General features: G+C 33.7%; 3 protein-coding genes and 1 long non-coding RNA gene across 5 annotated transcripts; 1 reads left to right on the top strand and 3 right to left on the bottom strand.

The window, feature by feature from the left end:
* Nucleotides 1–27,219: 27,219 nt before the first annotated feature.
* LOC148614725 (uncharacterized) lies at nt 27,220–41,674 on the top strand. Of its 2 annotated transcripts, none has more exons than XR_015923767.1 (7): nt 27,220–27,234; nt 27,514–27,681; nt 28,556–28,596; nt 28,990–29,301; nt 37,145–37,230; nt 39,942–39,999; nt 41,414–41,674. It is a non-coding gene; the product is annotated as an uncharacterized LOC148614725 (long non-coding RNA). The 2 variants fall into 2 exon arrangements; XR_015923766.1 differs by having other exon boundaries at nt 28,556–28,641.
* Nucleotides 41,675–52,118: 10,444 nt separating this feature from the next.
* On the bottom strand, nt 52,119–65,884 carry LOC148614724 (uncharacterized). Its single transcript, XM_088589020.1, has 7 exons — nt 65,824–65,884; nt 64,748–64,821; nt 59,697–59,799; nt 58,757–58,800; nt 57,901–57,960; nt 57,552–57,584; nt 52,119–55,278 (listed from the first exon to the last, which is right to left on the bottom strand). The coding sequence occupies exon 7, from the start codon at nt 55,205–55,207 to the stop codon at nt 54,611–54,613; it is 597 nt and encodes a 198-aa protein (XP_088445146.1). The 5' UTR covers nt 55,208–55,278; nt 57,552–57,584; nt 57,901–57,960; nt 58,757–58,800; nt 59,697–59,799; nt 64,748–64,821; nt 65,824–65,884; the 3' UTR covers nt 52,119–54,610.
* A 12,499-nt stretch (nt 65,885–78,383) lies between these two features.
* LOC148614723 (uncharacterized) lies at nt 78,384–89,017 on the bottom strand. The gene is made up of 5 exons (XM_088586201.1): nt 88,919–89,017; nt 87,766–87,812; nt 84,375–84,434; nt 83,817–83,873; nt 78,384–80,114 (listed from the first exon to the last, which is right to left on the bottom strand). The coding sequence occupies exon 5, from the start codon at nt 80,041–80,043 to the stop codon at nt 79,531–79,533; it is 513 nt and encodes a 170-aa protein (XP_088442327.1). The 5' UTR covers nt 80,044–80,114; nt 83,817–83,873; nt 84,375–84,434; nt 87,766–87,812; nt 88,919–89,017; the 3' UTR covers nt 78,384–79,530.
* Nucleotides 89,018–95,441: 6,424 nt separating this feature from the next.
* On the bottom strand, nt 95,442–100,502 carry LOC148614722 (fibrinogen-like protein A). Its single transcript, XM_088589019.1, has 5 exons — nt 100,054–100,502; nt 98,667–98,794; nt 97,968–98,064; nt 97,430–97,594; nt 95,442–95,943 (listed from the first exon to the last, which is right to left on the bottom strand). Exons 1-5 carry the CDS (start codon nt 100,334–100,336, stop codon nt 95,660–95,662), a joined length of 957 nt encoding a protein of 318 aa, XP_088445145.1. The 5' UTR covers nt 100,337–100,502; the 3' UTR covers nt 95,442–95,659.
* Between the last annotated feature and the right edge of the window lie 7,094 nt (nt 100,503–107,596).

Raw genomic sequence — 107,596 nt, 5'->3', positions numbered from 1 at the left:
TATATCTATGATATGTTGCAGTATGAATCATATTATTTCACCTTTTGGGAAAAAAATATCCTTCAGCAAAATTTCCTCATATTTCTTAGAATGTGTTCCTTGAACGTTTGATTTTGTAAACTTCAGAATTACGAACTTTTCCAAGCGTCTAGCGAAGAAGTATCTTCAAATACCCGACAAATAACTAATAAAAGTGTATGGATCTTTTTGAAATTGTGTTTACAATGATTGAAATCACCAAAGCAAGACTAGGATAGATTTGAGGGGAGTGGTCTGATTTGAACAAGTTCGGAATGATGGACCAAAAAGGACAAGTAATACCTAGTTGTGAGGATTATACTTACTCAGAAATGTAAAAGTAAACGAATTTACATAAACGACGTTATATCAAACCGTTTCATATATTGTAGGGCTGGATTTAACTTTGGGTTTACGACTTAATAAGATTGTCTGAAGATTTTTCTTATGTCTGCACAAAATATTGAGAGCAGAAATACAGTTGCGATCACTTCTAACCTCTCTCAAATTCTGTCAGAATCTGTTAGGAAAACTGTTCTTCGTCAGCAGATAGAACAGAAAAAATCCTGACTGATTTGATAGGGTCTAACAGAGGCTGTCCTGGGACAGGACACATTTTGCCCTATTCCATGACAGATCCTGACAGAAACTGTCGGGGATCTTGACAAAGAAATACGAAAAGCTGCTCTAAACTGTCATACCCCTGTACAGTTCCTGAGAGTAAATCTATCTATTCTGCGTAACGTTACTTAGAACTAGCCCGCGATTAATTTAGGAAATTGTATGATGTAATATACAGCTCATTGTAAACATCATCCCACAATCACTCGATCATTGTTCATTTTCCAACACTCGGCGCTCATGGTCCAGTCACTAATCGTTCAAAAATAATCAAAATTTTATACATTCTGTCGTAGACATTTATTGAGTTACATGTCTATGATTCTGTTCTAAGTGTAAAAACGGTAATTGATAACGTTCAGCTGTTTCAATAATTTTCACGAAGTCCTTTTAAACTAAAGTGAAAATATTTTAAACTATATTTGGTTCTCGAATTATTCTATAAAATGTTAATATTTACATTTTTAGCATCAATGGATGACTGTTACCTATATATTTCGGTCAAAATTCTTCAAAATGCCATTTTTTAGCAAAAGATATGAGTGTGAGCACTTCCAATTTAGAAATGTAGAAATTGTAAATATTAGTTTCATGCTTGTGACTCTGGCACCTATATTTCTGTCAAAATAATAAAAATTGATATACTTCTGCAAAAGGTAGGAGTGCGAGAACTTTAGATTTCCTCAAGGGTTCATAATTATTGAGTGAAATGCTAAATGTTTCCATTTAACTATCATCTGGGTGACTGTGACACATCAATTTGAGTCGCTCCGTGCAGGTCCGTGTGTCAAAAGAATAGGCCTGCAACAGCGTTAAATTTGTCGTAAAAGGCGACTAAATAGTGCTCAGAACCGTAGCCAGGGGCTGGGGCGCTCTGCCCACAGAGCAGCTGGGTTGTGTGCCCCAGGTGGTATAATTGGGTACCCCTGGCGTGTTGCATGCTGGGGTTGTCAGGCTATAATACGGAAAACCTGACAGCAAACCATAGTAGTGCACCGCGTTGGGAAAGATGCCACGTTCCTCGCACGTTATAAAAAACCCTACTGTGGTATTCTCCCGGAGTAGGAACCATAGGGCTCCGCCACATGAGGCTAAATTGCCCGACCCTACCTATCTCTCCCTATTTCCAGTGGCAATCAAAATTTGTCGACCCCATTGTCCCTGTGTCCCATCCCATTTTTTTTTATTAAATCATCATTTCATGTTCATTTTATCATTCCTTTCATGTTCATCGCCTGAATATAGCTGAAATATTGCTGCTCGGGCGTTAAATCACAACAATAAATCAATCAATCAATCAATTTGAGTCAAAATAGTATAAAAATAGCATATTCTTGCAAAATCTATGCATACAAGCCCTTTTGAAATCCATAAGAGTATACAAATATTGTATTAAATATAAGAATTGTCAAAATAAGTATCAAACTAGTAAATGTGATACATATTTTTCAATTTAAATCTTTAAAAAAGTCAAATTCTTGCAAAATGTATAGGTGAGAGCACTTTAAATTTTCAAAAGGATCTAAAATAAATTATTAAAATGCTTTATTTTTCCATATAGCTATCATGTCAGTGGCTGTGACATATGAATTTGAGTAAAAATTCTTCAAAATGTCATATTCTTGCAAAATGTACGAGTGGGAGCACCTTTAAATTCCAAAAGGGTATAAAAATAACGACTAAAATAATAAAGGTTTTCCATTAAATATCATGTCAGTGGCTGTGACACATAAATTTGATTAAAAATTCTTCAAAAATGTTATATTCTTAAAAAATGTAGGTGTTGGAGCACTTTTAGATTCCAAAGGGTCTTCAACTAATGACTAAAATGCTAATGGAAACTGCTACACATATATTTTAATCAAAATTCTAAAAATTGACACATTTTTTTTGCAAAATGCATGAGTGCGAGTGCTCTTAATTTCAATTAATGTCTGAAATTTTTTTAATAAAATGTTTAATTTTGCAATATAACTATCATGTTAGGGAACTGCGAGACATATATTTCAGTCAACTTTAAAAAAAATGTCTTGCAAAATGTATGAATATGAACACTTTTAAGTTTCATTAAGGTCTTAAATTGTTGTATAAAATGTTTTAAATTGTCAATATAAGTTATCTGTATCATACGTATAACTGTGACACATAGCATAGCACCTGGTACGGCAGATAAGGCTACGTCGGGCTGACCCAATATTTTTGTTGGTACTACATGCCGTACATAAAAGTCAAAAATGTAAAAAAAAAAAGTTCCAACGTAGCAACGCTTCCTACCCGTCCTACGAATCGGGATTCGGCTGTTCCGCTATTTTTTTCTGAAGCTAGTACATGTATATGTACTGTATGTAATTCAGTCAGAGAAGTATTTTCTAACTATACTCGGCGTCACATAAATAACATACTGTTGAAATTTGAATAAAAATATTTTTTACGACTTTATTGACACCTACCGTCGTTTAAATTGTCTTAAATGACTAGCTCATTCGTTTAGCCAAATGGCTTCTCCCTAAACATTGAATCGATAAATTCCGGTCAGATTTTAATTCTTGGTGCCAATAGGTCTCAGTATCGTATTAATTTTCCCATAGACTTCTATAGTGAAGTGCATATTTTTAGGATTTTTTAAAAAATATGTAAATTGATTCAATAAAACTTTCACTTATGTAGCATTTCTAAGGACATGTGAAAAAATAATTTCCCGCAAAGAAAATAGGGTGAGTCCACGAAGATCGGACAGAAAAGTAGTCTCGAACTATAAATAGCCATTTTCCCTACTTTCACTTTCGTTTTGTACTCACCAAACCAACCTTTTCAGTGGAACATTTTTATGATATTATGTTAGATTTTCTTTTAAAAAAGTTCTTCATCTTACAGTGTGATGTTTGCTCTATTTTATAAGTCATTGTTCATATCTTTTGACAAAATATTAGTTTGTAGAGAGGCAAAAAGAAAATGCACTATATTTTTATAGCATCCATGTTTTGACGTACACCTGCTCAGGGATATGCAATACGATACTGGTACCAATATTTACATTGTAAAAAGTCGGCCATGTTTACAGTGATCGGGTTGCTAGGAGATGTTGTTTACGTTTAAATGGTTTGTCCAAAAACCGAAGAACCCAGAATGCATTTCGGCGTTATTCCGGATATCTTGGATTTATTTTACTCGAACAACATACAATACCGAGAAGTTGATCAAGCAGACGATTGTCACCGGAGTTCGACGGGAACTTACGAACTTCGTTTATAAACAAATCGTCCCGTAGAAACCAACATGGCGGATATTAGTATGGGATTTTCCCGTAAGGATTTGTTACGCATGATTTAAGCTAATAAGCGACTCGTTGGTACTAACACGTCATGCATATATGCGAACTATCTTCATATTAAATAAAAGAGAGACAACTCTAGCGGTAAGTCCCGACGGTTTAAAAAGTAGAGTTTTAATTCGAAAATGTGTTGTATGTGACGTCGAGTATAATGACTGTCAGAATCGGGAGCTCTTCTAATCCACGTCACAGTTACTGTTCTACCTAGAAGAATTCCTGACAGGAGTGTTTTGGACCATGTATACAAATGAAGAGCATTCTGCTTTCTTTGATCTCCTTAAAACAACTTAAATGAACTGTTTGCCTTGCAGCTTCATACCTATAACTACTAAATCGTAAGTATATGTATACATTAGTAAGTATTGTAAGTATTCGTAATTTTTCTTGAAAAAAAAAAAAAAAAAAAAAACGTGAAAACAATGGTAATATGATTTGAGTAAAATCGTAATCATCACACTAGACACAACACTTTAGAACTCGTAAACAAAGTGTAAACAAACATAGCAAATCGTATTTACAAATTGTTACGAGACATTCTTGCCTGGACTCTGAGGAAGATTCGACGTGTAACGTATTGTTTGTGACCCGTTTACGAACGTAGGAATTGTTACAAGTTGTATATACGGAGCGTGTAATTTGGACTATATTAGGAACATTTATGAAAAAAATCCTATATTCCATGGATTCCCATGGACTTACAATGCAAATAAAATAGTATTTTCTTTTTATATCTCTAGCAATAACACAAATCGCCAAACGTGTTGTTTCAACTTTTATTTGAAAGACGGGGAATGCATTATACATATGTTTAATTTATTTTTTTTCCTGAGAGTGAAATTCTATCATCCAACAACAACACAAATCGGACATGTATTTCGATCTCGACAACAGTAGACACCCTTTTAACAATTGAACGACTAACTTATAAGAAAGCGTTTCGATTTTTCATAAAAATATATTTCAATACCTCATCAAATATAGATATATTAGTTTCAGTTAATAGACTCTCCACGCCACTCATTAGCAAATTAACATAAATTTTCATTGAAAAATTAAATCGGGCTAAAATATGTGATAGAATTTCTAAGATATCGAAGTAATTAGAACATTCCATTAAAAAGTAATAAACATCATCATTCAATGCCCCGCATCTGCATTGTGTATTTAATACAATATTTACAGTGAAAAGACTCGAACTCTGATTCGAACTCGCTCTGAACTCGAACTTCGCCACACTTCATATTTATACATTTTTAGTCTAAGCCTATTCTGCGAGGTTGTTTTGGTCGCTCCTTGAGAAGGAATCGAACTCCTCAGTTCTGACATATGTGGCAACAGCGTTTGCACCAAGTCCGACGCTCTAGACCACTCGGTCATTAGTGGTAGTGAATAGAGTCGTCACATTCCGAGACGTATATTTAAATACTATGTTATAAAATAAAATAGAAATGGCATCTAGCAATATAGTGTATTTATACTTTGTACGATGTCGTCATTATAGAATGTGAAAATGGAACGTATAGACTAGGCGAAAGCGATTTAAGTGAGTGTATTGAATGCCCAGACAACTTCTATGGTAAATATTGTGGTCATGAATGCAACTGTCAAAGCTATCAAATGTAAGTAGAATTTTATGTTTTCTCTTCCATTCCTAGCCGGTGATTTAAAATGCACATGACTTTTAAATCACCGGGCGGTGTTTAAATTTCAACGATAGTTTTCCCGCCTTTTTACACTTTCCGAGTTTACTACAGATTTCTTAAGAGGAACTGATTCTTCCTCTGCCTATCCGTGATTAGAATTTTGTCTCACTCTCTGTGGTAAAATTAAGTTTGTAATTAGTTATTAATGCATCAACAAATCGTAATGTTGTAAACATATGACGCAATGAATGGATGTTTGCATGTTTGGAGAATTTTACCTTTTTTCTTTTTTTTTTTCGCCTTTGAATTCAGAGAAGAAACAGATTATCCTCCTGTGTTCTCGGGGATTACAAGATTTCTCCTCTCTGGATAGTTAAATTCAAGATTAAACCCACTCGCTAAAGCTCGTGGGTTTAATTGAAATCTACAACATAACTACATATACTTAGTATCTCGAGTGGAGAAACCTTGTAATCCCTGCGAGATCGAAGGAAAATTTATACATCTATTTCTAAAGTTAAAGAGATTGATTGGTTGTTTGGGTTTTACGTCCGAGCAGCAGTATTTCAGCTATATTCGGGCGTTGAACATTTAAATGGGTTTATTGATTGATTGTTGTGGTTTAACGCCCAAGCAGCAACATCTCTGCCATATTCAGGCGATGAACATTAAATTGAGGATACAATGAACATGAAATTATCATGATGATGAAATGAAAAACGGGATGAGTCACAAGAATATTTTGATTTCCACTAGAAATTGGGAAGGATGGGTAGGGTCGGGCAATTTATCCTCATGTGGCGTAGCTCAAAGGTACCTACTCCTATCGAATACCACAGCATGGTTCTTGAACATGTGAGGAACATGGCTTCTTTCCCAACGCGGTGCACCACTGTTGTTTGCGGTCAGGTTTTCAAGCCTGACTACCCTAGCATGTAATACGCCAGGGGTACCTCATTCAACCGCCTGGGGCACTTAACCAAGTTGCTCTGTGGGCAGAGCGCCCTAGCCCATGGCCAGGGTTCTGAACACTATTTACCTTTTACGACAAGCTTAGCGCTGCTGTGGCCTATTCGTTTGACAACCGGAAGCGCACGGGGCCTAATACCATTTGCGTTGATATACTTTGATACTGTTCATCTTACCCGTGGCACTCTTTTTTCCCCTTTTTTCTTATTTTACTATGTACATGAAAGTATCTTTTTTTTAAATTTTAACATAGATGACTGAGCATTTATAATATTTTTTCGAAGAAATACCCCAATCGCGTTTTGAACACTGAATAATCTTAGTTCCAGGCTATTTTTAAGTGTGCACTACGGGCATTGAAGATATTTCTAATAAACCAAAAAACATATAGCAGTCATTCCTTATAATTCAGTGTTAGTACCAAAATTTAATGAGTAAATCTTTAAACAAGTATTATCTTTAAAAAAATATATAGCCGACTTGCCTTTCCATGGAAGAGAGCCGTTAAGGTCGAAGGGTTAAAGCGAAGTAATACCGAATGTATCGGAAAAAGGTTGATAACGCTTCTGTCACAAAATAAAATTGGGTTTATAAGATGTACAATAGAATGGGTCGAAAAGCGTTTTACTCTGGTATTAAACTATTTCAAAATAACAATTACTGAATCATAGAGAAATCTATACGATAAGTAGGATAATCACAATATAATTATTCGTCCTGAAGACGCTTGGAGATTTAAATCATGCATGGAACAACCCACGGGCACTCTTTAAATCTTGCGTTGTTCGGTATTGTTTGGTTAATTTACTATTTCAAAACTATGAAGAACATGTAAGGAGGGTGGTACTCTGTGGATATTTTGCAATGACCAGTATGGGAATGGCAACGGTTTATTTCAGATCGAAAAGTCTTTATTAGTTTTCCATTCGTAAATTTAGAACTTAATATAATGATTAGTTTAAATTGATAAAAACCAGAAAACTTAATAGAAAGTTTGTAATACATTGTATTGAATTTAATTCTGCTATAAAATTATGAAAATTTGTAGTTCTTTAATGTTTTCAGATGTGACCGTGTTGTCGGCTGTATTAATAATCAGTCCGTGTCTGAAAGTGAGGGTGATAATTAAAAATATGATTTTCATTAAAACCTGTCTAAAACTTTAATGACGGTACCTTTTTTTAATTTAAAATTGGTACGATTTGGACATATGGTCGGTTTACCAAAGTTTAAAATACTTTTTTTTCTAAATTGACATTAGGGACTGTTAACAGTGTCTGTTTCAGATACGTTTTCGGATTATTCAGAGTCTGGTTTAGACAGATATTACTTTTTAGATCAAATTAATGTAACAGCTATTTTCCTTTAAAAGTACATTCGTTTATGGATATGATATAGTTACTCTCTGGCATAAAATACTCATGTCAAATTGTACATGATACAGATATAATCTAAGATTTCCCACAAATCCTTGCTCACCGTTATTATTTGATTTTTTTGTAATGCAGGTTCTGCTTTTCAACATGACTGGATATTTGTGTTGGAAGTCCTATGAGCGTTTGGTCATTTAATTAATCAAATCATATATTTAACTATTGAAGGATTTGAAGACAGTCACAAATTAATATATTTCATGAAACCCATTTTGTATTGTTGGTCAATAGATTTGACTTTTATTCTTTTTGCTAGTGTCTTACATGTATTACCAATTTCCTATATACAAGCATACTTACGAATAGTATTGAGAATCGTTTGGACAAATTGAGTTGTTGAGTATAGTTACTTACAGTAGTGGTAATGGACGGTTTTTGTCCTGAATAAATTATTGAATCTATGTCATCATACAATTGTATCTGCTTTTCCGTTTTAATGGCTTTGGGGTTTCCTGATGTAAAATATTGTCTTTGATATTGGTCGACAAGGGGAGGGGTATCTTCTAATCCACAATTATCCTAAAACCGCTGAATGGAATTTGGTGAAACTGAAAAACAGCAGGTGCACGATTTAACTAAGTGCCGATTTGACAGATACAGATTCTGTTATCAAGAAATTTATTTGACTATATTCATACTCTACAGAGAAAAGTACTCCCGTTTACATTTCACTGGCTCGAAAGAAAAACAATAGGTAAACTGTGAAATGAATACTTCATAGGCTGGAGATATTGGTATATTGCTGAGAGAGGGAAAGTTTAAACTATGTCACATCTTATTTAAGATCAAATACACTGGCTATTTAATATGCATAGTTATGTATATATTTAGAAGATATAAAAAGAGCAAATTTTGAAAAAAATATATTTAAGGAGCAGTCTTTGTAAGAATCATGCAAAATCTGAAAAATGTGATACACCCCCGAAATAGGCTACATATTTTTATTTGTTTTTATTTTATTTTATTTATTTTTAGTTGTTTTATGGGTCGATATTTTGAAATGTGTTATTATTAATTCCAATCTGCCTGCTCTTAGGAGATAATCAATATTGAAAATCCAATAGATTCTATTGTATTTGAGTGTCATTTACAGAGTCATCTCCCTTGATTTTGAAATCTGCAGTGCATTCTATAGAATTTTTATCTCCTAAGAACGCAGGTTATATGAAAAATCGAATGTTAATTTCTGTTTACTATGACAATTCAAACAAAAAAATAAAAATATGCAGGCTTTTCACCCAATTCACTCTAATTCAAGTATCAATGTATATATGACAAGGCAATTATTTACAGGGTAACTAAAATAAAATGCAACTCACATACAGGGAAACCTATGAAATTATACAACACATGAACGAGTCATTATTATATTTTGTAGCTGTGTTGTGTTTCATGGAAGTTAATTTTATCAATCTAATTTTCCCCTTTAGTTGTAAAAGTAAACCACTTCAATACGAAATACTCTCCTCCTCCATACGGCCAAACGATTGAAATTTGTGCCATGCATTCTTACGGAAAACATCTTCCCAATATACCATCTTGAACACCCTTCGTTAACCCCTAATCTTTTTAATATTAAAGATACATGTAACATGTAAGAGGACACGTCGATATAAATGACACTTGTCATTCTTACTGGAAAACTACGCACGACTTTTCTCATATTTCAAACTCCCGTCAAAAGTCGGTCATTTTTGCTTACTTTCAAATCGTTATTTGAACATATCGATTCTCGTCAAACTTAAATCATAATCTGATTGGCAAATCAGCGGTCCTTTTCACAAAAAATCGTAAGAGTAAAATTAGTCGTAAGTTATGACGTCATGGTAAATAAATATATTGTGACGTTATAACTTTCGACTAATTTTACTCTCAAGAAATTCTTCGAAAATGACCTTACAAAAATCTTTGTGAAACTTTAAATGTCGAAAATGTGTGTATAGACATTAACAAACTAAGCAAGATTATTGGAAACTGTAATTATGGAGAAAATAACTTCATAGATTTTCGTATGTTTATCGTAATTAGTAAAGCTCACTTCAATGAATAGCTCTCTAAAAAACTAAAACGTCAACGAATGTAAACAAATCTTTTACAAAAAGCTACAATTCGATTTCAATTCAATCATCCAACTTGAAGCCAGAGATATTTTGAAGACGGGTTGATTCTGAATCATTTTTACAGAACTCGAAAATAGAGCTGTCTCGATGCAACTATGTTTTAGCTCCTGGATGAACGTACAAGCCGGATATATATATTGATACTTTTTCTGACAGTAGTGAATCCAGTAAATGCTACAATTATTTTCAAGGTTTTATGAGAAAGTCATACAGTAATTCCTTCATATTTGTTACAAAGCGGTACCTGCCCTTAGATGTGTTATTGCCGCCAGTAATTTAAATACCTTCGCCTGCAAAGTCACTTTTCTTCAGTAGTCAATAAAAATGCCTTCTTTTATAAATGATTGCATACTAGAACATCAGTTAAAGAAGTATCCCCTTATTTTGTTTATGTTCGATAAATTTTCGAAAATGACTTTTTAGAATAACTTTAACCACACTCCACATATGATACGGTAAATACTATAGGATAACATCAAAATAAAATCATTGACAAATTATAATAAGCAACTTTATGTGTTGACTTTTGATAGACCACGTAGTGGGCGTCCCAGAGAAACAACTTTACGTCAAGACTGTCATATATGGCTCATTCATCTGCGTGACCGGTTCATTCCTGCTACAGTGACTGCAAGACAAGCACAAGGACGACATAATCCCAGAATATCCGCTCAGACTGTTCGCAACAGACTAAACGCAGCTGATTTGCGATCACGTCGTCCTGTCGTTGTCGCCATTCGTACCAGACGTCATCACTTAGCACATTTTCTGTGGGATGGAGCACGTCATTGCTGGACACGTAGGAGATGGCAAAGCGTCATTTTTAGTGACGAATCACTTATCCGCTTACGTAGGAGCGATGGCAAAATGAGAGTGTACAGACGTCGAAATGAACGGTACTCAAACGCCTATGTTTACGAGTGTGATCGATTCGGTGGCGCCAGCGTAATGGTATGGGCTGGAATTACCCACTGTGGTCGTACTGAGCTAAAAATCATAAATGGTAACTTGAATAATGTTCGGTATCGTGATGAAATTTTAGCACCTATTGTTCAGCCTTTCATTGTCCGGCATGGGAGTTGGCTTACTTTTCAACAGGACAATACAAGATGTCACGTGGCATGCATATGCAATCAATTTTTCGCACGGAATAATATTAATGTACTGCCATGGCCGGCATTGTCGCCTGATTTGTCACCAATCGAACATCTGTGGGATGAACTTGACAAACGTGTGCGTAGGCGCCCACAACCGCCAGAATCGGTAAATCAACTCAGGAATGCTTTACTCGTGGAATGAAATGACATTCCTCAAGCACGTATCCAACATTTGATTGGCTCTATTTAAGGGTCGCAGATTAACAGCAGTGATCCAAGCAAGGGGCGGTCATACTCGTTATTGACTTTTTAATGTGATGTTTTAAACGAAATCTCGTGCAATGGTACGAAACAAATTTTGTTTGTTTCCTTTTTTGTATATATTGTTAAGAATGTGATTATATATATTTTTATTTAAAAAAAAGATATCGTTTCTTTTTTGGTCTAGTATATATATAGTAAAATTCAAGGCCAAATAAATATCGATAATATTATCCTGACGATGATCGAAGTTCGCTTTAACATTCAACACATCTCTATAAGACTAGCGAAGTCGTCCAATTGAAGAATCACTTATTTATATTTTATCAATTAAAAATAATGCTCTATATACACAAAAAGACACAGTAGAATGAAATATAATAACTGAAGAAGACAGCACACAAAAATTCATTGCAATAACATACCATATCGGGATCTGCCAGGGTTTAGGACAAGCTTTGTCATTATCTGTCATGTACAATATCTACATGTCAGTGGTAGAATGACATTACATAGAGAACTGCATACATGTTGGGATACATAAATTTCGTAACAGCCCGCTATTAAAATATACTAAGTTTAGACAAAATTCAACATTCAGATATATACTCATGACACTTGTTCGTAATAATTGTTGTAAACTCGCAACAAATTATTGATGTTTACTATACATTTTCATCGAAAACAGTTAGAGGCTCTCAATCACACGTAACTACTCTTAAATAATGCATACAAATGACGGTGACAAGTGATAGTCAAGTGACGGAAGCTGAATGGTCTCTTTAAGAATTTGTGCCAAATGTTAGGATGTTAAGAAAAAGCTATGTAGGTCGTATTAATTCTATTTAACTTATGAAGATGTGTAGGTCGTATTAATTCTATTTAACCTATGAAGCATACATTGTATCAGTGTTACTATTATTTCTCTTTTTTAGTTTATTAATGATAAGTATTATATAAAATCAACGATTTTATACGATTTGTATCTCGAGTCTTCAAATGAAGTTTTCAAGCAGTAATTGATCACAACTTTTAAATTGACAGATTTATGGTTACTTAATCGGACGGGTTAAAATCATTATATGACGGGTTAAAATCATTATATAACTGGTTAAAATCGTTATATCTACTTACACGTAAGCACTATCCAATTAAGAAATGTACAAAAACAAGAAGAGATAAAAAAAAAAAAAAAAAAAAAAACAATTCAAGTAAGCAAATAAAAAAACCCCACTAAACTAAACAACAAAACAACAAAACAAAACTAAAATGATAAACAAAACAAACAAAAACAAACAAAAAACAAAAAGAAAAAACACAATACTGCAAAAAACATACATATACAAGTTTTAAATGAGCAATACTTATGACTTACCAATGTTTTCCCACAGGACTATCATCTGTTTGATTGTTGGCATTGACGAGAAGTACAACCATCGGTAAGACTATGACTTACCAATGTTTTCCCACAGGACTATCATCTGTTTGATTGTTGGCATTGACGAGAAGTACAACCATCGGTAAGACTATGAGTTGCCATTGACGAGAAGTACAACCATCGGTAAGACTATGAGTTGCCATTGACGAGAAGTACAACCATCGGTAAGACTATGAGTTGCCATTGACGAGAAGTACAACCATCGGTAAGACTATGAGTTGCCATATAAAGCCAGTCATTATCAATTACAAATGTATGTACATGTAGTTGCTGTTGACCTATCGGTTTAATTGGAATTGATTCGGTTTATCAAAATTGTATAATTTATGCCTCAGTTCGCATCCTTCCTTATTTGTTGGTTTTTATTATCTTCTCAAAATATACACAAAAAACTTGCAACATATATCAATAAAAATGATAGGAAGGAAATCTTATAGCAGAAACTGATATAACTGATAAACCTTCTCTAAAACTTTGTGACAACACATGTACAAAAGAATGAATTCTTAAAATATGTACAAAAGAATGAATTTTTAACTTTACAAATACCTTAACACTTTTACATATTAAACTTAGCACGCAAATTGCACTCCAGTTCAACATACAAATAAGAACGAATTTTCTGACCATATACCTGTATTCCGACAGAGCCAACAAAATAGCCAAGAACATTATATAATTTTTTGGACAGTCTATCACGATTGGAGCAGGCTCCTTATCAAAATCGTAAACAAAATTAATGTCATGCCCAGAAATAAAACTTTCAAGACTTGACAAATCATCAATTAACTTATTGAAGTTTAACGATGTCTTTTCAACAATAAAATGAATTTTATTTCAATATCAGCACAATGGACTATACGTACCCATGGAATGCGGTTTAATTTCTTGGTGTACACATGCCACATACATGTACATGTATATAAATTCTTAAATCAATGGGTCTAAATTTACTAAGTTATGAGCTCCTTATCCACCCATTCTAAAAGCGAGATGTTTTGGGTTTCGGGGTATGGAATACTTTTTTAAATGAAATGATTATTAAAAAAGGAAAAGAAAATAAAATGAAGATAATTCTATAAAAGATTTCGTTTCATTGAGGTCTGAGAACAGTGGACCGCCTTTCTGATTTACTAAAATTGAAAGGGAATTTACATCAAATCGCTTTCTGCAAGGGTTTTAAATTTGAGTTATAACCCGGAAACAGAAAATCTTCCCGTTTTTTTAATGAATTAAGTCCAATTAATTAAAACATTCACACAAATTGGAAGGGAACTCACATCAGTAGAAAGAAACAATTCACGAAAGTTTCACAACATTTATAGATTAAGTTATCTTGATAAGTTTGAACGACGGGTGGACAGACGGACATAGGAAGATGGCCAAGTCCTCATAACGGTAAAGAATACAAATTAAACCCGTGACCTGTTCTACACAGGAAGTTAATCTGTAATGAGGAGTAAGGACTACTGTAGTGAGCTGAATACTTCAAAATTGAGAAAATACAAGAACGCGCGCCCACCCTTTTATTTATAGTGATTGTACTAGTTCTTATAAGTCGCTTTTTGAACAGTCAAAATTACTATCTCTAAAGACAAGTAAGATGTGCACAATTGCCTCGGAGAATTATCATAAAATGTCTGTTTTGGTAAGATTTAGTGTCTGTTAAAAATAGTAACTATGATTTCAGACATTTAAACACAATGGAGGTACCCCGATCAAAAATCACAGCCTACGGTAAGAAATCCTTAAGATATATGAGGCATCACAGATGTTGAATTCGCTATCGACTGAGACCAGAACTCTGACCCTTCGATCAGTTGAGAGCTTACATAAATGATTTGTGTGAGGGCAAAAATGTCACTTTAATGCTTGTTAGTATCAAACTGTGCTGTCTCATGTCCTAGTGAATTTCTTGCGTTCGCTACCTTTATGTTGTATGTGCTTTATGGTTATGCTTTACTTTTCTTTTTTTTTATCTATTTGCTTTTATGTTGTATTTTGTTTTATGACTCGTCATATTACTTTATGCACTTGTGAAAGTGTAACTTGCATGCATGTATATGGCAAGTCAAAGTGGACAAAAATCAATATTTTGTAATTTGTAGAAAATGAATTTTTAATATTGCAAAATATTTTTATTGATATTATAACAGATTTTTTAATATTAGAAATTCAGTTTGTAATATTAAAAATTCCTTTTCTAATATTACAAATTCCTGATTTGGTAATATTATATAAAAAAAATCACACATTTTGTAATATTACAAATTGAATTTGTAATATTAGAAATATTAGAAATTAGAAAATGAATCAGAATATTGGAAATGGATTTGTAATATTAGAAAATCATTTTGTAATATTGCAAAAATCAGTCACATTTTTTAATATTAGAAAATGATTTTCTAATATTAAAGAATTGTAATTGAATACGTCAAATCCATTTTTTAATATTGGAAATTCAATTGAATATTTGATATTTAAAAATGATTTTTTAATATTAAACAAGTGTTTTGTAATATTAGAAATCTAATTTATAATATTAGAAAATAGATTTGTAATATTAGAAAATAGATTTGTAATATTAAAAAAAAATTCTTTAATATTAGAAAATACTCATTTTTGTCCATTTTGGCTTGCCATACATGTATGTAATGTTACCGTTCTAAATAACATTGCCTTATTTATTGACAACATTGGCAAACTTTTTACTTGAATCGATATTATTGAACTCAATTCTCCCCTGTGCACACCAATTATACCTTACACATATATTGCAGCCAGTACTTTTTATTGATTGTGTTAGAATGTTACTTGTATATATGTTTGTTACACTTCTGTCATATAGTTGACTACCTCTTGTTACAGTCCTGTACTGTCTGAGTGTATAAATACTTTTCGCTGATATTGTAACGTCAATTGAAAGAGTATTCAAGGAAACCAAGGTTATAGCTGTAATAAAAAGAATGTAATTCAGGGACAAAGACGTGACATGGAAAATAGATTAACACAACAAAGAACATAAAGTAAATGAATATTTCTGCATTCATCTCAAAACGCTGCCTTTAACAAGATATATGCAGCTAAATAAACTTGCTTGAATCTCTGAAAAAATGAAATATTTCATCGATAATGGCAAGGTTTCTATGCTGTATTGTCAAAATGTTAAGCAACCTGGAACCTGTTTAGGGGTCATCTACTTTTATATCGTTCAAGAGTAACCAAGGGAACCAAGGTTATAGCGGTAATCAAAAGAATGCAATCCAGGGACAAAGACCAGACATGGAAAACAGACATACACAACAAAGAACATAAAGTAACTAAAATCATACATACAAAGTAACAAAAGCAAATGAGCAACTCGGACACCACTAAAAACTGGGAGCATGGACCAGGTGAACCGGTAGGGTAAGCGTCCTCTGCTTTTCTAGAAACACCCGCCGAGTTGCTCAAAAAAGTCAAGTCCGAGGTAGACAAACCAGGAAAGGCAAACCATGACACGTTGCAAAAATCAGTTTTCAAGGCGCAGTTGGATACACCATAACGACCACGAGCTCATGATGACGACCATAAAACTTCAGTAGTGATGACTCCAATCTTGTAGCAACATAACCATGTTGCAGAAGCTTATTTGTTAGAATTCTAGCGCGATACAAAAAGTCTGCGTAATTTCGGCAAGCTCTGGCACAACGTATGAGCTGTGATATGAACATTCCATACGCAGGTGCTGAAGGGATGTTGCCACAGGTGAAAGGAAAGTTGACAATTCTGAATAAAAAGTCATCAAGTTTGGTCAATAGTTTTCCTTTACCATCGATTTCTAAGTGTAGGTCAAGATATGATACTGACTTCATAGAAGGAATGCAACTAAACAAAATAAAACGGAAACACATCTTTCGAAGTGTGAAATCAAAACAAAACAGAAAACGAATCATATATGGAAGGAAACGAAATCAAGTGAAAATGTAGTCAATAAGATGTTATTTTTAAAAATAATTATATGTACTATTTAGATGAGATGGATTTAGATAATTCTGAGTTATACACGAAACTCTAATTGATGAGATGAAACAATTAGACCGTGGCCAAGTGTATAATCGCTAAAAATCCCTTTTAAACACTTTCAGTCAGGTGAAAAAGGAATACACTCCAATGCACAAAACAGTGCATAAATGGTGGAATGGTAAACCATCTCCATATATGAGGAGTTAAGCGTGTTTTTCTGATGTTTCTTATATCAGAGCTTGTCGGATTTTTCCGGCTTAATCATTCTGTATACATCCTTATTTGTCAAATTTCTGATTAAATTGCTACATTCTATAATTCACTTATTAAGAACTCTATATCTTATTTGGAAAATGATGCCACAAAATATATCAATCAAAACGACCTCAGTAATGTATTTCTATCAATATTGTGTAACTGAAGGAGCTATACTATATATACATGTACTGAAACGTTAAAAAGAACAATACTCTACATTGTAGTTTCCCATATCAATATTAATTTGGTTTCATATAACAAAATTATGCTTTAAAAAGTAAACATTTCTTTCATTGCTTTACAGTTTTATTCGTTTTTCTGATATATTGATTTTGATTTGTTTTTATTGGTCTTCGATATTTTACGTAACAGATTTTGTGTTCATGTCGTTTCTTTTCGTTGCATTTCGTTTCTCGGTTTAATGGATCCTCAGGTTAGATCAGTTTGTTTGTTTTATCTTTATTAACTTACAAGGCAAAATAATTCACTATGTTACTTATTTTTTTGTGTTTATTTAAATTCGATTTATCACAACTGTTTGAAATGTGCGAACCTATCTCCCTTTCTATATTTTCCGCTACATAAATGTATTATACATGTATGTATTACATATAGAGTATAATGAAAGCTTGAACTTCAAAAATGTAGTCATATAAAGTTAAAGTGATCGCTTTCAAAAAACAAAATTCATCAATACTGTTTGTGTATGTGTGCAATTGTTGATTACTTTCTTTACATTTTAAATTTCAGTATTTCTTTTAATTAAATATAACAATTAGTAAAGGAACACATAATTAATTAGGAAGTAGAAACTATCGATATTTCATACACTTTAAAACCGTTAATATTTATTAAATGTCATTTGAAACAAGAACTTTTTGAGCTATTGAAACCCCACCTTTACACTCTATATAAAGAAAAGCTTCCAAACTAAATTTTTTTGTGAGACTAGTAGGGGCTGGTCCAAGGTTGTTGGGCGTAGGGGTATGGAAAAATAGCCGCGAATAATTTTGAGTATAACTGAAACAGATAAGGATTTCATGCACTTTTTTTTGAGATACATTTTTCAGACTTTTAGGCATGTACTAATATAAGCAAAGTAAGAGAAGTTTCAGTGATAAACACAATGTTTTTACGTTATTTCTGTTAATTGATCGATGAGCAGGAATCAAAACGCGCGATTTACCACATTTTTGATATTCATTTTGAGTCAATTAATTCAATATGGAGTGTTCATATCACAACTCATACGTTATGCCAGAGCTTGCCTAAACTACGCAGACTTTTGTATCGCGCTAGAACTCTAACAAATAGGCTTCTGGAACAGGGGTACAAGATTGAAGTCATCACTACAGAAGTTTTATGGTCGTCATCATGAAATCGTGGATCGTTATGGTGTATCCATCTGCACAATGAAACTGATTTATTCAATGGGTCATGGTTTTCCTTCCCTCGTTTGTCTACCCCGGACTTGACTTTTAATGAGCAACTCGGCGGGTGTTTCTAGAAAAGCAGAGGACGCTTACCCTACCGGTGCACCTGGTCCATGCTCCAAGTTTTTAGTGGAGTCCGAGTTGCTCATTTACTTTTGTTACTTTGTGTGCATGATTTTAGTTACTTCATATTCTTTGTTGTGTATGTCTGTTTTCCATGTCGTGTCTTTGTCCCTGGATTACATTCTTTTGATTACCGCTATAACCTTGGTTCCCTTGATTACTCTTTCATTCATTCTTCAATAATGAGAATACAATGAACATATTGCAAAATCAGCATAACAAAATATAGTGTCAGATACAAACTGTAGATATGATTGCAAGAACGTGAAATAAACATTAATATATTTGAAAATGGAGTATTGGGCTATATCATGCATTGTTAGTGAGCCGTCTGTATCTGGCAGAGCACGGAACAATGTGGGAATGACAAAGCTTCGTGAACGACCTGATTTCCCAGTCTTCTAGTTCGATTCATGATATATCATCTGCTAGGGATTTGACACAGGTAATAATGTTAATAATGCCAGTATTAAGATTGGAACGTGTAATATCATACAATAGATTGTTAATAAAAACTAAGTACAATAAACCTCACAAAACCCCACCCTGTCTCACACCTTCAAATACTAGAACGTGACTGTTGCTGATTTACTACAATAGCACTATTAATATCAATGTGACAATCGTCAATTTTCATCCTAATTTACTAAGTTATATACATAAAACCCTACTGTGTCAAATGCTTTCCTACTATCTGGGAGAGCAACATATACACTATTCGATAATTCTAAATTACGATAAAAAAAATCATGCAATAAGGCAACTGAGACATTTTTGGAAATTTTGCTGCTATGGGTTCGGAAAAATGCCGTTTTTAGGTATGAACTTATGCTTCCATTCGTGACCTAATTATTTTTTCGAACAATTTTATAGAACATGACAATTTAACTTTTTGGACGGTAATTATCTGGAGAGTTTTTCGGTTTTCCGTTTTCCCTGTATAACGGAACAATAAATCTGTTTCCAAGACCGGGATATGACCACAAGAAACTACTATATTAAATAAAAAGTCAGAAATTGTACAGCCGGATTTCCGCCATAAATAAATGTACTAAATACAGTCACACCCACCAACTTTCCGACGCTTTAAGTCTGTAATAAATTTACTGAATTCGTCTTCCGGTATAGCACCACCAGCCAATGTCTCGTTGCTTTGTAATGCCAAGTTTTTAAGACGATTCAACTCTATGTTTTACATTTACGTCATAACTGTCATGTAAGGTCTCATTATACAGGTCAGCAAAGTATTCCCTCAAGGAATCAGCAATATCTACCGGAAAGTTACTAACTTTCTTGTTATGAATCATCGTAGGATAAAGTGTACTTTAAGACTTTTTACGCTTCACAAGTTTCCAGAAGAAGCGGGTATCGCATTCAGCGGCTTGATTAATGTATTCGTATGCTTTGGGAATATATTCATCAGAAGCTACCTACCAACTGTTCTAAAGTCATTTTTAGTGTGATTATACTGTTTGAAAAAGTCATACCTCTAGGTCGCCCACTAGCTATCTAAAATCTTATGCATATGCCTCTCTCTAGGTTACAGACCACCAATTTAACCAATGAGCATTTGGAACGTACGCAAAAATAGTCCTACGCAGAAATTACCCCTGTTCCTCAAAGTGCTGTGAGAAAGGTTTTCATCTCATTTAAAAAATTTAAACAGTTTCTGAAAGGAAAACATTTCTGTACATTTTATAGGTGCATTTTGCATTTTGTGATGTGAAGCCTAATCTCCATAATGATTTATAAATATACCCCTATCTTGTGAAAACATTGGGATTTCCCATGCTATTTATAGACACTTCACTTCTGCACTGCAAGTCTGCTGACCCCACATGCCATTCTGAGGATTGTGAGCTGACATATGTAGAATCATGCTGATATATAGTCCTCTGCAGGTTAAAGTTAAGGTAAAGTCCAGAGAAGCCATTGAATATTGTGAAATTATTATAGAAGCCTATGGGAAGTGAAATTAGTGGTTTCTAGCCTCTATCATGAGCTGCTTTGACGTCGGATGCCCAGTATGTTATCAGACTGTACCAACACTTAGGTATAAGATGTCATTATACAGCTTATCAACATCATTACATGATGCATTAATATGTCAATTGACTTTTGCAGATAGCTAGTGTGAGAGTAATCATATCAAGAAAACCAAGATTCTGACAGAAATCGAAAGAATGCAATCCAGGGACAAAGACCCGACATAGAAAACTGACACACACAACAAAGAACGTGTGGATTAGAGTTCGGTTTGAGTTTCATCGATATCGGGAGATGATCAGAAGTACTACTGATGAACCTTTCAGCAAGTTTAATGTAGTTCATAAGGCATCAGTTGCCTTTTAACATATCCATCAAAAAGAAAATAATCTGATATTGTACGCTTTGAAGTATATGAGGCCTAAAACTGGAAATATTTTCTTTTCTATGAACTTTTCTATACAACTAGTGCTCAGGTCACCTGCAATAATAACGCTACTATAATAACTAAAACAAGAGTACAGAGAAGTCAAGAATATTCAACTCATTAACATAATTTTCTATTTTATCGTCTGCTGATAAATAAGCACCGAATATAAAAATTGGCTTCGACTCAGGACATTTAAACTCTATACCTACAATACGGTTAGACCGGATATCTTCTATTTCTTTAATACAAAATTGAAGTGAAGATTTATGTTTTGACAACTCACCAGTTTTTTTTTCAGCTACACAACTATAATTACAGTCCCTGTATGGGATAAACTTCCCACTTGTCCCATACCCCATTGCCCCATTTCCCATTGCCCCGTACCCCATTGCCCCATGCCCCATTCCATATAACCCCATCCCCCATTGCTCCATCTCCATTGCCCCATACCCGATTCCCTATAGCCCCATTCAGTTTCTTGTAATTAGGCACTATAATTTACAAAGAGTAATCAAGGGAACCAAGGTTACAGCGGCAATCAAAAGAATTTAATCCATGGACAAAGACACGACATGGAAAAAAGACATACACAACAAAGAACTAAATCATACATACAAAGTAACAAAAGCAAATGAGTAGTAAAGGAGCACAATTTGCTCCCATTGGAATGCCGACCGTTTGTTGAAAAACACGTCCATCACACTGGACAAATATGTTGTCGATTAAAAATTCAGCGGTTTGTAAACATCTTCCTCTGTATATTGGGAAGATGATTTGGAATTATTTCTTACAAAGTATGAGGAATCTCTACCAAGAACTATATATTTGTATCTAGGTGTACAAATCTTTCAATTCTTTGTGACCAAAATATTGTTTCTTCTCTGAAACTGATATGGCTATGCATTAAGAACATGTCTATACACCAAAAAGATAACATTAGGCCAGCAAATATCTGTAAGGAGTAAAAAATTAAAAGATAAAGTACTCCCAACTACCCCTTATTTTTGGTGGGGGTTGGATGAAATTTACAATAAACAAGACATGGCTTTGTCTGTAGCCAGGAATTGATGTGAAGCTGCTCCTTTTTTCCAAATCATACAGAGCACGAGGAAGTCTGGGACTCATGCAGGCCGCCGGGATTAGCTTCCCCTGCGATAGCGCAAGAAAGTCTGAGACTCGTGCAGGCCGGAAAGTTTCCCCTGCGATAGCACGAGAAAGTCTGGGATTTGTGTATGGAGGCAACCCACGTCTCAATCAATTATGCATGGCCAATATAGAGCCTGTAGCCCTTTAGCAGCCCAAAATATATCAATTAGGCAAGAAGCAATCTATGAGTAAATTCATGATTGTATATTATATCCAATTAAATTCTTGCACACTTATATAGAAATAAGGGGTGACAGGAGACAACCTTGGAGTATTTTTTGTATGTTCATTGAAGGATGGTGAGGGTGTTGAATTGTGAATGACTTGGTATTTGGTGTTTTTGTAGAGTCCTTGGATAATCTATACAATTTGATAGGAATTCCATAGTGTCTTAGTACCTTCCAAATTGCATTTCTGTTAACTATACTAAGGCCTTCTAGAAGTCCACGAAGTTTATGTAGAAGGTTGATTGCCATTCTATTTATTGCTCGATGATAACCCGTAAAGTATCAATTTGGTCAATACATGATCGACTGCATCGGAATCTGGTGTGTAGCTGAATTCCTCTCCAGTTTTTGGCAGTTGCTCAGATCGCCTTTCTTTGGAAGCATAATAATGCAGCTTAAACTCCACTCTTCGGGGATTTCGACTGTTTCCTAGATGTTTTTAAACAGGTCATGCAAGGCGATTAGGGTCCCGTGCAGGTTCGAGTGTCAACTGAACAGGAGAAATATTGCTGCTCGGGCGTTAAACCCCAGCAATCAATCAATCAATCAATCCAGGTTTTTTCTGGGTTGATCTGCAAGACCTCACGTGGAAATTTGTTTCGGTTCGGAGGCTTTTCTTGTCTTTATTCGTAGGGCTTTTATAATATCATCCTCCGAGTTTGGAGGCTAGTATCAACATCAAGGTCTTCTCCAGGCGGTAGATCAGGAGTATCATATATCTTCAACATTTAAAAGTGGTCGATCTAGGTTTGTTATTACATTGTCATCTTTGTTTTACACTGGTTTGGATGTGTTTGTCTTTCTACCTGTCAGTTGGCGTGTGATTTTGTACTAAGTTTTTGTGTCATTTCTGCCCATTGCATTCTTTGCTATTGAAGCGAGCTCATTGATGTAGGTTCTTTTATCCCGTCTGTTCCTTTCTCTTTACTTCTTTCCTAGCGCTTATATATTCAACCATTCTATCAGCAATCTTGTCTTCACCTGGTCAAGTTATATCTTACCAGACCTACGATTCTCAGTTTTCTCGTCAGATAACCATGGCTTGTATTCCTTCTTTGAGAATCCAAGTTCTTCTTGGCATGTGATGTTATATGTGGATTTTACTCTTTCCAATTATTTGTCTACTGCGCCTCTTCCTTATGTTATACTTTCGCCTTCTAATCTGATCTTGCTTTGTTGTTATTGATCTTTAATTTAGCCAACACAAGTTGATGATCGGATGCTATATCAGCACCTTGATAAGCTCTAACGGCTGTCCTGTTCTTTCTTTATCTCCTGGCGACTGTAATGTGGCCTATCTGGTTTCTAGTTTTCATCTCTGGAGACACCCGGATTATTTTGTGTATATTCTTGTGATGGCATTGGAATGTCGTACATCTTATGACCAAATCGTTCTGTGAGCAAAAATCTGCATTCTGAGTTCTCCACTTTCGTTGATGTTACCAATTCCCCATGATGAGTTATCTTTTCAAACTTTGGCATTCATGTCACACATTACAATCAAGATGCCCCAACTGTTCTTCAATCCTCGGTAGCTTGGAGCTTGTTGTAAAACTCTTCTTTGTATTCTTCCTCTGCTAGTTTGGTAGGAGCATTGCATTGAATGTAACTTTTTGTATCTTTGACATAAATCTTTCACTCACAGGATTCCATTCGATGTATGATGATTTGGCCTTCATGTTGAGTGAGATTTTTATTTGAGAGTTGATGGTTGCCATCCTCGTTTTGTGGTCCAGAGTGCAGTAGTTTTCACTGAAGATAGTATGACCACTCTAGATGATGTCCATCTAATTTCGTCCCAAAATATCAAGGTTGTAGCGCTCCATTTCTACTGCAGCCTGGGCAGCTTTTCCGGTTTCGTATAATGTGTCCACACTCCAGCTTGCAATCATCGAGGCAGTCTTAAGGGAGAAAAGTTTCATCCGCGGATGAAAAAATATAGTTAAGGGAAATCGAATGTATTTTGTAATACATATACACATATCACAAGTATATTTCAAGAATGTTGTCAGATCATATAGTAAAAATATTAATTAGTTTCGTAATTTAATGTATTATGTAAAAGATGCATATGTAAAGAACGGTATATACATGTGACGATTTTATCTTCAACAGATAAAAAGTGATATTGAGTAATATTTATAGTTTAATTGTTCATAAAAGACGTGCATTATAAAGGTTTGACCAGGGTCTGCTTTAGTGGTGGTTCTAATGGTTGAGAGTATTCAGGGTCATTAATTATATACTACCAGTGCTTTCGGAGGAGATTGTGTATAATGTTGGATAGTATTTTGTTACAAATGTTAATAACTTTTTATTATTTTTTTTTATTGACTTTAAGTCTGAGAGCACACGCTCTGCTAGTGGGCAGCACAAGCTGTATATGTTGCAGTCAAGTAACTTTTAAATGAATTAAAACTTTTGAGATTGTGCATTATGCACATATTCTTATCTTTTCTCTATTGGAGATAAAATCTAAATTGGTTATAATGTTTAGTGGAAGTTCGTGTATTGTTTGCATTATTTCTAATCGTTCCGTTTAGTTGCTTATCATAACATTATGATTTCTTCGACTATAAACCATAAACTGTTGATATCAAATAAATTCGTTACATACTTCTTCATACATAATTTAACATGTTAAATGGCAGTTTATGATACACTCACTATATGTACATGAGATTCCTCTCCTTTCCTATCTTTTCTTTTTTTTTAACTTTTTTTTTATGAAAAAAAGAAAACAACATTATTTTTTTCACCATTTAGCTTCATTTATTTTTTTCTTGCCACAGCAAATTATTTTTTAATTTTTTCTTCAAAGCCCTCACTCAATATATAAATGGTCGGTGCCTTACAACACATATATCACAGTAAGTACTATCTGATGATGACATTATACGTCGAACATTCTACGCGAAGATGTTAGACGCACACATGACAGCATGATACACACACACATTTTGTTTTGGCCTCAGATAAATACTTCTGAACACTACGAATGGACAAATTAGAAAATATTGATACCCAAAATGTTTTATTAATTCCAGACTCTAACATTATTATACTTTTATAAAATTGCATTTTAGTTTTTGAAAACCATTTTACATAAATATTGTGATTTTTAAAAATTTTTTGTGCCATTCGCAAAAAGGGGAGACTTTGATCCCAAAGATCATTTTCTTAAATTACCAAAGAAACGAGACGGTTATGCTATGACTTCGCTCACAATTTTAATAATGACTGAAAAAAAGTCAGTTTATATCTCCGTCATTGTTTTAAAAGGGTGAATTTTTCAAAAGTTTCATTATTGTCGCCTATGGGAAATAAATAGTAACTGCTATCAATATGATAGTTCTGCTATCAATACCGGAAAGATAGAGGTCAATTATCTGTTTCCGTAATTAATTAATTTGAAACAATAGAACTGTAAAAATAGCGCTGTGAGGAGACCCGAGACAGTGAGTGCGAACGAGACAGAGATGTCGTTAAATATGAAAATAAGGTACGTAGCGAGAATTTTGGTATTCAAAGTAAAGTGAGTAGTGAAATCCAAGATAACGACCTATTTCCCTTGTGTTTTTTTAGTGTATGGCCATTGATAGTTTAATGTAAAACAATAGTTAAAACAACATTTTATTATATTTTTTTGTCAATTTAATGGACCTAACTCATGACCTCAAGTCCCTATGGCTATGTCCAGTCATTGTAGTCTATTTAGTGTAGAAAAATCGCTTACATACATTAATGTATGTAATTTTCATTTTGATTTTTTTTTAACTACCAATGCGACAGCGAATGTACTCAATACTCATTTATTTTACTACAATAAAATGGTTACGTACACAGCTATTGGGATAGCTTGCCTCGTAAGTATAATTTGTATTTATAGCTAGAGAATGAAAACATAATTTTAACTGACGATCGCGATCCTTCTTACATGCACTACCAAATTTTCTAACAAGTCAACACATAAATCGGCACCTTGTCTACTCAACTATCTGACGAATAGATGACAAAAATAACATTACATGTATATGTAAATTTATGTAAATTTAGTTCATGTTATATTTATAGCACGGTCTTACGAATTATTCAAATATACCTAGAGCCCGCAGGTAACATGAATTGACAACACTCATGAATCAATAACTATATAGACACAATATTTTTAAGGTGGCTGCATTTATGGATACGTACAGAAGCGTATATGTGTTTCATGCTTCTTATTAAGTTAGCAGTCTACGCAAATTGTCTGGCTGTCTGAATGCAATCATAGGTGGTTCGGTAAAGACTTTGGATAGTATGGATTTTTCCCCGTCAGAAGCCCAGTTCTCACGAATAGTATTGTGGGTGTTTTTAAAGCAATGGTTGTATGTTTGAACAAAAGGAGTTCTTTTAAACTTTTTCTTTGCCTTGTGCTGTAACAAGTTACTCCTTTGAATATTGTGAACACTTTGAAACTCTTCTTTGATGGTGTTTGTTTTTATTTTGAAGGATTTCTCATCTGAACAAATACACCTTAGCCTAAGGGCTTGATTAAATGGTATACTCTCAGTCAGGTGAGATGGATGACAGCTTTTGGGCATAAGGTATTGATGGGTGTGTCAGTTGGTTTGGAATTTAGATCCCTGGATAGCTCACCCCTGATAAAATGCAGGACGTATTGAGGAATGTGATGTTAGTAGTAGATGTTTCGTAAGTGAACTTAATTGAATTATGTTGATTGTAGGCACGTGTGATAAAATTGTTTAGTTCTACTTCGTCATTTGTCCGCTGCATTTTGCAAGTCATCAACATACCTATATAAGGACAGAGTTTTTTTCTATAGAAGATTGAAGTAGTTCTTTTTTCAATTTTTCCAATGAAAATGTTGACATTTTGGTACCCACAGCTGTGCAATTTATCTGTAAATAATGGTCTCCATTAAAAGTAAAGTTGTTGTTGTTTTTTTTTTTAAATCCTTGTTGTGCAAAGTGACTAGACAGTCAGTAGATGGAACTTTGACCTCCTGAGTATCCAATACTTCTCTACAAGAATAAAGTTAAATACCGTCAGAGTGAGGAATGTTAGTATGGAGAGATGTGACGTCCATAGTGACAAGGATGGTATTTGGTGAAAGATGATTCATAGCCTGCATCTTCTGTAAGTAGTCAGTGTGGTGGAGTGGATATTTTGTATATTAGTTATTATTTTTATCTTTGTATTTCTGATAAATAAATAAATTTACTTAATTATATAAATTGTGTTCATTCTTGCTATACATGTATTATTATGTGTATTGCATTCATTGTAATGAATGGTCAGAGATCGTTCCATGCCTCAGTGATTCCACTAGTAGTTTACTATATGTTGATTTCATGGTTGAGTGCATCTTCATAGCAGGTGCTCTCTATTCCTATACTCTTAGGTTTTATCATTCTATGTTGGGAAAACTCTGATTGTTTGTCTTTTTATTGGTTCATTTTGGTCATGTGTCACATTTGGAGGGAAATTCTATTGTTTCTTTCTATTGACTGCTAGATTTGTGATTGATTGGCAGACATATTAATTTCTAGTTAACTTTATAAATTTACTTTGGTTTCTGCATTTATTTCTAGATGACAACTTTTCTTTATTTAAGGTTAGTTTACTTATCCTTTACTTATGTTCTTGTCTATAGTTCCATTTTCCACAGTTTTATGAGTGTTGTATGTAAGATTTGTATAAATGGCCAGAGTGTGTGATTTCTGGGTGACAGTGCTCTATAAAATAATAAAACACATAAGAGTTTAAAAATCATTAATTTTATTGATAAAAACAGTTAAATGTTGTTTAAATTACTTAAAATCATAAAAAGCTAAATTTAGAGATCAAAAGATTAAAATAACAGATAAATCATATTTTTCATTATAAACCCGTTAACTTTGACTACAATATGTTCTAATAGGTAAATGTATATAGTTTTATGTTAAATATTGAAATGATCAGAGAGTACTCTAATTAGACACAGTACTTATGATAGTTATTTTTGTTACAGCTTGTACTTATTGATGAGCTCATGATGTAGATCCCACTATTGTAAGTATTATTTTCTGAGGAGAAGACCTTTGTACCATATACATGGTAGGTTGTGTTGCATGTTGTTATTTATATGTATTCTTGTGTTAAGTGTAGTGTTTTCAGCATGATTTGCTTACATGTGCATTTTAATAGCTTATTTGTCTTGTCAATGCATATGTTTTATTAATGACTTGTATTTTTCAAAAGATGTGCATTATTATCTAACAGATTTGCTTATTTTTGCTAACCAAATACTTTATGCAGTTTATATTTGATAATATTGACAAAAAAATAGAAATTTAGCACTGTTTTCTATTGACTATGAAACATACATGTAATTTTGGCAGATTTTGCCTATTTGAGTGCTAGAGTTATCTTTCTTAATACTGATTATATGTATTTTACTTCCAGGGTTACTAGTATATATTTATACATTGTAACTGTTGATATGATTGGTTGGAAATACAATGCACATCTTGAATCAACGCCTTGAGTTTAGTTATTCCTAAATGGTGCTACAGCCACTAGGTTACAGATGGCGCCCGACGTGGATTGTGTTTATTTCTTCAACTGATCGTACTCGTAGGGATCCCCGTTACGTGTCATACTCGTTCCGAATATTAACTTAGTATTATACAGCTGTCAGACATTTCCGGTGTAATGAAAACAATTGAAAATTTGTCAACATTTATGGATGAAGGACAGATACAGACTGTTTAAAAGGTTTATTATATTTAATTACATGTTTATTGTGTGTATATAGGTCTTATGTGTATGCTTATTCAGTGTCATGAATATAAATACTGTATTTTCATGAAAAATCTGAAAGTTATACTTTGAAAATTTACGCTGATTTTCAAACTGTTATTTTTGCAAATAGTCACTGAATTTCAGTTTATAATAACGAGTTGTTGTTAAAGTATAGCATTACTAGCTAGAATATAGAGACAGTATGTGTAGATAAAGGTGTACATGTGACGTTGTAATGTTATTATAGTGACTTTTTGATTTTGTCAACTTGGAAATTTTTGTTTGAGGTAGACCATACCCCCCTCCCATATTGAGGTCAAGGTCACCGGGAAAATCATAGAGACACACCCACCACATGTAAACAAACACTAGTGCATTACTCTATGGTACATTTATTGCTTGATTGAGTCAGAGAGGCACGTATTTACCTACTTAGTGTTACATTAGTGTTGATTGCATACACTTTCAATTTTGTTTTGTAACTATTACTTAGTGTTTATAGTACACAACCGACATAATAGTTTGACTTCATCAGCTACGCTATAGCTTAGATTTGTTTATTATATCTGCATTTTTGTGGATACTTACACGTAACTGTGTTCTTGTCTGTGCCTATTAAAAAGAACATACATAAAATTATTTAGTCCATACTTACATATACATAGTACATACACAATCTGAGTTGACATTGTACTTTGTCATATGTCATGTATGTTGTGGTATTATAGTATTATGATTGTGCATTTTGTTTTTGTCATTGTATCATGTTTATGTTTATGTATTGTCATAGTGTGTATTGTTTTACATAATACTGTGGTTGATATATTGATAAAATATTTTAAACATCAGTAAAACTATTAAGTAAATTGAGATAAAAGTCTAAATAGGTATAAACTAGTTGAGATAAAAGTTTAATAGACATAAACTGATATAAAGTAAACTTTCAGTAAATTGTAGTGAAGTAAAGTCAACCTCTATTGTAGCGATTGATTAGTAAGGGTGTGCGTATACTTGCATTGCATGTTGAACTAACAGTTAACTAACACACACTACTTTGTACCATCAATTTTTTAGTCCTATTGCCTAGCATCTCCTGAGACTTTCCATTTTTCTTATATATTTTTTTTTATTTGTGCTCATGTATTATTGAGTTTTCTTAGTTCAGATCTAGGACTTTTGAGTTTTCAGTTTTCACTTGTGTTTGAGTTACTATAGTTACGCAGTGATTAGATAGACACTTTTTAAGCGGAGTTTACTTTGAGCGATACTTAGTTCATACCCGTGATATGTTACTTTGTGCACTACAGTAGCGTATCCGTTTGATAGTTACGCAGTTACAGCTTTATACGATATTTTTGATTTAAGAGATTGTTGACGTAAAAGTTCAATATTTCTCTTTTCGTGTCCATTTACAGCAGATTCCTGTTTACTGTAAGCAGTATAGATAGCAGATAATTGGTTATACAGAAAGGTAAGTGGTATTTTTATTTACTTAATATTTATTAGGATATTATCATTATCAACATGGCTTCAGGAGGAGATGATGCTGATGAATTAACCGGAGTAGTAGTAACTCCGACTAAACAGAAGACATTTGGTGATTTATACCAAGAGATGCAGTTGATGAGTAAAGAACCAACTACAGCTTCAGGATTAGACCCGTCACTTGCATCTGCCATGATAGAGCTACTTAAAGCCTCAGGTCATCTAGAGTCGTCCAAACCACCACCATCTAAGACTGAATCAAAACCGATAGATAGGGTAACAGTCAAGAAGGAGCAGAAGTATGTTTTACCACCGCCAACTTTAGTACCACAGAATTTACCACCTCAACCGAAGCCACCATTCACTTCACTACCCAAGTTGACATGGTTTTCCGGTGAGAATACCAAAGGAGAGCTTACCTATGACCTATGGCGTTACCAGATCAAGTGCCTTTTACAACAACATTTGTACTCAGAGAGCATGGTCAAGGAAGCTATCCATACATCACTGAGAGGTGAAGCTGGAAGAGTAGTGATAAGACTTGGTACAGACACAACAGTGAAACAGATACTTCACAAGTTGGACAGCATATATGGCAACATTGAGAAGAAAGAGACCTTGATGGCTGAATTCTGTGGAGCTAGACAACGTGAAGATGAGGATATAACTAGCTAGAGTTGCAGACTAGAGAACATTATTGGTAAAGCCCAAGACCTTGGTTTAGTAGAAGCCCATGCAATAGACGATATGCTGCATAATATGCTTTGGACTGGCTTAAGGCAAAACCTGAAGGACATCAGCGGTCACAAATACGACAGCATACCAGATTTTGACAGCCTCCGTGTTGCTCTTAGACAGATTGAGAAAGACCATTCCACACAGAAAGAGTCTGATGCAGCCAAACAGAAGAAACAACAAGGTACTTCAAAGTCTGCAGTAACAACAGAAGACTCCAGATACCAAGAACTCAAAGGCATGATCAACCAACTGACACAACAGGTAAGTGATTTGAAGCAGAGTTCCTAACAGCAGAACACACAGTACCAACAGAGTTACAACATAGGTAGTTACAGAGGTAGAGGTTACCAGTGATGTAATCACCAACCGTTCAGAGGTAACAGACAACAAAACTAACAGAGTAGGCAACAACCACTAGCTCAACAGACTGACTCTTCACCAACACAGCAACACTACCTCCACAAATGTTTAACCAGAGGGAGCCACAATGCAGACGTTGCGGTCAGTATAGACATCTACAGTTTGGTTGCAGAGTCATCTTAGACCATCGCAGAGGGGATTTAAACGCGAGGAAGCCTATGACGAGGGACCGGTTTTAGGCTTTAGGCAGAATTTCACTCAGGCACCCAGCATCAAGAACAACCTAGTTAAAAGTAATACACCACCTGGATTATTAGGACAGCCTGCAAAGACTGTAGTTAACCTTGAAGGAGACTCTGTTTTTACACTATTGGATACAGGATCCACAGTATCTACATTATCACAGTACTACTACGAAGCTTACTTATCTCACGCCATTCCGTTACAGCCTATGGATACACTTCTACAGATTGAATGGCGCAGGCGCAGGCAGAACACAACTACCATACTTAGGATTTATTGAAGCCAGAGTCGCCTTGAAGTTACCAAACATCAAGATATCCAACACCTGTCCACTACTCATTATACCTAACAGCCAGTATAACAGGAATGTACCACTGCTATTAGGCACTAACATTCTGGATATTATTATCACTCAACTTGAAGAACAGCATAGAGAAAGATACCTGCAGAATGCCTGTATTACAACACCTTGGTACTTAGCATTCAGGACCATGACACTACAAGAGAAACATCTAATGAAGAACAACAACCGATTAGCCTTGGTAAGATCAGCAGAGTTGCAGAAAGTAGTTATACCACCAAACTCAGAGACAACCATCAAAGGATACTGTGTGAAGGAAGTTCCTTACAAGTCAACACCGTGTATGCTACAAACCACAAGACTGTCAAGACCACCAACACTTCACCAGTACAGATATTCCAACAACAACCAGGTTACCATCAAGATTGCTAACGTTACCACCAGTGCCATCGCTATACCACCTCGAGCGATAGTTTGTGAACTGCAGCCTGTTACATTGGAGGACTTACCACAGACCGATGATGATGATAGGGTACCAGTCACAGATAGAGTGAAGGACATACTGAAGGGCGACCTTACAGATGAAGAATTTGAGAAGGGTAAGTATCTTATCAATTCTTTTCAGGACATCTTCGCCAAGGATGACACCGATATTGGCCATACAGATAGGGTACAGCATCGTATCGACTTAACTGATGATCGTCCATTCAAGCAGCGATATTGTCGTGTCCCACCGTCGATGTATGATGAGGTCAAGTCGCATCTTCGACAGTTACTCAACACTGGTATTATCAGGGCATCCCATTCCCCATATGCCTTCAATGTGACCACAAAGAACGAACAACCTTTACAGTGGGACCGCTGGGCTTTTATGAATACAACAGACTTCCGTTTGGCCTTACCAATTCGCCACAACATACCAAAGATTGATGGAAGAAATCCTAGCTGACTACGACCTGAAATGTTGTATTTTTATTGACGACGTGATCATCTTTGGCAATACCTATGAAGAGCATCTGAGAAATATTGAGTTAGTTTTCAACAGAATCAGAGAATCCAAAATGAAGCTAGCAACTGATAAATGTGAGTTTTTCCAGCGTAAAGTCAAGTATATAGGCCACATAGTTTCTGAAGATGGAATTGGGATAGACCATGACAAGACCAGTGCTATAACATCTTATAGCGGTAGGATATTACCGTCGTTTTATTCACCAGTTCAGCAACATTTCCAAACCATTGACCGATCTTATGCCTACACCAACCAAGAAGAAACAGAAGAACAAGACCACCAAAATGAAGAAACCATGGCATTGGGGACAAGAACAAGACGAGGCCTTTGAAGAGTTAAAGCAACATCTAGTCCAAGCTCCCATATTGGCTTATGCAGACAGTAGCTTACCCTACGAACTCCACACCGATGCTTCTGGTGACGCTCTTGGTGCAGTTTTGTACCAACACCAGAATGACCACAACAGGGTTATCAGTTATGCCAGCCGCAGCTTGTCGAACGCGGAAAGGAACTACGCCACACACAAGAGGGAGTTTTTGGCACTTAAGTGGGCAGTGGTGGACAAATTCAAAGACTACCTTCAGGGATCCAAATTCGTTATGCTGACCGACAACAATCCACTGACGTATGTGCTAACAACGGCGAAGCTAGACGCAACAGGTCACAGATGGTTGGCATCGTTATCAGCTTACAACTTTGATATACGCTACAGACCAGGAAGAGCCAATGCTGACGCAGACGCCCTCAGCCGACTTCCATACAATGCTGATACAGAGACCTGCAACATCCCAATAGAGTCTGTCCAAGCCATCTGCAAAAAGGTAGTAACACCAGCCGATGTGGAAAGCTAGCCATATCGCCAGATGTGATTGTTCATGATACAGACAACAGAGGAACCAGTGTTGGCAATATCATTGACTGGAGTAAAGTGCAGGAGATGGATCCAGACATACAGCCTTGGATGGAGTTTGTACGTCAGAACAGGAAACCAAGACTAGAAGAAATTGGTCCGAGTCCATTCATGCGCCAGTTCCGACATCTGAAGATGGTTGATGGTGTTTTATACAGGGAAACCACAGTAGATGGAGAAGCCAGGAAACAATTGGTTCTACCAGTGATCCATGCGTCAACTGTGCATGAAACTATCCACAACGACATGGGGCATCCAGGTAAAGAACGCACTCTATCTTTGCTGAGAGACCGCTTCTACTGGCCCGGCATGTATAAGGATGTGGAAGAGTGGATAGAACAATGTGGACGCTGGAAGGAAAACACCAACCACACAGAAGTCACCATTAGTTAACATCAAGACATCAGCACCACTGGAACTGATATCCATCGACTACCTGTACCTAGAGCCATCCATAGGAGGAGTCCAGAATGTACTTGCGATTGTGGACCACTATACCCGGTATGCCCAAGCGATACCAACTCGCAATCAGATGGCCAGGACAACGGCAGAGGCACTATTTAATAACTACATGTACATTACGGAATCCCTCAACGTCTTCATTCAGACCAAGGAGCCAGCTTTGAAGGGAAGGTTATTAAGGAGCTGTGCAGGCTTACCGGTATGAAAAAGTCCAGGATCACCAGTTATCATCCACAAGGCAATGGTATGACAGAGCGATTTAACCGTACCATCCTGGATATGTTAGGATCACTAGAGAACCACCAAAAGACCAACTAGAAGAAGTACATAGCACCTCTAGTCCATGCGTACAACTGTACGCGGCATGAGTCAACAGGCCAGTCTCCGTACCTGGTTATGTTCGGACGCAACCGTAGATTGCCGGTTGATGTAGGTTTCGGACTGAGAGATGAGAATCTTCAACCCAGCACGAAATACATCCAAGAACTAAGGGACTGTCTTAGCAAAGCATACCAACTTGCGGATGAAGCAGCCAAGAAAGCCAGAGAAAAGCAGAAGAAAACCTATGACACCAAGGCTAGAGGAGCTGAAGTTACAGTTAGTGACAAAGTCCTAGTCAGGATTGTTGCATTTGACGGCAGGCACAAACTCTCCGACAAATGGGAAGAGGAACCATATACTGTTATTGCACAACCGAATTCCGACATTCCAGTATTCACCGTACAACGTGAAGAAGGTACCGGAAAGAAAAGAACACTTCATCGGAATTTACTTCTGGCAATTGGATTAATTTATGACAGAGATGTGTCCACCAAACCAGCTGCTAAACAAAGACACTCAATGAAGAGACAGAAAAAACAGAAAGAAGATTCCAGCTCAGATAGTGACACTGAGGAGGAGTCAGAACCTGAATTCTACACCGTCGACCAAGGACATCTGTACAGTGACAGAACCATCATTGATGAGACATTTGGTCCTGAAGTTGATGAAGCACAGCCAGAGGACAACATTAGTGAAGCTGTGGATGATACAACAGACCAACATGGGGACGCCCATACTGCTACAGATGTTGAGCAGGAGGACCCTGTTGTAAATGGGAGCTCTCACAGTCATGATGGTAGTGAAAGTCACCAGGAAGATACAACTGAGACAGAGGATTCATTAGATGAAACCAGTACCATTGATGATATTCCTGTCCGACGCTCGACTCGCACGAGGAAACCTCCAGGATGGTATACTTCTGGAGAGTATGATACCACCAAGTCAGCGGTCAGCGTTACCAGTGAGTGGAAGGAGAAAGTCGACTGTATTGCCAACTTAGCCCAGTCCGACCTATTTACCAACATGAAGACAGAAGCAGCACGTACCATCTTGGAGATTTTAAAGACGCCATCACATACAAATAAATGACGTCGACGACGTCATTTTCCAACAGAGGGGAGTATGTGGTGGAGTGGATATTTTATATATTACAGTTATTATTTTTATCTTTGTATTTCTGATAAATAAATAAATTTACTTAATTATATAAATTGTGTTCATTCTTGCTATACATGTATTATTATATGTATTGCATTCATTGTAATGAATGGTCAGAGATTGTTCCATGCCTCGGTGATTCCACTAGTAATTTACTATATGTTGATTTCATGGTTGAGTGCATCTTCATAGCAGGTGCTCTCTATTCCTATACTCTTAGGTTTTATCATTCTATGTTGGGAAAACTCTGATTGTTTGTCTTTTTATTGGTTCATTTTGGTCATGTGTCACATTTGGAGGGAAATTCTATTGTTTCTTTCTATTGACAGCCAGATTTGTGATTGATTGGCAGACATATTAATTTCTAGTCAACTTTATTAATTTACTTTGGTTTCTGCATTTGTTTCTAGTGGACAACTTTTCTTTATTTAAGGTTAGTTTACTTATCCTTTACTTATGTTCTTGTCTATAGTTCCATTTTCCACAGTTTTATGAGTGTTGTATGTAAGATTTGTATAAATGGCCAGAGTGTGTGATTTCTGGGTGACAGTGCTCTATAAAATAATAAAACACATAAGAGTTTAAAAATCATTAATTTTATTGATAAAAACAGTTAAATGTTGTTTAAATTACTTAAAATCATAAAAAGCTAAATTTAGAGATCAAAAGATTAAAATAACAGATAAATCATATTTTTCATTATAAACCCGTTAACTTTGACAACAATATGTTCTAATAGGTAAATGTATATAGTTTTATGTTAAATATTGAAATGATCAGAGAGTACTCTAATTAGACACAGTACTTATGATAGATATTTTTGTTACAGCTTGTACTTATTGATGAGCTCATGATGTAGATCCCACATTTGTAACTATTATTTTCTGAGGAGAAGACCTTTGTACCATATACATGGTAGGTTGTGTTGCATGTTGTTATTTATATGTATTCTTGTGTTAAGTGTAGTGTTTTCAGCATGATTTGCTTACATGTGCATTTTAATAGCTTATTTGTCTTGTCAATGCATATGTTTTATTTATAACTTGTATTTTTCAAAAGATGTGCATTATTATCTAACAGATGTGCTTATTTTTGCTAACCAAATACTTTATGCAGTTTATATTTGATAATATTGACCAAAAAAAAAAAAATAGAAAACTAGCACTATTTTCTATTGACTATGAAACATACATGTAATTTTGGCAGATTTTGCCTATTTGAGTGCTAGAGTTATCTTTCTTAATACTGATTATATGTATTTTACTTCCAGGGTTACTAGTATATATTTATACATTGTTACTGTTGATATGATTGGTTGGAAATACAAACACATCTTGAATCAACGCCTTGAGTTTAGTTATTCCTAAATGGTGCTACAGCCACTAGGTTACATCAGTCGTATCTTCTGTAAATGATGGAAGTTTTTTTTTCCAACATGTTAGCGCAGATGGAAGTCCGAGAATTCCTATTTTTTTAATGTAGGATAACCTCTAGATCTACCCGGGTTGTTGACTTTATGAAGTAGATAAAATCGATCAGGTATAAGATGTTTAGGTTTGAGATATTCAAGTTTTAATGTCAATATGTTTGTTTTCGTCCATTTATTTAAACTTAGTTTTTGCTTGGAGTGGGGTCAGTAATTGATTCAATGCTAAAAATTGTCGTCTTTAAGTTGACACTCGACCTCATCAATTTAGGTAGATTTGCCCATAATAACTACAACGCTGCCTTTGTCTGATTATTATGATATTGTCACCAATTCTTACAACTTGAAGGGCAGCGTGTTCCCCTAATGGCAAGTTGTCGTAACTGTCTGGGTTTACCCTTGCATTTCTTGTTAAGTCAGATTTGACTTTATCTCTAAGTGATTCTAAAGTTAAATGCTTGCTTTTTTCAAGGACCCACTTACTTTGCTTTATAAACCGATAATTGTTTTCATCCTCTGAATCTCTCTTATTTTACTCCCCATTCTGCTTTGAACTAAAGTACTCTTTGATCCTTATACTTCTGTCAAAATGGTTTCATTTACAGGACCTGTAACTGGGTAGAAATTTAGGCCCTTATCGAATAATGAAGTTTCATCTTCAGTAAGGTTGTAAGGCGAAATATTAATGACAGTGCTGAATAAGTGAATGTCAGGTTTGTTTCTTCGTTAGAAATGTCTTTTGCGTCTCTTGCTTTGTTTTTCAGACGATGAAACGGTTATTGATGACATGCAATCACATTGGAATTTACGTTTCTCTTTATCATGAAGGGCCTGATTCTTTGTTTTTATGATGTCATCTAGACGATGATTTCTTGATCACAGATTGAGAGTTCTTTTTTTTTGTTTTTTTTGATTGGTATACTAATAGATTGAATTATGTAGTTAGTTCCTTAAGATGTTCTTCGTGGAGTCTTTTTTCCCAGTAGTATCAGTAAAGGGGTTTTGAACAATGGAAAATGTCTGATCTCAACTTCGAAATAGGGTTTCAGAAGCCTTGCCTTGTGTATGAGGCAAGAGCTTGAAGACCATATGAATGCACCTATTAAATAAAATTTGAAAAATGGCGACTAGTTCTTAATTTTCTGTTTAATTACTCTTCATTTTTCAAGATATTCGCCACAGTTCATAATGGAAATTTTAAGTGTACTGGGATTGCGTTAAAACTCAATACAGACAGTTAAAAATATATAAAGTCTAAAGGAAGCTGCAAACGAGGAAACCTAATGGGTACCGGATCTTTGAGTCATGATGATGCAGCACAAACAAAAACATGTATACAAGTCTAAAGTATTGCATAACGATACAGAAAGAGATATTAATACACTATAAGAGAGCATATAATGAGCAAAATTTTCGGTCAACTTAACCTTCTTCAGTGCATTAAACAAACTGAGCGTCTAAGTTAATGGTTTATCAGGTGAACACTTTTGATGTTTTTTTAAATTTTATCGACAGTAAACAAAGATAGTGACAAACGTTTTGGGCTCATCTTGAACTTTGTGTAAAAATATTAAAACAATTTTAAAAACACTGTGATAAAAAGGAACTATATGAAACAGGAAGGACTTGATGTTTCTTATTTATTCCGTGTGGATTTAAACCACGGGGTTGTTTTTTTCCAAATCCCTTCCACTTCACTCTATGTAGATCGTCCTAGATTGTGTTTTGTTCAAGGATTAAGACTTGCAGTTATATACATGTATATTTAAAACCTTTACTACTAATGGAACCATCGCTTTAGTTAACTTGAAAAGAGCAAACCATGCAGGGCGGATGACCCTTTGTATTGCCAGCATTCGTGTACATTTAGTATTCAAGGTTCAAATATATTTAAATGATATACAAAAAAGTTTTAAAAGTGTCTAGTTTGGACAGTTTTCGAATTGTCTGCGTTCAATTCAGACAGATTTTACTGTTATATTTTTTATTGATTTTGGTATTAAGATATTAAGCACAATTGTTCATATTATAAATATTATGAAGAATCGACAATTTTCTGGAAACTAATGTCAATTGGAATTTGATCATGCATTCATGTATATTTGAAATATAAAAATGTATCATTGAACTTTGAAATAAATACAATATATTATCATGCACAAACCGATATACAAATGCACATGTATATATCATTTTGCAGATTATCAATGCATTTCACCTGGTGGACTGGTAACGTGTCTGACCTTACCATCAATAATGTATGTATATTATATTGTTTGAAGCAGTTTTATGAGGTGATTTATTCATGTCAAAAACCCACCAAATTCACTTCTTTTTCTGATTCAGATACATATAAAGACCACATTAGCAGTCTTAAATTGTCTTTCAGTAGTTTCACTTTATAAAATTAGCATTCTGCAAGAGTTATCGTTCTTGATTTGGTTGATCTAAATTGAAGATGAATGCATGATTTTCTCTAGAATATAAATCAGAGAGGACTATAGTTACATGAACATATGACCTATGTAGCCCGAGTAAAACGAATGTTTTTTTTCGGTGGGTTATCAATCCTGCCATAGGCAATTCCTGAATGTTATTAGGAATGATACTTAAAATCATACAGTGAACTATGGAAATCCCATTTAAGACTTACGAACCTACGAAAAAATATAATTTGAATCATGATCATGTACTTAAATCTTAGATTCAATTCGTACCAACGATGTTTTTATAATTTGTTATAAAAAGTCATTTTATACTTTCGTTTTGGTGACAAGACATATTATGGGATTAATATTTTGACCCCCTCTTCATACTCGTAGTTTCCAATGGAGTCTGAGTTGCTTCAATTGTTTTTTTTTAATGTGAGTTGTTTTGTTTTGTTTTGTTTTGTCTGTTTCGTATCAAGTCGTGAATTATCGTTGAATTGTTGTTTTATAACGTGATTTTCGTCTTTGATTTCTCTTTTGTCTGTACACCACTAGTTATGTAGTATATAGAAAAAGTTAGCATGATACTTTTAAAGTAACGGTAATAAAGAAAGTATTACGAATGACGAAATTGCGTTTTGGCATAAAGAGTAAAATGACAGGTCCTTCCATTTTAAAAACATTTCTCTTTAAATGAAAGAAAAATATTCCGTAGTTCTTTTGTGATACATGTATCCTGGACCTTTTTGTACAATTTTATAAACTTAATGTTGTAGACTAGGCGATCCCTCTTTTTTAAAATTTTATTTGAATATGAATGCTTTGGTTGTCATTTCTACTTCATCCGTGCAATGTTTTAAAACTTAAAACTACTGTGTTAAATACTCTTACTCTTGTGAAAAAGTCGACTAAATTTTAGATCTTTGAACTTTTGAAATACCTATAATTATCTTTCTTGGCTGTAGAAATTATTCATGTAATAAAAACCAATGCCTTCCTTCGGGTTCATCTAAGATTAATAAATATAAAACTAATTAAAAGATTAACACACTTGGTCTACGCAAAAATATAACGGATAGTAATTGTAAACACACCTGCACTCCACCATGTACATTTTTTCATGTAAAATACAATATCTATAAAGAGAGGATTCTTTTATATCGCACAGGTACATTATGTATATTACAATAAGCATTATAATGTAACGATTCAAAAACCTTATAAAATGTATTTTCTGTTTTAGTGATGATAGTACTACATCTAATGCTAACAGACCCGGCTTTATATCCTCTTTTTGATGAATATTCGGCTAGACAATGCATTATATAATATATCAACGAGAGAAAATGGTATTTAATCCACTTGTCTATCCTTTAAAATTTCAAATATTTGAGACTAAGACAAATGCTGCACGAACATGCTGTGTAATATGGAAATGTACTCACAATACCAAATAATCTCTTGTAGTATGTGTTTTCTTTCTCAATAAATCAACAGCAAACAGTTTCTGTTTTCTTATCTTTTTTGGTTTTTAGTTTTAGCTCTAATATATAAAACTATGTACTTTTTTTAAACAATTATATTTAAAAAAAACGTTTTGATTTCTTAACGTGTGAAAAACTTTTTTTGCGTTCAATCTATCATATAATGAGTAATCTACCAGAATCTGGAGGCTTCTTGTTATCTCACCTGTTTGTTTGTTTTGGTTCTAAAACAGTGTTAACTTTTTTTCCTTCCAAAAACTATACACAGTTCTTAAGGTGGCTATTATTTTAGATATATTTGTTGAAACTATTAACATAAGACGTGACTTGCTATTAAAGTTAGTCAATGATTGCTGGGACTTGGGCCAAATGAAATAACTGTTTCCTACCACCCTACCTACCCTAAACATTTTATGGATATTTTGTCTAAACCACCGTAAAAGTTTAGATTGTTTCCCCATTGACTGAAAAATGTGTTTGAAAGAAATTGTTTACTTACCTATCTATTCTATTTTTACCCACGTTACCGCCCTTGCATTTGTCTGTTTGCGTCTTCCATGCTTAGGCGTACTTACTTTGGATAGTTTGTAATTTGATACGTATCGTAACAAAATTATTCAATTTCTGAAAAAAAAAATGTGCATAGTGATTATGTACATACTATTGAGAAATTTGATTATTATTTTATTTTTCGTACATTTTAATAAGTTTAATTTAGCCATTTGGATTGTGTAATGTGTAACTCAAAAGTATTGAACCAATGCTTTTCAAACTTTGCACACTGTTTACATACATATGTGCACCTCCTATTATAAAGAAATGTGGGAGATGTTTTCCTACTTTTTATCATGTTAAGCTAAGCATTTTGTTCAGTAGTATTATGCGATAGTTAGTACATTACACATAGACATTTTAACACGGAAAGAGACATAGAAATAACAGTAACCGCGCGTCCGGTCACAAGTTTGCAAATATTTAAAAACTGCTGGACGGATTTTATAGAATTAGTCACCATTATTGCTCTGCCATTTTGATTTAACACGTTTTACGAGAGTTAGGGGACTTTCGTACTTTGAACATTTTTGCAGCAGCGGGGAACATATGGCTACGACTTTCTCAGTTTATTACTGTGTATGTCAACATTGAAAACGCTGCCAAATATTTCGGTGACGCAGATCCAGACATATAATGTCTTGCTTTCTTGCTAGTAGCTTTTGGCCTTAACAAAATCCTTAGATGTCGGTTCTGTTGGGCCCATTTTAAAAATCAAAGTCACTAATCGTCAAGGATTTGAACTTACTTTCAACATCTATGCAAATTCAATGCTCTACAGAAATTAACTCTCAATCAATCGGTGAATTTCTCAATCTATAGACTTAGTTCAGAATTTAAAATAATCACAAATTTCAGTGAACTGAAACCTGAAGATTTTAGGTCGATAATAATAATATGCATCCATTGTCTTTCCATTTCACTTCTTTTGACATACATTTGTACGTTACTAGCAAAATAAGCATATTCCTCTTTCGAAAATAGTTTATGCTTGACTTTTAGAACATTTCAAAAATTATATCGGATTTTAAAGCTAATTAGAGCTCATGTTGTAATGTTTTATATGTACCAACTTAACGTTTGAACATTGAACTTTGTTGTGTAACGAAACAGTTCGTCAATTGGCTAAGATCGGCAAAGTTTAAGCGATGTTGCGATATGTTCTATTTAAAACCGGGTGACTTCGTAACCGCCATGACCCTAATGTTTCTTAATCAAATCCTCTAGAGACTAGGCGTTTCTCAGCTATATTACAGAAAGTTTAATGCTTACCGATCATTTCTTCTTTTAATGTAATCTTGCCTCTCTCACACAAATAGAAACACACGTAGAATACAAGAACACGTATATTATTAAAGAGGTGCATTTTGTTCTCGTATGAAGCTAGACTTAACGATTCTACATCACCGATCAGCAATTAAAAAATGGTGTAGTAATCATTATACGAATGTACGGTACTGAAGTTACGAGTGCAAGAAGTCGCACTTCAAAATGTATGCCCTTACTTGGACACAGGCAGTGAATTAAAATGGGTTTCAAGGGATTTCAACATCAAGATTAATTTAACTATAGGTTCAAAGTCATTTATTTGTTACATCCTAACTATGATTTATGTAACACCACTATTTTGAAATATATCTCAGAAGTAAAGAAACACTGTTTCATTATCTTGATTGAGCCATTATATTTCAAACAATATGTTTGTTCCCCTCCTGTATGAATATAATACCTGTATATTTGTAGGTCTGACAATGATCGTTCAGTGGTCACAAGAAAAAAAGTTAAATGCTTTATCGCGAAAATCCTTAACGAATAAGGTATTCGGGCAGTGCTCTCTGCGTTAGAACATGTTGCGTGTAGTTAGGGCATGTTGTGTGTTGTTATCGTAATTTCCTCTTACTGTGTAAACTGTAATTGAAGCTGTTGTCAACACAATGCCTATGGATTCCTTTAGGTTTATATTTCTAAAAAATTTTGTGATTATAGTTACTACCACATGTAATTGATAAACCTGCACAGCTATATTTGTCTAGGCCCCAACGATCTGACAAAAATAATTTTACTCAAGCATGCTTTCTCTATTTGAAAAAAAAAACATTATTTGTTCTCTGCACCAGTGGATTTTCTCAGAAATTTTTCGATACAATATAAGAAATATGAGGTTTTTGACAGAGTTATCTACCCTTGAAATGTTCATTTTCAATGCATTTCAATGAAATTAAATTAAAATTCAATATACCAAAATGGCCCCGTGCAGGTCCGGGTGTTAAAAGAATAGGCCTGCAGCAGCGCTAAGCTTGTTGTAAAAGGCGACTAAATAGTGCACAGAACCCTAGCCGGAGGCGCGGAATTAGTCAAAATTATAATTATTTAAGAAGGTCCTTCATTAGTTATTCGATTTCAGGACCTCCTGATCTACGTAAAGAACTCCACAATTCGATTTAAAGATCGAGGTCCTTAATATTTTTAGTACATCAACACTTCGATTTTAGGTCCTCCTGAATTATGAACCTCCACAATTCGACAAATATATTTTTGGAAAGTCCTCAATACTTCAGGACCTCAACAATTCGATTTCAGGAGGTGTTCAATAATTTATGGAGGTCATGAAATAGAATTGTGGAGGTTCAGAGATTGCAATATCGCTGTGCTTGTCATTTTAACTTGCATTTGTTGATTTAACGTATCTGTTTATAGTGCTTAGGTATATATTGTTAAATATTATCTGATTTAGAACACTTTTTTGCAAGTATGTTATGAACATAAATACTATTGCAAATTTGTAAGGTTAAAGGAAAAAAAGAAATGTTTGAGTCTTAGCATTCATGCAGCTTCCAATTTCTCACTTAATATATTTAAAAGTGCTTACAAAATTCAATTGAAGACATATTAGTTGAAAATCAGACACAATATTTCGTATACATTTTATTTAAGCGCTCTATTTCAATTTCAAGAGCAAGAAAGTCTGTTATTTTTGCCTCAGTTATAATTACCATCAGTATCATCATCATGATTTTAGTATGCAAGTATTATGATAAAAAAGTTTAAAAAAAATAAATGAAGCATAATTAAAACAATATATACAATATGAAATAAATAATCATGCTGATATACTTAACAAGCATATTATACTTTTCCTCTTACCTCTACCCCGGACTTGACTTTTTATGAGCAACTCGGCGGGTGTTTCTAGAAAAGCACAGGACGTTTACCCTACCAGTACACCTGTCCATGCTCCCAGTTTTTAGTGGAGTCCGAGTTGCTCATTTGCTTTTGTTACTCTGTATGTATGATTTTAGTTACTTTATGTTCTTTGTTGTGTATGTCTGTTTTCCATGTCTGGTCTTTGTCCCTGGATTACTATCTTTGTTACCTTGATTACTCTTTAAAGAAATAGTAACAAAAGAAATAAGAAATTTTCATTTTCCTAACTAGAAAAGCAGAGGACGCTTACCCTTTCGGTGCACCTGGTCCATGATCCCATTTTTTGTGGAGGCCGAGTTGCTCACTTGCTTTTGTTACTTTGTATGTATGATTTTAGATACTTGGTTCCCCTGATTACTCTTTTATCACTAATACGTATATCAAGATCCATTGAAATCATCACTGCAGATGCTTTATTATCGTCATTATGAACTCATGGATCGTTATGGTGTATTCATCTGTACCATGAAAACTGATTTATTCAACGGGTAATGGTTTTCCTTTCCTCGTTTGTCTACTTCGGACTTGACTTTTTATGAGCAACTCGACGGGTGTTTCTAGGAAAGCAGAGGACGTTTATTCTACTGGTACACCTGGTCCATGCTCCTAGTTTTTAGTGGGGTCCGATTTCTCATTTACGTTTGTTATTCTGAACGTATGATTTTATTTACTTTACGTTCTTTGTTGAGTATGTCTGTTTTTCATGTCTGGTCTTGGTCTCTGGATTACATTCTTCTGATTACCGCTATAACTTTGGTTTCCTTGATTACTCTTTCGAATATCGTGCGTATCCAGGTTCCTTTATTTTTGTCTTTTGCATTTGCTATAAGTGTTTTGATATGTATTTACAGTGTCAGCAATCACAAAAATCAAATTAGCCATGTCGGACGAATGTTACGTTAAGCCATCAAACTATGATGAGATTGAACACGTGATCCGGAAAGCTCATTCTTACAGGAAGAAAGGGTTCTGGCAAACTTACAATAGCCCTTCATCTTGCAAACAGATGCTTAAAGGACAATTTCAAATGTGTTTTGTTCAGGTCCGAAAATATCTCACAAAAATTGTTTCTTCATTGCGATAACAAAAAATATTTGGTCGTTTTAAAATTGTCACATTCATTTGATGACTTAGAAAATAAGGCTGAGTGAGAACAAATACATCATTTATTTGGCTATTCCGGAGAAATTAAGATCATCTTTTTAGCAAAATCTGCACCTCTGGGTATTACAGATATTCTAAAAAAGGAGAAACCTCATGTTTCAGTGCAGAAAATAATGTTTGAAATTAGATATGCTGGAAAAGAGAAAGAATATATGTTCGATAAATATTTGAAAAAATACCAAACAGCTAATGCGTGTAGTAGTAGTGAGCGTCGAAAGATTCTTGATTGTGAACCATATATTGGGTTTCATTTAATGTGTTTCGATTTCTGCATTGACCCGGAAGTGATCAAGCTTGGGACATTGTTTTTTATCCAACCACCTGAAAAGTTAGTTTATGAAATTGATCAGATGGTAGAACAAGGCAGAAATAACATTGTTGCTGCATACATCTATTGTGTACTTGTCTTTATATTTACCGAAAGTAAGAATGGTCCGGTTGCCCTTGACAACGATAAAATTGAAGGTTAATGTCTCAGATATTCAACATACAAGGTAAAGTATTGGAAACGACTATTTGGAAAGCGACTCATATTCTACTAGCAAAATACGTCGAACTGAATCGCAGTGGATTGTATTCATTTCAACATCAGTCAATTTATGATGCAATTTTAATATCTTATGGCAGTTTGTACTACGAGGTAGTAATAAGGAAAAGTAGTTTAAAATCTTTAATGTTGTTGGGTAGATCTAAGTCATATAAATCATGAAAAGGAGAAACAACTTTGTGCCTTCCATTTGACAGAAAAGATGTATTACAAGGATATACGAATAGACTACTTCAAGAACTATTAGAATCAAAAGAGACAGCTGCAAACATCGGAGACTATTTGAACATTTTTCAGAGGACTGTAACGACCAAATATTAATGAAAAACGTATTCGAACGACTGTCTAAAGCAAGTCATATTAGCGAGAAAAATACCACGCAGGTTTTGGAATTTTTTAGTAGATTTACAGTTAACGATGTACAGTTAACCTCTGACGTGAATATTTCTATAAGGGCCCATAAGTATAATAATATGAAGGTACTTGAACAAGTCGTAAATGACATCATACATTCTGATTTAGAGACGAAGTTTTTGCTGACAAAAGTAGATAAGTTGGACAATACAGTACTTCTCTACTTTTGTGTTTGGTGCTATGAGAGGGAGGAAAGATTTTTACTTAAACTTTTAAAGAGTATATCGGAAAAAAAATCGCCATTTAAACCTGTTACGAAAAACAGCAAAGAGCAATCACCTTTTGATATTATAACCTATCGTGGGCGACCAGAAGTATTTGAGGGTTTAATACCATTCTTTAAAAATGCATATAAAAAGCCGAATTCACTTGTTGCTCCTAAATTGATTGAACTAGTTGAAAAAGGCCAAAAGAATGCAGCAAAAGCCGTCAGTATAAATGGTTCGCGATTATCAGTAGATTTTGCATTTTGTAGAGAAGTGCCGGTATTTGCATCTTCCACTATATATACTGCTATGATAAATTTAATTGATAGACATTTTTCTAAATAAAACACTCAACATATAGATTAAATTCTTGCTTGCCTATTTCCGTAATTTACCTTCTATTAGATATCTAAGATTGTACGTTTATATGTCCGAGTCTACCGCAGCTTCACGATTTTTTTCACCGTACGAATACGAAACTCATTAAAAAAAAACTTATTTTGCAGCAAGACTAAAAGTATCACCTCAAAAGGTTTACTGTTGCAACCAAAAACACATTGTTATGGTGCAGCAATTTCTACCAAGGGGACAGATTTCGTCTTATTGTCGTTGTTGTATGCCTCTCGTTTAAGTCCTGATTTGACATCGTATGAACAGGTCGGAAGTTGATTCTTCATAAGCAGTGGACCATACTTTTGTTCCCTTGATTACTCTTCAAACTGGTTTTGAATAGGTTTGTTGTATTAAATGTAAGACTTTCGAGTCTTCACTCATTTTTATGTGGGTGAATAAGTATCTGCTCTATTAGATAATGTTGGAGGACACATTGCTATACTATCTCTTTGAACAATATGTTCCTCATTAATTTCGTGTTATCTATAAACATGAAAGCTGTCGGCATCGGTGCCTCCATACCATTTGTAATAGAAGACGTAGTATTTAATTATCTTAGACAGTTCATTAACAAACATATCAAAACCACAATAGTTAATATGCTGACAGCTGTTATTTTTAAATTGAAAAAAAAGTGAGGAAAATGTACAATTTCGTACCATTGTAACTATGATTCTTCTTTTTAAAGGATATATATGAATGCTATGTAAATAAGCCAGTTATTTCACACACACACACACACACAAACACACACACACACACACACACACATATATATATATATATATATATATATATATATATATATATATATATATATATATATATATATATAAATTTCAAGTTTGAATCTCATGTGTTTGTATAAAATATGAAATGGATGTTAAAGTCTAATAACTTACCATTTGACAATAGTATTCCGGCGGTAATATATTATAAAGAGAAACACATTTTCCGATTTGTATCAATAGACAATGTCAAAAGCTCCAGGCAATAAAAAGAGATGCAACGTCCATAAAACAAATGACAAAAAATAAAAAAATAAAAAAATAAAAAAAAACAACAAAAACAAAACAAAATCCGGAATGTTAAAAGCTTCTACAAATAATCCTGACTTGGTAGAACCATTTCAAATGGGAATGGTAGGTTAAACCAGGTTTTATAGCGACAAACATCCCTCTGGCACTACGGTTAACTGTTTATGGTCTATTGCAGTGAAAACAGGCATAAAACAAAGTTTGTAAAGTCGGAAGTCAAAACAGCACTGAAGATAATTATATTGATATTATGAAACCCCATCGTCTATTCTAATTTTGTTAGAAACATAATAATTCGCAATACGATCTGGATATTACGAATTAAATTTTTTTGGGCATCGAAAGAGACATATGTTTTATAAAGTTGATTAAAAAATCTGACACTCAAGCAACCATAGCGCACTAAGAGTTCAGGTGTCGTGGTTAGATACTAACTATGGCAGAGCTTATAAGCAAGAACTATCTTGGGAAGCTGGTATATTTTCACACCAAATATAATTTAATAATTTCAAAATCAAAGTAATTTCGTCATTATTATAGTTCTGTGATGGCAGCTTACATCGTGAACGAGGTTAATGTTTTTTTTTTAAATTACGTAGAGAAAAACTATTTTTAAGAAGCTGCCAATTTATATGAACAATTCGACTAGGAGAGGGGCACATTCTAGTGCCCATAATTTGCTGAAAAATCTTCCTCCCTAGATGACAAATATGTCCGGATAGAGGATCAAATTAATGATGCATGTCACAACAAATCAATATTATACAACGTCTCAGAATGTGACGACACTATTCGCTAAATTGTGACATGCATCATTAATTTGATCCTCTATCCTACATAATAATATCTAAATGAGCTGTCCCGTACTCCCATACATCGTGTACTTAGTTACAGCCATAGATTAATTCTACGAGGAGGAATGACCCGGCCAGCGAAAGCTATATTTTTATATAGACTAGCTGGCCGAGTGGCCTGGGGCGCTTGACTTCGTGCAGACGATGTTGCCATAGATGTTACAGCGGTACGAGTTCAAGTCCCGCTGAGGAAACGACCAAACATTTGCATCGCAAATTTGACAGTTCTAACATCGTAGGGAATTTTTCAGACCTTTATGCACGATAACATATCTTCCCTGTATCAATTTGATCCGATGGAGCACTGTAGCGAATAGAGTCGTCACATTCTGAGACGTTTGTATACTATTGATTTGTTGTGACATGCATCATTAATTTGATTCTCTATCCTACATAGTAACATCTAAAATGAACTGTCCCATACTACACTACCATCCATCGTGTACTAAGTCACAGCCCTAGATTAATCCTACGCGGAGGCATGACCCGGCCAGCGAAAGCAATATTCTTATATAGACTAGCTGGCCTAGTGATCTAGGGCGCTGGACTTCGTGCAGACGGTGTTGCCATAGATGTCAGAGCGGTACGAGTTCGAGTCTCGCAGAGGGAACGACCAAATATTTGCATGGCAAATTTGATAGTTCTAACATCGTTGGGAATGACATAAGTCCAAGGGCCATAACTTGACAAAATATCAACGGCCTTGATCAAAGTTTCAACTTGATCTCCATTTTTCGTTTTATACGTCGCACCTATACAGGCAAATGTGCCGCACATGAGATTCATTTGGTTTGCATCATATGATTATCATATGAATTGAGCACCATATGATAATCATATGTTCAGTTAAAATATGATTATTGCATGATTGTCATATGATAATCATATGCTTTCAAGCCAAAATAAATATATAAGAATCATACTAATCATATAACTATCATATGTTAAATATCAGATTATAATGTGGCATATGAGGCAGTGTACCCTAAACTTTCCTTATATATTTGGAAATATCCCTACAACACCTGCGTATGGAGTTTTCACATCACAACTCATACGATATGCCGTATCTACACAGATTATTTGTACCGCGCTAGACTTCTTACTCGTGGATCGTTACGGAGTATCCATCTGCACCATGAAAAACTGATGAAGTTTAAAAAAATTATTTCCAAATTTACCAGATACAAGATTTATGTGGTTTCTATGTCTCTTATAAAAACATGTGTAGAATAATTATGAAAACCTATGAAAAATGCTGAATTTGAAACATAATTGATTTCAATTCGCTTAATTTAAGGGGGCATATATATCTTTAGTTTTGTTATGCATTAAAAAATAAATTATGACAAGTGCAGGGAAATTATTAAAACATTGGAAAACATGCCATTTTATAAAAAAACTATTCAAAGATAAGTTTAGCTCATCAACAAAAAGGACTTAGTACATGCGTTACATGGTACTTTATATATTTAGATTTAATTCGAGAACGAATGACAGGAAATAATATCAAACAGTGTTATGCTAAAGTGCCAATATCCATCGTCCTCTTATTCATTTCATATGATCACATGAGAAATATTCTTGTTAACTTCCCCATATTCGTTGTCATTTATTTCCTGAACGTTTTGTAAACCGTAGAACGTTGCAGTGATTCAAGCACCTACCAAACAATGTTCCGATTTATTCAAGCTACATGCTTTTTAAGCTTGAATCAAGTACCTCTAGAACATTCCTTCGCCCCACATACTTTATATAGGTCAAGTATTATAAGCGTTGTCCAAGTGTGTTTTTTAATGTCATGCAATGAATCATGTCGGGTTATAACAAGATATACAAGGTGGTTGTTCAAAAATGTTCACTTAGATTGAAATCACAAGTTGCATCCCTTTGGTTCGTAAGCTAACATATTCATTTTTTTTACGAACAAAACATAAACTATCATACTTTTATACAGAAACTAACTGTTAAATCGTCTGTTATAAGTCGTTCAACAATACTTAATTAGTTTCTGACTTCGTAAGTAAATTAGTTTCTTCTTGAGTTTTGTACAATTTGCATGAAATGAAAAAAGATTGAAGTCAAAATGTTTTGAAACACTACATTCATACAAATTATATCATTTATTGTAAATAAATTGATCAAAATCCGTACATTGATCAAAATGTAAATCAATATCCCTTATTTTCGTGTCTAACGTTTCACGAATTGAGACATGATCGGTAAAACGAATGAACAAAATAATAAAAAAGATTACATATAAAATCTGAAGATAAAACAAAAGACATAACACAACAAATAAAGCACTAGAAAAAAAGAACTCCCGCAAAAAACCTGAACTGACATCGGGTGCTCCGAGAAGATGAGCATGCACTGCTTCGCAAGCGCCGTCCGTCCTATTGCATTTGAAGTAAATATGGTTATAGTCTAGCAACAGTGATGTAGCTACCTGGCACGAATCACAAATAGGTTCCATCAAAAACAGTTCAAACTGTTTTACAATTAACAAAGTATCAGGATGTAGATAAGGTAAATAATGCAGAATGATGGAAAAATATCCGAAATAGACACATTGAATTATGATAATCATAAAACTTGGGACAATACTAATGTAAAAAGTCTAGAACGGTACAAAAACTTTGTGTAGTTTCGGCAAACTCTGGTTTAACATGTGTTGAACAACGCGTGAAGCATTTTGGCAACATCTACGGTGTATTTATAAAACGTCAAATTGAGAAAATGCCATAGAGAATCATATGAACTAGCTTCCTCGATTTTTAAGTCAAAGGAGTTACACCACTGCAACTTGTTGTCAATCCGGTAAAAATGTGGAATCAAATTAAAGAAATGTTGTCTCATATGTGAGATTGAAACTTCATATCGGTCAATCTGATGAGAAATATCTCATGTTTTTGTCATGCATGGTGGTTTTTACTTTTATTGCCGGGACTTTCAGAGCTTGCTTAAAGGAGGGTTTATGGATACTTTATGGTGACTTCATTAGGTATTTAATGTTTTGAATATAGGTTTATAAGATACATTTCGATATGTCCGTTTTATCATTCGGAACGTTGTGGATATCTTGTAAACTTATCATGAATATCGCAGTTTTGACGTGCCTAATTAAGTGTAAGTAAATGTAAGAATCAGACAAATTGGGAAAAATCAGAAACATGCATGTCAAAACCCCACCGATCTGATAATTAAATATTATTCAAGGATGCTTTCTCTATAATAAAAGACCATTATTTGCTCACTGCGTCACTCAGAAATAGAAATAGAATGTAAGGAAAATTAAGTTTTTGATTGAGTAATCTGCCCTTGAAATGTTCATTTTCATTACATTTCAATGGAACTGTGACAATGGTCCAGCATGATATTGAAAATCTTGTCTGTTTCTCTTGATTCTGATATAGCTAATAGTCAAATACCACTATCAAAATGATTGGTTTTTCATACCATGTTTTACCAACTGCCTGATTCTTCCATGGACTGACACTTAATTGTTGATTTATTTACACCGGTTTTAGTTTTCGCTAGAATCTTAGTTCCTTCGATTACTGTTACATAATACCAATAAAACGTCAAGTTATCATTCTTTGTCTCCGCGAACTTGATATTTATGGAAAAAAATGTAGGTGTAGATACTGACAGAGTATTGTAACTGTCTGAATTTTCCATTCAATAAGTCTTTTTTAGTTCAAAATGGCTTATATGCTACTAAAATCTTCTATCCCGTTTTTGAAAAAAAAATCTTATTTAAATAATTGAAATTATGTTGACCTTTACGCATCAAATAGACTTTTTAACGGTTTTTGTTAGGTGCATTGGAAATTGCATTAATATTACAAACAACATTCAGGTACCTCATGAATCGTCTTTTAAACGTTAAAATAATTATCTTGGTATTTAAAAGAGTTGTGGTCAAACCTTTATTATTTACTTTCAAATGTGACACGCTTTCTGATTGGATATCAATTTTGTCCAAACATCTAAAACGTAAAGAAGATTTAAAACCTGGGAGAATGGACCAGGTACACCGATAGGGTAACATCCTCTGCTCTTCAAAAAGCACCCGCCCAGTTGCTCATACAAAAGTCTTGTCCGGGCTAGACGAAAGAGGAAAGAAAAACTATGAAGAAAAAAATTTTCATGGTGCAAATGGATACCCCGTAACGATCCACGAGTTCATGATGAAGACCATAAAACCCAGTAGTGATGACTTCAATCTTATAGCAACATAACCCTGTTCCACAAACCTAATTGTAAGTAGTCTAGCGCAAAACAAAAAGTCTAGTTTTGGCAAGCTCTGGCATAACGTATAAGTTGTGATATGAAAAAAGAATAATCAAGGGAACCAAGGTTATAGCGGTAATCAAAACAATGTAATCTAGGGACAAAGACCAGACATGGAAAACAGACATACACAACAAAGAACATAAAGTAACTAAAATTATACATACAAAATAACAAAAGCAAATGAGCAACTCGGACTCCACTAAAAACTGGGAGCATGTACCAGGTGCACCGGTAGGGTAAGCGTCCTCTGTTTTTCTAGAAACACCACCGAATTGCTCATAAAAAGTTAAGTCCGCGGTTGATAAGGATTCATATAATCTTTTTTCTTCATTTCGCCAGTAGATTCATACTCATGAACTTCAATGTTTTCTTGTAAAACTGGTTGATAAGGATTCATATGATCTATTTGCTTCATTTCGCTAGTAGATTCATACTCATGAACTTCAATGTTTTCTTGTAAAACTGGTTGATAAAGATTAAGATAATACTGTTTTTCCAGTTCGCCAGTCCCATTATGTTCCTTAATTTTGCTTTCTTCTTCTTCACATCCTACATAAGGTTGCAGATATTCGTCTTCTGTTTGATCCGTTGTTGTTTTCTTGACATGGTGGTCTATTTCCCTATTAGACTGGTGTGGGTCAAGGTATGCGTTTTCGTTAGACTGGCTGATTGTTGTTTCTGTATTTAGTCTCATATTATTCTTTCCGAGTGTATCAGTCTCTGCTGTATTTGGGAGTGTCGGAGGACAAATTTCTATACTATCTATTTCAATTATATTATCTTCATTTATTTCATGGTATCCATACACATCAATATTGTCAGCATTGCTCACTTCTATTCCATGTTTAACAGAAGACGTAGTTTTTCCACATCTACATCTCATATAGTTTATTATTGAACATATAAATAGCAGAACGGTTAATACACTTATAGTTGTTATCAGGAAAATATTATCTGAAACAAAAATAAAAATAAATCTAGTTAAGTGAAATATACTAATTGTCTTTATTAAGCATTTATTTAATGGAAACACATGTTTTAGACACATGTATAGCCATTAAGTATCTATCTCTTATTAAATAGTTTGTTACAATGTATTCAGATATTCAACTGACGATTTCTTTTTATAAAGGTTAACATCATGAAACAAATTATTTACTTTGCATTTCGTTACGCTGTCCTTCCCTCCTCTACCTTCCACGAAACGTATTTTTAAAAGCGTCATAACTGTAGTAAGACAAGCATGTATAAAAAACGAATTTAAAATTTGAACCCAAATGAAGTACCAGATTGTTGTACGAAAAGATATTATATTGAGAAAGATTTTCAGCAAAATTTTCCAGATACAAGTCAGACCTATTACATCATCTATAATATGCAGATCGGGAAGTATCTTTTCCTTAGTTCTTGGTAGTTGGTTTCATAAGAACGTGGTTTCATATAATAAAGATCCAGATCAGTTAAGAGTGGCACACCTCCGATAAATAATGTTAATGATTGCCCACCCCACTGACGTTACTGTATTGGTTGTAGTTTCCATTTTTGTATGTGATGCTGTACCAGCGCAAACATACGAACAACATTCGTTTGACTTCAGAACAAAAAAAAGATAAATAACGCTTTTACGATGAATATGATTTTATGTTTTTCTTCTAACCAATACCAAACAAAAATGGAATCTGATTTCATTACGTTACCTCACAACTACAACATTACTATGCATTATGTGCATAACCAAAGCATGCTCTACAGACTTAAAGGCAGCAAATATGCACGGCGGTATAATAGAAGATCAAGAAAATGCGGATTTATTGAAGAAGTCAATAATAAAAAAGCCTCTTAGAATCCATTACATTCTGCATTATGTAGTGCGAATAGACTACCACGACACACATTTATATGCATACGCACAGTTTATGATTGTAGTTGCCACGACAAACTTAAACGATAGTCTGATGCCTGTTTCTTGAATATTAAGCAACTGGACACAGATCATCATCAGGTTCAAATACATATAATTCAAATACCGTTAATACAATGTAAAAGCTATTCTGAACGTCTTATTAAACAAGAAAGTAAGAGACGTCACGAGATTTTATTGGGTGTCGTCCATATGACCCAGAAAACCAGCTGGTTACTTATCGAATTACTTGCCTTCCGTTCATTTTGAATTTCACGCTCAAGAAACAATGAAACTAAATACTCCACAATCCACCGCCAAATGATCTCAATTGCGACCTGTATATTGGGAAGATGATTTGGAATTATTTCTTACAAAGTATGAGGAATTTCCACCAAGAACTATATATTTGTATTTAGGTGTACCTTCTTTTTTGGAAAAACAACGATGTATAATGTTTTTAACTGAGTATGGGGGATACAAATATACAGTGTTGAAAAATCATAGGTTTTAATGCTATTATATTCTGATAGTAGTCTTGAACTGATTGTCTCTAAGTGATCTTCGAATTTTTCAGGATCCACATTGAATTAATACCACTACGGGAGTAGCAAGTGTTGTGGTAGGACTGCGGACCGTCTTTGACAGCTGTGAGTATAGAAGTTAAAAAGTTGTGAAAGACGTTTGGTGGTACATTTTGTAGACCCAGCTATGTAACGTTTTTTGTATGGATTCTTGTGGAGTTTAGGAATCCAGTACATAGACGGTAAATCACAATCATCGTCCTTGGTAGATAGACCAATGAGGATAGTACAGATTAATGGTTTTACACAATCTCTTCTTTTGAGAGTGTGGTAGCAGTATAAGTCTTATCACTGCTATTATTTTCTACGTAAACCTCTGATGATAAACATTGGATGTTAAACGTTTTGCAGACAAAACAATGTTGTTTTGGGCTGTGTCTGCTGGTACGACAACATATTTGTCATGTATAGTAGACAATATATTTGCTACATCGGGGTCTTTGTAGCATTGGCACTTATTGATCTACTTAAAGACCTCACGACCTTTAACCACTCTGACAGAGAATCAATGTCTTCTTGTTCTCGTTTTATACATTGTCTTGCGGAAGTCCTCCACGGTATCCATAAGAACTTTAAAGTTATAATTCCAATTTATGGAGCGTGGTTCACAATTGTTGAAATAAAGGGAAAATACTTTCAAAGGTATGGGTTCTTTGAACAATCATTCCATGAACTTACTTTGATTGCGACACATACACGATTAAACAAGTACACTTTAATGAGAAAAAAATAATTTCCTTTACCTTTTTCGACCTCTAGTGTACAATCTGTAGAGACTGAAAAAATATATGACATTGTCATTTTAATGTTTTATATGCACATCGAGTAAGCCATAGAATATTTTATGTATTAAAGTTTGCATTAAATAAACACAAGAAATAACGATAAAGAAAATGTAAATGAAGCAAACAACAAAAACAAAAGAAGAACAGGTATTACTCAAGTTTTAAAATCTGTAATTTCATTAACTCCTACAAATAGACGGAATATATTTTAAGATTTTGAAATTCTCATTAGGTTATGGATCAAATTTGAGCATCTGAATAGATTCGTAATGAATTTAATGCAGATCAATGAATCGTACAAACTGACACAAATGATAGCTGGAAGTACTGGTCGTTATCGTACTATATTCATTATCTGTCGTTGTCTCTATATTAAAATAACAAAAGAATGTTTATTTTGACATAACATGATGACTATTGTAACAATTCCAAAACTAACAATGAAAATTTGTATTACTTTATATAACTTTCTAAAACCACTTTTCTGTTTTGGCAAAGAATGCACAAAATTTACATAAAAGTGGGTGATAGCAAGCCCCGTTACCCATTTAAATATCCGTCAATGAGGGTTTTTTTTATGGCAATCAGGAAACATGTAAGCGTGATAAATGTCGAATAATTTGATGCTTTGTGTAGAAATAAATGTCAAAACCCTCATTATTTTCGTTTTGAAGTGGAGTTGTAAGTTGGATCCATTGTAAATTCACCTTGAAAACCAGGAAGTTCTATAACTTGATTGTTGTTCATGTCAAGTTACCTTCCGCAATTTTATGGTAATGTGATATTTTGGCTTAAAGTTCAAACATACTAAAAATATATAAAACTATGAGAACATGTCCTCACTTTATAATAAAGTGTTATTCACACAAAATACCGATCCACGAAAAGTAACTAGTGCTTACATGTACGATAAATACCTAGAGATAATTTGTCAGTACACAGACATGCCAAATAATATGATAATGTATGTCGACATGTCCAACGCGGACCCTGTTAAGACTTTAAAACTTGTTCGGTCTAGACTTGTGTTCGGTATACCAAAGTTCAAAATATATTTGAATTGATATAACGGGACTAATAATATCTGGTTTAGCTATGTTTTTGGACTTGTAAGGATTCGGTTTAGACATGATTCTCTGAAAATAAATTATGCTCTTACAAACCTTCAGTTGTTGTTATTTTCACACATCCAGACACGTGATGGCATCTGCAGCAAAACAAGAGGTCAGTACATATAATAACAACCAAAACAAAAACGTATTACGTATTTTTGTATAGAGAGAGAGAGAGAGAGAGAGAGAGAGAGAGAGAGAGAGAGAGAGAGAGAGAGAGAGAGAGAGAGAGCCGCAACTGAACTTTTAAAGTCTAAAACGAAGATTTTTTATTGGAAAAATATTTTGTAATCGTATACGCATAAAATGTTAATGTACTTAAAAAACGAAATTATATCATTATTATATGTTTTTTAATCTGCTGTCTACAATATCATATATATTACATGTTTGTAAACGAGAACATTTAAAAAATGAAAAAAAAGTTAAGAAGAGAACGTCGATGCAATCCATCGAATAACAATACATTTACATTTAACAGATAAAACTGTGAATGATGGGATGGAATTGGTTGCAAAAAATAATATATTTCATTTGGATGTAATATCGTTTAACCAATTGGTATATTTTCATGTTTGAATGCAATATTTGACATTCAATGGGTATGCTTTTATTTGAATGCAATATTTTTCGTTCGATTGGTATAATTTTGTCTTTAAATGCATTATTTTCCGTAAGTTTTTTTTTAATTCAATTGGTATTTTTTCCATGTGAATGCAGTATTTTTCATTAAATCGCAATAAGCTTGTCTTTGTATGCAATAGGTTTCACTCAATTGTAATAATGTTTCCTTTGAATCCAATATTTTCATTCAATTGGTATATTTTTTGATCGTTTCAATGTTATCTTTCGACTGCTATATTTTATCTATGCAACAATGGCATACATTTTTGCCTTTCCTCTTTTGTTTACCCCGGCATATATTACATTTAAATGATTAAAAATATACTAATTGAATGAAAACATTGCATTAAAATACCAAATTAAATACCGTTCCGTATCTTTACAGTCACACTTTCCACTGCATTTAATACCAAAATTACCACTTCGACATTTGTGTTTGCAGTCAGTTCCAATATATCCAGGTGGACATTCTTTAAAAAAAATGAAATTTCAACATTAGTGTAAAATTTTGATACTTATAAGTTTAAAACAAAACAAAATTTATACACCGATCTCATTCACTAACACAGTTAACCAAATTAATAAAGTGCCAATTCATTTATGAATACAACAATAAATTTAAGGGAATCGGCAGTTGTCTTCGGGGTGTATTTCTTATTATTTTGGAAGACATAATCAGTTTAATTGTTTGCTTCGATTTTCCCTCATTAACATCTGAAGTTCTCCTTTTATTCTTGTACTATGTAGCCTGTTTTTTTTACCTTCATTAGGAGCATAGATAAATGAACCTCTAGAAAGCCATAATCACATAAGTTGTTAAATCAGATGTCTTGATGTAGAAAGTAAAAATCAATGGTTTTTGAACGTCCCTATCAAATTGACCTATATGCTATTCTTATTTAAAAAAGAAAATAATAATAAGAAAAAAAACCAAACAAACAAATACAACATGAAAACACGAAAAAGTTAAATTTTACTTACAACACACCCATAATGTTATCTAGTTCTGTTTTCGACGCCTTGTCATAAACATACAGTTACGGTTTTCAGAGAAAATCCCCTAATTCGATGTGACTTTTTAAAGGGATTTATTCTTTAATAAGTAACTAAGGAATGAAGGAAAATAATCATACAACAATTTAGGCCAAAATTAAATGAAACATATGTGTTTATATGTTTCATATATTTTCAACGTGTCATAGTTTTCCTTTCCTCTTTCGTCTACCATAGACTTGACTTTTTATGAGCAACTCGGCGGGTGTTTCTAGAAAAGCAGAAGACGCTTACCTTACCGGTGCACCTGGTCTATGCTCCCAGTTTTTAGTGGAGTCCGAGTTGCACATTTGCTTTTGTTACTTTGTGTGTATAATTTTTGTTACTCTATGTTCTTTGTTGTGTATGTCTGTTTTCCATGTCTGGTTTTACAACTGATAAGCATAATTAACACGGTTTAAAATCGCAATCTACACAATGGTTTGAATGGATATTGTTAAAATATATGCAGAGTGAGGCAGAACTTTGGGTGTGTCACCCTGTGCTTGGGTATTTCCACGCCGGTCAAGCGGTATGAAAATTGAAGCAAAATTAGGGAAATAAGAATCTGCAACGATAACCGATTGATGATGGAACTTCTCACATCGAGTGAAATAAATTTTATAGTTTTGATCGCGAGGCTTGCCGATCTATTCAAACTATAAAATTTATTTCACGAGATGTAAGAAATTTATAATCAACAAGCTTTGAGTGTAGATTCTTTTCCCTGATGCCCTAAAAACGTCAAAAATACCCAAAAATGAAAAGCGCGCGAAACGTTATGATTCCGATTCGCAGGAAACATGTTGACGTCACACAAATGCAAACATTCCAAACAAAAGAAACCAGGTGATTTCAAAGGTTTTTTCACTTCAAATCTTCCCGAGTCTCTTCATAATTCGTAACAAAACACCAAAATCAGGCGCGTAGCTGAGGCCAAATTGAAGTGTAGGCAAAATTACGGTAGGGGGTCTGGGTCCTGCTTAAGGCCACCAGCAGGTCCAGGGAGCGAAGCCCCCGAAGTTCCGCGGAGATAACGTTTTAGAGCATCATTTATGCCTCTCCTGGATGTATTTTATCTAAAAAAATGGCAAAATTAAGTGCAGGCAAAAGCTTTTTTGCCTAACGGCAACTACGCGCCTGAAAATTATCTCATTTAACTGAAATTGAACTACAATGGCAATCAAAGCGATTCAAGATAGAGTCCAAGACAATCAATTTCTAACCCAATCGAACTCTGAGACCAAAAAAAAAGTTACTAGTAACATTTTTTTCCACATCGGTCAAGCGGTATGAAAATTGAAGTAAAATTAGAGAATAAGTTTTCTAATCTAATTTGATTCAATTGTTTTAATCATTTTCAAACTGTTTATTAGATTGGCCGGGTTAAATGATCAGTTATAAAGTTCTTTTTAAGAATATACTTGTGTTTAGATAAATGATTTGAATATTGTATTATTTCAGAAACAGTATAGATGTTGGCTTGTACGTTTAAACAGTTCCCGCCCAGTTTGCCCCACATATTGGACCTCACAGTATGATACTGATCATGTTAATAGGTATATGATACCTTTGGTTTTTCAATTAACGTCATAAAAGAATTCAAGAGAAAAGTTTCTACCGTAAATTGTAGATTTAATTGCATTGACTTTAGTCAGACGATGACAGGTCTGCCTTTTATTGCTATTGCACGGGGCAATTTGTGGGTATCAATGTGCATTTTCCTTGAATAAACGAGTTACCTGGTACAAGTGGAAAATTAAGGCCAAGAGTTTTCAAGAATCGGTATATAAGGTGTGGTGCAAAATTTGATTTGAAACAGGTGAGTACGGTTTTGGTGCATGTTGGTGACTGTAATAAAGTATTTTGGTTATTGTCCGTTCCGCAATATCATAGTTATATTTTAGTTGAAATATAAAGTAATAAAGAGTTCGAATATTGAAACCATGAACGATAAGCACACAGTAGAATAAAATTATGTATAAATGTATATTAGGAAGCGCAATATCCGAAGAACTTAGACAAATTCTGACATTAGATTCCAACGAAAATTTTTGACACTACCAACAAACAGAAAACAATAAAAGGCACACGTATGCTGGCCTTGGGCTGACATTTTTATCCCAATGGGGTTGTTGTCTCTCCAACAAATAAACAATTTCCCTTTTGTCAGGAAAGACATACCAGATGAAATGTCTCAAGGAAATTTACATTTATTCACATAAATTGTAGTTGATTAACAGAAGAAACGGCGCCAGAAGTGAAAATCTACGTTAGGCCTGGTAATATTGGGCCTGTTTATTTTCTCTACTGGTCCTGTTTTTCGGCATTAAGCTTGTTTGTACTTATTGGTCTAGCCATTTTTATTTGATAGTTTTCATTCTGTATCAAGTAGGAAATTGCACTCATATTTTACATAACTGATTGATAATCTACACAAAAACATTGCATTTTGCATATCAATTGCAGTACATTTATATCAGTTTCTGGGTTATGTAAGTCATTACCCAAATACTGTCTGATTACTTGTTATTGTTCTAATTTTTCAATTACATCATAGAGCAAATTATTTCATAACTCTTGAAAGTCGAATATCACAAAATATCACCTTGCTTTATTTAATTTCAACATCATAATAATCTCACTTTCTGCGTTTTTGTTATTATGAAAAATCTTGAGTTGTTATTTTAGGATATTCAATTTCACTCATGATAAAACTTACAGAAAAAAGCTGCAAATTTTGACCTTCTTCTCTATATAACTTCAATTTTTATGTTCCATCACAGCACAGGCATCAAATTCAAGCAGTAGAAGATCGAACAGGAGTAGAAAACCCAATTTTTGAGAACCAGTAAAATGAAGATATATATGTACTTGTACAGTACTGCTCGCAGCATAGACTGATAAATACCTGACATACCGCATACCTGGCATCCAATGCCAGGTATTTATTGCCTATTGTCCCTTATTTAACAGGGCCCCATTCAACAGCATTCCAATTCACATGTGGTTCCAAGATACATGTAAACAGGATTAAACTTACTAAATGTACAGGTAAAACCTGTCTTGATACAGCAGGTGACTCCCTTCTGTAAAACATTTGTAGTTGTCAAATATGGAATAATTTCAGATCAATTTTACATTTTGGTCATACATATTACAAAAGACAAATTTCCATTTTTTTTTAAATGCATTTAACATTTTGTGTGAACATATATATGTTAAACATTTTAGTACATGCCTGTATAGTTTGCATGTAAGCAAAAATTAAAGTGCTTTCTTTCATTAGATGCATTCTATGATTATTTCGATTTTTTAAGTTTATTTTGACAATTCTGTTTTGTAATTTTGTAATTGAAAATTTGGACCCAGGGTTGAAAGAATATGGAAAACTGGAAGAGGTCATAAAAGGTGGCCATGAAACAGTGCTACTAGTTTTTAAATCTACAATTTATTTTAGTTTGAAGCTTGTCCACATGAAATTATAATATTGCATCTTTACAAAAAAAAGAAATTGTAGTTAATCACTCTTAGTAGAAAAACCTTGGCATCTCTCCTATCGGATCTCGAGAGAAGGTGAAAAAGAATATCAAAATTCATTATATTTAAAGCTTAATATTGATGCATATATATATATATATATATATAAATCTTGAGTTGTTATTTTAGGATATTCAATTTCACTCATGATAAAACTTACAGAAAAAAGCTGCAAATTTTGACCTTCTTCTCTATATAACTTCAATTTTTATGTTCCATCACAACACACAACGTCTCAGAATGTGACGACTCTATTCGCTACACTGCTCCATCGGATCAAATTGATACAGGGAAGATAACGTAAACTTATGGAAGGGTCTGAAAAATTCCCAACGATGTTAGAACTGTTAAATTTGCGAAGTAAATTTTTGGTCGTTCCCTCCGTGGGACTCGAACTCGTACCGCTCTGACATTTATGGCAACATCGCCTGCAATAAGTCCAGCGCCCTAGACCACTCGGCCAGCTAGGTTATATATAAAATATAGCTTTCGCTGGCTGGGTCATTCCTCCTCGTAGGATTAACCTAGGGCTGTAACTTAGTACATGATGTATGGTAGTACGGGACAGTTCATCTAGGTGTTATTATGTAGGATAGAGGATCAAATTAATGATTCATGTCACAACAAATCAATATCATACAACGTCTCAGAATGTGACGACTCTATTCGCTACACTGCTCCATCGGATCAACACCTAGATGAACTGTCCTGTATTACCATACATCGTGTACTAAGTTACAGCCCTAGATAAATTAGTGATGTATCTGATGTATGTTTTTTTACCTTTTCATTTAATGTCTGAGAAATAAATTTAAAGCACACGATAGAGTTCATAATAAATCCTACCTTGACACTCCTTAGCAGTATGATTAAAAAAATAATTAGGACAGCATCGTTGAACTTTAATGCCGTTTTCACCACTGCAAAAATACATAGGACCAGAAACAGTACATAAATAAAACGCTCAAACATCTATAAAAAAGTTACTTAGTACAAATTATGAGAAACATTAAATGGGCTGCCTCTGTAAGGATCAGGTAATGGGTGAAAAATAATATAAAAACACCATTTTGAAAGTTTAATTTGACTATTTGCAAAATCAGACTTAAGGGGTAAAAGCACAATTTCCATTACATTTTGGTAATTGAATTATGATTTCATTGGAATGTACAGAAAAGAAAAGAAAGATTTCAAGAGCAGATTACATTCTCTATTGAAAAAATTCTTAAAAATTCAGTGATGCAGAGATAAAATAGTGGCCTATCATCCTTAAGAAAGAGAATATTGTTAGATAAGTAGGGTTTGACATTCATGTTTCTGATTTTTCCAATTTTGCCTGATTCTTACAAGTACTTACACTTAATTTTAGTAAAAATACGTATTACCTACCTTTGAAACAGCGATCAAATAAAAAATAATTGTATCATTCGTGATAACCAAGTTGAAAAACCTTATAAGGAGTCACAATTTTACTGTACATTATTAATTTTATACATTTACAAATTTATCTAGTTAAATGAAAATGATGACCATATCTGATGTTTCGAGCGTTTGCATGATAAGTCCAACTCATCATTGCAGATGGACAAGCGCTTGAAAACTCCTCACTCACTAAAATGATTTATAACTCTAATTTACGAATCAAAGGGAAATTATCAGAATGTTTGCAAATGGTTTTAATTTTAGTGGTTAAGACTTTCAGATGAGCACAGCAGTACAAATTTGAATTTTTTTTGTTTATTGCACTTCGACAATAAACAATATGCACATGGAAAATTTATGTTATTTTTCAATAGACAAAATTTTTATTGTTGCCAATTCTTAAATATCTTCAATTTCTAGTTTTTCCTAAGCTGTATTTTTCTACTGAAACTAACGATTCAATGTGTGTGTGTGTTTTTTTTTAATTAAGATAGATTTACCTTGCGACATGACATTTGCCTTTATCCAAACCAAAAATTACTTCTGCACAGAAAAAAAAATGTTACTATAACATACACATGCATATCCATTCTTAATATTACAATATTTATGTTCTATTAAATTTTAGATTGGTTAAAGTATTTTCGGATGTTCGAAAACTGACAAAAGGTCATTAAATTTACGTCATAATATAACGGAAATTTCCAAATTCACAAAATAATGAGGTTTGATATCCATCTATGTGTTATGTTGCAGCTAGTTGGAAAGATTTGTGTTCTACATTCTATAATTTGATAAATCGTATACCTAGTATAATACATTTAATGCAAATAAATGGAGGGTACGGTGATTGATGTTTAAACAGCATGGAGGGTTTGGTGAAAGAGTAATCAAGGAAACCAAGGTTATAGGGTAATCAAAAGAACGTAATCCAGGGACAAAGACCAGACGTGGAAAACAGACATACACAACAAAGAACATAAAGTAACTATAATCATACATACAAAGTAACATAAGCAAATGAGCAACTCGGACTCCACTAAAAACTGGGAGCATGGGTCAGGTGCACCGGTAAGGTAAGCGTCCTCTGCTTTTCAAGAAATATCCGCCGAGCTGCTCATAAAAAGTCAAGTCCGGGGTAGCCAAACGAGGAAAGGAAAACTATGACCCGTTGGATAAATCAGTTTTCATGGTACAGATGGATACACCATAATCATCCACGAGTTTATGATGACGACCATAAAACTTCTGTCGTGATGACTTCAATCGTGTAGCAACATAACCCTGTTCCAGAAGCCTATTTGGTAGAGTTCTAGCGCGATACAAAAAGCTCTGGCATGACGTATGAGTTGAGATATGAACACTCCATACGCAGATGCTGAAGGGATGTTGTCACGGATGAAAGGAAAGTTGACAATTTTGAATGAAAAGTCATCACGTTTGTCGTAAAGTTTGGTCAATAGTTTTCCTTATCATTGATTTCTAAGTGTAGGTCAAGAGAGGACTGACTGTAGTATCCTTTATCTCAAATTCTTTGGGGTAGATTCGATGTATCAAATCCCCGAAATTAGGATTGTTTAAAGATAATACGTCAACTATATAGCGGAAACTGAGATTAAAGGATCTAGCCAAACGATATTCTTTCTTTCGGATCAGATCAGCTATAACGTCAACTCATAAGAGTGAAGGAATAGGTCAGCACAATTTGTTCCAATTGGAATGCCGACCGGTTGTTGAAAAACATGTCCACCACACTGGACAAATATGTTGTCGATTAAAAATTCCAGCATTTTGAAAACATCTTCCTCTGTATACCCGGATGACGACCGAGGTCTAATTCCCACAAAGTACGAGGAATCCCTACCAAGAACTATACATTTGTATCTAGGTGTATCATCTTTTTTGGAAAAACAAGGATGCACGATACTCTTCTAAATGAATCCCTCGATAGGGAACTATCTTGTAAATATCTTTATTGCACCGGATGTATCCATCTCCTTTGCGAGTCGGCCAAGAAGTGACCACATATCCTTTTTCATCTCTATACTTTTCTTCATCCAAGAACGCATCCTGAACTTCCCATGGAAAAATGTTGCTTCTCAATCTCAAGCTGTCGGGAGTGCCCTGTTTCATGTCGATCAATAAATATCCGTGGGGTTTGGCGGTGGCATACTCGTACGATTTCATAAAGTAGTTTGTTTATTTGGGAAACATTTGTTAGACCATGGTCATGGCTTGTGATACGTCTCTGGGATTTTTAAAAAGAATCAGGTAATGAGCATGGTCCTGTGATACTTCTTTTTGTTGACCAGATTCTTAAGCAGCAACATGATACTTATATTTTTATGGTGAGAATATTTCGTGAAGAGATGTGAGATAGATTCAGTAACCGAATTCATCATATCGTGTAGAACAAACAAGTGTCTCTCTCTGGGATCCAATGTGTCAAGGTCGGGGAGTCCTTGTACAAAGTCGACATCCTCCATGGTTCCATAAATCGACTGGTACACGTCGTAGCATCATGTTATTCGATCGGGTCTAGGCATCATCATGTGTTTCACGTTTTGAACGAATCGACGTTCAAACATCGTTTTTCCACCTCCAGTGGGTCCTACTATGACGCTAGTAAAGGGGTGGGCCCGTGGTATGAAATGGTCGTCCATGTATCCCTTGGGTACGTTGGAAGCAAGGGGATCGTCTGTCAGGTGTATTAAAAAGTTATCGTCAGCTGGATCCTTGGGCAAGCTTTCTTGGGTTTCATCCTGGATCGATTGGCGTAGCCCTTTCATCGAAGTATAAGGATCTTGGCGTAGTCCATTCATCAAAGTATCGTAGTCCTATAAACCAATTTGCATCGATTCTGTCTTTCTAAGGTTGTGTTTTGCTGGACAGGATACAAGTGTGGATTGTTATGGTCTGTTTGCATGGTTCTCGTAGCGTGATGGACGCAGTGATCCTTGCGATGGAGAACACCTGGTTTTACTCCGATGGGGTAGATCAATTGAAGCTTGGCATCCATGAGTTTTCCTATAATGACGTTTCATATAATACCTTCTTGTAAAGATTATCTTGCATTCTGAATAGGTAAAAACGTCGATTCGTTCAAAACGTGAAACACATGATGATGTATATACCCGATCGAATAACGTGGTGCTACGAGGTGTACCAGACGATTTATGGAACCATGGAGGATGTCGACTTTGTACAAGGACTCCCCGACCTTGACACATTGGATCCCAGAGAGAGACACTTGATTGTTCTAGACGATATGGTGAATTCGGTTACTGAATCTATCTCGCATCTCTTCACGAAATATTCTCACCATATGTTGCTGTCATGTTGCTGTTTAAGAATTTGTTCAACAAAAAATAAGTATAAACGGACCATAAAAATCCCATAGACGTATCACAGGCCATGATCATGGCCCAACAAATGTTTCCCAAAAAGACAAACTACTTTATGAAATCGTACGAGTATGCCACCGACACACCCCACGGATATTTATTGATCGACATGAAACAGAGCACTCATGACAACTTGAGATTGGGAAGCAACATTTTCCCATGGGACATTCAGGATGTGTTCTTAGATGAGGAAAAGTATAAATAGAGATGAAAAAGGATATGTGGTCACTTCTTGGCCGACTCGCAAAGGAGATGGACGCACCCGATGCAATAAAGATTTACAAGATAGTTCCCTGTCGAGGGATTCATTTAGAAGATATCACCAGTCGTGATGACATACGCGTGCAATGGACGACAGAAAGGGCACAATGCAAACCAAAGAATGAACTGACAATAGAAAGTGAGGCCCCAAAAAGACCTCCTGGTAGACCTACTGGAGGAAAGAAAAAAGCCAATAAAACAGAAGTATCGCCTATAAATGGAACTGTATAGAGAGGATTTCGGAACAAAGATCGTGTGGCTGTATTAAGAACGTAAAACGTACAACGTCAGAATATCAAATACAACTGGAAACCAGAGCGGAGTATCGTGCATCCTTGTATAAGAAACAACGACCTTAATAAATCAAGAAAGTTACAAAAGTTAAACTAGATGAATCATATTGATCTACGATGCCAGAACCTGAAAGGATGTTTCATCAAAAATGGCAGGAGCTATATGAGATGTACAATGAACATCACCAGAAGTCATATAAACCGAGGAACAATAGAAAGTGAAGATTAAATAGAATGAAAAAAAAACCGGCCTTGACGCCAATGATACTCGGAAGGCATGAAGCCTCATACTAAAGCAGAATCATAAGAAGATCGGATTGTGAAGTGTTATTTAAAGGAGAAGAACACTTTATGGAACAGACAATTGAGCAGGACCAGGATTTGAAATACGGACGACACTCCGCCGAATATCTGAATATTAATTGTAAATAAAATATAAAAGAAAAAAAATCTTGTGTGTAATAAAATTATACTAAAGAAAGACCTCCTTACGAAACACGGTAGCTCAAAACCGATAACACTTGTAAATATTTACCATCAGAGCCTCAGAACACGGGTCAAAGTTTAAGTAACTTGAAAACATACTATAGCAGTAAAAAGTTCCTTATAAAAAAAAACATCATACAATACTTAAACAAAAAAGGGGACGAAGGAAACAAACCACGAATGAAAATATGAAGAGAAAAATAAAATTCCGTAGTTCAATGATTAACCCCATAACGGGTCTAATTTTGTACACACGACATGTAAACATTGAAAGTATGAAAAAAGGAATTTACCCGATAGAGCCTCATAACACGCTCAAAGGGTGTACGCGCAAATATACTATAGTAAAAAGTTTAATCTCCTTATAATTACAAAAGAAAAACATCAACCGAGCACACAAACTTAAAAAAAAGGGCGTAGAAAACTACGAATGAAAATATGGCGAGAAAAAATCAACAAATCAACGGTTTACCCAATAGATCCCCATAACGAGTCAAATCAAGTACACGCGACATGTAAACATTGAAAGTATGAAAAAGCAAACGGTTTACCCGTTAGAGCCCCATAACAGAAATAAAATCGATGAAAAGGTTGAGTGTGTCTGTAATAGGTGATGGTCGACTTCAAAAATCTGAAATGAAAGGCAATACACAATTCAAAAGCTATTAACGTTCCAAATGTAAACATCAATTGTAAATCTTACAATTTTCAGGATAATCATTAGCGGTTAGTCAAAATTTCAAACTGAATACAAAAAATATTAAACATAATTGAACAAAAATAATTAAAACAATGATAAAAAATAATGTTGAAGAGATAGACATTGCACAACACGTTCTTACACCTGCAATGTATTCATAAAGCACAATAAAAAGCGGTTAAAAATCAATACACGGGCATTTGAAATCACCAGTAAATTGGGAAGTTTAAAACATCTGTTTAATCCGTGAGACATCTATTCAAATTACACAATCCGTTAAACACAAAGAAAATCAAATCAAAATTTAAAATCTATTCAAAGTGCCCATTCAATTTGACATTACTACACAGAGACAATGAAATTAAAATTAATTTACAAAAATAATTAAAAAACCAATGAACTTTAATGAAAATGTAAAAATAAAAAAAATATATAAACAAAGAAAGATAACTCTAGTCATAATACCCCCTTTTTAATACTTACCTGTTTATAGTATACTATATAATGACACTAATGAGGACACTTAATGAGCCTATGGAGGTGGTTTTCCCCCCTCCTTACCTTTAAGACTCCCTACTACATCAAAAGTTCTCCATGTTCCCTTTATTGGTCCCCCATCTAAGTCCACTTCCGGTCATATCCAAGGTCCACTTCCGTCCCCCAACCCTCTACCGGTCACTTCCGGTCCACGGTCACCGGATGTGACGTCATGCGCATTAGGGAACTCCACCTGGCTCCACTTGAAAAATAATAACCGTATTCCACATCTATACTACTTATAATACTGTCTTATTATTTCTATGCCATCATCTATGTATTATCGGTGTTGGTTAATTAAAAGAAAAGGAACAGTTAACTGGGATAAATATATTGTAAAGCAAATATGGATGACAGATTTAGAAGACTGGTATTACATGCACATATATAATGCATGTGTATAATACATGTATCCTTGTTCGGTCATTTTAAAAAAATTTTAAAGATTCATTAGCTGTCATTTTCGTAAATATTTGTTTCTGTTTAAATATACCTTAACTTTGAATTATTTCTACTAAATTGTACTTTTCCTGTATAACTTCATTTGATATCCTCGAATAAAATGCATTAAATACATGAAATAGGTGTCTATATATTTATTGTCTTGCAAGACAAAAAATCGATCTAGATAAATCCGTATGCATGTGACATCTTGTGACCTTAATCCGCGCATGTGCTGTAAAGGTCGCCTCTTTAATAACAAATCTGATTACAAAGCGAAAGTTTATTCAACGGTAAGGAAGACCGACGGACTCGAGCAGTTAAAGAAAAGAGTTCGAATATAACGCCAGGATCCTTTTGAAATTTACCTATTGCGACATAATGTGGCTCAAGTATGGTCATTATTTATTTGAAATCTAATCGAGAAGTAGATAAAATGAAATGAAAACAAGACACGTGCTTACCTGTGTATCCCTTATTGTTATTTTTTTACAAAAGGTTAAAGTATTTTTGACCCAGGTGAATGTCCTGTCGGCGATCTTCGGAAGTAATGGCGAAAAATAATTAGATCAAAGCTATCGATCTTCTCTGATTTAAGAAAAACGTTGTATTCACAAAATTCTGCAGGTATTATCGACATTTATTGCTTCAATTGCATTACTACTAACTTTTTTCATTGAATCAGCAAAATTCAGTAGAATCAAAACTGAACAAAGGAGGGTCCATAAGGCCTTGTTATGCCTTCTGAAATAATTGGTAAAAAATATCAATTCGGAAGAAAACTAAATAATAATGTAATGCATATTGTAAATTTTCAATTTTATGCATTCAGTTTGTGATTTAAAGATTAACAATACAGAAACGAATACACAAAAACCGCCTGGAAGGCTATTCTATCAATAAAATAGCATTTTTTTCACTCTTCTGCCACATATTTTATAGTGAGATCCAGCGTTAACCAAAAACAAATTGATAATGAAAGTGTGCATTTATAAAATCTTTCTACAGGAAAAAGGATTTTTTGGTTAACGCTGGATCTCCATGTGCATTTAACAAAAAAAACTTCTAAAATCATGCTTAAAATCCCTTCAAAAATGACTGAGTCGTACTTTACCTGTACATGTATCATGTGACCTAGCTAACTGTCACATGATTAAGTACCTGGCTACTCGTGTAATATACACTGAAATCCTAATTACACTATACAAGTAGAGTAGACATATTAATTAAAGAGCTTTTATCTCACCTTTATGCCAAAGAATGAAATAAAGTCTGAAGTAATCTTTGATGAGACGTCGATTGTGATATAAGCCACTGCTATCAACATGCATGCATGTACGTGAATGCACTTACATACTTTGAACAGCGTTACTGTCCTTTACGTGGGATTTTTCTATGGATTTAATATTGGAATCCAAGAGTTTTCAATATTTTTTGCTCTAATATCCGTATAAATCTCCTCGATAAAAGATTGTTGTACATTATGATTTACTTTCGCATGGAACGTAGTACAAAAATGAGAGATTCTAAATAAGCTCGTATAATCATAAGTGTATAGAAACCTGCAGCCAGCTGTCTAAAGATATTTTTTTGTGATAAATGCTAAAACTCATTTTATTTCTTTATGCGAGCGGGCATAGTTGGAAAAACTGTTATAATATCAAGCGCGAATAAAGTTTTTTAGTCGCTTCTGTTTTTATTTTGAAAGTAGAAAAATTAAAAGCCGTTCGCTTTGTTTGCCTGTAAAAAAATCCAGGTCTGGGTGTTATCTATTGCAATGATTGAGTACAGTTCTATATAGCAAAGTTCTTTCAACACTGCTTTCTTTATTCAAAAAAATCTTCAATACATATACACTTTACAATGTGTACATATTAAACATGCCCTTACAAGATTCAAGATTCATTATTTCACTCAGACACAAGTTATGTGTAACATGAGGCAAATGCAAATACAATTAATGAAAATGGCAAGGTAGACAGATATACAAAAAATACATAAAATATATGCATTAAATTACAATATAGCTGACAGTTTTTTTTATGAACATGGAAATTTTAGATAACAAAGTTGTATGACAATTGCAAAACATACCCTTGAACTTGTGTATTGATGGGTGGGATGAAAAATATTTTGCTACATATAGCTTCCTAAGATTTACAACGATAGAATTTTTACATAAAATAAATAAATAAATAAGTCATCTCCTAATAAACCTTCGTTGCATAAGCTACATATTCGTTCATGTCCAGGTATATTGTGCCATCGTCCAGTTTCTATTGGAAATTTTATATTGGACGATCTAAATTTGGTTATGCAGATTCGGGATTTCTCGGGTAAACGAAGTAAGTAAGTTTCAAGACCAAAGTTTTGCTTAAATAACTCATAGAAAGATCCTCTAGTGGAGTTATCAATGTCACTATGCCATTTTTGAACGAATTGATCTTGCAATATCTGCTTAATTAGTTGTTTGTATGAAGAAAAATCTATAAATTGTTGATCGGTGAATATATAGCTTAAACCGCATGAATCAGATATTGACTTCAGGAACGAGATCCACTTAAAATTACAAATATTATCAAATGTAAATTAAACATAAGTTTAAATACAATACAACTTAGTTTATTTTCGATTTTGAGGAGGCGAGAGTTAAATGACACCATCCTCAGTTTTATATCTATGTCTAAAGGGAATCGCCCAAGTTCTCCATACACCATGAAGTTCGGCGTACTTTTTCTAACATTAAGAATGCGCTTGCAAAATTTCAAGTGAACCCTTTCTATGGAATTTGTGTTTTCGAATTCCCAAATTTCAGATCCATATAATTCAATAGAAGCAATCATAAAATCAAAAAGCTTTAATTGAATGTCGATAGATAAATTCAAGTTTCGAATTTTAGTGTAAACGACAAATAATGCCTTTTCAGCTTGTTCAACCAATTTACTTTTGGCATTAGTGAATGAGCCGTTATACTTAAGCAGTAATCCTAAATAATTATAACTGTCGACAATTTCAAGTGATGCATCATTAAGTTAAATCTCTGGCAGTCGCCGTGGTTTGCGTTTGCAAAATATCATAACTTTAGTCTTGTTAGTATGAACCGATAATTTCCATGTATCACAATATGTCGAAAATATGTCTAACGATTTCTGCATGTTGTCGCTCGTTTCTGCAAAAACAACAGTATCATCTGCATACAACAGTGTAAAAATCTCTAAATGTATCTGCAGAGCATCATGAGATTTATCTAGAATAAAGTCTAATGGGCGACCATCAGCATTCCTACAGAATTCTTCGAAGTCATTTACGAAAATAGAGAAAAGGAAAGGCGACAAGTTTTCTCCTTGACGGACTCCTATCAAACAAGGAAAGAATTCTGAACGATCGTTTCGGTATTGAACGCATGATCAAATATTGTTATACATATTAAAAATGACATCAAACCATTTACCACTAATATTACTACGCCTAAGTTTAATCCATAGTCCGGTGCGCCAAACTGTATCAAAAGCCTTTCTAAAATCTACAAATGTACAGAAGAGCTTTTTTCCGCTTGATAGATATAATGAAATCAAAGCATATATGACAAATATGTTATCAGTAGTTGAATGGCCTTTCCTGAATCCAGCTTGATTCCTTGAAATCAGACTTATCTCATTTGTAAGATCTGTTAGGCTTTCATTTATAATGGAAGTAAATAACTTACTCAGACAACTAATAAGTGTGATGGCTCTGTAATTATCAGGGTCGTTTACATCCCCCTTATTCTTATATATTGGTTTAATAATTCCAACAAGCCAGTTCTCCGGTACAATTCCGCTGTCTAATATAACATTGAATAATTTACAAAATGTACCAATATGATCTACGGGTATATTTTTCAAGTATTCATTAATAATTTCATCTATACCGGGCGCTTTCTTATTTTTAAGATTTGAGATTGCTCTCAAGACTTCGTTTTCACAGATCGGAGCATTGAGAATATTATTAGCTACCTCTTGATCAGAGGCCGAAAGATTAATATCCTCATCATCTAAATCGAACGATGCATCATTTGATTCATCGGCATTTAAATTCTTGAAATAATCATAAAGAACGTCAAGAGGAATAGCTGGTGAATCTTTTTTGTATGCAACACTGGTGATGGGATACCTTGAGCAAAAACTATATCAGAAAGTTGAAGACGAATTCAGTCAAAGGTTCGCAAATTATATTGAAAATTCATGGAAACGCTTTCTTGATGATTGTTTTATTATTTGGAACTATTCAGAAGACATGTTGAATAAATTCATGCATATTCTGAATCAACTCCATAGCTCGATTACATTTACCTGTGAAATTAGATCCTGTCATCCAACACATACCAAAAGAAATATCCCGTATTGTTTGCAAGATATGTGCAGTAGTTACAGATTCCGAAACACGGGATCAGCGGTTAGAACAGTTAACAATATTTTTTAAGAAATCAGAAATATCCCGAATCATTAGTAACTCACGGTATTCAACGAGCGAAAAAAAAATACCAGTACAAATTCTTCGTACAACTAATAGCCGGGAAGAATCTGATCATTCTGTAATTCCATTGGTCATAACTCACAACCCGCGCAATACAAATATTTTCCATATAGCTAAATCGAATCTGCCGATAATAGCGAGAAGTGCCTCATTGAAAAGACATATCAATGAAAATTCTTTAATTCAAAGTGAAAGACAGCCGAAAAATTTTAAAAAGACTATTAACAAAAGCTAGATTCGATCCTGATGGTGACAAAGAACAATTTGCAGTGTCAAAATGTAATGATAAACGTTGTAAGACATGTGAATACATCCAACCAGGTCATTCAATTTCAACTCCGAATGGAAATACAATTTTCACCAACGCTCACATGACTTGCAAGACAGAAAACCTGATCTACTACATACAATGTGGAAATTGCAGCGAAATTTACATTGGCCAAACAGGTGACCATCTATTTGACATGATTCGTGTGCATAGACAACAAATTAGAGAACCCGCCTACCGATATATACCTCTTAGTGCGCACATTGACACTTGCGCCGGCGGGTTCTTCTTTAAATATTTCCCTTTTATAAAATGAAATCCTCCGATGAGGGTCTTCGAAAATTAAAGGAAAAACGTTTTATCGAAAAGTTTAAACCATCGTTGAATGGACAGTAATTCATTCCCCTTTATATAACTATTGTAACGTCACATAAACGTTACCGTTAACAACGTAGTCATGTTGTTCACCTGAAGATTGCCACAAGGCATGAAAGTACTAGTGACTAAAATATTGTGATTACTCGATCATGTTGGATTATTATTGACAAATATATATATAAGTTTTAAGTTTTTATATACATGTAGTATAGTATTTAAATCTGATTATTTTGTTAGAGAACGTGATAATGGTAAAGATTCTGCCAGGCAGTGATGATTGTCTTTTGATGGACTTTATTTTTATAGTTTGATGGATTTTTTAATAGATCAGATGCATATTCTATTAAGAAAAAAAAACTTAAGTTAGTCACTGTGCCATTCAGTATCCAAACTTGTGTTTGCTTTATTGTATTTAGGAAGTAAAGGCTAATGTTGAGGTGTACATAATTGCTTGTGATCAATTATGTACACGTATGTGCAATATAGATGGAGCTTTTTAGCACATAAATACTTTATGTTTGTTTGAACAAAGTGCATTAAAACATAATTTTAGATACAATGTATAATACTTTTAAATACTAACAAGCGTGCTGAAAGTATTTCATGACATTAGTCCAAGGGCCATAACTTGACAAAATATCAACGGCCTTGATCAAAGTTTCAACTTGATCTCCATTTTTCGTTTTATACGTCGCACCTATACAGGCAAATGTGCCGCACATGATATTCATTTGGTTTGCATCATATGATTATCATATGAATTGAGCACCATATGATAATCATGTGTTCAGTTAAAATATGATTATTGCATGATTGTCATATGATAATCATATGCTTTCAAGCCAAAATTAATATATAAGAATCATACTAATCATATAACTATCATATGTTAAATATCAGATTATAATGTGGCATATGAGGCAGTGTACCCTAAACTTTCCTTATATATTTGGAAACATCCCTACAACACCTGCGTATGGAGTTTTCACATCACAACTCATATGATATGCCGTATCTACACAGATTATTTGTACCGCGCTAGACTTCTTACTCGTGGATCGTTACGGAGTATCCATCTGCACCATGAAAAACTGATGAAGTTTAAAAAAATTATTTCCAAATTTACCAGATACAAGATTTATGTGGTTTCTATGTCTCTTATAAAAACATGTGTAGAATAATTATGAAAACCTATGAAAAATGCTGAATTTGAAACATAATTGATTTCAATTCGCTTAATTTAAGGGGGCATAAATATCTTTAGTTTTGTTATGCATTAAAAAATAAATTATGACAAGTGCAGGGAAATTATTAAAACATTGGAAAACATGCCATTTTATAAAAAAAAAAAAATTCAAAGATAAGTTTAGCTCATCAACAAAAAGGACTTAGTACATGCGTTACATGGTACTTTATATATTTAGATTTAATTCGAGAACGAATGACAGGAAATAATATCAAACAGTGTTATGCTAAAGTGCCAATATCCATCGTCCTCTTATTCATTTCATATGATCACATGAGAAATATTCTTGTTAACGTCCCCATATTCGTTATCATTTATTTCCTGAACGTTTTGTAAACCGTAGAACGTTGCAGGGATTCAAGCATCTACCAAACAATGTTCCGATTTATTATTAAGCTTTTTAAGCTTGAATCAAGTACCTCTAGAACATTCCTTCGCCCCACATACTTTATATAGGTCAAGTATTATAAGCGTGTCCAAGTGTGTTTTTTAATGTCATGCAATGTAATTTCACATGAATCATGTCGGGTTATAACAAGATATACAAGGTGGTTGTTCAAAAATGTTCACTTAGATTGAAATCACAAGTTGCATCCCTTTGGTTCGTAAGCTAACATATTCAATTTTTTTACGAACAAAACATAAACTATCATACTTTCATACAGAAACTAACTGTTAAATCGTCTGTTATAAGTCGTTCAAGAATACTTAATTAGTTTCTGACTTCGTAAGCAAATTAGTTTCTTCTTGAGGTTTGTACAATTTGCATGAAATGAAAAAAAGATTGAAGTCAAAATGTTTTGAAACACTACATTCATACACATTATATCATTTATTGTAAATAAATTGATCAAAATCCGTACATTGATCAAAATGTAAATAAATATCAGTTATTTTCGTGTCTAACGTTTGATGAATTTAGACATGATCGGTAAAACCAATGAACAAAATAATAAAAAAGATTACATATAAAATCTGAAGATAAAACAAAAGACATAACACAACAAATAAAGCACTAGAAAAAAAGAACTCCCGCAAAAAACCTAAGCTTACATCGGGTGCTCCGAGAAGATGAGCATGCACTGCTTCGCAAGCGCCGTCCGTCCTATTGCATTTGAAGTAAATATGGTTATAGTCTAGCAACAGTGATGTAGCTACCTGGCACGAGTCACAAATAGGTTCCATCAAAAACAGTTCAAACTGTTTTACAATTAACAAAGTATCAGGATGTAGATAAGGTAAATAATGCAGAATGATGGAAAAATATCCGAAATAGACACATTGATAATCATAAAACTTGGGACAATACTAATGTAAAAAGTCTAGAACGGTACAAAAACTTTGTGTAGTACCTAATTGTAAGTAGTCTAGCGCAAAACAAAAAGTCTAGTTTTGGCAAGCTCTGGCATAACGTATAAGTTGTGATATGAAAAAAGAATAATCAAGGGAACCAAGGTTATAGCGGTAATCAAAACAATGTAATCTAGGGACAAAGACCAGACATGGAAAACAGACATACACAACAAAGAACATAAAGTAACTAAAATTATACATACAAAATAACAAAAGCAAATGAGCAACTCGGACTCCACTAAAAACTGGGAGCATGTACCAGGTGCACCGGTAGGGTAAGCGTCCTCTGTTTTTCTAGAAACACCGCCGAATTGCTCATAAAAAGTTAATTCCGCGGTTGATAAGGATTCATATAATCTTTTTTCTTCATTTCGACAGTAGATTCATACTCATGAACTTCAATGTTTTCTTGTATAAGTGGTTGATAAGGATTAAGATAATACTGTTTTTCCAGTTCGCCAGTCCCATTATATTCCTTAATTTTGCTTTCTTCTTCTTCATATCCCACATAGGGTTGCAGATATTCGTCTTCAGTTTGATCCGTTGTTGTTTTCTTGACATGGTGGTCTATTTCCCTATTAGACTGGTGTGGGTCAAGGTGTGCTTTTTCGTTAGACTGGCTGGTTGTTGTTTCTGTATTTAGTCTCATATTATTCGTTCCGAGTGTATCAGTCTCTGCTCTATTTGGGAGTGTCGGAGGACAAATTTCTATACTATCTATTTCAATTCTATTACCTTCATTTATTTCATGGTATCCATACACATCAATATTGTCAGCATTGCCCACTTCTATTCCATGTTTAACAGAAGACGTAGTTTTTCCACATCTACATCTCATATAGTTTATTATCGAACATATTAATAGCAGAACGGTTAATACACTTATAGTTGTTATCAGGAAAATATTATCTGAAACGAAAATAAATCTAGTTAAGTGAAATACATTGATTGTCTTTATTAAGTGTTTATTTAATGGATAACACGTCTTAGACACATGTATAACCATTAAGTATCTATCTCTTATTCAGTAGTTTGTTACAATCTATTCAGATATTCAACTAACGATTTCTTTTTATAAAGTCATAGGTTACATCATGAAACAATTTATTTACTTTGCATTTCGTTACGCTGTCCTTCCCTCCTCTACCTTTCCCGAAACGTATTTTTAAACGCATCATAACTGTAGTAAGACAAGCATGTATAAAAAAAACGAATTAAAAATTTGAACCCAAAAGAAGTACCAGATTGTTGTACGAAAAAATATTATGACGAGAAAGAGATTCAGCGAAATAAGAGCAAAATTTTACCAAATACAAGTCAGACCTATTACATCATCTATAATATGCAGGTAGTATCCTTTCATTAGTTTTTGGTAATTCGTTTCATATTAATGTGGTTTCATAGAATAAAAAAACAGATCAGTTAAGAGTGGCACACCTCCGATAAATAATGTTAATGATTGCCCACCCAAAATGACGTTACTGTATTGGTTGTAGTTTCCATTTTTTTGTGTGTTACTGTACCAGCGCAAACATACGAACAGCATTCGTTTGACTTCAGAATAAACAAAATGACAAATAACGCTTTTACGATGAATATGATTTTATGTTTTTCTTCTAACCAATACAAAACAAAAATGGAATCTGATTAGTGCGAATAGACTGTAACGGCACACATTCCTATGCATACGCACAGTTTATGATTGTAGTTGCCACGACAAGCTTGAACGATTGTCTGATGCCTGTTTCTTGAATATTAAACTGGACAGATATCATCATCAGGTTCGTAATACATGTAATTCAAATACCGTTTCAACAAAGTAAAAGCTTTTCTAAACGTCTTATTAAACAAGAAAGTAAGAGAAGTCACGAGATTGTTTTGGTTGTCGTCCATATGACCTAGAAAACCAGCTGGTTACTTATCGAATTACTTGCCTTCCGCTCATTTTGAATTTCACGCTCAAGAAACAATAAAACTAAATACTCCACAATCCACCACCAAATGACCTCAATTGCGACCAGTTCGTAAATAATGTTTAATCGAGCCTTTAGTGGGCGATAGAAATGCTTCGATTTTACGGGGATTCGGGAAATAACCTAGCTAGAGAAGAATTGAATCTATGATTTTACACGTCAAATAAAGGAATGGTGCATGAATAAAAGTAACATATATCAAAGTACTAGACTACAATTGAACGTAAAAACAAATCATAGTTTGTTTAATGTCATAACATCAGAAAAGCCCCAACAAAACGAGAAATATTAAAACAAACTCGAAAAAAATTGACCCCGTAACCGAAAGGACTAAAATGCAAATTCAGACATATTCCTGTTTACGTGGCCTACACCATTATTAAAAGAGACAACATCAGCTTTAATGGCCGAACTTTTGATCTAATATTGATTAACGAACTCTAAACTACCATGACATAAGCCAATAGTTCGTTGCATATGACAACCCCGAAAACGAATCGGAATCGAACGAGGAAAAAATCCTCAAGCCATCACTAAAATATTCGAAAACATGAAAGAAGAATTCGAAGTCGGTTGGATATTGAGCTCAAGCAATACGGCCATAAAGAAGCTTTAGTACTAGTGCAAAATTTGAAACCCTTTACCAGAATTTTAAGTTCAAGTTTCTAATTCATGTGATTTGTTCTTTATTCATTAATAAACACCATAATGAAAGCATCCATACATCATTCGAAACTTCATAAGTGTCATGTAATACAGAGGTATATTGCTGAGTCTGCCAAATTCACAAATAAACTCCTTACAACTTCACTTTCGGTAGTGAAAAACTTAAGTTACTGTGATAAAACCTACTATACTAGTGGCGTGAGTTAGTAGATTTTCAAGAATTCAAAAGACCTAAATGTGCCTTTTCCTATTAGCCTTGCAGTTGTAAACAACATACTACATTGTACACCACACTACCACCTCACAAGCTCTAGTTGTTTATGCGACCCGTCGGTATACCTATGGAAATTAATTGTGTGCAACTCTTTGCCGAACCTCTCCTTCATTTGTATGAAGCAAAATTTTTTCAAGAACTACTATTGGAAAAAAGAGAAGCAAGTAGTCCAGCCAGTCAAGTTCAGTTTCCATTATATAAATTTATTCTGTGAAATCTTAGTTTCAATGGTTAGCTACATCTGATTTACCCACAACAACTTGAAATTGATGAAACAATGAGTACACGTCCCCTGTCTTACCAATATACCAATATCTTCAACCTATGAAGTATTCATTTAAGAGTTTTTTAGTTTTTTTTTTTTTTTTTTTTTTGGGGGGGGGGGGGGGGGGGGAATTGTAAACAGGAATCCTGATCTCTGTAGATCATGGCTATAATTAAATAAATTTCTTGATAAGGAATACGTTTCGTCTTTGTATATATATTAATACAGAGCTTTTAAGGTCGTCATACCGACATTTAATTTCTATCTTACAGATGAGAGAATATTTTTTTTTCAATTTAGCGTCCTGTGCTTTTCCAGAAAAGCAGAGGACGCTTACCCTTCAGGTGCTCCTAGTTTTTATTGGAGTCCGAGTTGATCATTTACTTTTGTTACTTGGAACGTACTATTTTATTAACTTTATGTTCTTTGTTGTGTTTGTCTGTTTTCCATGTCTGGTCTTTGTCCCTGGATTATGTGTTCTTTTAATTTCCACTACAATATTGGTTTCCCTGATTACTCTTAGATTCAACGTCTTAAGGGACCAGATTGAAAACCAGCCGAATTTGACACATATCAGCTGCAATGGTGTAGCTCCTTTGGTATGCAAGTCAAAGGAACTAAGCAATGTGACTTATTTAGATATTTTATCAATTACAGTCATAATTCATACTACCATCGTATGAGGTCGTTAAAATTACCTATACATTTTATTTCAAATCTTAAAGTATACTATTTTCATGATGTTATTTTTTTTCGCATGATTTTTTGCTATGTTATAATCTTTTTCAAGATCAAATACTCCGGCGATTTAAATACGCTGGTGGAATTGTTAAATTGTTTTATGGAAATTTTTTATCATATTAATTTTATATGTATATAATTTGTATATATGTGGGATAATGTCCTACATTTTAGCATCGTTTTCTCTGTTTACATCATTATATTTTGTTAAATTGAATGATATCACCCAGGAGTTGATTGTTTTTGATATGACGGCTTTGTGATTACTGACAGGAAGATGCAATATTCTTGAAAAGCTATACCCGAATTATACTCTCTTACGATATGACGGATACCGCTTGGGGATCAAAATATACTCTAATTGAACATCCGATGAAACTCCCGTTTTTTGGTAGCTCGTATTGCTAGTTTTTTTTTTTTTTTTTTGTGCGACGTCGTCATGTTTTCTACATATTCAGTTTAATTGTGTAATTTATTTTATACAGTGTGATACATTGTGTTTGTATGTCATCTCTGCTTCCTGTTTTGTACAGTGAACATACTTGGATTTTGATGGATTTGAATTGTCCCATTGATGACGCTACATTATTTTTTTTTCTGACATTTTTTGTGTTTCTGGCTACGTTTACACACTAATAATATTAATCAACACATAGTTACAAATTGATAAAAAATGTTTTATGCAAACTAACCTGGGCTCTTATTTATAGTTCCTGCCGTTGTAGTAAATTGAAAATATGCCGTTGTCTCTCTTAAAAAGAATATATGTAGGTTTACAAACCGTTTGTTTCTGAAATTGAAATAGTTAAATACTGTACTTGTAACATTATCGAGTAATATATATTTCTTATTAATATATTATCAATCTTAAATGAGAATATTTTATATCAGCAGACGCACAATACTTTAATTCTTTTTATTTTCGTCAAAGTCAGTATGTTGTTAATGTTAATGGTAGTGTGCGCTGGGTGAAAACGGGAGAAATTGCTAACATTTTTTATTACTGGAATATAACCACTTCCTCATCTGATTATAAAATGTTCACAATCATAGGGCATAAAACAAAAGATAAACAAAACTTTAGTCATTAATTTCATCTTTGGTGTTTAGACGGATTGATGTTTTACTGCCGAAAAGCTTTCTTACATTATATAGTGACATACAAGGCATTTTTCTGGTTTGTACACTTGTTGTATACATGTAACTAAAGCATCCCACAAAATGGGGCCTTTGTTTCTAAATAAACTAACCAGAATCCTCACGAACTGTTTCCAACTGTTTTGTCGTGTCTTGGAAATTGGATTTATCCTCTGTAAAAATACATACACAAACACATTCATATATAGAGTCTAGCCAGCTGAGTGGTCAAAGACGCATGACTGTGCAGGCGGTCTTGGTTGCTCAAGTTTTCAAAGCCATAAGAAAGGATGGTATTGATTTGGAAGATATGGCTTTTAGAGAATTAAGGGCCAAAAGCAAGAAAGCAACCATTTCATAGAATTGTACAATAGACATGTACATAAAATAAAAGCAAATGAATGTCCTTAATATTGCTCTACAATTTTCTATACCACTAAAATTAGACCGGTATTAATGGTTAAGGTTTGAACCTTGAAGAAATGATTGGCCATAAGAGGACCAGAAACAAGCATTTTAGTGATTTCTGAAAAGTTAAGTACCAGATACAAGTAAATTGGGTTTGTTTTAGATACTACAAGGTGACATCTTGGAATTTGCGACAGTCTGATTAAGGACTAGGGGTCAAAAACAAGCATTTTTCTGATGTCTGGAAGATATCTTGAGTAAAGCAGAACTGATCTCCTTGAAATTGTACAACAATGTGCCTTTTTTAAAAGGAAATTTGAGACTGATTTGAACCAAATAGGTGTAAAAACGCCACATTTATTTTGGCGAAATTCTTTTTCTCAAATGGAAAGTTCATATTGATATAAAGCAAATGCGGACCCAGAAAGGCCACATTGATTACGATGAAATTCTCATCCTGTCTGAATGCAATTAAAATTCAAAGCCTTATCAACCTTGAATAATGTTTCAATACTTCCTTACAAGGTTTAACCCTACATTAATATGAAGCTGTTCAGCTGAACGCATTCTATCGGCTTATGGGAGTTTACATTTTTTAAGTACAAATATTTAACTGTATGACATACACTATGTAGATATGTTTTTTTTTTACAGTGTAGTAATCATTGTGTTATCAGGTCTTTTGAGTAGAACTTAATTCTGACATAGAGCCCTCATTGCCTTCGTGGATTGTTATGGTGTATCCATCAGCACTATGAAAACTGATTTATTCAACGGGTCATAGTTTTCCTTTCCTTGTTTGTCTACCCCGGACTTGACTTTTTATGAGCAATTCGGCGGGTATTTCTAGACAAGCAGAGGACGCTTACCCTACCGGTGCACCTAGTCCATGCTCCCAGTTTTTAGTGGAGTCCGAGTTGCTCATTTACTTTTGTTACTTTGTATGTATGATTTTAGTTACTTTATGTTCTTTGTTGTTAATGTCTGTTTCCCATGTCTGGTCTTTGTCCCTGGATTACATTCTTTTGATTACCGCTATAACCTTAGTTCCCTTGATTACTCTTTAATTATATACTATGTATTTATTTCAAAATATTTTTAGTTTATTTGCATAGTTTTGCTAGTCCAATTGGCATCGAATGTTTGGGAAATTAATAATGCAAAACCTCTTAAAATCTCAACACAAAACTACAACATACTGAAATTGATTGTGACGACCCATTGGTGGTCCAAAAGTTTATACATTCATTTGTTACAGAACAATATATTATTTTACACTAATTTAATTAACAATGTTGCAGTCTTTGATAAATAAATCTAAAGCTTAGTTCTGAGAAAACCAAGTGCCCTCCATTTCTTCTATGTATAGCAGAGAAAATATCTTCAATCATTTCACCCCCTAATTTCAGTGTGAGTTTATAGTGAAAGAGGTGTCAATCCTTCCTTCCAGTTCCCATAATTTAATATTACTCCTCCTACACCATTAGAGGGAATTTATTGAGACTTTCATTTAAATGCGAAAATTGGATATTTTGCATTCACGTGATTACATTGCATGCACAAAACACGATTATTTCATGTCAGCTCAGAATGATCCATTTTTATTGATTAACCCATATGGTAATGTAGTATTCATTAATGCATGTTAAATAATGCCAGCTTCATACTTTTAAATGAAATAAACACAGTAGTTGCTAATGTAGACCACATTATTAAAAATTTGACTTCCGTGGACAAGTGATCATAATGTTTTCAACATGAATATTGCATATAATTGTAGCATCAGCTTCTGTTGATACCGTGATATTAATGCAAACACATTCAAGTCAAAACGAGCAGTACCAGTCTGTGTCCACACTTGTATACATTAAATATATTTAATTCAGATTTTCAAAGTGATTTTCTTAATTATCTCATTTTTTAAATGAGTTAAAGCGATATATTTCTACTGATTTTACTGAGTTCTAACATCACGTGAATTGTATAGTAAGATACTAGTCAGGTAAAAATAACATTTTTTTTTTGGAATGAAAATATTAAAAGAAAACAAAGTCATTAATATTACATGTAACAATTTGCACAATTTCACAATAAATTTCAAGATTCAGCCCAACATCGATATTTTCAATTGACATAAATAAATATCAGAAATGATATCATTACAAATGAAAGTGAGTTTTCGGTGATTTAATGAAGTAATGCACAAATTCAACCCCATTTCCAAGAGTTTTCAAGAAACTTTTCAGAGAACAATTTGAATAACAAGAAATTCTTAATAAATATGGTTTTTTTTTAAAGAATATGATATAATTAACCCTTGAATGAGTGTTCAAGGAAACCAAGGTCCGAATGTAAACCAAAATAACCAAAATAACACGTACAAAGAAAGAGAAGAAAATGAGAAACTCGGACCCGTCTTAAAACTAGGAGTAAGGACCAGATGTCCAGTAAGGTCAACTGTTCTTTGCTTTTCTAGAAACACCATCGTTGCTCATAAAATGTCCCGTCTCAGGTCGATAATTGAGAAAAGAAAACAAGGACGATATAAATACACCGGTTCTTATGATGAAGATGGATACATTATAATGATCATCGAGTACATGATGACGACCATAATACTTTTATGGTAATGCAACATATCCCTGTTTCAATAGTCTAGTTTTAAGAAGTCTAGCGCGGTACAAAACAATCGCATAAGTTCGGCAAGCTCTTGCATCAGGTAAAAGTTGACATTACAGAATGAGAAGTCGTCGCATTTGTCGCATAATTTGGTCATGAGTTTTCCTTTTTCATCCATTTCTGAGAGTTGGTCGAGATATGAGTCCGACCTAATAGTGCCTGTTGTATCTTTTATTTCCAGTCCTTAAGCGTAAAAGCAGTGTAAAAAGTAATGGTGCATTCGTTGAAAATAGCGTTTAACATGCTTTATTGGAATCAATTATAATTGAATCATCCACTATCATACTGATTTTTTGTAAAATTCAAATTTGCGCTTAAAATCGGCTTATTAGACAAAGAAAAATCTTAATTTTTACCTAAATTACCAATATGAAATCGTTCACAAAGATGGAATTTACATATTTGTTCCACACTTACCTACTGTAATTGTTGTTTCACTAATGCATCCATATATATAATGACACCTGTAATCAAAAGAATGGTAAACAATACAACTGAACGCTGTTTTTACTTCATTCACTTCTGGGAACCGCAATTGGCATACCGGTACCGTGGAACAAGGTAGTAGACCTCTAGTAGACCCCATATGCTATTTTTAGAATTATAAGTCTAAACACGCGATTTTTGTTTTCAGATAAAACTAAAAATATGCACCTAGTGAAATATGCATTGAATCAGTAGATACGGAACTTGTTTGTTTGTTTGTTTGTTTGTTGGGGTTTAACGTCCGGGCAGCAATATTTCAGCTATATTCAGACGATGAACATGAAATTGATGATAAAATGAACATGAAATGATGATGAAATAAAAAAGGGATTGGACACAAGGACGATGGGGTCGACAAATTTTAATTGCCACTTGAAAAAGGGAGAGGTGGGTGGGGTCGGGCAATTTAGCCTCCTGTTTCGGAGCCCTATGGTTCCTACTCCGGGAGATACGGAACAGTCTATTAATATAGAAATCAGGAAATGAGTCGGGTATGACTGGTTACAAAGAGAAAGACAGTCTAATATTTGTTATAGAATTAATATAAAATGTATTATTAATTATTTTGTACTTAAATGCCTTGTATGTGTTTTAAAAAATTCGATTTGTAAGGAGTGTGATGTTAAATAATTGGATTAATGCGAAAAAATCTTCCTTTTGCAAATGGTAAATAACTGTGCAGTTAATCCTATCTGATCCTGCAACATTGATTACTCTTTTGTTTAATCATCCCTTTCTTCTAAAACTGCTTTTCAGAAATATCCTTAAAATTGTAAATTTATTTAACAAGAATTATGTCTTGTATTCGTTATTGTTATCCTGTTATTTCCCAAAATGTCTATGTCAATTTGTGTACAATGAAAAAATAGTTCCCTTCTTTCGTATAAAACTATCTCTTAACTTAACTAAACTTTGTTTTAGCAGAATAAAACCATCACCAAAAAAGCATAAACATGCGTAAATAAACAACTAACTAGCTTCTTGTAACATTCAACCATCACTATGTGGTCAAGGAGACATTCTCCTTGAACCTGGACCTGAAGTGATCCATATGCGTTTAATTGGTAAAAAATTATATTTGTACCTTTGATTATCTTTACGTGTGCATTCCTCTCTGCATAATATACCGTAATATCCTCCTGAGCATTTATTTCTGCATTTTTGTCCATGGAAACCGCTTGGACACACTGTAGAAAAGATATGTTTTCAGTGTTTTTTCCAGACATCATTTTAACATGAAATAGTCAGTATTGCTTATCAAGGAGCTTAAGGTGATTTTAGACAATGCCTATTTTTCAAGGATCTTCTATAAAATAAAATGCTTTTCAACGCGAAGTGTAGAACTATCGCAGAGGTCCAATCCAAACTAATTTGAACACGTATGGACCCCTCATTCAAGCATTATACAGCTCTAAATTTTGAATTCGATAAAATATTTCATTCAAACCAGATAATAGTCTGACAAAAATCGAAAAAGTCACAACCTTCACTTATCATTTATTGAAGTTATTATCCGTTATAACATAGTACACCATGTATGGTAGTACGGGACAGTTCATCTAGGAGGTGTTATTATGTAGGATAGAGGATCAAATTAATGATGCATGTCACAACAAATCAATAAAATACAAAGTCTCAGATGTGACGACTCTATTCGCTACACTGCTCCATCGGATTAATTTGACAGAGGGAAGATAAAGTAAACTTATAAAAGAGTTATAACTGTCAATATATATATATATGTCAGTTTACTTTGTTTTGTAGAAAGAAGAAGTTCAAAGAATTAAAAAAAAACGTAAAAAATATATATTTTTACCCCAATGAAATATAAAAAGTAGCAAAAAATAAAAAGAAATACCAAAAAGATGATGTTTATTTTTTTGCGACAAAAAGATTCGTAAATGGGAGTTTTAAGGGTACTTGAAAGTCCCATTTTGGTTGATGAGGGGGATGGGATGGTGAACGGGGGTTTTCTCAGCCAACGTATTAAAGTGGCTAGGTCTAGCTCTATTACAATTATAAATTAAAATCCTATCCAGAGAGTGACTGTCTGTCGAGTTTGTATTAAAGTTTACATGCCCATGTCTGGATAGATAAGATTCATTTAATATTTTATTTTTTACCGGACGAGGATGTTTGATTTTTTTTTCAAATCATAGCACACTTCAACATGATAAAACTGTGCTTTTGCATTTTTATAACCCTTTTATTTTGAGTTTTATTCTATACATAATTAAATAAAATGTTCAGAATCACTAGCAATATAAACTCCCACAAAGAACCTGTAGTGACAAATGGTGCTCTGGAAGGGTAAGCTTATCCTGCTCCGCAAGTAGCACCAGCCACATTACAACTGGGTATTAACAGGTAACAATAACGTAGCTCCCCGACACGAGTCCTAAAAAGATTCCATTAAACAATTTTCACATTTGAGAGATGTCATCCAAAATAACTTAATATCATCATGTAAATAACGTAAAAAATGTGGAAATGGTGGGAAAAAATCCGAAATACAGTAGATGAAATTCAAACTATATACACTGGACAATTCCAAAGGCCAGAAAATATGATCTTGAAATTGATGTAACCTATAAATTATTCGTGCAAAAAACTGACACTATGTCACTATTTCACTTGAAGATACAAAGGAAAGGAAGTATTTTTCTGTGTAATTCCAACATTCTCACTAGATTATAGTTTGATTAAGTTGAATTAAGTTTTGTTTGGACAATACTATGAATATTGCCGTGATTTATTTATTATTTTAGGTTAAACATCTCGTGGGAAGATATCAAAGAAAACTGAACGTAACCCAGATTGAAAATCTCATTAGTCAGTGCATTTGTATCCTTGCTTTACAGAGGAAGTCCATGTACAGACAATAGGCTCGACAGTGATTTATCATCTGTGAAATGTATACTCCATATGCTGGAGATGTTGATATGTTGCAACTGAAAGAAGAGAAGTTAAGAATTGCAAAGACAAAATTATCGTGTTTGTCCAAACCTTCGATTTGAAACGCCCTGTATAATATCTGTACAACTTAAGGTTTAGGTATGAAACAGAAGATGTATCCGGTGTCTCTTTAATTTTAAATTCAGTTGGGTAGAGTAGATGTTGATTATCATTAAAAATATGATTATGCAGAATGAATACATCAGTAGTGTAACGGAAACTGAAATTGAAGGAGACTAGCTCCTCTTCCTCCTGTAGGAGCCCTTGTGAAAATTTGGATTCATATTAATGTAAGAACAGAACAGCCGTGAGTATCGCACAATTTATTCTTATAGGTATTTCAACGATCCCTTAAATTCGGCAATAATGACAAATCTCCATAGTCATGCCGAAAGTAACAAACTTCATAAAGACGCCTTAATGATCAATATCCTGATTGTGATCAAGTTTTATAAGATCTTTTATTGCTAATTTTAGCAAAATCCTTTGATGTGTACTTGCTGATAATGCTTGGATCAGCAAACTGACTTCATACAAGAAATTATCGGGTCAGTTTGCAATAAGCATGAGACAATTACCAAATTCTCGGTCTTTACTGATGTTCAGATCTCTGGTAACAAATATGATCATACGTTTCATATTGAAATCTAAAACTGGCGCAACATACGGACGATGAGCAGTTGTTATTGGCGTCCGTAGTTGTAGTGATGGAAGTGTAATTAATAAATAATATTTCTAGTAGATGTCTTAAAGGAATAAAATAAAGTTGGTGGTTCTACTTAAAAAACCACAGAAACGAGGTAAAGTTTTATTGACATTAGAATGCTTAAATATACTATGTAAATTTAGTACATTTATGCTTTTATTAATAAACGGCAGTTTAAGAAAATGTCGTTTTTGGGTTTTTTACTTTTTAAACAGTTTAAAGTAGCAGTAAGAACTAGTAATAAGAGCTACTCCATATCTGGAGCTTGGGTGAAATAGTATGGCATTCATTTAACATGTCATGATTTTTAAAATGACATAGAAGAAAGCTTACACATGCAGAAGATTGTGTCATTTCTTCATTGTATAGCTAGATAATTATAAATAACATAGATAATTTGTGAGTATATGAGTCTGTCCCTCCATTTTTTGTCCTTTAACAATTTTTTCGTTGCAATTATTTAGCACAGCCATTTGATATTTTGACAAAGGCTTTATATAAGTATGCCATATCGTTGGATTCAATTCAGAGTCCATCAATACCGACGTGACATTGTCCGACTTTTCAGAATATTTTGACCATTTGGTGTCAGGGGTGAGAGCGTGGGGTAATCTTATATGAACTTTTACATTTTTTTCTAGACCAGCTTGATTATGGTACATATGTTTTCAATTAGTTCAAAATCAATTAAGGTAATGCATGACAGTTTTTGTTTTTCCTCTAAAATTAATACAAAAGTACAATCTTAAAAGTTTTTTGTCCAGATTCATCGAGATAATGTTTTTGTTCTGAAGTTAAGACGTATGAATATTTGCCGTGGGCGATTGATTTTTTTTCTAACTCTTCCACTATAACTTCATACTATCAAGACATGTTCTTGCCGAATGACTGTATGAAATTGTGTGATAAATTCAAGCAAAAATAATTTGTTTTATTTTGTATTCATGTCTAAATAGAAAAAAGTACGAGGATTGTACTTAGATATCTGACAATCATACATTTATTATGATAAAAGAAAAAAATGTATTCAGTTATTAAAGCAGATATGGTAATATGCAAATATTCATGTTGAGCAGTATTGGAAATCTAAATCATATTCATGCATTCGCACTTGAATATAGATAACATGAACCTTTCACAATTTCATTACCTAACACTAATTACGACAGTCCGAAATTAAAAGAACAGTTCGATAATTTTAGTATTACCCTTCTATTAAATTGGTTTAATTTTATTTTTTATTTTCTTTGGCTTTCTCTCCAGTTAAACCATATAACTGTCCGTGGCGTTATATACATCGTTAATGTTTGCTTTGGTACAGGAGTTCATCCACCATCCACATTTATTTATCTCTTTAGCACAATCATAGTTAGTGTTCTTGTCATTGTCTCTCTCTTGAGTTGAAAACTTCGTCTGATTTAAATTTTGAGTCAATGAGTCATTCCCAAAAGTAACAGCATCGCCTACCATTCAAACAGAGGGCAATATTAATCATGATGTTTTCAGTGTTGTGTTTAAGTCAAAATGGCGTTGTTTGAATTTTAAATAACGCTAGTAGTCTATGTGAAAGAAAAAAAAACAACAAAATATTGTGTCGAAACTTTTTGTTACTGTTTAAAAACAACCAAAATTAGATTTGAAATTAAGCTCGGTCGAGGCAAAAAAGTAATGTTATTTACTACCAACATTTTAAAATGAAGCTCAAGGTGTTGTACTAATCAATGGTAATATGCATTTTATTCGTTAATTCAAATAATCGTTATACAAACTTTTATTATTTATAGTTGAGATTACCCTTTTGTTATCATATTTTTCTGTCTATATTATTTTAAAGTATAATCAAGATTGTGGACCGAACATCAAATGTTTTTGGCATGGGTAATCAATTTATATTTTGCGCGATATCTTATTAATTTTCCTATTTTAAACATATATATTTGCATTAATAACTTTTAATTGTCACCATAAAAAAATAGATTAATTTTGTGATCGGCGGATTAATAGTCGTGTTGTGACGTTTAAACAAGATAATTAACAATTTATTTCTAATGTAAATTATTGAAATTTGTTACACTGAGGACATTCGATGTAATATAAAAAATAAGTGATTTCCCAATTTACTTTCATAGTTTGAATAGTCAATAAAATCCTTCATTGAGAATATTTTAGACTGATTATTTTATTAAGTATGTTGCAGATTATGGGCCATCTTTTAACAATAATCTGTATTCATCGTCTCTTTTAACAATGGGTAGAACTGAAGTTTCCAATTGGTGATTATCTACATAAAAGAGAGGTAGAAAAATTACATGCAGTGCCATAATATTAACCTATACTTAGTCTGTAATCCTCTTGTTCACTTCCAACATATAAAGTGCTGTATTCTGCAAATGCTTTCTTCTCGGCAAAATCTTCGAGATAAAATCTGATTTTGAAAGGCTTCAGACTGACAATGGCATGAATATATTCATTTCATTGAGAAAAAAAAAGAACCATTATTATCACCAGGTTACACCCAAAAAAATAAAACATAAAAACTCATCGAAATCCCAAAATATGTCTTTCTGTGAATCTTTGAAACCGAAATCTATAACTCTTAATATCTTCGAAAGTATCCCTAAATGCTAAAAAACTAATAAATATTCTTATCAGCCTATGATTAACTAGTTCTTAACTTTATTGAATAATTTTGCTAAGCATCTTTTTTGTATTTCTCTGTTTATCACTGATGAACTCTTCGAACCTCATTTTCGAAAGGTATTTAATGTATGGGATTTTTTCAATTAACATAAGTGCAATGTCAGTCTTACCGAGCCAAACATTTTCATTAAGAATTCCGAATCTATGTTTGTATTCGGCCCCATCTTTGAAAAAGTCAACATCTTTATTTATTTTACGTTGAATTACCTATTGCAATATATTTTTAATGAATTGTCTGCTCTGGTAAAAACAGTGGAGAATTTAATGAAAATTGGTAGACCTGTATTTGAAAATCAAATATTCAAAAAAAAAAAAGAAATCTTGTTAAATTTCACTAAAACTTTGCAAATTCATTAACCAGGTATATAAGTAGTTACTTGTATATTTGAACACTAAAAGGGACTGTTTAGGTTACACACCAACAATTTAACCAATGATCATTTGGAACGAACGCAAAAGTAGTCCTACGCAGGAATTACCCCCTATTCCTCATAGTACTGTGAACATTTCAAAACGGTTTATTTCAACACTAAAGGGCAGCATATATTTGCTACCGGTCAAAATCAGTTGTCAAAACAGTGCATAAGGTATGAACAAAAAAATTTAAAAAAATTATATAAGAATAAAAAGAAACTTAGAATTAGAATTCATGAACCAACTTCTTAACTTCAAACTGAATAAATACTTACTCTAACAAATAAAACTTTGTGATGAGTAGGTCATGGTCATCGCACTCGAATATCAGATAAATTAAAGGGAAATAATGATGATACATTGCATTCTGATATAATAAACTGTGACACATGGAGCTTAAAAAACTTCATCATGGTTTAAGACATACTTTTGCCTTTTGAATGTAAGAAAAGTTGATTCTCTGACCATCGGGAGAAAATTCCGCCATTTTTGTTGCTAAGTGCCATTTGTTGACAAAGTACTGACAATTCTATTTTTCAATTTCCAAAATTGTTGACAAAAATATAATTTTTGAAAAGAAACATTTATTTAGTAGAAAAGATAACCTTCAGAAGAATTTAAAACAAGCAATAAACCTTTGTTTTCGTCAAAATACCAACCACCAAAAAATCTTGGAAACAAAATCACGGCCGATTTGACAATGTAAACATTGGGAGCTGGGTTTAAAATGTCATCTGATTTGAACAATTCACATTTTACGGAGAAGCCGTTTTGTTATATGAATGAGCAAGTTGTTTAACACATTTTAAATATCAGAAAGTGTCAATCAAACTGTAGACCAATTTTTATTTCAAATACGATCAGTATGATATGTATATGACGCCGAGTATAGAAAAAATTGTTTTTGTTCAAATCGTTTAAAATTAAACACGCACACTAATTAATTTTTCATTATGCATTGTATTAACTCATGTAAAAAAGTTCCGTTGAATATCATAAAAATCCGTTTAATACTGCACAAGCAATAAAACCAAATAACGATCAAAATTCTCAGTTTATCATTGAGGGTTTGATTTTTATTTCCACGCGTTTCAGTCCTTCATGTCCTTTCCAATTCGCCCAATATATTTTATCTGGTGGCTCCGATGAAGTGTCCGTGCTGTTATATACACCATTCAAATTTGCCTTGGTACAAGCGTTGATCCACCATCCACATTTATTGATATCCTTTGCGCAATGATAGGTAAAGTGGTCGTTGTCTCTGTCTGGAGTTGAAAAGGCCATCCCGTTTGAGTTGTGTACAGATGGATTGCTTCCTTCCATCATTGCATCTCCTAATGTGGGAATGTTCAATGGATACTATTGATTTCAGAAAAGTGTAATTTTATAACATAACTTTGTGTTTGTCAGCATCTGTAGTGTTTTTCAAAGGAAAATTTTGTTTAAATTTTATTTCGATCAGATCTGTGTTTTTTAAAAGTTAGATTTACAGCCAAATAAAACTGAAACATAAACCAAATTGAACAACTTTTGTATTTTTGTCTGATAATGAAATTCAAATAATCAAAGAATAATAACAGTTGTTTAATCATTTCAAATAATTGAGACAAAATATGCATCATTATTGACATTACATAATTAACCCTATTATTAACCTATGATGATTTTGTCAACACTGTATACTTCTACTCCCCATACTCAGTTAAAATCCCGACTTAAAAACATTATACATCGTTGTTTTTCCAAAAAGGATGGTACACCTAGATACAAATATACAGTTCTTGGTAGAGATTCCTCATACTTTGTAAGAAATAATTCAAAATCATCTTATAAATATATCGAGGAAGATGTTTACAAAATGCTGGAATTTTTAATCGACAACATATTTGTCCTGTGTGGTGGACGTGTTTTTCAACAAACGATCGACATTCCAATGGGAACAAATTGTGCTCCTTTACTTGCTGACGTATTCCTTCACTCTTATGAGGCAGACTTTATAGCTGATTTGATCCGGAAAAAAGAATATCGTTTGGCTAGATCCATTGATCTCAGTTTCCGCTGTATAGATGACGTATTATCTTCAAACAATCCTAATTTCGGGGATTTGATACATCGCATCTATCCCAAAGAACTTGAGATAAAGGATACTACAGACAATGTGAAGTCAGCCTCATCTCTTGACCTACACTTAGAAATCGATGGTAAAGGAAAACTATTGACCACACTTTACGACAAATGTGATGTCTTTTCATTCAGAATTGTCAACTTTCCTTTCATCTGTGGCAACATCCCTTCAGCACCTGTGTATGGAGTGTTCATATCATAACTCATACGTTATGCCAGAGCTTGCCGAAACTACGCAGATTTTTTGTATCGCGCTAGAACTCTAACAAATAGGCTACTAGAACAGGGTTATGTTGCTACAAGATTGAAGTCATCACTACAGTATTTTATGGTCATCATCATGAACTCGTGAATCGTTATGGTGTATCGATCTGCACCTTGAAAATTGATTTATTTAACGAATCATAGTTTTCCTTTCCTCGTTTGTCTACCCCGGACTTGACTTTTTATGAGGAACTCGGCGGGTGTTTCTAGAAAAGCAGAGGACGCTTACTCTACCAATGCACCTCGTCTATGCTCCCAGTTTTTAGTGGAGTCCGAGTTGCTCATTTGCTTTTGTTACTTTGTATGTATGATTATAGTTACTTTATGTTCTTTGTTGTGTATGTCTGTTTTCCATGTCTGGTCTTTGTCCCTGGATTACATTCATTTGATTACCGCTATAACTTTGGTTCCCTTGATTACTCTCTCACATACCTGCAGTTCCAGAATAGCCACCGATCGAAAGCCTATAATTCTTTGCTTCGCTATCAACATAAAATGTTTCATATTCAGCATAAGCGGTTTCTCCACTGTTGGCTTCAAGATCGAAACGGACTCTGTAGTTTCTTTGTTTGACTATAGCATGGATGTTGTCGTTTCCTGAAAAAAAATGTTTCTCTCATATCGAAAGTGCCATTCGATATCTTACAAGAATTGCAAAAAGCATATGGATTGATGAAACAAGTAATAGAAGAGACAAAAAGCAAAATACATATATTAGTATATTTTATCATATATTAAATGGAGAATACTTTCGTGTCATTGACTTATACTTGGTTACAAGGTTTGCATAAGCATGTTTGTAAATAGCTGAACAAACATAATTGTAGGTAAAATGAACTTTAAACAGAATATTGGAATAAATTTTATACATCTTCGAGTCCATCTTAGCGCATCAAAAATATCATGCGTTTTATCTTTATTCTAAACCGTAAATATGAAATATAATCTGTATTGAATTGAATCCTTTTACCTAGCCAAAAACTTTGATTGAGATTTCCAAACCCCGTTTTATAGACAGTCCAGGGTCTATAAAAACTAACAGCGGCGTTAATTCTCCGTTGAATAACCTAGAAATGACACAAAATACGTAAGTGTTATAAAATAAATATATTTCTGCGAACAACGTCAGAAATATTGCCACTGTATAATTCATCGTGAGTTATGGTGTAACAAAAATATGTTCTATAATGATAAATGATAATTTCTGTCGACTTAAATTTACGGTTATTTCTGTTAAATTGTACGCTGACTATTGACATAAAACAAGTTATATTTTTTTTATCTAACAAAGTACCGATTTATGGTAGATAATGTATGTAACACCGAGCATCTTTTCCCGAACATTTTATAAAGTAAGATACATTTTAATTAATGGGCATATATTATTTCATAGGATGTACACAAACTAATAAAAAATTAATTAAGAATATTTGAAATTAAAATGCTAATTCTAAAAATTAAATAATTTATATTTCACTTTATTTGAAACTTAATGATAAAAAAGCAAAAAAAAAAAGAAAAAGAAAAAAAAGAGAAAAAAAAAAGAAAAGAAAACTTCTATTGATTCCTTATATTCGAGTTTCTATGATAAATCAATTATGTAATTAAGTAACTGCAAAGAGTGATGTATTGCAAACATGTTTTAATTAAGGTTTGGTATAATGTTTACCGTCCATCCTCCCTCGCTCAATTTATTGTCGCAATAAACATCAATTTCCTGATCACCACTGTTCAACGGGATTATTTTGTAAATTCCATTCCCTGATTGTATAGGTACTTCACTACAATCACGCTTAACTAAACGATACAAAAGAATTCTTAATTGAAACTGTATATCCCATACCATCTCCCTGGATATTACTTTGTAGAACACAGTTTGTAATGTTATCTCCTTTGATTACAATTTTAATTAAATTGCTTTAAGATCATTCTACCAATCACGAATTTAATTATGTCAACAATAAACTAGAAAAGATAATATTTCTGTGTTGTTGTGTATGTATCGTTTTTTCTTTGAATATACAGGTTTCAGCTGAATAAATGTAATTGAACATTTACAAACTTTTTCTAACTGATCCTTAGAAGAAAGTTATTTAAATGTCCGTTTTACGTGTTAATACATGTATATAAAATAGTCATTAGTAATTTTTCTTAAGACTTTTTCGATAAATAAGATCTAGATTACTAAAACAGATGCATTATCTTTTTCTTTAATTTAACAATAAACGCTGCTATTGAAATTAAACGGCAGAAACTTGATTTCAGCACATAAAGAAACCACAAGACAACAATAGGACAAGACACAAACATGTGGTTGGAACAATTTAAATCATCGCTTAAAATATTCTTTTGATGTACCAGTTTTAAATAAAAAATAGAATGTAATGTTTTACTACCAACTTCTATTCAGCCAATTTATAAAAAAAACATGTTTTGATCCAATGTAACTTACAAAATTACCATCAAAATAGAATAATTGTTTTTGTAAAGTAGTGATCATGAATGGTTAGAAAGCAAAGTGACCACAAACGGTTGGAAACAAAGTAACTGCTTTTCTAGAAACACCCGTCCAGTTGCTTATAAAAATATCACGTCCGCGTATAAAGAGGGAAACTATGCTACGATTAACAAATCGCTTCTTATAGTGGGTATAGATACATCTTAACGATCCTTGATGACAATCATAAATCTTGTGTAATGAAGACTTCAAATTTGTAGCATCATAATCGTATTCCAGGAGCCTAATTGTGAGGGTCAAGAGCGATACCAAAAGTATGCGTAGTTTCGGCATATGTAACGATATGAAAATTACATACGCAGGTGTTGAATGACTATTGCCACAGATAGAAGCAAAGTTAACGATATGAAAAGGAAAAATCATGGCGTTTGTCTAAAAATGTTTGGTCAATAGTTTTCCATTTCAATAGACCATATTCTCGTATTGTATAACCATTAAAATGCTATTAACAATACACTCTTGTTTTCAGCGCATATTACTGAAAATAATGTTTTCAACAAGGTACTTAGAAACAATATTTTTAAATGACCTATCTTACCTGAAAAAGATTTTCGTTTAAAAGTTCTGCCACCTAAATCAGTTCTCAATTCCGAACAATTCGAAGACAAAAAACATTTTCGGATTTCCCTCTCAAAATTAAGCATACAACATTTTCCTTTCAAACGGCTACACACCGCAGTGCATTGTATAAGGGAATTTAATGACAATCCATATGATTGGTTAATTCGAAAGTTATCTATAAAGATATATTCTTCTTCCAAAAAAGGAATGCTATATACGGCTGTCACAAAAAACAAAGCATCCAAGAAAAAATCGTTCATATTTTTAACTGGACCTGGTCGACAAGACAATCCAAATAACAAGACTTATCTGATCCAAACAGCTTATCAAAAATGAACATTTATTTAAATTATAGAATACTGTGATTGTACTCTACTCAATTCGATGAAAATGCCTACAGATGTCAGGTGTAACATGCAGATATTATTGATTGGTTATATGTGTTAATTTGAAAGCGTATTTTTCGAATAATAAATGTCAAATTTAGTAGCAGCTTTTAAACATATCAGGCATGAGTTGATCGATGCATGCAATAACCAATACATTCACTTTCTTCTTTTTCACGTAGCACGTCGCCGAATGATATTCCCGAAAGGAAATTTGCAGCGCTTATAAAACTTACACATTGAGGTCAGGAAAACTGAAAATAAAAAAAAAACTAATATCTTGCAATTCAGCAAAACAGCGATAAACAGATTATTAAATATTTTTTTCAACTCACGGGAGTTTCTCATGCTCATCTTGTCTCGCGGCAGAGCCGCTCGAAGAGATAAGCATGAGAAACTCCCTAAAACAAACTATTCAGATTGCAGGGTTCGTATAATTGTTGTCAAATCGAGAGGACTTACCGGGAACGCATTGTTGTATTGGGTTTTACTTTGAAATAATGGGAAATATGATTTTTTTGTTATATAAATTTTATCTTGAATATGAAAAGTGTTTTATAAGTCTTTACCTAAGACTTCAGATACTGTAGTAATTTCAGTTATCATTGGTAAAGAAAATCTAAATTATACATAAATTATACATCATATAATGCATTTGAATAACTGTGAACTGTTCTTTATAGAAATTTATACTTGTGGATCCTCAGTCTGTTTAGTATGGTTGATCTATAAACTTAATTAGATTTTAAAGACCCTATTACGTTTATTTTTGTTTAGCTGGAATTGAAAATTTTAAAATTTTATACAAATGTATAGCTTTCATGTTTTGAATGAGTAATCAAGGGAACCAAGGTTATAGCGGTAATCAAAAGAATGTAATCCAGGGACAAAGACCAGACATGGAAAACAGACATACACAACAAAGAACATAAAGTAACTAAAATCATACATACAAAGTAACAAAAGTAAATGAGCAACTCGGACTCCACTAAAAACTGGGAGCATGGACCAGGTGCACCGGTAGGGTAAGCGTCCTCTGCTTTTCTAGAAACACCCGCCGAGTTGCTCATAAAAAGTCAAATCCGGGGTAGACAAACGAGGAAAGGAAAACTATGACCCGTTGAATAAATCAGTTTTCATGGTGTTGATGGATGAAATGTTATAACCAAATGTTCAATAGATGTTATCACCAAATGTTCAATAGATGTTATCACCAAATTTTCATTAATTGTGAAACAAATGGTGTCACAAATACTTACATATACATGTAAAATGTCTAACTATACACGTTAGGAAATGTCAAACAAATAATTCGCCTTTTTTCTAAGAGTTATACCTGCAATTTTCTCTAAAATGGTAATCAAGGGAACGAAGATTCTGGCGAAAATCAAAAGAATGTAATCCAGGGAAAAAGACCAGACAAGAAAAACAGACATAAAACATAAAACAACTAAAAAAATACATCCAAAGTAACAAAAGTAAATGAGCAACTCCACTAAAAACTAGGAGCATGGACCAGGTGCACCGGCAGAGTAAGCGTCCTCTGTTTTTCTAGAAACACCCGCCGAGTTGCTCGTAAAAATCAAATCCAAATTAGACAAACGAGGAAAGGAAAACTATGACACGTTGAATAAATCAGTTTTCATGGTGCAGATCGATACACCATAACGATCCACGAGTTCATGATGACGACCATAACACTTCTGTAATGATGACTTAAATCTTGTAGCATCATAACCCTGTTCCAGTAGCCTATTTGTTAGAATTCCAGCGCGATACAAAAAGTCTGCGTAGTTACGGCAAGCTCTGGCACAACATATGAGTTGTGATATGAACACTCCATTTCTGAATGAAAAGTCAATACATTTGTCGTTAAGTTCGGTCAATAGTTTTCCTTTACCATCGATTTCTAAGTGTAGGTCAAGATATGAGGCTGACTTCACAGTGTCTGTAGTATCTTTTATCTCAAGTTATTTGGAGTAGATGCGATGTATCAAATTCCCGAAACTAGGATTGTAAGTGTCTCTTTATAGTTAGATTAGCAACGACTTTTACAATACATTAAAAATGTGAAGAAATGAATATAACAAATTGGCAAAATTTGTATTCTGTCATTGAATGTTGAGAGAAATAGATGGAATAGAATGTAGAATTGATTGCAGTTATGTTTTGGTGTATATATTGTATAAACCTATCAACATTACAGTAAAATTATGGTATGTCTTGTTTTTTTTTTTTGTTAAAAGATAAACTCAAAAACACATTTTAATCAGTGTTGCCCAGCTCGGATAAAAGCGGGCGTTATATACTTTGCCAACCCCCATTTGTTGTATATGATATTTACATTTCAAGAGTTCTCGTTCTTGATCGGGTTGATTTACGTTTGATATGAGTGTATAAAAATTGAGATTTTATTCAGAAAGAGGCTGTTTAAAGATATGGGTCAAGTTGTCCGTAAAATTATTGTTTGTTCGGTGGGTTTTCCTTAACCATGTATCACTGTCATTGACATTGTCTGAATTTTATATTGAGTGGTATTTTAATACATTAAATATTTACTGGGAATTTCTGGCAGCAACGTAACAAGTTGACTTTGAATTGAAATTTGCAGTAAAAATTAAACACATTTTAAACTATATAATAACTTCAAACCGAAAATAACTTTTATGAAAATCACGAATATTATTTTCAATGATAAATTGGGCATATTAAAGAAAACATTTAAATATTTAAAAACAAAATCAATATACAATATGCAAAATGTAGGAATTTAATCTCATTATCAAAGATCATTGCAATGAATTTTTAATGAACGTTGAAAAACCGTTTTTGCAATGAGGTATTTTTTTTAATTAAAAGCCAGCTTGAAATGATCAATGTACGAATCAATTTCATCATATCAATTTGGCGTTATTTCTTTTGTAACTTTCGTTTCATTTCATTACACATCTATTTTTGAGTACATGAAAAAGTAATGAAAATATATTAAAAAAAATGAACTAAGTGGATCAAAGAAAACGTGTTTATGTGAGGTTGCTTTCGTAAAAACACTAATTTATTATAATGAGTACGATAAAAAGAAAACCGAAATAAGAATATTAAGACGCACACTTAATTAACATGTGTCGACTTGTATGGCATTAGCAAGTTGGCACGGTAGAAGAAAAAGAGTACCCTACCGTTTAACTGGCATTACAAGCTTCGACGTTTCTTCATTGCTTTTTTTAAATTTGATCAGTTTAGTTTATTTCCGGAGGGGTGATGGCTAATGGTACCTCATTTATTTTTACACTGTTGTGGTACTGTTGATTATTAATTAAATAAAGCATAATGGTCTTAAATGCAAAACAAAAACTAAAACAAAGGAATAAAATAAATTTATAAAAAAATAAACAAATACCCAGACAAATATGATTTACGAGTTGTTACAAAAATTACTTGTGAAACTGACGTCATAAAGTATCGATTTCTTTACCGCTTTCAAACATTTGTTATAAAATGTGGAGGTTTACGTGCAATTTTTCGATCTGGACATACTGGCAGTGCTTTGACAAACTGAATATTTTGTCAAAAAGATTTTTTTTTTATGAAAAAAATATCTTTTAATTGTTTGAATATCAAGATGGCTGATCATATGGCCAAATTCTTCTACAGAGACGAATGCAATAAAATGAAGTCTGTCTCCCCAAATTACGCAAAAATGTTTAGAAGAATTAAAATAAACGAACACTCTGTTCAACATTATATATCATTACTTTTTTTTTATACCGTACTGTAAAATATTTTTTGGATTGTATATTATTTTTTCCTTCTTTTTAAAGCAATACTGTTTAAAATAGAACTAAAATTTGAATTATTCATTACAATTTGAGATTTCCCTACAATATAATCAAATTCTCAATCTATACATATATCATGTTCAATAGGTTTTGAATTAGATGTTCGTTAATAAAACAATAATTATTGAAGTTTGGTTGTAGTTTCAGTTTAATATCTTTTTAATATAATTCTCATTTCCCTCCCTTTTAAAATGTCGTTCGTTTTTTTTATAAATCATTACATTAATATGCTATAAATTTATTGATTTGTAGGTAATTTTAACAAATAGAATTCTAACAAATAGGCTTCTGGAGCAGGATTGTGTTGCTACAAAATTGAAATCATCACTACAAAAGTATGGCTGTCATCATGAACTCGTGGATCGTTACTCTGCGTCATGAAAACTGATTTGTACAACGTGTCATCGTTTTCCTTTCCTCTTTTGTCTACCCTGGACTTGACTTTTATGAGCAAATCGGTGGGTGTTTCTAGAAAAGCAGAGGACGCAAAGCTCCCAGTTTTTCCCAGAGTCCGAGTTGCTCATTTGCTTTTGTTAATTTGTATGTATGATTTATGTTCTTTGTTGTGTATGTCTGTTTTCGATGTCTGGTCTTTATCCCTGGATTGCATTCTTTTTATTACCACTATAACCTTGGCTCCCTTGATTACTCTTTCAAATGATAATCACCATACCGATTCACCTGGTCCAATCGTCCATTTATTGGAGTCGGGGTTGTTTATGTAATATTTTTTTTCGGCGCGTATTCTATTAGTTTTTCAATGTTATTTTCTGGTGTTTATTTTTAATCTGTACATAATACCATTCATGTCAATAATGCAAGTTTCGATATATTGTACATATGTTTAAAGGAGTGACTTCTCATCAACAACATTAGAACCAAATACATACGAAGATCTAAATAAAAAAATAACCTGGATGCAAGAAGTACTCAAATTCAGTCTGGTCATTGTTTCTGCATTAATTAGAGGAAGGTGAAACCATAAACTCTCCCGAAAAATCATAAGAATTCAAACACCTAAATCCTGTCATAATTTTTGTAATTAGTAAAATGTGTAATGATATATGGTTTTTTGTGGTCCTTATGCATTCACCTATTGTCATGGTCTGACATATGTATGGGCCGAAATGTCCGTCTTTGGTAAGGAACTGTGGGATGTCATGGTCCGAAATATCTTTGGTTCGAATTGACCGATATCGATTCCTTAATTTTAGTAAACATTCGGGAGCATGTTTTGACCATCCCTATCTTAGAAAAAGCAAAGATTCGATTTGTATTTAATGATCGAAGCTAGTTTATGTTTCCTAGACTGGTGTGGTCCTCAATCGCATTTACCAAGCACACGAAAATGAAGCTACCATTATACTGTTTTTACGCTCCCGATTTTACATGCCTCAAACCGGATATTGATGTATGCAGAACCCAGTTGATAATACAGCAACTTACGCTGTCTTCGGGAGCGTATGAATATTCCTTTGCTCGTTTAAAGCATGGTGGGTGTTTCTAGAAAACCAGAGGACGCTTACCCTACCGGTGCACTTGGTCCATGCTCACAGTCTTTAGTGGAGTCTGAGTTGGTCATTTACTTTTGTTACTTTGTATATGTGGTTTTAGTTACTTTGTTCTTTGTTGTGTATGTCTGTTTTCCATGTCTAGTCTTTGTCCCTGGATTGTATTTTTTGATTACCGCAATAACCTTGGTTCCCTTGATTACTCTTTAAATATATTTTTTGAAATTAATCATGATCAAAAACACAGTAATAGGAAACGTATATCAAATATATATTGATATATATAGTTTGTACAGACTGTTTAATATTCATTTCAATTAATCCAAGTTACGGGTTATTTCTATTCGTGCCAATACATGCCATTTATGGTTACAGACCACCAATTCAACCAATGAGCATTTGGAACGTACGCAAAAATAGTCCTACGCAGAAATTACCCCTGTTCCTCATAGTGCTGTGAAAAAAGTTCTCATCTCATTTAAAAAAATTAAACAGTTTCTGAAAGGAAAGACATTTCTGCACATTTTATATGTGCATTTTGCTTCTTGTGATGTGAAGCCTAATCTCCATAATGATTTCTCAATATACCCCTATCTTGTGAAAACACTGGGATTTCCCATGCTATTTATAGATACTTCACTTCCGGTGACCAGTACTGCACATGCCATTCTGAGGATTGTGAGCTGACATATGTAGAATCATGCTGATATATAGTCCTCCTAGGTTAAAGTTAAGGTAAAGTCCAGAGAAGCCATTGAATATTGTGAAATTAGCATAGAAGCCTATGGAAAGTGGAATTAGTGGTTTTTAGCCTTATGACACTGTACATTTCAATAGAACATTCGTACTTTCGTCGGCATAACTCATACCCATAGCCTTATCATGATCTATGTCACTACTTTTCAATATAAGACCATTCGAGTTTGAAAAATGGAGGTTGTTCAAACTAAAAGGAGCTCAAATGCATTTGGAAAAAAAGAAAGATGTGAATGACGGCGACGACTTGAGATTTTATTCAAATTAAAATATCATGGTTACAAAGAAGACGAAAAGGTCATAACATGAAACTTCGTAGACTAAATAATCCATACAACCTTGGCAAATTCTTTAATATCAGATAGCTTGAGGTGGCATTTATCGGTCAACAGAAATTTCATCACAAGAATAGGTAAACGAGCCAGAGGTTAGCCTCCAAAACTACATTGTATATCCCACCACCCAGTGAAGAAGGGCTCATCAACTACGCCCATAAGGATAGTGTATGACTAAAGTTGCAAGAAAAATCCAAATACTGCAAGCTTAAATGATTGTTTACAAGAAGTTCCACCACATTTAAAATGTATGATGTCAATTTTGCTGAGATTTCGCATGTATAAGTATGGTGTTCCTACTGACATCGGAAAGGCCTTTCTAATTGCTTGACTAGATGTGGAGGACTGGAACGCAGCCTGCTTTTTTTGGTTAACAAAAACAACTGATCCGCGTTGTCCAATGTCAACCTATCGATTCAGAGCAATACTAATTGGATCCACATGCTCGCACTTCTCTCTAAATGTGGTATTTTTAAAACTTTTGAAGGAAAACCATTCCAAAGGAACAGACCGTTTTTTATGACTAATTTATTGACAATTTCATATCTAGTTTTGACACTGAAGAATTATCTGATTGCTTTTTTTTCCGAAACACGAAGTCTTTTAACAAAACGTGAATTCAATCTACCGTAATAGGGATCAAACAATGAAGTTTTGATATAATTAGTACGGCGCACAACACATGAATACGAT

Source organism: Perna viridis, chromosome 6 (assembly GCF_037379345.1).
Source record: "Perna viridis isolate PV_CMFRI_1.1 ecotype Kerala chromosome 6, ASM3737934v1, whole genome shotgun sequence".
Lineage (NCBI taxonomy): Eukaryota > Metazoa > Mollusca > Bivalvia > Mytilida > Mytilidae > Perna > Perna viridis.
The sequence above is the reverse complement of the archived record's forward strand: the minus strand, read 5'-3'. Positions and strand labels throughout refer to the sequence as shown.

Bases quoted from the DNA above. Each gene is read 5' to 3' on its own strand.
- LOC148614724 (XM_088589020.1), bottom strand. From the start codon at position 55,207: ATGAGATGTAGATGTGGAAAAACTACGTCTTCTGTTAAACATGGAATA.
- LOC148614723 (XM_088586201.1), bottom strand. From the start codon at position 80,043: ATGAGATGTAGATGTGGAAAAACTACGTCTTCTGTTAAACATGGAATA.
- LOC148614722 (XM_088589019.1), bottom strand. From the start codon at position 100,336: ATGAACGATTTTTTCTTGGATGCTTTGTTTTTTGTGACAGCCGTATAT. The intron at 98,065-98,666 runs GTAAACATTATA...TGTCATTTCTAG, and splicing joins TGAGCGAGGGAGGATGGACG to GTTATTCAACGGAGAATTAA. The intron at 95,944-97,429 runs GTATGTGAGAGA...TTCCCACATTAG, and splicing joins TGGCTATTCTGGAACTGCAG to GAGATGCAATGATGGAAGGA.